Source organism: Lynx rufus, unplaced genomic scaffold (genome assembly GCF_022079265.1).
Source record: "Lynx rufus isolate CCGP_SWC_20201006 ecotype Redwood Valley unplaced genomic scaffold, mLynRuf1.p SCAF_1, whole genome shotgun sequence".
NCBI classification, from domain to species: Eukaryota; Metazoa; Chordata; class Mammalia; order Carnivora; family Felidae; genus Lynx; species Lynx rufus.
In genome coordinates, this window is record NW_025814823.1 from 94489464 (window position 1) to 94633642 (window position 144179).

Consider the following 144179-nt stretch of genomic DNA (forward strand, 5'->3'; position numbering starts at 1 on the left):
CAACTCTTTCTCAATACCTTCAACTGATACCACACTTGTCCAAGATACCATTGTATGTTGCCTTGAGACGGTCTCTTAACTGGAGTGATCCTTTTGAAATACAACCTGACTATATCCCTCCCCTGCTCACAACTTTTCAATGGCTTCCCAGCACAAGGAGAAGAGACTTGGAAATCCTTACCTTGCACTGGGTGCCCAGGCTCTGGCAGTGCTCTGCTCCATCCGCCTCCTTGCTGTTTCTTAAATTTAGTAAGCACACTCTCACCCCAGGGTCCTCACTCTTCCTTCTGCCTGTAATGCTTTCCCTCCAGATCTGTGCCTGTTCATAGATCCCTCCCTCACTTGTCTCAAAAGTCACTTGTCCACTTCTCTAGCCATTCTGGATAAAATTGTGGCTACCCCACTTCTGCCATTCTCTTCCTTTATTGGCTTCATATTCGTTTAAAACCTTTATTTCTACACAATATTATGGATTTGTTTGCTTGCTGGTTGTCTGTCTTCCTTGACTAGAATGTCATCTTCTTGAGGGCTGAGACTTGGGCTGTTTCATTCACTGCTGCATCCCCAACAGCTACAACAGTGGCTGGCATTCAGTAGGAGCTCAATACATGTTTGTCAAATGACTTATGAAGGTATCGGACTGTTTGCATCTAACTTAACTTGTCCCAAAATGTTTGCGAGCAGAACGTTTGATGGCATTACTTCTCAATGTCCCAGTTTCCCTCCTACCTTTTTATAATCTGCTGCTCCTCATGAACTATGGTTATAACCGTAAGAATCCCAGGGTTCCCAGGGAAAACAAGATAGATAAACTTGTTATGACAGTGAGATTAATTTTATGCACGATGCTGCATTAATAGGCCCTATCTGTGGCAATAAAGAATGGGAGCCAGAAGCATGGGTGTCTCATTATTATGATTCATCCACCAACCAGCTGTGTGATGAGGGTGAGTCACCTGGTTTCCCATCCCCTGATCTGTCCTGAGGTCCTGAAGATAACTTCATGTGGCTGCTGGAGAGCAGATTACGTAAATTTGTGACACTTATTTCTATCACCACTGAGATTTTTTTTTTTCTTGCTTTTGGATTTTGGGCTGAGTGAGAGATATACTTGGTTGAAGTCATATAGTAGTTGATTGGAATTTGGGGATCTTATATTCCTTCATTAACTATATAAAAGGCTTATTGGGCATATACTATGCCAAGCTGTGAAATAAGAACTGTAAATAAAGTGGTGAATAAGCCAGTCTTTAACTTTGCCTACATGGAGTAAACAGTCCAGTGGATAAGATAGCCCTCAAACAAGCGATCACGGGCCAGGAGACCACTTAAGAGCCTGAATCAGTGCTCCAGGTCAACAATAACATTACCGTGGCCCAGGAGTGTATACAGCTACTGAGGAGAGAGAAAATTGGAGAGATGTTTTGGAGGCAAAACTGATAAGCCTTGGCAATCGACTGAATGTGAGGAGTGCAGAAGGGAAAACGTGAGTAACTCCCCAAGTCTGGTGGTTGACTGGCTGTGAGAAATGAGGACAAGGGAGGAAACATGGCTGACTCCTAACCTTCTGGCTTGAACAACTGGGGTGGAGAGGCAGGGTGCCAATTCCCAAGACTGAACACCCTGGAAGTGGAGCAGATGTGGGCGTGACAGGTCAGGAGAGAAAACGAGGAGCCCGTGAGACAGAGAAGATGTAAAGGAGCAGGTGGGTTCATGGGAAAAGACTGCAGACACAAATGTAGGATTTGTCAGCATATGTGACATATGGGCCTACAGGACAGGGTCCCCAACACTCGGGGCAAGGGCACACAATCAGAAGAGGACAGGGCCCACGGACAAGCCTTGAGGAATTCTTATATTTAATATTTGAGCAGAAAGGAAGATTGAGCCAAGGGATCTAAAAAGATGGGCCAGAGAGGAAGACACCAAGGAGAGCTGGGTCCCAGAGGTCCAGCAGAAGAGAGCGGTCAACTGTGATAAACACGGCAGAGAGGCCATGTAAGGCCAGAACTTCGGATTCCACCCTGTCTGCACAACAGTGCAGTTCAAGGAGATGATAGGTTGCAGTGCTTTGAAGAGCGAGTGACAAGAAAGAGTGCATGAAGGCGAGAAAACAGGGTAAAAGCACATAACTTTTTAGAGGAGTTCTGTAAGGCAGAGGAGACAGAATCATAAACAGAAGGGCACAGGAAGTCATGGGAATATCTTTTTTTTTTTTTTAAGTGCAGGCTTAAGCACGTTTAAATGGGAAGAGAAATGATCAGCGGAAGGGGAGAGGAAAGAGAGTGGGAGCAAGTGTAAGAAAGAACAAGATAAGAATAGCACAAGATTTCCAAGAAAGAATAATAGAATAACATTCGGAACGTAAGTGGAGGAACCGAGTCTAAATCAGAAGCAAATGTTATTTGTTGCATCCAAGGGAAAGGGGAAAAGATGGGTGTGGCTGTAGATAAGTCTGGCTGGTATGGAAACTTGAAGTGGCTCCCAGCTGATGACTTCTATTTTCTCTGTAGAGCAGGAGGCAAAAGGGAGGAGAAGGATCATGAGTGAGGACAGTGGAGAATGTGTGGAGATAGTCGTGGTAGAGAGTGAAAAAGCAAGACAGCGAAGTTGGTAGGACTAAGGACCCAGCAGAGGCCGGTCACCATGACTGGGGAGTGTTACCAGCCTGCTGGGTCATGTGACCTCCTGGCATCCTGAGCCAGGCGTGGAGACAGCCAGTAGCTGGATTCAGGATGCTTTGTGAACTTGCCAAGTGGTACAAGGTATTCACATGGGAGCTCAGGGGTGTACAGAGCATGGTGGGCAGTTTGAAGAAATACCCCAAAATATTATGGCTGATTTGCATTTCCTTTTTCACACTTTTCTCTATTTTACTTTTACAACAAACAAGGTTGTAACAGACCTTCGCTGTTGGCATACCCAGCATCCATCCCCCTTCCTCCAGAAATAGCCCCAGCGTTTTACTTAATGATTTTCCCCGATCAACTCTCAGCCCAGACGGTCTGGGTGGGGCCACAGGATGGGCACAAGGGCCCTGTGGTCTGTCCTGGCCTGTCAAATGTCTGTGTCTCCCTGGCCACTGTAACATACTCTGGTGTAACAGCCTATGTCCCCAGCTGGCCTGGTCAGAGTAAATATCAGGCTATAAATATCAGGGAAAACGTAAGGCCAAAACTACTGTCACCATCTGGCAACCATGAGGAAGAGCCAACTAAGAACCGACGAAAGAGCAAACATGGCTGAGGAGAGAGAGAGAGAAATCTGCTCCCTAATGACACGGAACCCTGGACCTAGCAATACTGGCAGTGACACCATGGCCTTTCTAGTTCTGCGAGCCAGTGACTTTCCCTTTTTCACTTGAGCCGGTTTGGAATGGGTTTTCAAAAGGTGTTTTACCTGGTGCAGAATTTTCATTTTCATTTTTTTAATTATTTATTTATTTTTTAATGTTTATTTTGAGAGACAGGGAGAGGGACAGAACAGGAGACAGGGAGAGGGAGGGGAAGACAGAGAAGGAGACACAGAAGCCAAAGCAGGCTCCAGGCTCTGAGCTGTCAGCACAGAACCCGACGTGGGTTTCGAACTCACGGACCATGAGATCATGACCTGAGCCGAAGTCGGACGCTTAACTGACTGAGCTGTTGGTGGTTGTCCTCAAATGGCCACTGATCCTTAGCTATCAGTTCGTGTGTAAGCATGAGGCTCTACATTGCCAGTTGGAGTTTTATGTGTGGTGGGTGGAAAAGTCCTGGAGAGGCTGCTCTCGGGGTCCTTCATTGAGGGATCACAGGACATTGGCTGCTCTTTTTTTTTTATTTTTTTTATTTTTTTTTCAACGTTTATTTATTTTTTTGGGGACAGAGAGAGACAGAGCATGAACGGGGGAGGGGCAGAGAGAGAGGGAGACACAGAATCGGAAACAGGCTCCAGGCTCCGAGCCATCAGCCCAGAGTCCGACGCGGGGCTCGAACTCCCGGACCGCGAGATCGTGACCCGGCTGAAGTCGGACGCTTAACCGACTGCGCCACCCAGGCGCCCCTTGGCTGCTCTTTCTGTCCAGGGTCTCATGCCAGAAGACTTTTCTGTGGAGCTGTTTGGTTTCTCAACAGAAAACTCACCTCTGGTCTGGGATCTCTGCCATCCTGCTAGAATTCTGAGAGGAAGGCAGCGTGAGGGGCAGTCCTTCCATTTAGTGTGTGGAATTTAACTAAGCCATCCATTAGTTCATTTAGCAAACACTTGTTGAATACCTATTATGTGACAGGCACTATTTAGGGGAACTTGGGAATTCATCAGTAAACAACACAGGGAAGGATCCTCGCCCTCATGGGACATAGAGTCCAGTAGCCTGAAGACAGCCATAGCCTGAAGATAGAAATAAACAAATTATATAGCATCTTGGTAGGTGATAAGTGCTGTAGAAAAGGGAAAATAATAGAGCAGGTTGAGGGGGATTAAGAATATTACCTGGTTGCAGTTTTATTTTTCTTATTATTTATTTATTTATTTATTTATTTATTTATTTATTTTGAGAGAGAGCAAGAGCACACATGAGCAGGGAAGGGGCAGAGAGAGAGAGAGAGAGAGAGAGAGAGAGAATTCCAAGTAGGCTCCACACTGTCCGTGCAGAGCCAGACATGGGCTCGATCTCACACACCATGAGATCATGACCTGAGCCCAAATCAAGAATCAGACGCTTAACCATCTGAGCCACCCAGGTGCTCCCACATGGTTGTAATTTTTAAAAAGATGGTCAGGGTAGGCCTTTTTAAGAAATTTGGCTATTTGTTTACTTTAATTTTTTTCAACTTTATTTATTTCTTTTGAGAGAGACAGAGACAGCGCGAGTCAGGGAGGGGCAGAGAGAGAGGGAGCGAGCGAATCCCAAGCACGCTCCGGGCTGCCAGCACAGAGCCTAATGCAGAGGGCCAAGAGTCAGACACTTAACTGACTGAGCCACCCAAGCACCCCAAGAAATTGGTTTTTAAACAAAAAAGAAACCTGGTGGAAATGGGGTTAGGCATATGGATATCTGGTCTATTCTTATCTACAATACTTCTGACACCAAATGTGTCCTCACACCGATCAGTTCTCCAATCCTCTGGACACCAACTGGGTGCCCTACAATTCTGTTCAGTCCTGACACTAACTGCCCAGAGTAGGCACAGACCTCAAAGGTTAAGGACTCAGCCTCAGTAAGACAGCCCTGCTTCAGGAACCACTCACCAGTCCTGGGCCTTCTGTACCTCTGATGACCAGCTATACATCAGAGTTTCCCATAATCCCCACTCAGGTTTGATCACTTGCTAGAATGGCTGACAGAACTCAGGGAAAACAGTTTATTTGCTATTACCAGATTATTACAAAAGGATACACATGAAGAGCCAGGTACCTATGGAAAGGTTCTGAGCACAGGAGCTTCTGTCCTCGTGGAGTTGGGGTGCACCACCCTCCTGGCATGTGGATGAGTCTACCAACCAGGAAATTCCTCGAACCCCATCATTTAGGGGGTTTTATGGAGATCCCATTATATAGGCACAATTGGTTAAGTCATTGGCCATTGGTGATTAACTCAACCTCTAACCCTTTTCTCTTCTCCAGAGGTTGAGGGATGGGACTGAAAGTCCAACCTTCTAATGCATGGTTGGTTCCTCTGGCAACCAGCCTCCATCTAGAAGCTATGGGAGGGAACCCAGGCCTACAAAAGATATTCTTATCTGTGCAGAGATTCCAAGGGTTTTAGGAGCTGTGTGCCAGGAATCAGGGAGGAAGACCAAATATATATTTATCACAGGATATCTGGGGCAAGGTTGGAGCAGTCTAGTTGAAAGGAACAGTGAGTCATTTATCGAAGGGATACAGGTGTGCTGTTTCGAAGGGACACATGCACCCCCACGTTTATAGCAGCACTATCCACAATAGCCAAAGTATGGAGAGAGCCCAAATATCCATCGATGGATGAATGGATAAAGAAGATGTAATATATATACAATGGAGTATTACTCGGCAATCAAAAAGAAGGAAATCTTGCCATTTGCAACTATGTGGATGGAACTGGAGGGTATTATGCTAAGGGAAATTAGTCAGTCAGAGAAAGACAAAAATCATATATTTCACTCATATAAGGACTTTAAGAGACAAAACAGATGAACATAAGGGAAGGGAAACAAAAATAATATAAAAACAGGGAGGGGGACAAAACAAAAGAGACTCATAAATATGGAGGATCTGAGGGTTACGGGAGGGGTTGTGGGAAGGGGAGGGTGGGCTAAATGGGTAAGGGGCACTAGGGAATCTACTCCTGAAATCATTGTTGCACTATATGCTAACTAATTTGGATGTAAATTAAAAAAAATAAAAATAAAATAAAATAAAATAAAATAAAATAAAATAAAATAAAATAAACAAATACTCCAATTAAAGTTAGGAACAAGGCAATGGTGCCTTTATTGTTCTGTATGGCTAGCCAACCCAATAAAGCCAGAAAAAAAGTTTTTTTAAATATATAATCTAAGAACACTTAAAACATAGTTTTAACATTCATAACATGAATGATTAACAGATTAAAAAAAAAAAAAAGAAAGGAACAGCCAGTGCAAAGGCCCTGAGGTAGAAGCAAATCTGTCATGTTAGAGGACTAGAGGAATAGCAAGGTTAATACAGCAGTAAGAGAGTGATTGAGGAGGACACAGAAGGAGAAGGGGTCACAGAGGTGCAAGGAGGGCTTTCTGGGTAATGGGCAGCTTTTACTGAGAATAGAGGGGCACCATTACAAAGTGTGAACCAAAGAGTGACAGGATCTGGCTCGGGGTTTCAAAGAATGGCTCGTGCACTTGAGAGAATAGATCACAGGGAGCAGCATCCAAAGTGAGAAGACCAGTTGGGAGGCTATTCCAAGTCATCTAGGAGAGAGAGGCATAGAGAGAGATGGTAACTTGTACCAGTGTGGCAACAACAAAGGTGGTGAAAAGTAGTTGGATTCTGGATTTATTTCCAAAGTAGAGTCAACAGGAGTTTCAGATAGAATCGGTGTCAAATGTAGGAGAGACAGAGGTGTCAAGGAGGACTCCCAGGTCTGGGGATCGTTCAACGGATCGCCGTGCGCTAAAATGAGAGGAGTGTCTGGAGTTCAGCTGGGATGTGTTCCAGCTTCCTCCTTTCCTTCCCGTGGCTTACCTCGCCCTCTGCTGGGTGCAGTTCAGTTCTTCCAAAGAACGAACCTGCTGTTCGTTACCCATATGTGTAGAGATGGGGTGGGAGCTGTAACAAGTGAGCAAAAGGGTGTGTGAGAGCTTGAACTGTTCCCTATGTGTTCAGCCAAGTCCCCTGATTTTATTCCCACATCTTGTTGCTGCCTTCCATGAAAACAGATACCTTCACGTTCTCAGCCTCTCTGGGGTTCTGTGGAGGTTGATTCCCTTGCCGTTCACCTCCGCAGACACCTGGGCTTTAACTTCCTCAGGTTTTCAAAGTGTTCCAAAAATGTGTTGGAATTTCTTATGCATTCTTGCCTGTTCCCATCCTTGAGTAAGCATGCACGTGACTGTGTTTGGAGAACAAGAGCGTATAACGCTTGTGATCAATTTGTGATGTTGAGCTAGAAATATGCAGTAGGAAAAAACCCCACCTTTTTAAAAAGTCTACATGATTTCATATCATCTCATTTTCCCCTCTAACCTCACCTTGATATGTTAATGATCAGCAGTGACACATTACCTGCAAAAGACCTTACAACGCACTGAGACCCTGCAGTTCAAAACTCTGGCTTTCCGCATGATGACGGAATCGAGAAACCATGATTTCTGGGACCTTTGTCATTCTCAGGAAGCCCTTCCATTATGAGGCCCAGCTCTGGCTTGGAATTTGAAAATAAAGCGCGGCATAGTTAAGAAGGGAGTAATGAGATTAAGTTCTGAGAATGCATTATTCAGAACAGATAAACAACATCTTCTAAAATATTCCATTCCAGCAAAAGGAAACTGAGTCATACTCCTGTGGTTTGGAACATAAATAATGAATTATTAAAAACTGAAAATGTCTTGGGGCGCCTGGGTGGCTCAGTCGGTTGAGCGTCCGACTTCGGCTCAGGTCATGATCTTGCGGTTTGTGGGTTCAAACAAACCCGCTGTGCTGACAGCTCAGAGCCTGGAGCCTGCTTCGGATTCTGTGTCTCCCTCTGTCTCTGCCCCTCCCCCACTCATGCTCTGTCTCTGTCTCTGTCAAAAATAAATAAAGGTTAAAAAAAATTAAATAAAAAACTGGAAATGTCTTCCTATTCTCGGTTCCCTCAACCCTTATTCTTCATGGATTTAAATATTATGAAAGGCCATCTGTACAGATGCTCCTGGCTTTTGTGTTTTTCCCCTTAGAATCCAGTACTTGACATTTCTGATCAATTGGTACAAACTTCCCACTCACTTCCAGCCACAAAACATTTATTCTGAGCACCTTTGAAGATTGCTTGTTTCACCCCAGTTTGCCAAAGGGAAAAAAATCCCTAGGTCTGCTAGAACTATTTAATCTACCGAAGGGAACAGTTATAACTTCATCAGACAGTGAACTTAAATTTTTCAGGAAAAAGTAAAAAGTGTATTTTATTATTTTCTCGGTGGAAGAGACACATGACCTTATATTCAAGTATCAAGTAAAAGCATTGAGTTGATCCACATATATGAGTGAGCAATTGTATTGTAGGTTGTTTAAATTCAATTTACATTTTCAGATCATTTGATAGTGACACCTACTTGCTTCCTGGGCATATGTTTGTACATTTGGTTTCGATACCAGTGAGAAGAAAATTTGCTCTCTCGTCCATACTAAGGTTTGTCCTCAAATGTCCAGTGGTCCTTGGCCAGCTTGTCTGATTGTTTTCGCTGTCAGACGACATGGGGGCTGAGCTGTCCTTGTTTTTAAAAAAAAATGTTTATTCATTTTCGAGAGACAGAGAGTATGAGTACAGAGGGGCAGAGAGAGCGAGCGACAGAGAATCTGAAGCAGGTTATGCTCTGACAGCAGAGAGCCTGATAAGGGGCTCAAACTCGTGAACCATGAGATCGTGACCTGAGCTGAAGTCAGACGTTCAACTGGTTGAGCCCCCCAGGTGCCTCCTAAGCTGCCCTTTGTAAGGATGGGGTCTCCCAGGGTCTGTTTCTGGAGACTTGTTTTCTGTAGACATTCAGTTTCTCTAGAGAAAAATCCTTCAGTCTCCTTCCTTTTGGAGATACATGTGCCCAAGTGACAGAGTAGCCTGAAAGGAAAAAGAACTTCAGTTGACTATCTACTCTTTTTGGTAAATTTGCAGCCTAAGATTGGGATAGTGGGTGGGGAGCAGGTAAGGCAAGGCAGGACAGAGGAGTCATGCATCTCTCTTTGTGAGTGCCTTTAGAATGCCCTATCAGCCAATTTCACCAGGTTGAACCTTCAACTTTTCTCCGACTGTCTACTTCTAGAAAGAACCAATGTACTTAGCATTCACACTCTTTAAATGCCTGTAAGAGTTCTTTAAATGAACTCTTTAAATGAAGAATATAGCTAACATCTGCTATTGGCTAGAAATGAAGAAATGAATTCTTTAAATGAAGAATATAGCTAACATCTGTTATTGGCTAGGCATCATTTTAAGGCTTTTGTATCCTGGAGGAAAGGCCATGTGAGCCCACAGCGAGAGATGCCTGTCTGTATGCCAGCAAGAGAACACTCAGCAGATACCAAGTCTGCCAGCACCTTGATCTTGGCCTTCCAGCTCCCAGAACCGTGAGAAATACATTTCTGTGGTTTAAGCCACCTGGTCTGTGGTATTTTGTTCTGGCAGCTGGAGATGAGTTAGACACTAGCCCAATGACCATTTAACTGGCAAGCCACAGTCTGAGGAATGAAACCTGGTCCACTCTAATGTCAGCACCTGCTCTCTTTACTACTGCACAAGATGGCCTCTCTGAGGTATAAATAAAACGTTAGAACACCAATAAATGAATGTGGGGGGCACCTGGGTGTCTCACTCGCTTGAGCGTTGGACATGGGTTGGTTTGTGAGGACCGCCACCTCAGCAAACAACCCCAATGGTAGATTACTTCCTGACTTTGGAATCTGTGACATGATGATAGGTTGTCTAATGACATTGAGATGTGTATAGGCAGGGCACGGCCTCACAGCACTAGTTACAGGAGCTCCTGGTTCCAAAGAGCAGTGACTCCTTTTGACATGACCATGGCCTTCAACATCAGCTCCACGGAAAAATAGCTTTCTGGGGGCTCCTGGGTGGCTCAGTCAGTTAAGCGTCCAACTTTGGCTCAGGTCATGATCTCTCAGTTTGGGGGTTCGAGCCCCACGTTGGGCTCTGTGCTGACAGCTCAGAGCCTGGACCCTGCTTCAGATTCTGTGTCTCCTCTCTCTGCTCCTCCCCTGTTCATTCTCTGTCTCTCTCTCTCTTTCTCAAAAATAAACATTAAAAAAAAATTAAAAAAAAAAAAAAGAAAAATAGCTTTCTGTTACTGGTTCTTCCATCCTGGGCAGGAGGGACTTAGGGAGAAGTAGTAAAGTAGAGATTCCAGAAGAGGCTAGATTCCTGGCCCACAACAGCTGGTTTTCATTAATTTTGTTTTAGATTTTCTTTTTCCATGCTGCTTTATTTTCTTCTTGTATTAAGGACTTACCTGTTGTATGTCTCACTATCTTCAAACTCATAATACTAGAGGAATGGATATTTTATCAAAGCACCTGCGTGTGGATTCAATTTGTGATTTAGTTCTCTCTTCCCCAGAGAGAAAAGTGCCAGAACATCAATCCAGTCACGAGGGTAGCTTATGTGTGGCATTTGGGGATCAAGCAGGGTGGCATCCTATAGACTTGAGGTGTAGCTCCTTGGAGTAACTGCCTGTGCTGGAGAGTGGAGAGTCCTTTGGTGAACGTCAGGGCATTCTTTCAGAACCCCCTGGAAGGAAAGTCCTCGATCTTAGGGCTGAATTAACCCTTGAGGAGAAGCTGTTTTGGATCTGGCCTGCCAAAGCCTAAAAACGAGCATCAGCAGCACCAAGCTGCGAGTTAACTGTCTGCCAGAACAAAGTCACAGCTCTCTGCAAGTCTGGATCTTCCCTGAGGCCGACACCGAATGCCAAGATGAGATTAAACGTGCAAGGATTTTACGAGGGGAAATGCCTGTGGGGAAGGAAATAGGCAGAAAGCCAGGCAAGAACGGAGTGTCATCAGACCTCAGTGTAAATCTAACCCCAAGTAAAGAGAGAGGGGGAGACGTTGGATGGAAGCGCTCTGACCTGCCCTGAAGTTTATGGCAAGGTTGACAAAGCTGCTGGGGAGCCCTTGAGCCCAGAGATTTCCACCAGAGAGTTCTGTGTCTCCCTGCCTCGCTCAGCGGGGATCAACCCATAGGAGGCATGGCCACCTTTCGGTGATGGCTTTGTAAGCACAGCAGCTGGGGCCCTCCTTCAATTGTATGCCCCGAAGTTCAGCGAGGTGCCTTCTCATGGCTTCCAAAGACCCCCTGTGCAGATCTACTGTTCCACATTGTTTTGGGGAGCAGCCCCTGTCGTGGGCACCCGGGGCATTTTCCTCACCCCCTCCACAGGCTCTGAGCCATGTATCAGCTAGTCTTCCTGTGGTGTCTGCACCTGTTCCCTCTGAGAGCTTCTGAGACCGTTGCTTCGCAATGCCAGTGGGCGCTTTCATTAGTATGTTTAGGAGCTGGAAGTCTGGGTCACACGTACCCATCCCAATATTTCTATAATCAGGGGCTTTTGGATTCCTTCTACCGCAGCAATGGTTCTCAACACGAGGACCCACCTGAGGACTTTTAAAAACACAAATGCTTGGGTCCCACCTCAGACTAATTACAAAAATATTTGTGGGCATGCAGGCCTCAGAGTCATTTTTAGTTTGAAAACGTTGAGGTGATTCTTTTTTTACAAAGTTTTTAATGTTTATTTATTTTTGAGAGAGGCAGAGACAGCACGAACAGGGAAAGGGCAGAGAGAGAGGGGGACACAGGATCCGAAGCAGGCTCCAGGCTCTGAGCTGTCAGCACAGAGCCTGACGCGGGGCTCACACTCATGAACTGTGAGATCATGACCTGAGCTGAAGTCGGACGCTTAACCAGCTGAGCCACCCAGGCGCCCAACTTTGAGGTGATTCTAATGCACACCCAGGGTTGGAACCACTGCTCTAATTCTGGAACATCAGGCTCACTGACTGTAGGTTAGTCAGTGAGTTAAACTGCTGAGTTTAGGATCCAATTAATTCCAGTCCAGATCTCCAAGCTAACATATTAAATATGGAGTCTTCAATAAGTTCACCAATATCAAGAAATTTGACCTGATTCAATCTTATGCAGTAAAACCTTGGTTTGTGCTTATAATTTGTTCTGGAAACACGCTTGTAATCCAAAGCACTTGTATATCAAAGGGAATTTCCTCATAAGAAATAATGGGAACTCAGATAAGTGGTTCCACAACCCCAAAATATTCATATAAAAAGGATTACAATACTGTAATATAATACAAAATAATAAATATAAAGTATTGTAGGCTGTAATAAAATACAAGATATAAAGAAAAATAAACAGATTAACCTGCACTTACCTTTGAAAACCTTCGTGGCTGGTGTGAGAAAGACAAAAGAGACAAGGGTTATTATGTGGGATGACTTTCACTATCACTAACGGATGTCGACTACAGTACAGTATTAATAAACTCTTGTCATCTACTGTATTTAATGTAACTGGCAGTTAGACAGAAAAGGAAAGGGTCTATATCTGCAGGCAGCCTGACTTATACTGAAGCAAAGCATTCCTAAACTTACTCTTATAGGGACAAGCAAAGAACTGTCCATAGGTGCTTTGAAGTGACAAAAAATACATTAGTTTCAGTTGTGGGCACCTTGCAACGTTCTGAAAAATCGCTGATTTCTGCCAAACACTGTGGCCTGCGACCAAGCATCCAAACATGAGAGACCATCACCCACAATCCCACAGAAAGAGAGAGAGAGAGAGAGAGAGAAGAACCATTGGGTCAGATGTGATCATGTAATGTTAGGCATCACGTACTACTCGTATTGCAAGACATCACTCGTTTATCAAGTTAAAATGTATTAGAAATGTTTGTTCATCTTGCAGAACACTTGCAGAACAAGTTACTTGCAATCCAAGGTTTTACTGTGTTTGGTGTAACACCCTTAGAATCTATTCCCATATATGCTCCCCAAGCTTCTGGGGGAATTGGAAGAACCCAGATGTGCAGGCTCTCTTCCTGGAGAAGGAATAGAGCACTTCTTCTTCTGGGCTATTTTACGGTCTCATTTTAAGCCTTAGGGCAATGAGAAGTGAGTGAGTGAAGCCTGAGAATAAGTATCTCTTTATAAGGCACCTGCTCCAGATGAGGCACAAAGGTGTTTCTGCAAGAAGACACTGTTTCCTCAGACAGAGTGGAGGGTTGCTTCCCCCGGTAGAGAAGGGTCTGAGGGAACTGATGGCTTGAAATTCTCAGCTTTGTTTTTGTCCAAATATCCTCATGCCCCTTCTCAGCCTCCTACTCTTTTCCAAACGGTGCCCTTACCTTAGCATTTATAGACCTGGTGGGGTTGCCCATTTAACGGATGTAGCAACCAGGGCCCTAATCCAAACTATGCTGCTCTCCCATATGACCATAAGATGGTCACAGGATATGAGATGAGATAAGGGACTTCTTTAAAGTAACTGTAGAAGTTTTCTGAATGTTCACTTATACCTTGGAATGGGAATTTAAAGCCTTATACTTATCTTTCGCTTTTTGGCTCTCCCTGGGGCATTCGGAAGAAGCCATAATAATCCATAACCCTCATAATCACCAGCTCAGTCAACAACTCAGTCCTACAGCCTCTCCATCTCTCAATGCCTTGCTTTCTCCCTATAACCCATCCTGTGCTGCCATTGGTGAAGATCTGGGTAAGCACCATCCCATAAAGGAGGATATTCATGTGCTCTTGAAATATGTGAGCTGCCCAATCCCATAGTCACATTTCGAGAGTCTGTTTCCTGGGACGTATATTCCTGATTAGATGATTGTATCAGGTCCCAACAGAAAACACATTGCACAATCCAAGGGTTTAACTGGAGGGAATTTAGCAAAGCGGCTGTTTCTGGAGTTGTGGACATGATAAAGGGAAGCAAAAAGGAATCATCACACACCCAGGGATTAGCAACCACGAGAAGTCGTTACCACACTTGGACCCCAAGTGGCAAGAGGAAATGGTTGTACCAGTCCCTGGAGATAGCTGGATTGTGCAAGAGAACCCCTCCACAGGAGCTAAGACTACAGACAGGCTCAGCGCCTGCCAGAATCATAGAGCTGAGTGAGGTCCAGAAGGAGTCGGGGGAAGAAGTGCCTCAGCCTCTCTCTGCCTTTTGATCTCTTGATGATGCCTCCCACTGGTCAAACTCATCTGGACTCAGAGGTCAAGAGAGGCTGGCTGATGCAGTTAGCAAAGATCAGCCTCCTACAGCAGAGCACAAGGCAAAAATTGAATTAGGTGATGGGAAACTGAGAATAATTTGCCCGAGATACCAATCTGTGTCCAAAAAGCTGCTGCAGGAGCGAAACAGATCATTTTGAAATCTCTGCTGATCGTAGCCTTTGCTACCTATGAATTTATCTTTGGCCACCAATGAGATGCTTCCAGGATATGGGAATTAAAATAAATATTTTATCATTCTTGATCTTATTTTGATACTGTCCCTCCACAGAGAAGCTTCTTAGTGAGGTCGTAATAGAACCAGGAAGGAAAATGAGATGATCTAACTCTTAGCCTACTGTTCGGTTCTCTATCTTAACTCCAGAACATTCCCTGTCTTCCTTTTGTATGGTGAACCTGACTGACACAAATGCTGAAGCTTCACTTGATGCTGGCTAAGAGCCTTCTGGCCTCTGAGCAGGCTGAGTGAGATGCCGATTATAGGGCAGGGCTCAGTAAAACTCTCGCCTTCTCAGGGCATAGGAAATGGGGTGGAGTGGTGGTAATTTCAGACAGAACCCTGGAGAAGTGAAGCTGTAGTTGGCAGCTCTGAGCCTCATTTTGGGGGTGAACTTCGTTGCTTTCCTATGGCTCATAAACTGTGTGACAAACGATAACCACACTGTGAGTGATTTCTGTGCATTCTTAGATAAAAATAACGTTTGGCATTACACAGCATTTTTTCTGAAGTTTAGCTTCGTGGCAGCTTCCTCTTTGTAAGCATTTTATGTAAATCCTGAGGCAAGAATGACTGCACTGTTTTTTTTTTTCCCAAGCATGGCAAAATGGCTAATTGTCTTCAATATCTGTTTGTTCCTCCTTGTAATAATAGAAATCTTTCCATAGGATTATAGAGACAAATCTCGTTTTCCTTAGAGCTAGATAGATACAGCCATATGATTTCCTAATCGTTGGAATATGAACAAAAAAGACATGTGCAACCCATCTGTGTCCTAAAAGAAAACACTAGCCCTCTACTTTCTCTCTCTTCCCTCCATGGGGCCGGGTTGCTGCTGTATCGGTGGGCCGGTGCTGAGCGCGTGCACAAGGACGACCCGCTTGGGGGACAGGTGATGTCATGGCCAAGAGCCACCTGCCCATCTTGGATCCTCCACGTAGCTCTGGACGATCCTGTGAAAAAGTAAACTTCTGTTTTGCTGGAGCCACTGCTCTTTTGTGATCCCTTTGTTACAGCAGCTTAGCCGAACCCTTAACTAATGCTTCAGGCTCGTCTGGAAATAACAGATGACAACTAGCCATTTTGTGCAAACGTGTCTGAGAAGTTCTCCTGTGATCCTTGACTTCCCATCTCAGTAAACAGGTGTCCAAACACAGTATTTTATTGAAAAGCACCTTTATTGGATCTTATGTAATTAAATGGCTAGCTGGAAGAAAGGAAAAGAATTGAGCAGAAATTTAAAAAAAAATTTTTTTTTAATGTTTATTTACTTTTGAGGAAGAGAGAGAGACCGAGTGTGAGTGGGGGAGGAGCAGAGACAGGGTGAGACACAGAATCTGAAGCAGGCTCCAGGCTCCAGACTGTCAGCACAGAACCTGAAGGGGGGCTCGAACTCATGAACCATGAGATAATGACCTGAGCCAAAGTCAGGTGCCCCTACTGAGCCACCCAGGTGCCCCTGAGCACAAGTTTGAATGTACATTTTTTAATAGATTGGGTTTCTCCTTCATGTGTTTTTCTTCCTCTCCTTTTTTTTTTTCTAGTGACAGTTTTCCCTACTTCTAGTTCCCACACCAGACTGTGTTCAAGATACTCCACAGAAAAAAACATTCATGACTTCATCTTTCTCTTCTTTACAGTTCGTTCTCAATTATTATATATGAACTGCCAAAGTCAGGCAGCATGTTTTCCCATTTAGGAGAGAGGGTTGATTTACACAGTCGATCTTTATTTTAAATACATTAACTTAGCGAAAGTACCAAAGATATATACCATATGACACAGTAAGAGAACTTAACTCTTTGGGGAACTAACTGCTTGGGTCCCACCGTTCATTCCACAAACATTTATTGAACATATTAGGCTGTGAGGGTGCTGTGCTCAGTGTTTCATTAACACTCAGTTCGTGCCTTCTGTGCCAAACGCCTTTCGCGGATGGTAGTGTATCCGCCTTTCGCGGATGGTTCGTGTGTCTAGTGTAAGACTGCTAAGTGATGGGGGGAGAGGCCCTCTGTAAAACAGCCTTTCAAGAGAGCACCTGGTACACCCTTCCCGGCTTGCCACTACAATACCCAATCAGCTAGAACTCCACTATCCACTCCTTAGATCAGACACAGTGGTGCCCGTGATAGTGGGGCAGAGAGTGGAGACTATTTCGAGCTCGCGGAACACAGCCCTGACTGAGAGCCACCGTCACCATCCGTAAGTGTGTGAGACTCTTGATTACACCCTCTACTTGGTCAGACATCTTTCTCAATACAAAGCCTGGATCCTGTCCTTACCAGAGTCTCGATACTGAGTAGATTTTGTGTTTTTGTGCAGCTGTGCTGTGGGAAGAAAACACTTGATGAAGTCTCCAAGAAATACAGAGAAAAATGACTTAAGAAAAAAATAAGGAGGGGGGCTCCTGGGTGGCTCAGTCGGTTAAGGGTGTGACTTTTGATTTCTGCTCAGGTCATGATATCATGATGAGATCCAGCCAGCCATGGGCCCTGTGCTGACAGCAGGGAGCGTGCTTGGGATTCTCCCTCTGCCTCCTTTCTCTGCCCCTCCCCCACTCGTGCCTACGCGCGCAGGCACGCTCTCTCTCAAAATAAAGACGCATTTTTGGGGTTACCTGGGTCGCTCAGCTGGTTGGGCCTCCGACTTCAGCTCAGGTCTCACAGTTGGTGATCTCACAGTTGGTGAGTTCCAGCCCCACGTCAGGCTCTGTGCTGACAGCTGGGAGCCTGGGGCCTGCTTTGGATGCTCTGTCTCCCTCTCTCTGCCCTTCCCCAGCTCGCACTCTCTCTCTTTGTCTTTCAAAAGGCAATAAACGTTTAAAAAATTTAAAAACAAATAAACATTTTGAAAAAAATCAATGAAAGAGTCTTGCTCTTAAACACAATGGCAATAATTTTTGAATTATGAAGATAAAAAAATTCTGTGTATATACTGACAAACGTGTGGCAGAATTTTATGTATTTATTTAATTTACTTATTTTTAAAAATGGAAGGCTTCACGAATTTGCTCACCATCCTTGCTGCAGGGGCCATGCTAATTTTAGTATATGTGGTTGCCGAAGCGAGCACGTGCCACAGAATTTTAAACAGGACTTGTTCTATCATGTGCTAGTGTGGGTGGTCCAAGAAGCTCCAAGATGGGATTAGATGTGGAAAGGATTTGCTGGGGGAACTAAGTGCGAGGGAAAGGTCATGGAGCCAGGGGAGGTGGGTCAGCCTTCGGGCTGTGATGCTGTTGTGACTTTCTCCGTTGGAGGGAGGGAAGAGGGGGGCTGGATAAGAAGCGTCTCAGACTACAGCGCTGGGTTAAGAAAGTTTCTGGCAGACCAATGGGAAGTTTTTCAGCTAAACTTGTCCATCAGCCGAGAGTCCTTCCTAGGGCCTTCATTAACATCCCTGCTAGGCTCAGTCATTCATTGGCCCGGAGGAGCCCAAGGAGGCGTGGCCTCAGCATAGACAGGAAATGGCAGAGGGGGGCGGGGTTCACAGCAGCAGCTGGAGCTGTCAGTCAATTGGATTTTCTCTCCAGCCCGAAGGATACACTTTCATGGTCACCGCATGCAATCAGCCAAAATCCTAATCCTGAGAACCATAGATGGTAAATATTGACTCCTTTACAGTTTAGACACACGTAAGCAGGACTTGGTAACTGACAGCAGAAGTAGTCTAGAGACTGGTACCCCAACCAAGCTCTATAAGGAAAGGCTACAATTTGGAATTTCCAAAGAAAATAGTTGAAAGGAAATTTCTCTCTTCCTGGAAGGCTACTGTTCTCTCTTCAGTTATCTCTATCCTGCTTTAATATCAGGTATGTGACATAAACATCCAGCAAAGGACTCATATCAAAAAAATATGTAGTCAATAAGAAAAAGACCACCAATGGAAGAACATGCAACACCCTTGAATAAGCCCTCCACAAATGAGGAACTCCAAAGACCTAATGATTATGTGAAAAAGTCCTTAGCTTCACTGTAAATCAAAGAGGTGAAAACTGAAACCACACACCAAAGCAGCTAAAAATCACAAGACGGGTAATATTACATATTAGCAAAGTTATGGAAGACTGGGAACTCTCCCACACAGCCGTTCAGAGTGTGCCTTAGTACCACTAGTAGCTTTGCAACCTCTACTTAAGTTGAAGGTACACACATATTGTATAATTTAATAATTTCATGCCTAGATATATACTCAACAAAAATATATACCAGCATACATATATACAAGAGTACTTATAGCATCATTTTTCATAATAGGTCCTTATTAAAAATAACTCAAATATCTATCAACAGTAGAATGGACAAATCATGGAATATACATGCAATGGAATACTGTAAACTCCATTAAAAATTAAGAATAAATCAAAAGTTGGGGCACCTGGGTGGCTCAGTCAGTTAAGCACCAGATTTCAGCTCAGGTCATGATCTCACGGTCTGTGGGTTGGAGTCCCACATCAGGCTCTGTGCTGACAGCTCAGAGCCTGGAGTCTGCTTCAGATTCTGTGTCTCCCTCTCTCTCTGTCCCTCCCTTTCTCGCACTCTGTCTCTCTCTCCCAAAAATGAATAAACACTAAAAAAAAAAAAAAAAAAAAAAGAGTAACTCAAAAGTTAAATGCATTATCATGCATAAATCTGACAAACATAATGTTGAACCAAAAAAGCCAGACATCAAAGAGTAATATTAATGTTCTTTTCTATATAAAGTCTAAAAGTAGTAAAAACTAATATATAAGGATCAGAGATGCACATATAGATGGTAAGATAACACAGAAAACAAAGTGAATATTGTAAAACTAAGAAGACAGGAGTTCTAGGGGGAAGGGGGATTTACCATCAGGAGGGAATTGTAACAAGGTTTCTAGGGGATGCTGGTAATGTTTTCTTTCTTTTTTCTTTTTCTTAAAAAAAATTTTAGGGGCGCCTGGGTGGCGCAGTCGGTTAAGCGTCCGACTTCAGCCAGGTCACGATCTCGCGGTCCGTGAGTTCGAGCCCCGCGTCAGGCTCTGGGCTGATGGCTCGGAGCCTGGAGCCTGTTTCCGATTCTGTGTCTCCTTCTCTCTCTGCCCCTCCCCCGTTCATGCTCTGTCTCTCTCTGTCCCAAAAATAAATAAACGTTGAAAAAAAAAGTAAAAAAAAAAAATTTTAATGTTTATTTATTTTTGAGAGAGAGAGAGAGTGCGAGTGGGGAAAGAGCAGGGAGACACAGAATCTGAAGCAGGCTCTAGTCTCTCAGCTGTTAGCACAGAACCCGATGTGGGGCTCAAACTCACAGACCGCGAGATCATGATCTGAGCTGAAGTCGGACGCTTAACCAACCGAGCCACCCAGGTACCCCACTTTCTTTTTTCTTATTTCTTCTGGTCTTTTTTTTTTTTTTTAATGTTTATTTATTTTGAGAGAGAGAGAGAGAGGGAACGCAACTGGAGGAGGGGCAGAGAGAGAGGGAGACAGAGAATCCCAAGCAGGCTCTGCATTGTCAGCGGCCATGTGGGGTTTGATCTCACAAACCATGAGATCATGACCCAAGCCACAATCATTTGGGGAGCCTGGGTGGCTCAGTCGGTTAAGCATCCGACTTCAGCTCAGGTCATGATCTCACAATTCGGTTCATGCTTGGGTTCAAGCCCCGCATTGGTCTTTGTACTGACAGCTCAGAGCCTGGAGCCTGCTTTGGATTCTATATCTTCTCCTCCCTCTGCCCCTGCCCTGCTTGCTCTCTCTCTCTCTCTCTCTCATTCTCTCTCAAAAATAAATAAGCATTAAAAGAAAACCTTAAAAAAAAAAAGAGTTGGATGGCTAACCGACTGAGCTACCCAGGTGCCCCTGGTCCTTTTTTTTTTTTTTTAATTTTTTTTTTTGAGAGAGAGAGAGAGAGAGAGAGGCACTGAGTGGGGGAGGGGGCAGAGGGAAAGAGAGAGAATCTTAAGCAGGCTACACGCTCAACTCAGAGCCTGACTCGGGGCTTGATCCTATGACCCTAGGATCATGACCTGAGCCAATATCAAGAATTGGACCCTCAACCGACTGAGCCACTCAGGCACCCCTCTTCTAATCTTTTATTCCAACATAGTATTTATTTTTCCCAAAAAGATTCTTATTTTTTCCCCTAGAAGCTCAACTGTTACATTTCCAAAGCAACACATACAATTGTAAACAAGCATTCATGGACTAAAACACCCAGACAGTGACAACAACTCTTAACCTAATGCTGTCTGCATATTCCTGAATTTTATTGAGTAATAGATCTTGATCACTATTAATAATAAAATCTTATTATTATGCTTAGATTTACAGTCTGTTTTTAATGGTGTATATATATATATATATATATATAAAATGTATATATATCATATATATGTGTGTACATGATATGTATATCATATATATCTATCTATATATATATCATAAGCTTTATCATTTTAACCATTTCTCTGTGTATAATTCAATGGCATTAAATACATTCACACTGTTGTGTAAACATTACCACTATCTATACCTGAAGCTTTTTCATCAATCCCAACAAAAACTTTTTACCCATTAAACAATAATTTTCCCTTTCCCCTCCCCCCAGGCCCTGGTAACCTCTAACCTGCCTTCTGTCTCTGTGTGTTTGCCTCTTCCAGGTAACATCATATAACCTCACACGATCACACAATATTTACTTTTCTGTGTCAGCTTACTTTCCTAAGCATGCTTTCAAATCCCATCCATGTAGCATAAATCAACATTTCAATCCTTTTCATGGCAGAATAATATTCCATTGTATGTATATACCACATTGTGTTTATACACTCATCTGTTGCTGGACATTTGGGTTTCTACCTTTTGGGTGTTGTGAGAAATGTTGCTATGAACGTTGGTATACAAATGTCTTTTTGATTCCCTGTTTTCAATTATTATGGATATATATTCATAGGAGTAGGATATGCTTGGTCATATGGAAGTTCTGTGTTTAATCTTTTGAGAAACCACCAAACCGTTTTCCACAGAGGCTGCATCATTTTCTGTTCCCACCAGCAATGCATGATAGTTTTTCCACATCCTTGCCAACACTTAGTTTACTTTTTTTTTTTAATTGTAGCAATCCTAATGGGTATGAAATTGTATCTCATTGTGGTTTTAATTTGCATTCCCTAATAAGTAATGATGTGAGGCATCTTTTTATGTGCTTATTTGACTGCTTGCCTGTCTTCTTTGGAGAATTGTCGATTCAAGTCATTTTCCCATTTTTGAATTGGGTTGTTTGTTTTTTGTTGTTGAATTGTAGGAGTTGTTTCTATATTAATAAAATAACATATTAGTATTATTGTAGTATATCAATATTATATTAATTAATAATTACATTATAATATAACTATTAATATATAACATAATTATATTAACGTTAATTACTATGCTCATATTCATAAATATAATTATTAATATATACTATATTATATTACATATAAGGTATGTTAATACCTTATCAGATATATAATATACAAATATTCTCATTCTTTAGGTTCTTTTGTTTTCTTGATAGTATCTTTTGAAGCACAAAAGTACTTACTTTTGATAATGTCCAACTTAAGTTTCTTTTACTCTCTGTGTCTTTGATGTCACATTCATGAAGTCATCACCAAATCCCATGTCATAAATACATTCTCCAATGTTTTCTTCTACAAGTTTTAGGTTTTTAGCTTTTATGTTTAGGTCTTTGATCCACTTTGAGTTTATTATTTTTAGATGGTGTGAAGTAAGGTTCCAGTTTCATTCTTTTGTGTATGGATATCCAGTTTTCCTAGCCCCATCTGTTGAAAAGACTGTCCTTCCCCCATTGAACAGTCTCAGCATACTTGTGGAAAGTCAACTGACCAGGAGCACGTGGGTAGCTCAGTTGGTTAAGCATCTGACTCTTGATTTCGGCTCAGGTCATGATCTCACGGTTGTCAGATGGAGCCCCACGTCAGGTTCTGCTCTGGGTGTGGAGCCTGCTTAAGAATCTCTCTCTTCCTCTCCTTCTGCCCCTCCCCAACGTTCTCTATCTCTCTCTAAAGAAATACAATTATAATCAACTGACCATATACAAAACTTTATTTCTGGGCTCTCTATTTTATTCTGTTGATCTATATATTTATCCCCATGCCAGTGCCACACTGTTTTAACTACTTTAGCTTTATATTGAATTTCAAAGTCAAGAAGTGTTTGTCCATCAACTTTCTAAAGATTACATTGGCTATTTGGGGCCATTGTAAATCATATGAATTTGAGTACCGGCTTTTCTATTTCTGTGAAATAGGCTGTTGGGATTTTGATAGGGATTGTGTTGAATCTGTATGTCATTTTGTGTGACATTAACATCTTAACAATGTTAAGTTTTCTTATTGATGAATATGGGATATCTTTCCATTTATTTAGATTTTCTTTAAATCATTTCAGCAATGTTTTATCATTTTCGTCATATAAGTCTTTCACTTTCTTGTTTCGATTTATTCCTAAATATTTGATTCTTTTAGATGCTATTTTAAACAGAATTGCTTTCCCAATTTCCCTTTCAGACTGTTCATTGCTGGCATATAGAAACAGAACTGATTTTTGTGTGTTGATCTTATATCCTGCAACTTTGCTGAGTTCATTTTTTAGCTACAATACCTTTCATGTGAATTCTTTGGGATTTTCTGTACATAGGATCATGTCTTCTGCAAACAGAGATAACTTTATCTCTTTCTTTCCAATTTGGGTTACTTTTATTTATTTATTTTTTTCTTGCCTAATAGCTCTGGCTAGAACTTGCAGTACAATGTTGAATAGCAGCAATAAAGGCAAACACGCTTGTCTTGTTCCTGATCTTGGGCGGGGGGCGGGGGAGAGGGAGTATTCAGTTTTTCACTGTTGAATATGTTATCAGTTGTGGGCTTTTCATAAATATTCTTTATCATGTTGAGTAACTTTCCTCCTATTCCTAGTGTCTGAGAAGTTTTATCAATATAAGTTTTTATAAATAAAAGGTTGTATTCTGTGAAATGCTTTTTTTCTGTATCAATTGAGATGATCATGCTCTATTAATGTGTTGATGCATTTTCTTGTGTTGAACCACCTCTCCATTTGGGGTACAAATTCCACTTGGTCATGATGAATAATCCTTTTAACTCTCCTGGATTTTATTTGCTAATATTTTCTGGAGAATTTTGCAACTATATTCATAAAGATTTTTCTTTAATGTTTATGTATTTATTTTGAAAGAGAGGACAGAGTATGAGCAGGAGAGGGGCAGAGAGAGAGGGAGACACAGAATCTGAAGCAGGCTCCAGGCTCTGAGCTGTCAGCATAGATGCAGGGCTTGAACTCACGGACCATGAGATCATGTCCTGAACCAAAGTCGGAAGCTTAACTGACTGAGCCACCCAGGAGCCCCTCAATTTCTTTACTTGTTGTAGTCTGTTGAGATTTTCTATCTCTTTTTGAGTCAGCTTAAGTAATTTGTGTATTTCAGAAAATTTGTCCATTTCTTTGAGTTAACTAATTTGCTGGCATATAATTACTTATATTTTCTGTTATATTTCTCTTGATCTCTGTAAAGCTGATAGTAATGTCTCCACTTTAATTTCTGATTTCATTTTTTTTTATGTCTTCTCTCTTTTTTTTCTGTCAGTCTAACCAATGGTTTGTCAATTTTGTTGATCTTCTCCGGGAACCATATTTATTTCCATTGATTTTCTCTATTATTTTTCTATTCTCTATTTTCTTTGTCTCCACTCTAATCTTTATTATTTCCTATTTTCTTTTTTTTTTTAATTTTTTTTTCAACGTTTTTAATTTATTCTTGGGACAGAGAGAGACAGAGCATGAACGGGGGAGGGGCAGAGAGAGAGGGAGACACAGAATCGGAAACAGGCTCCAGGCTCTGAGCCATCAGCCCAGAGCCCGACGCGGGGCTCGAACTCACGGACCGCGAGATCGTGACCTGGCTGAAGTCGGACGCTTAACCGACTGCGCCACCCAGGCGCCCCTATTATTTCCTATTTTCAACTTTAGTTTGCTAAATTTAGTTTACTGATTTGAGATCTTTATTCTTTTTTAATGTAGACATTTATACATTTATAGCTATCAACTTCCCTCTGAGCATTGACCCATTAGTTGTTTGAGATTTGTGTTGTTTAATTTCCACATATTTGTGAATTTTTCAATTTTCTTTCTGTTATTTATTTCTGACTTGCTATGTTCAGAAAAGATGCTTTGAATAATGTCTTTCTTTTAAATTAATTGAGAATTGTTTTCTGGCCTAACATATGGCCTATCCATGGAGAAATCTCAGGTGTGCTTGAAAAGAATGGGTATTCTGCTGTTGTTTGGGTGGAATGTTGTGTATAGACTGTTAGGCCTAGCTGGTTTCTTGTATTGTTCAAGTCTTCTAATTCCTTACTTATTACCCAGCTGATTGATCTATCCATTATTGAAAGTGGGATGCTGAAGTCTCCAACTATTATTGTAGAATATTATTGTGGATCTGTCTAGTTCTCCCTTAGACTTTGTTCATTTTTGCTTTATGTATTTTGCGGATATGTTATAGATGTGTATAGATGTTTATAATTCTTACGTCTTACTGTATTGAACCTCTTACTGGTATGTAATATCCTTTTTCTTTTGTAACATTTTTTGATTAAAAGTCTATTTTGTCTGATATTAGTATAGCCGGCTCAGTTCTCTTTTGGTTACTATAAGCATGGAATATTGTTTTCCCTTCTTTCACTTTGAACACATGTCTTTGGATCTAAAATGAGTCTCTTGTAGACAACAGATAACTAAGTCATGTTTAAAAAAAAATCATTCTGCCAATCTCTGTCTTTTGGTTGCAGAGTTTAATTCATTTACCTTTAAAGAAAATTACTATGAGGAGGGATTTAGTTCTGCCATTTTGCTATACGTTTTCTATATGTCTTGTAATTTTTTTCCATTTCCCCCATTAGTGCCTTCTTTTGTGTTTAGTTGATATTTGATTGAAATATTTTGATTCCTTTCTCATTTCATTATGTGTATAATCTAAAGATCTTCTTTGTAATTTCCAGGGGGATTATATTTAACATTCTAAAGTCATACCAACCTAATTTGAATTTATACAAACTAACTTCAGTAACATACAAAAACTCTCTCCCATACAGTTCAATCCCCCCTTCCTGTTAATGATGACACAGATTACATCTTTATACATTGTGTGTTCAATAACATAAATTAATATTTGTCTTTATGCCTTTGTCTTTTTTTTTAAATGCTTATTTATTTTTGAGAGAGATGGAGTACTAGCGGAGGAGAGGCAGTGAGAGGTGGCCAGAGGATCTAAAGCAGGCTCTGTGCTGACAGCAGCGAGCCCACTGTGGGGCTTGAATTAAAGAACTCTGAGATCATGACCTGAACCGGAGTCAAATGCTCAACTGATTGAGCCACCCAGGCACCTCTATGCCTTGTCTTTTAAATCACATAGAGAATTAAAAAATGGACTTACAAACCAAAAATTACAATACTACTAGCTTTTATAATTGCCCATCTGTTTACCTTTCTCAGAGATCTTTATTTCTTCTTTGAGTTACTGCCCAGTGCCCTTTCATTTTAACCTGGACTCCTCTTAGTATTTCTTGAAGGGTAGGTCTAGTGGTTCCAAACACCTTCAGCTTTTGTTTATCTGGGAATGTCTTATGTCTCCCTCATTTTTGAAGAACAGTTTTGCTGGATATAGAATTATCAGTTGATAGGGATTTTTTTTCTGGCACTTTGAACAGATCAACCTACTCATCTCCAAGATTTCTGATGAACAGTCAGCTGGTAGTCTTAATGGGAGTCTCTTGTATGTGAAAAATCACATCTGCCTTGCTGCTTGCAGGATTCTCTCTTTGTCCTTGGCTGTCGACAGTTTGAGTATAATGTGTCTTGGTATGCATTTCTTTGAATTTATCCTACTTGCAATTTGTTGAGCTTTGTTAGATTTGTAGATTTGATTCTTGCAAAAAATTGGGGGAATTTTTGGACATTATTTCTTCAAGTCATGTCTCTGCCCCCTTCTCTTGCTATTTTCCTTCTGGAACTTCTACAATCTGTACACTAGTCAGCTTGATGGTATCCCACAGTTCTGTTAAGCCCTCTTCATTTTTCTTTGTTCTTTTTTCCTTTATGTTACTCAGACTGAATAATCTCATTTAGCCTATCTTCAATCTCATTGATTATTTCTCCTTTTTGATAAAAAACAAAAAAAATGAAAAAAACTGCTGTTAAGACCCTTTAGTGATTTTTAAATTTTCAGTTACTGCACTTTCAGCTCTAGAATTTCTATTTGATTCATTTTTTTTAGGTCTTAATCTTTTTATTGATATTTTGCATTTGATGAGATATTATTCCCCTACTTCCCTTTAGCTCTTTAGACATGGTTTCTTTTGGTTCATTCAACCTTATTTAAAATAGCTAATTCAAAGTCTTTGTCTAATAAACCCAATGTTTGAAAGTCCTTAGGGACACTTTCTATTGATGACTTTTCTCTGTGTATGGGCATACATTTGTGTTTCCTTGTATGTCTCATAATTTTTTGTTGCTGTGGGAAACACAATATGTTAAATAATATGACAAGTCTAAAATCTCTTGCCCTTTCAGGACTTGTTGTTGCTGATTATGGTTGTAGTTATTTGTATGCTTAGAGGCTTTTCTGAACGAATTCAGTAAAGTCTGTATTCTTTGTTTTGGTGGCTACTTATGTCTTTGCTCATTAGCTTAGAGGTCAGCTAATGGTGAGACAGAGAGTCCCCTGAATACCTGGAACCAGTAAATCTCCCATTTTTTAAGATTTTTAAAAATGTTTTTATTTATTTTTGAGAGAGAGAGAGAGAGAGCAGGAGGGGCACAGAGAGAGTGGGGGACAGAGGATCTGAAGCAGGCTCTGCACTGACAACAGACAGCCCAATGTGGGGCTTGAACCCACGAACCGTGAAATCATGACCTGAGCTGAAGTCAGACACTCAACCCGCTGAGCCACCCAGGCCCCCTAAATCTCCCGGGTTTTGCCAAGAGGCTCTGTGTAGGTGTTGAGGTATCCCTTCAACATTCAACCAGGCAGTTGACAACTCTGTCTTAGGCTTGACATCCAGTTTGAGCAATGCCTCAAGATAAGCTGGATGTGCTTAGGGCTTTCTTGGGTCTTTTCCAAGCATGTGGGTAGCCTTAGTTGTGTGCACGGCCCATAGCAGGCATATGGCCTTTTAGTTTTTCAGGAATCTGTTGGAGCTTTCCAAAGCCCCCTCTAGATATATAATTCCTGAACGTTTCCTTTTAAACTTTCTGACAAGCTTAATGTTTGCTTCAATTGTTTGCCCGCCTCAGGCAGTTGCAAAATTAAACAATTGCCTATGGTTATTTTCAACCAGTGCCCCTTAGGAAAGGCTGTTCACACAGACTGAACTGTGAATCAGGTCAAATAAAGATAACCTTGAGAGCAGTCTTCCAGGGAACCCCCCGGTAGTTCAAATATGACAATTCTCTGAGAATGAGGTTTAAAGGGTCTTTAAAGGGACTATATGCTCCTTCCAGTGGTGGCCAGGCTACTGATTTGCACCATGATAGCAGGCTGTTGATTTTTAAGGCTACTGCAGAGCTGACAAGAAGGAAATGAGAATAAAGCAAGTTAGAATGTTATAATGCTCAGGTTTGTTTCTTTTTAACTGAGATTGGGCTGTTTGTTTATTTTTGAACACACACTCTCCAGATTGCTCCAAGATTTTGGCTATTTCCCAGAGTTCTGAAATAGTTAATTCAGACCATTTTTTCCGAGCATTCACCTTGCTTTCACGGAGGAGAGGATTTTCAATGCTCCTTCCTCTGCCTTAATTCTGGTTATTTGGTTTCTGACTCTTGATCAATTTATTATGTGTTGACTCAGGTCTGAAATTCTCCCTGGAGACCCCTAGCGTTAGTTTTGTTACTGGTAGTTTGCAGTTGGATTTATGGGTCTGATATACCTGGCTTGATTATTTAAAAGGGGTTCTCTAAGAGTTTCTCCTTTGAGCTTTCTGTAAACAAGGTTCCTCTCACAGACCTTGGTGGACTGAGCTGGTGACACAGCAGGGACCGTTTATGCAAATAAGGGCCCTTGGGGAGCTGGCACTGGTGATGTCTCTCTGACCTCCTATACTTGTCTGTAATCTCTGTTGCTGCACTGTATCCTTTGCCTTTGTTTTCCAGAGAGAGAGAGAGAGAGAGGAGCGTGAGTGGGGAGGGGCAGAGAGAGAGACACAGAACCGGAAGCAGGCTCCAGGCTCTGAGCTGTCAGCACAGAGTATGACGCGTTGCTCGAACCCACAGACGGTGAGATCATGACCTAAGCTGAAGTCGGACGCTTGAACGACTGAACCACCCAGGCGCCCCTCCTGTGCCTTTAAATACAAGCCTATGTGAAGATACTCTGTGGAGTCTGGTGAATCCGTCCAAATAACCAAACTAGGAAAATTTCTGCAATAGTATAGCCATACAATGCAGCTGTAGAAATGAATGTGAAAGATATCTGTGGAGTGATATGGAAAGATCCCCAGAATATAATGTTAAATGAAAATGCAAGGTGCAGAGTGCACTTTACTACACTATTTCTTACGTAAGAAAGGGGAGAGATACAAGAGTATGCAATTGTGTAAGGAAACACAGAGAAGATACACATAAAAACTATGGAAGCAGTGGAAGCAAGATGTCTCAACATAACTGTCCATACTGTTTTGATTGTTGAGCCTTATGACTATATTACCCATTCAAAAAAATCAGATTTTCAAAGTAAATGAAGAAAAATGAAAAGAAAAATTGAGTCATATGGCCCAAGGGAAATAATAAAGTATCACAGAAGTTCATAATAAGTACCAAGATATAAAGATGGAAGAATAGGGGCACCCGGGTGGCTCAGTCGGTTAAGCACTGGACTCTTGGTTTCAGCTCAGGTCAGGATCTCGCTGTTCATGAGTTTGAGCCCTGCGATGGGCTGATAATGTAGAGCCTGCCTGGGATTCTCTCTCTCTCCCTCTCTCTGTCCCTCCCCCGTGTGTGCTCTCTCAATAAATAAAGCTTTTAAAATTTTTTTTAAAAGATGCAAGTGGGGCGCCTGGGTGGCGCAGTCAGTTAAGCGTCCGACTTCAGCCAGGTCACGATCTCGCGGTCCGTGAGTTCGAGCCCCGCATCGGGCTCTGGGCTGATGGCTCAGAGCCTGGAGCCTGTTTCCGATTCTGTGTCTCCCTCTCTCTCTGCCCCTCCCCCGTTCATGCTCTGTCTCTCTCTGTCCCAAAAATAAATAAACGTTGAAAAAAAAATTAAAAAAAAAGATGCAAGAATAATAGACATGTCAAAGCATAAGCATAAACAAAAGTAAATAGGTACGAAGATGCAAAGGTGAAGTCCCATTTGGACAGTATATAAAAGCCTGGACCTCTACCCACTAGATGCCAATAGAACTCGCTCCCCCAATCCCCCACCCCCTCAACCCTTCAAAGTTGTGACAATCGAAAGTCTCCAAAAATTGTCAAATGTCCAGGAGAGAGTCAGCAAAAGCACCTCCAGTTGAAAATCACTGCTTTTAGCTGGTCTGAATAGTGAGTGGATTTTCTGAGCATCTCCTTAAGTTTTTTGTTTGTTTTTAGGGGCACGTGGGTGGTTCAGTCTGTTAAGCATGGGTCTCTTGATCTCAGCTCAGGTCCTGATCTCAGGGTCATGAATTCAAGCCCCGCCTTGGGGCTTGGGGCTGGTCGTGAAGCCTACTTGAAAAAAAAAATTTTTTTTTTTTGTTAAAATTTTTAGTGAATGTATTCCTGGAAAATGGTCTATTTCCCAGAACTATTCTTTCCCTGAAGTGTCAGAAATTTCATGTAATAATATTCTCCAGTTTTTAAGTAATTGACATAAGCATGACTCAGCTAGTGTGTTATTTAGCAACTTTTGAGTGACATGAAAGATTTCTCAGAATCATTTGGTGCCATTTTATTACTTTGAGTCTTTGTGTGGTGGCCAATTTCTATTTGTTTAATGACAAACTGAGGGGAGGAACACCTCTAAAACGAATTTCAAGTAACTCAGTTACTGACTCCTTTTATCTCTTTAACATTTCCTTGGGAGTCTGGAATCCTTCAAGAAATTGTCCTGTGGGTGGTAAGGACAATTATTAGCTCTACATCTGGGACACCCCACTAGCTCAGTAGCACACAGTTCCAACAGAAGGAGCTGTTTCTCCCTCAGCTCTACCCAGGACCTTCTGGAAGTGATGCAGGTGGCCACCATTATTTTCAAATATGATCGTTTCATTGCTGAAGAAAGCAGGTCAAACCTGTAATCAGGACACGGGTCTGTCTACAGATTACAGCACAACTATCTGTGTGAGCTTGGGTCTAAGTTTTCTTCTTCCGCCCTGTCCCATTCCGGAAGTTTATTTTTAACGTGATTAATTTCATTGGGAAGGTCAATTTGCCAGGGGAATCACCTTGGTTTACCCCACCTCTGAACTCAGGTGGAAGGGTTTCCTCCTTGGATGGGACCTAGCAGGAGCGTGAAGACTGTTTTCTGGCAGAGATGGAAAATTTCTCTGAGTTCTGAAAGTCTGAAGATGGGATGCGCTCAAGTAAATCTTCAGCCAGCAAGAAAATTTTTAACCACCCTCTCGCCTCCTCCAGTGTCTCCGGAGTACGCGCAACCCCATTCGCAATGCACGCGAGCGCGTGCTTGCAGACTCGGAGCTCCGCTCCCAGGCCGGGGAACTCTCCCTGCAGCACGGGCTAAATAGCAAACAGATGCCCGGCAAGCCAAAGATCTCACCGACTGGGGCACTGCCTGGGACACGGGTCCCGCCCCGGCAGTTTCCGAGTGGAAAGGCTGGCCGCACTACTATGGCTTGAAACGGACCGGTTTGGAAATCAGAACGTCCCCTTTCCCAGGGACGACCCCTCTCCACCCCGCAGCCCCGGAGGAACTCCCCTTGCCTTTCGGTCGGCCCCTCCTCCAGCCCCACCTCGCCAGCTCGGAAAGGCTCGGGGACTCCTGGCCTTGTCTCCATCTTCGCACTCTCTTCCTGGGCTGCGTGAGTCCTGAGCTTATTCAGGAGGCGAATGTAGGCCCAACGGTTTGGCTCCGGGAGTTAGTTCTGATGGCGTGGATGTCCTTCTGAGGGTCATTTCAGAGTGCGTCTCCGAAAGTCCCGATCCTTAAGCCCCTCACCCAACCCCTAGCCCTGGCTTCCCCAGCTGATGGCCAACAGGTGTGCTGTCCGCAGACCGTCCGGCAGTCAAGGAGCAGCGTGGGCCCTGCACTTGTCTCTTTTCCGACAACACCTGAGACCGCACTGGGGCGCATCGAACAAATCCCATGAATCCAAACATCCTCGTCGGAAGTGTCTAAGTTCGAGTGTGGTCCGACCGTCCCCTTAGCGCGTCGTCTCTGGAAGCCTCTTGTTCGAGGTCTTTTCCTTTGGACCCAAAGGGGCGCGCGCTGCGGTGCGCGGGATCCGCCTCTTCCCCAGGCTCCGGCGGGGCGGGGGTGGGTGGGCAGGGACCTGGATCTGATTAGCTGGGAGGGGGAAGCCGTGGTCCCAACCGTTCGCTCCTGTCTCCCCAGCTCCTCGCGGAGGAGGAGGCGGGACGGTACAGAGAAGAGCGAAGGGGGTCCCATCACTGAGCACCCGGGCCACGATTTGAGCCGCCGAGGTCTCCCGGCTGTCGCCCGGCCCTCGCCCCGGCCCCAGCCATGGGGCCCCCTTCCAGCTCTGGCTTCTACGTGAGCCGCGCGGTAGCCCTGCTGCTGGCCGCGCTGGCCGCCGCGCTCCTGCTGGCGCTGGCGGTGCTCGCCGCCCTGTACGGCCGCTGCGCGCGCGTCCAGCCGTCCGACCTCCATCACAGCCGGGTCCCGGACGCCGCGTCCTCGCCGCGCGGCACGCAGGAGGAGCAGCTGCCCACCTGGCCGCCCCGCCCCACTCGTGAACCGGCGGGTACGGCCACCCCGGGCCACTGGCGACCCCCGGGCTCCTGGGACCAGCTGCGCCTGCCGCCCTGGCTCGTGCCTCTGCACTATGAGCTGGAGCTGTGGCCCCGGCTGCGTCCGAACGAGTTCCAGTCTCCGACGTTGAGCTTCACCGGCCGCGTGAACATCACCGTGCGCTGCACCGCGGCCACCGCGCGGCTGCTGCTGCACAGCCTCTTCCTGGACTGCGAGAGCGCCGAGGTGCGGGGTCCTCTGTCCTCTGGCCCCCGAGACGGCGCGGTGGGTCGCGTGCCCGTGGACGACGTGTGGTTCGCTTTCGACATGCAGTATATGGTGCTGGAGCTCGGCGCGACCCTGCAGCCCGGGAGCCGGTATGAGCTGCAGCTCAGTTTCTCGGGCCTGGTGTACCGGGACCTCAGGGAGGGGCTCTTCTTCAGCATCTACACGGACCAGGGCGAGCGCAGGTAAGGACAGGCCGGCCCCGGTCCCCGGCTCTAGCTGGGAGTCCCGCTGCTACCTGCGTCCCAGTGCGCGTCTCCTGAGCTTCCCCGCAAAGCCCCCACCCCTCGCGACGCTTGCTTGCAGAGCCAAAAGGCGAGCGCCTCCACCCCTCGCTGCCCTGCAGAGACCCTGCTTGTCATAAAGCCTCTCGGACCGTGGTCCTGCCTCTGGCCAGTTTTCAGCCCCATCCCTGCCCATCCAGTTTGTTTCTGTCCTTGCTTTTCTAAGGTCGCTACTACCCTAGAGGTTGATCGAAGGCTTCAGAAAGCCCCGCTTCTGCTCTAACCCCGGAGGGCTTGCTTCACCACAGGGGGCAAATAAATCCCTTGCTATTCAGTTTGGTCCGCGGGCCGGCGGTCGCTGTAATATCTGGGAGCTCGTCCGAAATGCAGATCTCCCCCCGCCCCACCTCGATCAAAGGGATCAGACTCTGCGTTTTAAGGAGACCACCGGGGGATTTCTGGCGGTTAGAGGTGGAGAAGCCTGGGGCTGCCGCACCCACGCGCTCGCCGAAGTTCCCTCCCCCAGCGCCCCTCCGCGCTCAGCTCCCTGCTCTGCCTTTCCCCTGGGCGCTTCGTAGATGCTACTCTTGGAACAGGCAGACTCACGTCCGTGCTCTTCTCATTTTTTATTTCTTTTGCTGAGGGTTCTCCCAAATTTAAGAATCCCCTTTAATTCACCCCCTCCCACCCCCTGCCTGGGGAAGGCGTCTTGTTTTGGGGATGAGCAGCAGCACCCCCACCCCTCCCAAGCTTTTTGAACGGCTCTCGGGACGCTGCTTCCGCTGGGGGTGGGGGTGGGGGTGGGGGGAGTACTAACAGCGGTGACAAGAGACCTCCCCTCTGAGTTTGCAAGCTCACGCAGCTTACATGTGTTCTCTTTACACTCATTTGGGATAATGTCTTCCACACGGAATGTTTCCAGCGCAAGAATTGCCTCTTTCCACGCCCTGAGATCACGCTACTGAACTCAGGAGAGCGCTGGGGAAATCGTTTCTGCGGAAGACACCAGAAAGGTCTTTCTCCAGGCTGGCGAGCTTCTTCACTCACGCACTGGTGGGGCATTTGCAGTTTACACAACTGCATGTACTTTGCCTTTTATTATTAGAGAAAATGTTCTCAGATGTTCTCTGGGGGAGAGGAACCTAGTAAATTACCCCCTAAATCATCTCCTGCCCTGTTTTCAAAACGCCAGGGGTTTTAAAATAAGTTTAATAAGCTGCCTTAGCGGATGTGTAATCTGTAACTTTTGTTTTTAAGGACTGTATGCTTGGTTTGTTTGCTTGTTTGTTTTCTTTCAAAAATGCACCAGTGCTTGAAAAAGAGTTTTGGAAACTTTCTCATTGGGATGATGTGTCACGGGACTTACGGACACCAGAAACCTTTCAAAGTGTATGTGTATTTCAGAATGCAAGATTTTTAGAGGACACACACACACACACGACCACTGCACATACACCTGACAGTATTTTCTGCTGTCAGCCAGTAAATCTTCATCTGCTAACCCATCTCTTCCTTTTTCCTAATAAGGCCACGGCCTGGATGAACTGCCCTAGAAATATGGGAAACGAAAGGCCCCTTTCCATTTTTCCATCGTGTGGCCAACTCGAGTGGTAACTAGAAACCATATTTTGAGAACATGAAAATTCAAACAAGCAGAAATCCTAATCAAGTCCCACAGATGTTCATAGACCGATGTAGAGTTCCAAAACTGTGGCATCTTGAAGGGGCTGTTGCTCAGGAGTTGTTCTCCTGGGTCTCTGCTTTGCAAACCGCAAGGAAAGCAAACGGCCAGTGGAGCTGGAAGCCAAGGTCGCAAAGAACTTGGACAAAATGATGACTTATGGTGAAGCAGATTTTGGAAGCCCAGCAGGCCCGAGTCTGAGCTGTGTGCCTTGAGTCGGTCTCTTCATGTCTCTGAGCTCATTGCCTCATTCACGGAATGGAGCTGAGTGTCAGCTTTTAGGGCGTTGTGAGAATTAATGAGAGAGAGGTCGGTGCCTGGCACACAGTCCATGCAGTGGCAGCTACTGTCGTTAGCTCACAGTGTAACTGTTAGGGGCAGCTTCTTGTCACCTAAGCGAGAAACCTGCCACGTTCTGGGTAGATCTGAGTCGAAGAAGAAGAGGGCCCCCACCTGGGGCACAAACTGCCTAATCCCAGCTGCCAGTGGTTGAACATGTTTGCCTCTCGTTTGGTGACCCCTTATCACAGTCTGGACAGGCTGAAGCCTTTAAATAATTTTACTACTCAACACTAAGGGAAGAGAAAAAGAAAACCCTTCCAGAAAGTGCAAAGAGCATCGCTGTCTCACACTTCTAAGGCTTGGGTGAAGATTTTCTGGCTTAAGAGGTTGCTGGGGAAGCTTCTCTGCCTTTCTGCACGTGGCAGGTGCCATCCCATGTCTGCATGTAGGAGCCATCCACTGAGTGCCTTAGATGTGTGCTTCTGTGTGTGAGTGTGTGATGCTCTCCTCATTCCATGTGCCAAAAGTTGAGAGCAAACTCCAAATGTTAATGTTCCTTGAAGCGGTGTTTCCCAGACTTGATTCTCTGGCATATTGCTACCCAAGGTTTTGCCCTATTCACACACCTCTGGCCATATTTTTTTGCTTAAAAAAATTGCTCAATTTAAACAAAAATAATAAGTAGATTCATTAAAAGGCAATGCTACGTTATTATCATAAGTCAGAAACCATTTGGAATTTATAGTCATGCAACCGACCAATGCAATGAAAAACAATGTCACTGAGTTCTCCCTGCTTTTATTGTCTGCTGAAGAATCCGATGCGTCTGAATCCACGGGCTGCTCTCTCTTTCTTAAAAAGGGAAATTGGAACTAGGTGTTCAAGAGAAATAACACCAAACCAAGGTTTTTCTTTTGATCTTACCAGAATGATTCATAAAATTTGAAAAAGACTGACATTCTCGTGTGTGAGTCAGATCTCTATAATAGTGTATGAGGGCTACCCCAAATCCTTGCCCATCTACATGTGAGGAAATCCTGAATTAGAGTTGTGGTTCACAAACTTTTAAAGTATATTAGAGGGGTGCCCAGGTGGCTCAGTTGGTTGAGCGTCGGACTTTGGCTCAGGTCATGATCTCGAAGTTCGTGAGTTCAAGCCCCGCGTTGGGCTCTGTGCTGACAGCTCAGAGCCTGGAGCCTGCTTCAGATTCTGTGTTTCCCTGTCTCTCTGCCCCATCCCCCTCTTGTACTCTGTCTCTCTCTCAAAATAAATAAACATTAAAAAAATTATAAGAATAAAGCATATTTAAAAAATAAATAAATAAAGTATATTAGAGTCACCAGAGGAGTTTATGAAAGAGAGTCCTGGGGCACACCTTCAGAAATTCCAGATCCGTACACATGTTCAGAGCAACATTAGTCAAAACGGCCACCAGGTGGAAGCAATGCATGCCCATCAATGGATGGATGGATGAACAAAAGGTGGCATATACATAAAAGGGAATATTATTCCACCTTAAAAAGGAAGGAGATTCTGACCTATGCTACAGCATAGATGAACCTTGAGGGCATTGTATAAGTGCCTAGAGTAGTTAAATTCAGAGACGGAAAGTAGAATGTATGTTGCTAGGAGCTGGCAGGGGCAGGGAGAAGTTACATGGGGACATTTTGGTTGTTTCCAGGTTTGCCTATTACAAACAAAGCTTCCATGAGCAGTTTTGTATACGTTTTTGGACAAACACAAGTTTTCATCTTTCTGGAATCAACACCCAGATTCCACGATTGGTGGGTCATACGGTTGTTTCACATGTAGTTTTCAAGAAACTGCTAACTTGCTTCCCAAAGTGTACCATTTACACTCCCACCAACAATGTATGAATGATAGTTTCTCTGCCGCTTAGCCACCATTTGCTTTTACCACTGTTTTTATTTTTTATTTTAGCTGTCATGATGAGTATGTAGTGATACCTCATTGTGGTTTTAATTTGCATTTTTCCAACGGCTCATGATATTCAGCTTTTTCTCATGCTTACTTGGCATCTGTATATCACCTTTGATGAAATGTCTCCTCATGTCTTTTGCCCATTTTCTAATTGAATTGTTTGTTTACTTTTGAGTTCTGAGAGTTCTTTATACATTCTAGATCTGAGTCTGTTGTGAGATACGTGGTTTACAAATGGGTTCTCCTGGTCTGTAGCTTGTTTTTTCATCTTAATAAGGTCTTCCAGGAACACCTGGCTGACTCAGTTAGAAAAGGATGCAACTCTTTGTTTGTTTATTCTTGAGAGAGAGAGCACTCGAGCAGAGGAGGAGCAGACAGAGGGGAACACAGGATCGGAAGTAGGCTCTTTGCTGACAGCAGAGAACTCATGAACTGTGAGATCATGACCTGGGCCCAAGTCAAACACTTAGTCAACTGAGCCACCTACGTTCCCCTAAAAAAGGATGCAACTCTTAATCTCAGGGCCGTGAGCCCCATGTTGGATGTAGAGATTACTTAAATAAATAAGACTTTAATAGTAATGATAATAATCATCTCCAGGGAGCAAAAGTTTTTCATTAAATGAAGTCCGATTTATCAATTATTTCTTTATTTCTTTATTATTTTTTTTTCCGATTTATCAATTTTTTAAATAGACCAGGCTTTTGTATCATGGCTAAGGATGCTTTCTTAAAAAGGCTTTTGTTTTAGAGCAATTTTAGGTTTACAACAAAATTGGAGGTACGGAGATTTCCCATATAGCCCCTGCACCTACACCTACATGGCCTCCCCCATTATCAATACCACCCGCCAGAATGATATATTTTTTTTAACCAAAGGTGAAGCTATATTGGCATACCATAATCACCCAGAGTCCATAGTTTACCGTAGGGTTCAGTCCTGCTGTTATGCATTCTATCTGTTTGGACAAGTGTGCAATGACATATATCATTATAATATCATACAGAGTACTTTAACTGACCTAAAAATTCTCTGTTATCTGCCTGTTCATCCCTTGCCCACATCACTGATCTTCTTGTCTTCATCGTATTGCCTTTTCTAGAATGTCTTATATTTGGAATCATATTATGCAATATGCATTTGAGATTCCTTCATGTCTCTTCATGTCTTGATAGTTCATTTCTTTTCAGCACTGAATAATATTCTATTGTCTGGGTATACCATTGTTTATTTATGCATTCACCTACTGAAAACTATCTTTGTTGCTTCAGGTTTTGGTGATTCTGAAAAAGTTGCTCTCAACTCTTTGTGCAGATTCTTGTGTAGACAAAAACTTTTGGGTAATTTTCTTTAGTTAAATACCAATGAGCATAATTGCTGAGTCATATGATAAGACTGTGCTTAGTTGTACAAGAATCCACGAAACTGTCTTTCAAAGTGGCTGTGCCATTTTATATTCCCACCAACAATGGATGAGAGTGCTTGTTACTCCATATCCTCACCAGCATTTGGTGGTGTCAGCGTTCTGGATTTTGGCCATTCTAATAAGTCGATAGTGGTATCTCGTTGTTTTAATTTGCATTTCCCTGATGACACATGATGTGGAGCACCTTTTAATGTGCTTATTTGTCATGTGTATAATTTCTTCGGTGAGTTGTTTGTTGGGGTTTTGGCCCATTTTTAAATTGAGTTGTTTTCTTACTGTGTGTTTTAAGAGTTCTTTGCATATTTTAGGTAACCATGCTTTATCAGATATGTCTTTTGCAAATATATTCTCCTAGTCTGTGGCTTGTCTTCTCGTTCTCTTTATATGTCTTTTGCAGAGCAGAAGTTTTTAATTAAAAATTTTTATTATGTTTATTTATTTATTTTGAGAGAGAGAGAGAGAGAGAAACCAAGTGGGGGAGGGCCGAGAGAAGGAAAGATAGAATCCCAGGCAGACAAGGCACCACCAGTGCAGAGCCCGATGCAGGGCTCAAACCCATAAACCGTGAGATCATGACCTGAGCAGAGATCAAGAGCTTACCTGACTGTGTTACCTGGGCACCCCAGAAGTCTTTAATTTTAAAGAAATCCCCCTTATCAATTATTTCTGTCATGGATCATGTCTTTGGTGTGGTATCTAAAAAGACATCAGTATACTCAAGGTCATATAGGTTTTCTCCTGTGTTACCTTGTAGGAGTTTTGTGTTTTTGCATCTACATTTTAATAAACATTTTTTTTAATTTTTTTTCAACGTTTTTTATTTTATTTTTGGGACAGAGAGAGACAGAACATGAACGGGGGAGGGGCAGAGAGAGAGGGAGACACAGACTCGGAAACAGGCTGCAAGCCATCAGCCCAGAGCCCGACGCGGGGCTCGAACTCACGGACCTCGAGATCGTGACCTGGCTGAAGTCGGACGCTTAACTGACTGCGCCACCCAGGCGCCCCTGCATCTACATTTTAAAGTGGCCCATTGTGAGTTAATTTGACCCTTTATGAGCTTAATTTTTGTGAAGGGTGTAAGGTTTTGTGTCTACATTCAATTTTTTTGCATGTGAATGTCTAGTATTCCAGAAACATTTGTTGAAGAGACTGTCACTGCTCCATTGCATTGCCTTTGCTCCTTTGTCAAAGATCAGTTGGCTGTATTTGGGTTTATTTCTGGGCTATTCTGTTCATTGATCCATTTGTCTGTTCTTTCAGCAATATCACACTCTTGATTACCGTAGCTTTCTGGTAAGTCTTAAAGTCAGATAGTGTCAATCTTCCAACATTGTTCTTCTCCTTCAATATTGTGTTGGCTATTCCGGGTCTTTTACCTCTCCATATAAATTTTAGAATTGGCTTATTGATATCCACAAGTTTAGCTTGCTAGGATTTTCGTTGTGATTGCATTGAATCTATAGACTAATTTGGTAAGAACTGACATCTTGATAATATGAGTCATCCTATCTATGAACATGGAATCTTTCCCCATTTATTTAGTTCTTTTTAAAATTTCATTCTTCAAAGCTTTCTATTTTTCCTTGTATAGATCTTGCATATATTTTGTTAGATACCTAAGTATTTCATTTTTTGGGGGGAGTACTAATATAAATGGCATTCTGTTTTTAATTTCAAATTTCACTTAATTGTTGGCAGGTAGGAAAGCAATTGGCTTTTGTGTATTAGTCTTGTAAACTGCAACCTTACTGTAATTGCTTATGAGTTTCAGGAGTTTCTTTGTCAATTCTTTTGGATTTTCTACATAGACAGTCATGTCATCTATGACTAAAGACTGTTTTGTTTCTTCCCTCCCAATCTATCTACCATTTATTTCCTTTTCCTGACTTACTGCATTAGTAAGGACTTCCAGCACAATGTTGAAGAATGGTGAGAGGGCACATCCTTGCCTTGTACTTGACCTGAATGGGAAAGCCTTCAGTTCTCACCAGTAAGTGTGAAGTTAGCTGTAGATTTTTTGCAATCTTTAATTCAGGATGAGTAAGTTCCCTTCTATTCCTATTTTACTGAGAGTGTTTTTTTTTTTTTTTTTAAAACCATGAATGGATGTTGGATTTTGGCAAATGCTTGTCCTGCATCTATTAATCAGATCATGTGATTTTTTTCTTATTTACTCTCTTGATATGATTGATTACATTAATTATTTTTCAAATGTTGAACCAGTCTTGTATACCTGAGATAAATCCCACTTGGTTGTGGTATACAATTCTTTCTATACATTGTTGGATTCAATTTGCTAATATTTTGTTGAGAATTTTTGCATCTGTGTTCATGAGAGATGTTGGTCAATAATTTTCGTTTTTTGTAATGTGTTTGTTTTGATATTGGGGTAATGCTGTCCTCACAGGATGTGTTAGGAAGTATTTGCTTCTATCCTCTGAAAGAAATTGTAGAGAATTGTTATCATTTCTTCCTTAAATATTTGGTAGAATTCACCAGTGAACCCATCTGGGCCTGGTGCTTTCTTTTTTGGAAGGTTATTAATTATTGATTCAATTTTTAAAATAGATATAGGCTTATTCAGATTGTGTCTTCCTATGTGTTTTGGAAGATTATGTCTTTTAGGGAATTGGTCCATTTCATCTAGGTTACCAAATCTATGAACATAGAGCTGTTCATAGTATTTATTATCCTTTTAATGTTCATGGGATCTGTACTGATGTCTCCCTTTTCATTTCTGATCTTGGTTTTTTTTTTAATGTTTACTTATTTTTGAGAGAGAGAGAGAGACAGAGTGTGAGCAGGGGAGGAGCAGAGAGAGTGGGGGAGACACAAAATCCAAAGCAAACTCCAGGATCTGAGGTGTCAGCACAACACAGGGCTCAAACCACGAACCATGAGATCATGGCCTGAGCCAAAGTTGGATGTTTAATGGACTGAGCCACCCAGGCACCACTCTGATTTTGGTATTAATATAGTTGAATTAATATTTATCACATGCATTATTGTTTTTTTAATTGCCATTGCTCTTTGCTCCTATGTTTGTCTTCTACTCCTATTCTCCCTTTCTTTACTATGTTCAATCTGCCAATCCATGAACATAGTATGTATGTACATTGTTTAGATCTTTGATTTATTTCATAAGCATTTTATTGTTTTCACCATACAAGTCCTATACTCTACCCATGGGTAGAGTGCTTTGGGTTTCCTAATCCAAGGTCAAATTGGGCAATTGAAACTGTATCTAACCCCTAAGCACTTAATTTTATTTGAACAATTGTAAATGGTATTGTATTTTTAATTTGAGTCTTCATATGATTGTTGCTACTCTCTAGAAATACTGAATTTTGTATATTTGTTTTGATATCCTATGACTTGCTCATCTCACTTACTAGGTCTAGGGATTTTTTTTGTAGATTCCTTGGGCTATTATACACAAAGATTTGAGAAGTATTCATGTATCAGTCTGTGTATGAATTCTTTGTGTGAATTCCTTTTTTTTTTTCAGTAAATAACTAGTGGAGTGGATGACTGGAAAATACAGTAGGTAGGCGTTTAATTTCTTAAAAAATTATAAAATTATTTTCCAAATATTTTTACTATTTTACATTTTCATCAATACTATAGGAGAATTCTAGTTGTTTATCTTCATCAACACTTGGTATTGCCAGCAGGCTTTCTCATTTTAGCCATTCTAATAGGTGACTCTCACTGCAGTTTTAATTTGTATTTCCCTAATGACTAATAATGTGCATCATTTCCTGTACTTATTTGTCATCCATGTATCTTAGCAAAATGTCTGTTAAAATCTTTTGTCCATTTTTGTTGTTTTGTTGTTGAATTTTTAAAGGGTCTTTTCTCAAACACATAATTTGCAAATATTTTCTCAGTCTGTGGTTTGTGTTTTTATTTCCTTAATAGCATCTTTGAAAGCAAAAGTTTTCCATCTTGATGAAGTCCAATTTATCATTTTTTTCTTTTATGTATCAGCCTTTTAGCACTGTATCTAAAAAAGCATTGTCTACACAAAGTTCACAAAAAATTTCTCCTATGGCTTTTATTACAAGTTGCATAGTTTTAGGTTTTGTAGTTACACCTATGATCCATTTTGAGGTAATTTTTAAAAAATGTTTATTTTTGAGAGAGAGAGAGAGAGAGAGAGAGCACAAGTGGAGGCCAGGAAGAGAGAAGGGAACAGAGGGTCTGAAGTGGACTCTGTGCTGACAGCAAGAGGGCCAATGCAGGGCTTGAACCCACGAGCCATGAGATCATGACCTGAGCCAGAGTTGGACACTTAACTGACTGAGCACTCAGGCACCCCTGAGTTAATTTTGGTATATGATATGAGATATGGATTGAAGGTCATTTTTAAAATTTTTGCATACAGATATTGAATGGTTTTGATACGATTTGCCAAAGAGTCTACTGTTTCTTCTTTGAATTGTCTTTATACCTTGTAAAACATCAATTGTCCATATATAGGAGGGTATATTTTTGAATTTCCTCTTCTACTTCATTGGTTTATTTATTTATTTATTTTTTTCAACGTTTATTTTTATTTTTGGGACAGAGAGAGACAGAGCATGAACGGGGGGGGGGGCAGAGAGAGAGGGAGACACAGAATCGGAAACAGGCTCCAGGCTCTGAGCCATCAGCCCAGAGCCTGACGCGGGGCTCGAACTCACGGACCGCGAGATCGTGACCTGGCTGAAGTCGGACGCTTAACCGACTGCGCCACCCAGGCGCCCCTCATTGGTTTATTTTTATATCTTTATGCCAATTCCACAGTGTCTTGATTGCTAAAGCTTTATAATAAATCTCGAAACCTGATAATATTTATCACCAACTTTGTTTTCTTTTTAAAAGTTGTTTAGGCTATTCTAGATCCTTTGTGTTTTCATATGAATTTTAGAATTAGCTTGTCATTTTCTACCAACAAAAACATCTGCTGAAATCTTGGTTAAGATTGTGCTGAATCTATAAAGCAATGGGGGAGAATTCAAGTTTTAAAATATTGAGTCTTCTAACCCATGAATATGATATATCTCCCTATTTATTTGTGGTCCTCTTTAATGTCCCTTGGCAAGGTTTTATAGCTTTAACTGTACATATCTCGCACATGCCTTATCAAATTTTCCCTATTTTATATTTTAAACGTATTATAAATGGTATTTAAAAAAATTCCAATTTCCAATTGTTTGTTGTTAGTTAATTTTTGTGTATTGATTTTCTATGCTGTCACCTTACTAAACTCACTTCTTAGCTTTAGCAGCTTTTTTGTTAATTCCTGTTTTGACTTTGTTAAATTAACATGTTACATAGCCTTGGGGTGTCAGATAGTGAGCCAAGGTTCAACAAAAGACCGCAAAGGAATTGAAATGGAGAAGTTTATTCCTAGGCGCTGGAGGAAGTACATGGCACACCTTGAGGGGTCACATGGGGAGATCAAGGCAAGGTATAGGTAGAACAACAGGAGCTGGGGCGCCTGCCTTTATTAGGGTTCATGGCCAGAGTGCTTTGGGGTTCTTAGTCCATGGCCAGATTGTGTAATTCAACTGAAAAAGAGTGAGGTTTTGTTAAGCTTTGCAGGGATGGCCCTGCAGGTGGGGAAGGCTTTATCACAAGGTGTATCAGGAGTCACATCAGGAGCTTGTATTTACCTGTGACTCTGCAGGCTGTTGTCTAGAGCATGTACTTGTATGAGGCTAATGTCAGGTTAAGGCCCCTAAAGGCTGCTTGGCCAAACAATATGGATGCCAAAGCAGCAATACCATGGAGTAGCTTAAACTGAGTAGCTAAACTGAGAATTCCATTAAATTTTCTGTATCAGTGATTATATAGTCTTGAATAAAGAGAGTTTTACTTTTTGGTTACTTTAAGTGCCTTTTATGTCTTTCTCTTGCTTTACTTCCATGGTTAGAGCCTCAATACAATGTTGGATAAAAGTAGTTAAGTACAGATATCCTTGTTTTTTTTCCTTATCATAAGCTGAAAGCATTCAGTCTTGCACTGCTAAGTATGATTTTTTCCTGTAGTTTTTCTTATTTCTCTTCTTCTTCCACCTCCTCTTCCCCTTCTCCTTCTCCTCCTCCTCTTCCTCTTCCTTCTTCATCGTCTTCTCTTTATAGATTCCCTGTATCAGATTGAGGAAGTTCCTTTCTGTTTCTAGTTTTCTGAGAGTTTTTATCAGATTGGATGCCAGATTTTGTCAAATGCTTTATCTGCATCTATTGAGATGATCATATGGTTCTTCTTTTTTTAGCCTGTTAATATGGCAAATTACACTACTTGATTTTCTAATGATAAATTAACATTGCATTTGCAAGATATATACTACTTGGTTTTGATGTATTATCCTTTTTATATTTTGTTGCATTTGATTTACTAAAATTTTGGTTTTAATTTTTGCATCCCTGTTCATGGGGTTTCTTTTTCTTTGTCTTGTTTTGGTATCAGAGTAACGCTGCCTTCAAAGAATACATTTAGAAGTTTCTTTGATTTTGGGGGAAGAATTTATATGGAATTGGCATTGATTATTGCTTAAATTTTTGGTTGAATTTCACTAATGAAGCCACCTGGGCCTCGAGGGTTTTTTTGTTTGTTTTTGTGGGATGTCTTTAAACTACAAATTAAATTTTTTTAATGAATAGAGGGCTATTCAGGTTATCTATTTCCTCATGAGCAAGCTTTGGTTGTTTGGGTCTTTCAAGGAATTTGCCCATTTAGTCAAAGTTGTCAAATTTAAGTATAATTAATGTTCAAAATATTCCTTTATTATTTTAATATCTGTAGAATCTGTAGTGATGTCACTTCTCTCACCCCTGACATTGGTCATTTGTGTCTTCTCTCTTTTGGGAGCTGAAGCCCTGGTTGTGAAATCACCTCTGCCACTTACTAGTTGTCTAACCAGTGGCATACACTCCGGGGTGTTCAGCTTTTTGTAAGGTAGAAGGATGGGGTTCTCCTATGTCTTCCACTTCTGACAGACAATAAGTTTGATCAGTGTGCCTTGGGATTTATCTACTTTGTTAATCTGTTTCAATGATTTTCTCTACTGTTTTTTTGTTTTTCACTGCAATGCTTTATGTATTATTCTTTATTATTTCCTTTCTTCTTCTTACTTTGGGCTTCCTTTTCTTTTTCTATTTTCTTAAGGTGGGTGCAAGGTAAGTGATTTAAGGTATTTTTTTCTTCTCTAACATAAATATTTAGTGCTATAAAATTTCCAGTAACTACTGCATTAGTGGCATGCCACCAATATTGTCATGTTGCTTTTAAAATTTTCATCCAGTTCCACATACTTTGTAATTTCCCTTTTGATTTCTTCTTTGAATCATGGGTTATGTAGAACTGTGCTATTTAGTTTCCAAATATTTGGGCATTTTCTCATTTTTTATTGCGTGCCTGACATTTCAAAGTTTATGTTGCTCAATGCCACATTTTGTTACATTGCTTTAATGAATGCTGGTCTTTTTTGGATAGGTGTACAAGTTATTTGGTGACCTTGATCCTTGTTTGATCCTCCATGTCTTTTGTTTAAGTTCTTTGAGAATGGATCTAAAGTCATCTAAAGTCACTAAAGGGGCACATAGGTGGATCAGTTGGTTAAGCATCTGACACTTGATTTTGGCTCAGGTCATGATCTCATGGCTTGTGGGTTCAAGCCCCGTGTTGGGGTCCATGCTGGCAGTTGGAGCCTGCTTGGGATTCTCTCTCTCCCTCTCTCTCTGCTCCTCCCTGACTTTCACTCCTCCCCCCCCCCAAGATAAATAAATAAATTAAAAAAAAATTAAAGTTGCTGTTACTCCAAGGCTACTTTAGTTCACTGCTCAGACATTACCTTCCTGGTCTCTGTTGAAAATCCATTTATTCTAGCAATTTCTGTACTCTGGCTTGTGGGAATTGGAACAATTCCTAGCATTGTGTGAGCTCCAGGAATTGTTCACCTTTCCTCTCCATGGTAGCTGTTCTTTCTTTGCTTGACCTCTTAAAGTACAGGTTAATATTTGACCAAAGGCTCGGGGTGAAGAGGGGTTATGTGGACTCTGTGCAGATTTCTGGATTTCTGCCCTGAAGATTCTAGCTATCTAGGTCTCCCTGAGCATCAGTCATAGTCTCCCCAATTCAACGAGACCACTGCACTCTGTTTCGTTCCCTTTCCTTGTGCTGCAGTTGAGAAATTACATCCAGGTAGGCAAGGTGATTATAGAGTTCACATCTTTTGTTTCTCTTCTGTTGGAAATCACAGCCCAGTGCTTCCTGTTACCTAATGTCTGAAAACAGTTGTTTCATATATTTCATCAGAGTTTTTAGTTGTTTTCAGCAGAAGGCTAATTCTAGCCTGTGGTACTACAGAAGTCTCATCATCTCTAGATTTGGTAATGTTATTAAGTGTAAAGTTAATCCTCAGTTCTTCCTCATGATATCTTGGTCTGCTCATAGTTTCTATTACATGATGTTCTACAAAGCACCTAAAAGGATCCCAGGAGAGGGAGCTAGCTGGAAAGGACCCCAGGTTGGGAAGCTGGAGCCTTCATTCCGGTACTACCCCCGACCCCTGCGACTTACTAGTTGTCTAACCAGTTATATAAACTCCCGGGGTGCCAGCTTCCACATCTATAAATTGAGATGGGACTCTCCAAGGTCTCTTCCACTTTGGAAATTCAGTGAAAGAAAGAATTTGTAATCCCATTGTTGTTCAAAGTGTCCTTCAAGAATACTTGTTGCATTTCCAATCATGCCATGTCCTGTATAAAATATAAGGTAGAACAGGGAGGTATTCAGGGGAATGAGAGTAGGAAAATTAAGAGATGAGGGTGGCTCACTAGTGTGAAATGGCTGGAGAAAATTAGGATTTTTATCTGGGACCCGTTAAGGGGAGAACCGCGTGATTAAAATCCATCAGCATGTGCAGGTGTAGAAAGCATGAACAGAACTGGAAAAGACGTCCTTCCAGTTGCTGTTTATGCTAGGAAATCTGGCACCAGCCTCAGAGAATGACACACAAGAGAGAAATTTGAGCAATATTAGGAAAGAATTTAGAAGTATCCAAACAAGGTCAGTGAACTCAAATACCGAGCACATGATCTCACTGGTGTCACAGATAAAAGAGGTCATTTCATTATCCTATAGAGGTGTTGAGCCCACATGTCTCACGGAGCCCAGCTGTCTTCTCTGGGAGATGGTTTTGCTCATCAAAGATTCAGATCCTGTATCTTTTGCAAACAAGTGTAACCAGCCTATCGAAAAGGCACACCTCCCAGTTCAGTAAAAATGCGACTGTGTTTCTCCCACTGTGCTTTTACAATTTAGTCTCAGAGATCATCTTTCCTGCTCCTGCTTAAATACTCTAACAGCCCCATAATTTACTGCTCATTCTTAGGTGACGAGCTACATTCCCTAAGTCACAAACACTGTCCAGATGCAAAAGTTTGAGCATCCAGTCCTGTGTCAAAGCTTTTAAAAGCTTTGAACTGAGTTAGCTGTTAAATCTCCCTTTCTCTCCCTCCACCCTCACTCCCCCAAGCTTGGGTGGGCTTTCAGGTTAGAAGCCTGCAGTCGGTCAGGGGTAGTGGTGCTTCCTTCCCTTTCTCCACCTCAGGGTTCTAGCCAACCCCCCCCCCCCCCGCCCTTTATCTTGAGAGCTGCTTCTACACCCCGACCAGGTCCGGTGGGTCTGGGGGAGACATGGAGAGGTGACACGTAGGGCAGTTCTCACCTGAGCCAGCACTCTTGCTGTTTGGCCTGACTGGCCTAGCACATACCTTTTTTCCCTTGAGATGTCATTTTCTCACTGTTTCCCTTTCTACTACAATGTTCTTGACCCTGCAGAATGCTGCCTCTAGTTCTCCATTCTGGTGGTCATTAGTGACTCCTTCCTCAGCCCCTAGACATGGAGGAGTGCATCTCTAAGCTCTTCTAGTTTCATGCAGGTGGGCCCTGTTGGACAGAACCCAAGTCAGTCCCCGTCCTGGCTCAGTCCGCGTCTCAGGGCCCACAGCTGTTCCAAGGAACACTCCTAATCCCTGGCCTGGGGCTCACGTGGGTCCCAAGGCAAGAGTATTCTCTGGTTCCGCCTCCAACGCCTTTCCTTTTGCCTTTTACATTCCCACTGGTGGGAGTTCAACTCCGACCGGGGTCAATTTCGGCTTTCCCAGCAGTAAGCTGGGTACCAGGCTCTGAGTCTCTCTGCTTCTGCTCTCTGAGGGATCTTCTCCCCCATGGCTCACCCCAGTTCGGGGGTTTCCCTCCTCCCAGCACCCTGAGATCAAGAAGCTTGGCTAACCCGCACCACCTCCTCCCCCCCACCTAGAAATCTCTCCTCTCCTCTCTGGCCTCCGTTGCCTGACCTTCCTTCCATGTGTTTTTGGTGGAGCCCAGAGGCCCCAGAAGGGCCCCAGGTTCTCAAGGCCATCTACTCCGAAAACTTTCATAAGGTGGTTTGGCACCTCTCTCTGGGATTTCACGTCTATTGTGTTTTGTTGCCTGGTGGAAACTTCAGCTTTAAGATCCTATGATATAAGTAATAAACAAACATGATTCATGGGCCAATCCTTGAACCACAGTCCAGTGGTGTAATATCTGTCTTTACTAAAACATTTTGATTTCTGAGGGTGTTGTTGTGTAAAAACAACTTGGGGAGACAGGCTTTCCGGTCTTATTTAACCCTTGACCAGTTATGTCATGTAGCACTTGTCAGCTAGAGCTGTAGGCAGAGTTCATACAATGATTTGGAATGAATGAGTGGATATTTTTTATATGGCAGTAGATGGATCCCAAAGGATATCATGTGGTCTTGACCCCTAAGCCCTCTTCTAGCACAAGAAAGTGGTGAGCCCATGATTCCCTGGCCACACAAGAGGGCAGGAGAGTGGCTTTGCAACACTGAGCCGCTACGGGACAAATTGTCCCAAATTAACTCCCTCACCAACTGACCGCGCTAAACCCAGACTTGTCAGGCACCATAATAGCATGTTTCGGCGAGGTTTGAAGGGAACAGAGGGTGGATGGTTCTATTTTCTGAGGTCAAGATATCTTTACAGGGTTGCTTGAATCCAAAGCAGAGAGAGAGAGAGAGAGAGAGAGAGAGAGAAAGAAGGGAAATAAATACCAGTGTTGAGTTCCCAGATGTGGCATAACCAGATCGTGTGTGTTTCTGGCTGGCCCTGACCTTTGTAGTTAGGACTGTGAGCCAGAAGGGCTGTGTGTTGTAGGGACTTTTTTCCCTTTTTGTTTGTTTGTATAAAACCAGGGAGGGAAATAGTTGAGTAAAATCCAAGAGTTTCTTCTATTTCACCTCTCAAGAGGCCTGAATCATGGAATAGGAAGGCACTTGCTTGCTATTTGCTTCAAGTGGTGACTCTGCGCTGATGTCGCTTAGCCTCTTTGAACCTGTAGCCCCCTTTGAGAAGGTTAAAACTTTCCCACTTCCTTGAAGAGTCTGATTTTCTCTCCTGACCTTGTAGATTCCTTGAGAGGCCTATGCTTTGTGAGGTCATGGTAGTGGAGATGTTACCAAGCTTTATGTTTTATAGTTTCTATTACAAAAACAATAGGCATGTGGTGGCTTTCCAGATGGATAAGCACGTTTTATAAAATTGGCTGTGCTTTTTCACTCTACATTATACTTTTTCAGGCTAATTTATTACCATTAGTACAAAATGACCTACAATTCCAAGGGGGCTCACAGGCCTCATGGAGGCCAGGCCTGAACTTCCAAGGGGGCTGTTTCTCCCAACCCTAGATGACTCAGTCATGGTCACCTCAGGGGCTCCTTTTTCAATTCTGTTGGATGTCTTTATCCCTGTTAGAATCCATTTTGGGGGGCACCTCGGTAGCTTAGTTTGTTAGGTGTCCCAGCTCTTGGTTTCTGCTCAGGTCATGATCTCATGGTTCGTGAGATCAAGCACCGTATCAGGCTCTGCACTGACAGCGTGGATTCTCTCTCTCTGACCCTACACCACTCATGCTCACTCTCTCTCTCTCTCAAAATAAATTAATTAATATTAAAATTTTTTTAATGTTTATTTTTGAGAGCGAGCTCAAGTGAGAGAAGGGCAGAGAGAGAGGGAAACACAGAATCTGAAGCAGGCTCCAGGCTCTGAGCTGTCAGCACAGAGCCCCATGGGGAGCCCGAATTCATGAACCACAAGATCATAACCTGAGCTGAAGTCAGACGCTTAACCGACTGAGCCACCCAGGCGCCCCGTCTCCTTGAATTCTATAGTTCATCTACGTGGAGAGCAGTTTGTGAGGTTGCAAGGAATATAGCAGAATTCAGAGGTGGTTTGTTGATACATTCAGCTACTAATAATGTGAAAGCTCAAACAGCAATAAAAGGTTGGTAGTGCCATTGCTTTCTGGATGGGGAAACCGAGGCTTGGCAGGAATGTGGGACCGGTCCAGGATTACTCAGCTAGCAGGAGATGGAACAGAGTCCTGCAGACAAAGTGGCTGGTATGAGAATTCACAGGCCACCTTCCAGTCTATGCAAGCAAGAGCAATGTACAGTGGGAAGCTGCAAGTAGGGAAGGCTTGTTGAAAATTACACTTTTGTCACGGTGAGGTGATGAACACATCCAGTTAGCTGACTGTGGCTGGCTTTTGAACGTGCTGATCGTTGCCTGTGAATTTTCATGTGAGTAGAGGCCTTATCGTGGTAGAGGAGGGATCCCAGAGGTGGGTGGTGGTGACGGAGGGACCATACTCTCTTGTGGCACCCGTTGAATTCCCCTGTTACTTACCTAAGAGCTGGGCCTGAAGTAAGAGCAAATGCATCAGGGACACTAAGTCTCAGGGTCTTAGGAGAAAAAAAAGAATTAGCATCCACAGTTGTCCTCCCAAAACAGGTTCCCAAGTCTCTAAGTCTGTCTGTCTGTCTTTCAGAAAGAGAGAGAGAGAGTGAGCTAGGAGGGGAGGGGCAGGGAGAGAGGGGGACAGAGGATCTGAAGAGGGCTCCATGCTGACAGCAGAGAGCCCAATGTGGGTCTCGAACTAGTGCACTGTGAGATCATGACCTAAGCCAAAGGCAGATGCTTAACTGAATAAGCTGCCCAAGAACCCCCCCACCCCCACCCCAAATCCCACCCCTACCCCAGGTGACTGAGTCTTAGTGATTCCACAGGTTTATTCTGAGGAGAGTTGTTAGCTAGGCCCCATGTCCTGTCAGACTTAGGCCCCATTGACACAGAATGAACCTGACCATCTCCTCATTTGCTCAGGACACTCTTGACCCTAAACTATTCCCCATAAATCACCAGTGCACTGTGAGATAATGCCACTTTTTAAAAAATTTTCCATGGAGATGGGGGGAAGGAGCAGAAGGGATTTGATAAATCTGCCCACCTGGAAACAAAAATTGTCTTTTGCACTTGACACGCACCTGTATTGTTTACTCCCAAGAGGGTGCAAAATAAAACATTTTCTAAGTTTTCAACCCGGAAGAACAGGTGAGAAAAAGATAAAAATGTGGACATTCTTGGGGTGCCTGGGTGGCTCAGTCACTTAAGCATCTGACTTCAGCTCAGGTCATGATCTCACGGTTCGTGAATTTGAGCCCCACATCAGGCTCTGCACTCACAGCGTGGAGCCTGCCTGGGATTCTCTTTCCTTCTCTCTCTCTCTCTCTCTCTCTCTCTCTCTCTCTCTCTCTGCCCTTCCCCAATTCGAGCTTTCTCTCTCTTAAAATAAATAAATACACTTTAAGAAAATGTTTAAAAAAATGCATTCTTCAACAGACACTGCTTACACGTTGGTGGAAGATGAAAGGAATAGTCCGTTTCCCAAAAAGAAATCCTAGTTTAAAAAAATACTTGGTTCTCAAAAGCCTGCCATTGCATATTTGCTATATTTGTTCCTATTTTGTTTGCAGAATGTTTTAAAGGCATATGATGTAATGAAGTAAATAGTATTTTGTGGTTGAAAATTAAATAGGTCTTTTGTATTTTAGGTCTTACAAGAATTGCAAGGTGCGGTGAGCCTTGGGTCCGTGTGTGTTTTAACTGGAAGGCAGTGCGGAAGATGAGGGGAAATGTTCTAGCTCCTTCCTGAATATAATTACAAGCCATCATCCCTCAATATTTTTGTGTGTGTGTCCACTAACCTGAAATAAAAATAAATAGGGTTTTTTCCCCCCCAAATGTGTTACAGGGCCCTGTTAGCATCTCAGATGGAGCCAACATTTGCCAGGAGCGTTTTTCCTTGTTTTGATGAGCCAGCTCTAAAGGCAACCTTTAATATTACAATTATTCATCATCCAAGCTATGGGGCCCTTTCCAATATGCCAAAGCTAGGTAAGTAAGATTTCCTGTCATGATATGTGTGAATATGTTAATTACAATAGTGTGCATATATATGGACCTACAGATATATGTGTATACTCGCACATACATATGTATTTAACTCTTTAATAGCTTTTATAGCAATGGCTTTTCTAGGCCGTGTGTTGGTAGCGTATTATAATTAGGGAGAGCAGTCACATGGGGTACGTATCAGCACCCACATTTTAGAGATGGCAAGTCCTGATTCTTTTTGCACAGGAATCTGGGGACGCCATTTTGTTCTACTTTGGTAGCCTGTCTGCCCACTAGTTTGGGCTTCAACATTGATCGTTAGTGATAAGCTCGCGGACTTAGGCTGAATCTGGTACACAGATGTGTTTCATTTGGCTCGCGTGATTTTTTTTTCCTTCTGATTGAACTTTTAAAAATCCAGAGATTTCTCATAAACATCAAGATTTTTACTCCCTTGTAAACTTAGAAGATCTAACAACGCAGGGCCTGCAGCTCCTTTGTGACAGCAATAGTTACAGCTCACGAGAGACTGTCCCCTGCAGACGCCTCCCCCCCAGACTTGCCATGGTCCCCACCACTGCCCTGTTAATGTTTGCCAGCCTGATTCACATCAAATACCTGCCCTCGGCTTTGAAGGCCCAGCTTGCCTCTACTGAAGATCTCGCTGAAACCTAGCAATGGCAAAATTATCCTTCCATGACCTGTCATAGGCTCTAGATTAAGCATCATGAGAGGTGGCCTGGTCAATGAAACAGTAGAAGTAGATGGAAAAGATGAGAGATGGGTGGTGGGCGTCACTTGAGGTGCCCATGGATTAGGTCCTCAGTCAAGACCGTGTTATTCAAAATACTGATTCAGAGCAAAGATGCTGTCCTTAGACCTTCCTAACACGGTTTGTTTTTAAATGTCTATTTATTTATTTTGAGAGAGAGAGAGAGACAGAGAGCACAAGTGGGGCAAGGGCAGAGAGAGAGAGAAGAGAATCCCAAGCTGGCTCCACCCGATCAGCGCAGAGCCAGATGTAGTGCTCGATCTCACTAACCATGAGATCGTGACTTGAGATGAAATCAAGAGTCAGATGCTTAACCTACTGAGCCACCCAGGTGCCCATTGTTTGTTTGTTTTTAATTGAAGTACAGTTGACATACAAGATTACATTGGTTGCAGGTGTATACCATAGTGATTCAACAATTATGTAATATTATGCAATGCTCACCATACAAAGTTAGGACTTTTATTTTTTTAATCTTTATTTATTTTTGAGAGAGAGAGAGAGAGAAACACACATTCAGGGGAGGGGTGGGGGGGGAGACACAGAATCTAAAGCAGGCTCCAGGCTCTGAGCTGTCAGCACAGAGCCCGACGCGGGGCTTGAACTCACAGACCGCGAGATCATGACCTGAGCCCAAGTCGGACGCTCAACCGACTGAGCCACCCAGGCGCCCCTAAAGTTAGGACTGTTAATGACAGACTTCTCTATGCTGTACATTCTTTCCCCATGGAATTGGTTTTATAACCTAGAAGTTTGTAGCTCTTAATCTCCTTTACCCATTTTGCTCATCTCCCTAGCCCCCTCCCCATTGGCAACCACCATTTTATTCTCTGTATTCCTGAGTCTGTGCTTTTTTGTTGTTGTTGTTCATGTGTTTTGCCTTTTAAATTTCACATGTCAGTGAAATTGTATGGTGTTTGTCTTTCCCTGACTTATTTCACTTAATATGGTTTTGACAGGCTTAGGGGTGCAGAAATCCACACTGCTAGACTATGGGTGACGGTCGACTCCACACATTGTTTCAAAGGTAGCTATTACTGCTTAGGTTTAACAGTGATTTGGACTAAAACCAATTTCCGTAGGTCAGTCTGAAAAAAGAGACGTGAATGGAAGCGTGTGGACCGTTACCACCTTTTCCACCACTCCCCACATGCCAACTTATTTAGTCGCGTTGGCCATATGTGACTATGACCACGTCAGCAGAACTGAAAGGGGCCAAGAGGTGAGTGAGGAAGATTCTGCAGGTAAGGGTGCCTTCATACTGGCCACAGGTGGTTCATCCATTCTCTCTGCATCCAGGGGTTGTGCCTACATTTCCCATCGTCACCTCCTGGTGGCCCCTCTGACTTTTTCCAAGCCCCGTTGAAACCCTTAGGGTGGCTTTGCAGATGGGACGCCACCATTCTCCCTTTTGGCTCTGTGGAAAGGCTGCACTCAAGGTAGGTTCTGGGCCCCCTCTTCCCGGGCTGTTGGCACCTTTCAGAAGACAGGGGAGCTGCCAAACTAGCACCTCGAAGCTCAGGTTTACCTGTTGTGTAGCCGATGCCATTCATGAAGCGGGGGTGATAATCCAAGTGTCCGGCAGTCTGGGCACCAACCGACCAGAAGGGACACCAGCTGGGAACAACTGTAATGGCAGACGGAGTGCCTGCAGGACGGATGCCTGTAGGTAGGTATCGCCCCATCGAGAAGGAGCCCCGCTGGATTCCTCAACTCTGAGACACCTGGCCCCTCCCCACAGTTGTACAAAGTGGGCGCTCTGTCCTGAAATACCCAGTTTTCACCCAGTTACAGCCTCATCACATAATAATCCTCTCGGAATGGGGCGCCTGGGTGGCTCAGTCGGGTGCACGTCTGACTCTTGATCTCAGCCCAGGTCGCGATCTCACAGTTCGCGTGTTCGAGCCCCACGCTGGGCTCCGTGCTGGCAGCGTGGAGCCTGCTTGGGATCCTCTCTCTCTCTCTCTCTCTCTCTCTCTCTCTCTCTCTGTCTCTGTCTCTCCCCCCCCACCCACCGCCTCTCTCTGCCCCCCCCTTTCAACATAAATAAATAAATAAGCTTCAAAAAATAATAATTCTTTAGGAAAATGTCAGGGCTGCTGTGACAAGTGCTTTACATGCTGGTTCACTGCCTCTTCTGCAGTGTGGAGGGAAGGCCGATTCCGTAGGCCGGGATCTTGCTTGCCAGATGGACTCCACAGAGCTGAGGAAAATCAGGCCCCCACAGTCCCATCTGAGACTCTCTCCTGGGCCCGCCCCAGATCTTCCAGGCTTGTCCCACTGACTTGTGGAGATAACAAAGCTGTGCATGAGCCAAGTCTGTCGCCAGGGGGAGAGTCACCCAGAGCTGCTCCTCTGGAGGATGCATTAATAACACCGTGTTAGACGGAGACCACAGCTTCTCTTCCTCAACTGTTGGCTCCAGCCTGAAGAATCACTGGTAGATTCTTGATATCCACAGATGGAACACAGGCCACGTCAAGCACAGCCAGAAATTTTGGGCACGATTTAGTGTGTTAATCTTTCTTAATGTTTATTTATTTTTGAGAGAGAGAGAGAGGGAGGGACAGACAGTGTGAGCAGGGGAGGAGTAGAGAGAGGGGGAGACACAGAATCCGAAACAGGCTCCAGGCTCTGAGCTGTCAGCACAGAGCCCGACACGGGGCTCGAACTCACAAACTGTGAGATCATGACCTGAGCCAAAGTCGGACGCCTAGCCAACGGAGCCACCCAGGAGCCCCCTTGGGCACTATTTAGAAGCGCGTGCTTTGTGCCTGGCATGAAGGAGCCGAGCCCCGGAGCTCACGAGCGACCCGAGGTGGTGTGTCAGTATCCACATCTCAAGTGGCTTGCCCATCTCAATGCTGCCATACTGCAACCACGTCTCACAAAAGGGACAGGTCTGTTTCTTGGTGAAGGACAGCCCTGAAAAGAAAACCAGCTGCTGTTGGAAGCAGAGAGGAAATGGAACATGCCTGAGAAGGTCATGTGCTTAGCCAGAAAATTGAAATTTGGGATGAATTTATCAGCGGAATGCTGCATTTGGCGATGGCTCAGCTCTGCAAAGGGAAGGAGTCCACCACAGTCTACAGGGGAGCCAGAATGTACTCTTGGAATAGTGTCCAGAGTATATGAAGAGTTGCTTATTAAGAGATAAAAATTTAGTAAAATTGAAAATGCGGTTAATCCTTGTTGACATCAAGATAAACGTGGAAACGTAACTAAGGATGGAAATCATATATATATGTATATTGTAAATATTAAGTTTATTTATTTTTGAGAGAGACAGAGAGAGAGAGAGAGAGAGAGAGAGAGAGGAGGATGAGTGGGGGAGGGACAGAGAGAGAGGGAAACAGAATCTGAAGCAGGCTCCAGGCTCTGAGCTGTCAGCACACAGCCCCACGCAGGGCTTGAACCCATGAACCGTGAGATCATGACCTGAGCTGAAGTCAGACACCCAACAGACTGAGCCACCTGAAAATCACATACTTTGAACAGAGCTTAGCACGCACAGGCATGTGTAAAGGTACTCCTCTCTCAGGCGGTAAGGTCCACTGTGTTCATGGAGAACCACAGGAATACACTGGTGGACTAGCCGTGGTGTTGAAAGAACTTTGTGGCCGCATCTCCAAAGTGTTCCTCACTATTTTGTGTTCCTGGTGGCCCTGCTGGGGGCTCCCTGCCCCTTCCCACACGCTTGAAATCTCCATCCTTTGCCTCCCCTTTGGCTTATAAAATGGTAGTTTATGAGAGGGGCTTTGGAAACGTTGAGTTAAATATACAAAGGCTTGATTATTTTCCCATAGGTTACAGTGGAAATGCACACATCTTGAATGTGGGGAGTGGGGACTATTCTTTCCACTCGGTAGCTTAGGCTTTGGTTCAGCAATCTTCCCCTTGCCTCTGGAGTTAGAAATGAGGGGGGCGGGGGGAAGGTGGGTAGGTGTAGCACAGGGGCAGGGCTGAATCCTGGGGCCTCCTTCCGAGATAAGGAGGCCTCTGCAGCATGGGGGAGGCCGAGGAGAACGAGGTAGGAGGCCTCAAAAACAGGTGGTTGCATTTTGTGAAAGGGGAACATTCCTGAAGACCTCACGTAATGCAATGTTCACATAATTCAAGACAAGTTTTCCAGCAGAAATAAAAGTGAAGTTAAGGTGGATGTGTTCTTGGGCTGCAGCCATCTGCAAATATCGTCGCTCTGCTTCTCATTTTCCTAGCATTCTCTCTAATGTTTTGCAGAGAAGCCTTTCTCAAAGCGACTGTGTTCACGTCAGGACAATTGCCCTCACGCCCTCATTGCTAACTTTTGTAACAAGGTTACTGAATTTCACACACGTTCTGCAGCATGAATGTTAGCGACTCCATTAAAAAGTGCTCCGATGGTGGTGCTGTGGGATAGAAAGTGATTTCATATTAAAATAATAATGAACGGTATAACAAGAGCAAATTAGCCACCGAGTCACGCAAATAAATTCCCGAGTCCCCAAACAACAACACAGTTACATTAAACCTAACAAAACGTGGCAAGGCTTTCTCTTTACCTGCTACAGAGGAAGGGGTCATAAACAGAATAGAATTCCCTTGTTCAACAACTGTAAAATCATAAGACTTGTGATGCACTTCTTTAAATTAGGGGAATTAACCTTATTGAAAAACTTTGAAAACAAGATCACACTGTTAATGATCTTAGCATTGAAAACATTAACAAACCGTTTTAAATTTGCACAACTCAGGTGTGTTTCATAATGTACCATATGTGTGAGCCCTGCTAACTGCACAGTTCTGTTTTGGAACATTGGAAACATGTCCTAAAAAGGGAAGCAAGGGTCTGAGATACCCTCTTACTCTAAGATAGAGTCTACATTTTCTGTAGGGGTAGATACCATCCCAGAGATTATTTCTGAATTCCAAAAGTTACACATGTTATTGTGAAAAACAAAACAAAACAAAACAAAACACGACTAAATAACACCCTTTCCAGAGAATCACAGCTCACATCTTAGTGACTAGCCTTCTGGACTTTCTCCAGAGCATGTACACATTTACAGCTGACCTCGAAGAACACAAATTTGAACTGAGTGGGTCCATGTACACACAGATTTAAAAAAAAAAATTTTTTTTTTAGCACTTATTTATTTTTGACAGCGCAAGCGGGGGAGGGGCAGAGAGAAAGACACACACAGAATCCGAATCAGGCTCCGGGCTCCGAGTTGTCAGCACAGAGCCCAACATGGGCCTTGAACTCATGAACTGTGAGATCATGACCTTAGCCGAAGCTGGATGCTTAACCAACTGAGCCACCCAGGCACCCCAACTTCCTTATGATTTTTTTAAAATAACATTTGCTTTTTCTTTTTACTACCTTACTTTATTGTAAGTTTACAATATATGATACATATATAAAATATGCATTAATCTACTGTTTACATTATCGGTAAAGGCTTCCCGTCAACAGTAGGCTGTTAGCAGTTAGGTTTTTGGGGAGTCACAAGTTACAGTTATATGCAGATTTTTGACTGCATGGGGTCAGCACCCTTAACCTCCATGCTGTTCAGGATTCGTCAACTGTCAACATTTTGTCGTGTAGCTTCTTCTGGAAAGGTAAGTCTTTGACTCGAGAGCATCAGAAAGTTGGCCCATGCAGGCTGCCTCTTTCCAAAGTTCATTACCGCTTTCCCTAATCACTGCTTAATTGTTTTTGATTTAGATACGCATCTGGGCCCGGAAAGATGCCATCGCAAATGGAAACGCAGCCTTTGCTTTGAACATCACAGGTCCTATCTTCTCTTTTCTGGAAGATTTGTTTAATATTAGTTACCCTCTTCCTAAAACAGGTGAGCCATCTTCTGTTCCAATGCCATTGGTTTCCTATTGTTGGGGCCCTGGGTTAAGGTCAAGGGCACACAGAAGAGCCTCCCCGGACCTATTGTTACCACTTAGCCGCTGTCAGAGGCAGCCCTGTGGGCGTCCCATCCGTAAGTTTGACACCTTCCCAAACACAGAGAGGCCTATCGGCTATTTCTCCATACTCTGCCCAGTGCCTGCAGGTGTTCTCAGCATTTAGATTCCTCCTGGGTGTTCGATGCCAGCCTCTCCCCCTACAGAGGCTGCTTTCCCTCCTGCATTCTGTCCTTTCCTCTCCTAGTGCATGTGTGTGACAACATAGTTCTGGATCCTTTTAGCAGGCCTACGTGAGTTACTCCATGTCCCATGAATAAGGTTGGTGGTGGTTTATGGCAGGTAGTGTTTGTATGTCTGTTTGTTTTTTAATATCCTTTAGCTGTGAGTCATTGGATTAGGACGTGGGGATCCTTTCTGTCGTACAAACTTGGAATCACGTGTGAACCCTATACAGTCCTTGAGGAAATATAGAGACATTTTGTTGCTCCTAGATCTCTACAGTATGCCCTTAAAATTGTGTTGAGCCCCTCTGCTCAGAAAGCTGTCCAGCATTTTCTCAGTCTCTGGTATCGTATCAATGTATCTTGTTCCTCTGACCTGTTCTGCGAAGTCTTGGAAAAAGTGTGCTCTGCCTTTTTCACCATCAGCTTGGCTGATGGTGGAAGAGGGTAGGAAGTAATTGTCCGGGAGCTCAAGCCTCCTGAGCACCGGCGAGCCAGGGGTCTAGGCAGCTTGAGCCTTCTGGCTGGGGAGGAACGGGGAGCAAACCAGGCTTGGCCCATTCAGGGATCCCGGAAGTGATACCTCTCTTTCTGGGAGTTGGAGGCATCAGAAGCCTGGGCTTGGAGACATCTGTGACTGGAGGATCTCACGGTGACACTTGTCTAGGCAAGAAAAGTTCCATTTGTCTTTATTTACATAAACAACGGTGCAGAGTCACCCTCCGTTCCCTGTTCCGTAAAGCACCTGCTCCCTCCAATTAGTCTCCTCGTTATTGTCCCCACCCCTTCCCTGCTGGCCCCCTCGAGCCCGTCTTCCAACACTGAGGCATGGGGGAACTTTCCACAGCAAAACCTGACAACCGTGTTACTGTAATATTACATATTGCTGTCCTCTTTAAAACCTCTCTGTGGCTTCCTGTTGCCCTGAGGATAAAGTCCAAACCCTGTGCCCTGTCTTTACAACAGTGCGTCTCTGGCCAAACTCTCAGGGCTTTTGGCAACTCCTCCGAGTTGGAAGGATGCCCAGCATCCGCTCTGTCCCCTCTCTACCTTCCTCTTCTCCTCTCCCTCAGGCTCTTGCACATGGACTTTGTACATCCTGCAATGCAGTCTCTCCAGCTTGTTAATTTGTGTGTTTCTCAACCCAGTGCCTCCTCCTCCAGGAAGCTTTCCCTGATTCCCTTTTCCTCACGCTTCCACAGCATCCTATGCACCCCTCCATTTGAGCTCTTGACTTAACTACAACTTAATTGTTTCTCTTATTAGATCAAGAGTAACTTGGGTTCAGGATCCGGCTTGTCTTTTTCTTTGTGCACACAGAGCCTATTGAGACTTCTTCTTCTAGAATGGTAGACAGTAACTTTTTTTTTCTTTTTTAATGTTTATTTTGGGAGAGAGAGAGAGAGAGAAAGAGAGAGAGAATCCAAAGCAGGCTCCAGGCTCTGAGCTGTCAGCACGGAGCCCAACGCGGGGCTCAAATCCACAAACCATGAGATCATGACCTGAGCCCAAGTTGGATGCTTAAGCGACTGAGCCACCTAGGCACCTCTACGTTGTTAGAAGATTTGAAAGAAGAAGTGGCATGATGCTTTTAAGAATAAATGTGGACATTTAAAGATTTATAGACTTTTAGAATGGCAACTTCTCTTCTAAGTTTTAATTGTACTTTTAACTTAAAAAAATTTTTTTTAACATTTATTCATTTTTGAGACAGAGACAGAGCTCGCATGGGGGAAGGTCAGAGAGAGAGGGAGACACAAAATCTGAAACAGGCTCCAGGCTCCGAGCTGTCAGCAAAGAGCCCGACACGGGGCTCGAACTCACGGACCGCGAGATCATGACCTGAGCCGAAGTCGGACGCCCAACCGACTGAGACACCCAGGCGCCCCTGTGCTTTTAACTTTAAATAACAGAGTCCAAACTATATATACTACACATCCACACGATTTGTATTTTTGGTAGCAATGAAACTCAGGTACAATATAAATCATAAAACAGAGTGAAATAATGACCATAATCAGTGAGAATCTACGGAGCAAATACTGGTTACCTATTACTTTTCTAGGTGCTTTTTTTTTTAAAGATTTTTTTGGAATGTTTTTATTTATTTTTAAGGAGAGAGAGAGAGACAGAGCATGAGTGGGAGAGGAACAGAGAGAGAGAGGGAGACACAGAATTCGAAGCAGGCTCCAGGCTCTAGCTGTCAGCACAGAGCCCGATGTGGGGCTCGAACCCACAAAGTGTGAGATCATGACCTGAGCCGAAGTCGGACGCTTAACTGACTGAGCCACCCAGGCGCCCCTCTAGGTGCTTTTTGAATGCAAAAGAAGTAAGTGGCTGGGGCTCTCTGTTTAAGTAGCTGAATTGGGGTGATACTTTCAATATGTAGAAACAAAAGCAACAGATCACCAAGTAAGGGATAATGTACTGGCTAAGTAAAAGTCTTAAAGAGGGTTAAGAAGTGGTAATGGGAGTAGCCTACATATATAAAGAACACCTACAAATAAATAAGAAAATACAGTAGAAAAAAATAAAAGATACCTGGATAGATGTTATAAAGAAAAAGGAACACATGTAGCTAATACACTTATGAAGAGATACTGAACCTCATTAGTAACTGAGAAATGAATGTCCAAGGCCATGGTGAGGCCCCATTTTATACCTACTCACTTATCAAAAAGGAGGCATGTGACAAATGCCAAATGTTAGAAAATGGAAGGGAGTATCAATTGCTACAACACCTTTGAAACATATTTATCATCTTGCAATGTTGATCATTAGAATACCTTAAGACCCAGGGGCGCCTGGGTGGCTCAGTCGGTTAAGTGTCTGACTTCAGCTCAGGTGATGATCTTGTGGTTTTTGAGTTTGAGCTCTGCATCAGGCTCTGTGCTGACAGCTCAGTATCTGGAGCCTGCTTTGGATTCTTTGTCTCCCTCTCTCTGCGCCTCCCCTGCTCACACTCTTTCTCTCTCTGTCTCAAAAATAGATAAATGTTAAAAAATATTTTTTAATTAAAAAAAGAATATCTTAAAACCCAATAATTCCATTTCTAAATAGATCTCCAAGAGGAATTTGATCACTTATGTACCAGAAGACAAGTGCAAGAATGTTCATAGCTACAGTTCTTATAATAGCCCCAGACTGAAGGCAACCAAAATGGTCATCGACAGGCAAATGGATAGATAAATTACAGTTCATTCACACAATGAAAAACTCTATAGCATTGAAAGTGAAACACTTTTTCTAAAGTTAAAAAAAAAATGAACTTGCCGATAGTAATTTAACTTCTGGAAGAATACACTGAAGGGTGAGTTGAGAGGCAGCCCAGAGAAAGACGTAAGTCAGCGGTTCTCAAACTTTAGCATGCATTGGAACCACCTGAAAGGCTTGTTAAAACACAGATTGTTGCTGCTGTCCCAAGAATTTCTGATTCAGTAGGTCTGCAGTTGGTCCCAGAATTTCCATTTCTAGTAAGTTCCCAGGTGGTGCTGATGATGTTGGTCTGGGGTGGGGGGGTGGATCACAGTATGAGTTATTACTAATATTCTCCATTAGGGGTTGGCAAACTATCAAATATGGCCCACTGCCTTTTTCTCTACGGCCCACGAATTAAGAGTGGTCTTTACATTTTTAAGTGAGTTTAAAAAATCAAAAGAAGACTATTTTGTTGACACATGACAGTTATATGAAATTCCAATTCCAAGGTCTGTAAATAAAGAGCCAAAGTTGGGTGCGTAACCAACTGAACCACCAAGGTGCCCCTGCTTGTTTATTTTTAATGGAAATGGAACCATAGTTTGAGACTGTTCTTTGACTTTTTTTTTTTTTTTGGTTTGTTTTAAAAGGTTGTTACTGTATGTAGCAACATGGTCCAGGTAACTAACTATTCTTTTGTATTGTCATTTTTATTTTATTTTTAGAGAGAGAGAGAGAGAGAGAGTGTGTGTGTGCACGCGCACGTGTGCGCACATGCACCCGAGTAGGGGAGAGGGACCAAGGGAGAGGGAGAGAGAGAATCTTAAGCAGGCTCCATGCTCAGCACAGAGCCCAAGGTAGGGCTCGAACTCAGGAACTCTGAGATCCTGACCTGAGCCTAGGAGTCAGACACTTAACCTACTGAGCCACCCAGGTGCCCCTCTATTGTCATTTTAAACACAGAGAATGCTTACACATTGATTTGACAAAATAACTTATTTAATCCTCTGTGGTTGAACATTTGGACTAATTCTACACCTCCCCTCCCCCACCCATTTTGGGCCACTTTAGAAACACTAAAGAGGGGCGCCTGGGTGGCTCAGTTGGTTGAGCATCTGACTTCGGCTCAGGTCATTATCTCACGGTCTGTGAGTTCGAGCCCTGGATCGGGCTCTGTGCTGACAGCTCAGAGCCTGGAGCCTGCTTCGGATTCTGTGTCTTCCTGTCTCTCTGCCCCTCCCCCACTCATGCTCTGTCTCTGTCTCAGAAATAGACATTAAAAAAAAAATGAAAAAAAAAACCACTAAAGAAAACATAAGGAGTGTGTACACATATCCATGCTGTTTGCCCTAGTGTGAATTCCAAAAGTTAAATGACTTAGCCAAAGCGTAGGAACATTTTTAAAAATTATAAAGCATTTTGCTGGATTGTCCTGGAAAGATTGTAGCAGTTCACACCCTTATCAACAGGCATTATGCCAGTTCTCCTTTACCTAATTATTAATACTAATACAGTACTAGTTATTAATCTTCTCACACCTTTGAAAGATTAAGTTATATCATTGTTTTAATTTTTGTTTCTGATAATTAATGAAGTTGAATGTTTCAAGTAAGATTTTTGACTATTTTAATTGTTTCTTTAGTGAACTGTTCACATTTTTTTTAAATTTTAATTTGTTAGGGTTTTTTTTTTAATACTGAAAAAAACCATTGTCTAGTTGTTTGTGCTATATGCTGCAAATATTTTTCCCAGTTTGTGGCTTGCCTTTCATATTTGTTTATGGTGTCTTTTGGTGAACTAAAATATTTCATTGTAGCTAGACTATTTTTTAGAGCAGTTGCAGGTTTATCGGAAAATTACACACAAAGCGTAGGGTTTTCCCATTTACCTCCTCTCCTCCCCCCGCCCCCAGTTTATCCTACTGTAAATATCTTCCATTAGGGTGGCACATTTGTTACAATTGATGAAGCAATATTGATACGATATCATTAATTAAAGCCCGTAGTTTACATTAGGTTTCACTCTTGGTGCTGGACATTCTATGAGTTTTGACAAATGTATATTGACACGTGTCCAAAATTACAGTATCCTACAGAATAGTTTCACTGTCATAAAAATCCCCTGTGCTCTACATATGCATCCCCGCCCTCTTCCCAGAGTCCTGATAACCACACATCTTTTTCCTGTCTCTCTGGTTTTACCTTTTCTGTAAGTAAAACCTTGGATTGCGAGTAACTTGTTCCAGAGTTCCAGAGGATGAGCAAACATTTCTAATAAATTTTAACTTGATCAACGAGCAGTGTTCTGTAATATGAGTAGTACGTGATGCTGAACGTCACATGGTCGCTACTGAGCCAATGGTTCCTGAAATTCACTTGGATACACGAGTGCTTTGGATTACCAATGTGTTTCTGGAATGAATTATGCTCGCAAACCAAGGTTTTGCCGTAGTTGGAATGGTACCATTGTATAGCTTTTCCCAGCTAGCGTCTTTTGCTTGGCAATCTGCGTGCAAATTTCCTCTGTGATCTCTCATAGTTGGATAGCTCATTTCTTTTTATTGCTGAATGATGCTCTATGGTATGCACGGATATACTGAAGTTTGTTTATACGTTCGCCTTTTGAAATCCATCTTGGTTGCTTCTGATTTTTCCCAGTTACCAATAAATCTGCTGTAAACATTCATTTGCTATTTTTTGTGGACTTAAGTCTTCAACTCACGTGGGTGAAGAACTTTGGAGCTCAATTGCTAGACTATATGGTCAGCGTTTATTTAGTTTTATAAGAAACCACCGAACTGTCTTCCAAAGCGTCTATGCCATTTTGCCTTCCCACCAGCAATGAGGGAGAGTTCCTGCTGTCCGTATCTTCTCCAGCATTTGTTGGCGTGTTTTGGATTTAAACCATCCTAATAGTTGTGTCGTAGTATCCCGTTGTTTTAATTTGCAATTTTCTGATGACCTATGATGTTGGGCATCTTTTAATATGCCTATTTCCTTTTTGCCTATCTTATGTCATAAAGTGTCTCTTCAGATGGGTTGTTTGCCAAGTTTGAAAAGTTTATTTTTTATAGTTATGTTTTAAGAGTTCTCTGTGCAGATTCTTTATCAAAAGTATGTGATTTTCAGATAATCAAAGCGATTTGTTTTCTGGATTCTGTCTTCGGTATTAGTCTTGTCTCCCCTCAGATTAAAAATACTCACTTGCATTTTCTTTGAGTAATTTTATGATTTCATTTTGACATACTTATATCTGGAAATCTCAAACTTTTTGGAAGAGATGATTTCATTTTTTCCTCCATTTAAATCCACTTAGATATAATTGCCTTGCCTACTTTTGACAACAGTGCAATGGAAAACTGGGGACTATTGATATTCGATGAGTCATTATTGTTGATGCAACCAAATGATCAAGTAACAGACAAAAAGGCTGTGATCTCCTTCATTCTCTCCCACGAGATTGGACATCAGGCATGTGGTAAAATGTTCTTTCTTATTTCACATGAAGATATTCTCCATCTGCTCTACCAAGGATAGCAAAAACCAAACCAAAACAAAACAAAAAACTGAATGGTACACCAGATTACTTTAATTCATTCATTCATTCATTTAATGTTTATTTATTTTGAGAGGGAGGGAGAGAGAGAAAGCAGGGGAGGGGCAGAGAGAGAGGGAGACAGAGAATCCCAAGCAGGCTCCATGCTGTCAGCTCAGAGCCAGATGCAGGGCTGGAACCAACGAACCCTCAGATCATGACCTGAGCTGAAATCAAGAGTTGGATGCTTAACGTACTGAGCCACCCAGGTGCCCCTATGGTACACCAGATTTTAAAAAATCATTCAAAAAGTGGGACAGTGAAGGAAGGATCTGTGTAATCAGATCTTGTGTGGATTTGAACTATTGGTGATGGATCATAGAGATGAGACCTTACAGGCCATTCAGAGGTCAAGTATTCATATCCAAAGGTAGACTTTGCTCCACAGAGCCCTGTTCAAGGAAAGTAAGTCAACCAGAGGGATGATAATTTGTTTTCATTCCATCTTAAAATAAGGGATATTCAAAAAGGTCACTGAAAGATATCCACATTTCTTTCATCAGTACATCATTATAGACTTTGTTTTGTTTTGTTTTTTGAAGAGAGGTTAAAGGGGTGTCAGCAATGTTAATGTCAGTGGGATGAGTAGTTAACAATCCTCAAGCTGCATACACAAAATCAGTGTAAACAAGGAGTTATTTCTTTAGATCTGTGCCTTCACACCGTGATTTTAGAAGCTTTGCTGTGTGTTTAATGGAGGTTCCCACACCTGCTTTTTGACCTTGACTCCATTCATACCAGTTTGTCAAGAAAGAAATGCTCTAAGCTATGAAATTGTTATCTTCTTGCCATGTGGATCTATAAGAAGTTTTGGGAAAGAGTGATTTACTAGGATAGAATAACCCCTTGTTGCGTAGTCAAAACAAACCTTGACAAGTTTTGATCAGTCCCCCCAAAACGTCATTTTTTTATGATTCTCAAGCGACACATTGTTTTGGAAGACAGGCTGATGACTATTAGTATATCACAGCTGTTATAAGAACTTGACTAAATACTAGGGTATGGATTAGTTGGTTTTAGAAATTATTCTGTTTTTCTTTCCTGATTCTATGCATCGTCCATTTGGCACTTTCTTTCTGCTAAGGTCAAATAGACAATAATTACAGCTGGACCACTTTGTAGAACATATGAGTGATTTGTCTATGGCACAGCTCAAAACATGTTCTTGAAACATAATAACTGCTTCCAGAAAAATTCTGATGTAGTCTATTTGTAGGATGCTATAATTAGTAGGTGTTAAGTGAACATTCCAAACTTCTGCTTTATTTAACTTAATGTAACTTTTGGGGAAGTGGACAGTTTAAGAAATGATACTCTAGCTTACCTCATCTTTGAACATGACAGTTTTTTTTTTTTTTTTAGTGTTTATTTACTTTTGAGAGAGAGTGAGTGTGAGCGAGGGAGGGGCTGAGAGAGAGGAAGACACAGAATCTGAGGCAGGTTCCAGGCTCTGAGCTGTCATCACAGAGCCTGACATGGGGCTCGAACTCGGGAACCGTGAGATCACGACCTGAGCCGCAGTCGAACACTTAACCGACTGAGCCATCTAGGCGCCCCTGAACTTGACAGTTTTAAAACAAATTGCTTTCAGTCATTTGGATGTGAAATAATTATTTCAGAGAAATGCACGACTGCTATCTCTTCATGTTAAAGCAACAACCTGCTTTTTGGAGTCCTATTTTCAAGTTTGATTATTGAAGGCAAATAAAGTTTAATTGTGTCTTTGACCTTACATTTATTTAACATGCAATTACAGTAAATATTACTTAAGTTAAATTTAAGAAAGCTCTTTTTTCTCCCATCTCCAAAAGTGGTTTGGAAATCTGGTTACCATGAATTGGTGGAATGATATCTGGCTCAAAGAAGGTTTTGCATCTTATTTTGAATTTGGAGTCATTAACTACTTCAATCCTAAATTCCGAAGAGTAAGTGTGTCTGTTAAATTTACTTATATTTTTTTCTCCTAATTATAAAAGTAATGCATTTCATTGTTTCGAGTGTGTGAAATACAGAAAAATATAGGGAATGTTAAATTATCTGTAATACCAGAGATGATCAGTGTTCTCTTTTTCGTGATTTCTTTTTCCAGGATTTTACTCATTATAAATATTCGTAAAAGTGGGAATTACATTTTTTACACAGAAACATGTAATGCCTTCTGTACTACCTATTGTATCAAGAGAGTTTCCACAAATCATTATATCATTTTTGAAAACAGGAATTTTTTTTAATATGAAATTTATTGTCAAATTGGTTTCCATACAGCACCCAGTGCTCATCCCAACAGGTGCCCTCCTCAATGCCCATCACTCACTTTCCCCTCCCTCCCACCCCCATCAACCTTCAGTGAAAACAGGATGCTTAAGGGTTGCCTAATATTTTATTATGTCACCTTATGAGATATATACATATTTTATTCCCCTACTCTCAGATTTTAGGTCATTTTCACTTATTCCTACCTAGACTAAATTCTAAAGCCACTGTAATTAGTAGTCTCTGACTTTAATGGTAAGTAATATCATTAAATAAAATAGAATAATATGGATAATATAATACTTTATAGTATTTATAAAATATATATGTAATATATAATATGTAATGTTACAATATTTATAATATTATATTATTGTGAAATTATATATCAGCTATGTTGCTGATAGCATATGGAATAGTATGGATAACATATTTTATGGTATTTATAAAATATAATATATATAATATATAATATGTAATGTTATATTTATAATATGTTATTATATTATTAAATTATATATCAGCTATGTTGCTGATAGCATATATGTTATAGTTGATAGTATTTTGCCATTTTCAATGAATAGTAGTATGAAAATATAACTTCATGAATATGCAAATCTGGTGATTTCAACTATAAGTTGTACTTCTGGTCGTTTAGGTAGATTAATTAGGTACTGCTTTTAGAATGTCATGATAAAGCTGAATTGATTTTACTTGGCTTTGATCTTTAAATGTTTAGATGTAATATCATCCTTTGCCATGTCCCTCATTTTTTTATAGCAGCCTGGGGTCCTTGCTTCCCCTCTGTCCCTGCCTCCCTTTACCTTTGTTTCTTTCTTTTCATTTTTTAAAATGTTTATTTACTTTTGAGAGAGAGTGCGTGAGTGGGGGGGGGGAGGGGAGGAGCAAAGAGAGAGGGGGACAGAGGATCCCAACGGGGCTCTATGGGGACAGCAGCAAACGTGACGTGGGGCTCAAACTCATGAACCCATAAGATCATGACCTGAGCCAAAGTCCGCTGCTCAACCAACCGAGCCACCCAGGCACCCCTGCCTTTACCTTTCAGATGCTCAGGGTTGCTTATCCCGCTGCTCTTTGCTGGCCTGTCCCTCATCCCTTCCCCCCAGTGTTTCCAAGCTTGGTTCTTGGCCTCTTTCCTTCTTTCCCCATCCTCACTCAGTATACTGATATTTGAAAGGCTGATTAATCTCCACTGGCCAGGTCATTATTACAGGCTAAATGTACTCACTTAGAAGGAGATTCTAAGCTTATGTTTTTCCTATTACATTGGCAATAAAATTTCTCTTTTTTTAATGAGAGGATGGAGACGGTAGGTAGATGATATTCTGGGTTTTTTGCTGATAATTTGGCAGAATAAAACATTGGCAAACCTAACTTGGCCCCATGGAAACTTTATTTAACCCCCCCCCTTTTTTTTAACCTATTCATGAATTCAGTTTGTGGGAAGCACTGATGTAGCAGTCTCTTTTTTTTTTTTTAAGTTTATTTATTTATTTTGAGAGGGAGAGAGTGAGCATGGGGAGGGGCAGGCGGAGATGGAGAGAGAGAATCCCAAGCAGGCTCCACGCCATCAGCACAGAGCCCAACGCGGGGTTCCATCCCACGAACCGTGAGATAATGACCCGAGACAAAATCAAGAGTCGGATGCCCAACTGACTGAGCCGCCCAGGCACCCCGCAATACCCTGGTTCCATGCAACCCACCGTATGCTTTGTGGACTTCCTATAAATTGCCCACCACCCCGCAGTCCAGCTGCCCTGAGGTACCCCTGCCCTCCTTCCCCTGGGTTGGACATCATTACGTAGATAAGGAAACTAAGTACTGGATGGTCAAGTGACTTGCCCAAGTCATTTGCATGATTGAGACAGAAGTGTGATTATAACTCAGTTGTCTGGGTCCAGTCTGATGACGAAGGTGATGACAATAATAATGGAAATAATACTGCCTTTCCTATACACCAAGTGCTTAGGACTTACGTCCCAGGTAGTGTGAGTTTCATACATGCCTCATCTTACTAAGTTCTCAAAACGATCATAGGAGTCTAGTTGTCATTTTGTCCATTTTCCAGTAGAGGAAAGTGGCTTAGGAGCATTAAGTAAGTTGTTCAAGGTCTCATGGCTACTAGGTGTCAGAGATGAGGTTCGGTCCCAGGTTTCTCTAACTCCGAGCCCATGCCTTCACCCCACTGTGCTCTGCAGAGAAAATTCACAGGAGTGTTCTTGTCCTCTAAGAGCTAATGGGATGTGTGTGTGTGTGTGAGAGTTCATTATATGACTCTTTCCATTTAGATAAACTTTATATATGTAAACATCAGTTGTCTTCAAAAGTCCTTTCAATATACTCTATACCTACAAAATTGTTTATATCTCTCTTTGAGAAGCTAGAATATGCATGGTTTATGTCATCCATAACTGTTTATGAAAGCATTTGGTTGTATCCCAAATTAACCCTGCTTGGATTCAATAAGAAAAGAAGTTCCATTCCTGCGAAACAATTAGATTCATCCTTTATTTTCTTAGCTGAATGGAATATATCATTGCCATCGATCAATTACCCCGTAATGCAATTGAAATGGCTAATGTATTATCATATCTGGGAAAATTTGATGAAAATATATTACTGGTGTTTTTGAAGCAAATATAAGATTAGCCTCTTTTTGTAGCATTTAGTTACTTGTTTTAATTGTTGCTTAAAAAATTTGTTTTATACTTAAAAAAATTTTTTTAATGTTTATTTTTGAGAGAGACAGAGACAGAGTGTGAGTGGGGGAGGGACAGAGAGAAAGGGAGACAGAATCCGGAGCAGGCTCCAGGCTCTGAGCAAGCTGTCAGCACAGAGCCCGACACGGGGCCTGAACCAACAAACTGCGAGATCATGACCTGAGCCAAAGTCAGGCACTAAACCAACTGAGCCACCCAGGTGCCTCAGAAAAATTTTTGAATGTTTACTTATTTTTGAAGGAGAGAGTGAGCATGAGTGGGGGAGGGACAGAGAGAGAGGGAAACATGGACTCTGAAGCAGGCTCTAGGCTCCGAGCTGTCAGCACAGAGCCTGATCGCAGGGCTCGAACTCAAGAGCTGTGAGACCATGACCTGAGCTGAAGTCAGATACTCAACCAACTGAGCCACCCAGGCGCCCCATAAGCTTTGCTTTCTTAATACCTCTTTTCTGAATCTACATTTCTCAGTGTTTGTGAAGCTGACTGAATATAACTCTGGGCAAAAGAGCGTGAGATCCTGGCGCTTGAGGAATCTCCTGTGAGCTTTGTGTTTTAAAAGCTTAAAGCCTTATTTCAGTGATCTTTGAGAGATCAAGAACTTTGGCTTCCTTTTAATCTGGTCATTACATTGACATTGGGGAAGAGAATCACAGAACCATATGCCGAATCAGATTCCCGTTTTTTTCTTTCTTGGTCTCATTTCAGCTGAAAGTCATTAAAACATGTTATGAATGGGTCATGGTCCCAGATTCAGAAAACATCAGGCACCAGTTGGTTTCTTGGTCCCTGAAGCCCCAGCTCAGATGCTGCCACCCACTGACTTTTCTGTCTCTCTTTCTCTGGCTTAAGGAAGCAACAGACTTGGCGGAGGGAAAGGAACATAGGAGCCTTGCAGACAGTCACGTCTTAACTCTGTTTTTACAATCATTGTAAGCTGCCCACTTCTAAGCTTTAGTTCCTCATTGGTAAAGTAAGTTTCATGCAGTCACACAACAAATTATTGAGGATCTACGAGGCAGCATCGTGACAACTACCGTTTATAGAGCGTCGTATCCATTATCTGACTCAGTCCTCAGCGAACTCTACAGAAATCATAATAGTGACAATTTTGATAAGTAATTGTGAGTGAGTAACCCTCACTGAGCATGTTCTGTTTGCCAGGCACTGTGCTACGAACTTTATGTAAATTGATTTAGTCCTGATAATAATCCCATGAGGACAGTTTTCTTCCCTCCATTTCTAGATGGAGAAACCAGAGTTTCAGAGAGATAAAGTTGGTTGCCTTTTATGAGTAACACAGTTCCAAAGAGGGTAAGGTAGGATTCACACTCAGGCAGCTCAATTCCAAATTCTGTTTTTCTTTTTTTCTTTTTTTCAGTTTATTTATGTATTTTGAGAGACAGAGAGAATGAATGGGAAGGGGCAAAGAGAGAGGGGCGGGGAGAGAGAATCCCAAGAAACTCTGTGCTGCCAGCACAGAGCCCGACTCAGGGCTCGAACCCACCAACCATGAGATCATGACCTGAGCTGAAATCAAGAGTTGGATGCTTAACCGACTGAGCTATCCAGGTGCCCCCAAAACCTGTGCTTTTAACCACAGTGATAGTCCATGCAAATTGATTGTAATAAATACTGTTGTGTTTCTTAGGATAAAAATAGATCTAATAGGAGTAGATCTTTTTCTCTATAATCTCACAGCTACCGGAAGAAAGTAATGGTGAGTATACAGACTCCCTGTCTCCAGTCACTGTGTGTAGTGGCTAGATAACGAATTTCTAAAAGTCTAACATCACTTTTTGTGAAGCGTTTTCCTCCAGCAGACTGGAACAGGCTGGAACAAGCATTAATTTATGGGAGGCCCAGAGGAGAATCGACCTCAAGGATATTGAGGAAGAGGTGTTTGCCCCATTCATCACAGTTAACTTGTATGATTATAATGACACCTAGAAGATGATATAAGATCTTACACCAGGCAGGCAGAAGAGATAATCCATTCAGGGGGCAAGGGTGGGGTTCACAAAATCTGGAAAAGTCTATGTATAAAGGTGTTGTTAAAACATTGTTCATAACAACAGAAAGCTGGAAGCAACTTCAATGCCTAACTAACAGGAAAATGATGAAGTCAGTTATGGTTCATTCATTGACTTAACAATGGGCCATTCTGCAACTCTGCATTTATTTATTTGTTTTTATTTTATTTTTTAATGTTTAGTTTTGAGAGAGAGAGAGAGAGAGAGAGACAGACAGACAGACAGACAGAGCATGAGCAGGGGAGGGGCAGAGAGAAAGGGAGACACAGAATCCAAAGCAGGCTCTAGGCTCTGAGCTGTCAGCACAGAGCTCGATGTGGGGCTGAAACCCACAAACCCTGAAATCATGACCTGAGCCAAAGTTGGACGCTTAACCGACTGAGCCACCCAGATGCCCCTGAATTCACACGTTTGATTGTGATCAGATCCACAAGGCATCCTTATTCACATTAAAGTTTGAGATGCACTGGTCTAAATGACAGGCTTTCTCATTTCTAGAAGAGCAGAGTTTGATAACCACAGAATCAATGGTGTTAGTAAATGAAAAAGGAGAGAGTTGGTTAGAACATTGGCTAATGGAAGCAGGCAGAAATTGAAGGAGTCAGCTTGGGACCCCAGAGATAGCCGCTGGGGAGTTGAGGCTTCTTGTGGATTATTAGGGGGCTTGCCCAGCTCTGTGGGGTCTGAGCCAGCTGTCTCTGTCTCTTCTTAACCACTATCCTTTCTTCAGCTTTGCCGTCCCATGCGCCTCTCTGGCTGTACCTTGGTTTTCCTTTTATCTTTCCTTCCAAAAAGAAATGCCCTTTGTCGTGTGTCTGAGAGAAGTCTATTTTTTTTAATAAAATTATTTAAGTTTATTTATTTTAAGAGAAAGAGAGTGTAGAGGAAGGGCAGAGAGAGGGCAGAGAGAGAGTCCCAGGCAGGCTCCATGTTATTAGCATGGAGCGTGATGCGGGGCTCGAACAAACGAACTGCAAGATCATGACCTGAGCTGAAACCAAGAGTCGGACGCTTAACTGACTGAACCACTCAGGCACCCCTATTTTTTTTTTTTTTGCAGAGTTCTGTTATTCTCATTAAAATATAATAAGTTGTCTCATAATGCATGATCTGTAAGCTGTACTCTCCAGTCTGTGGATTTATTTCCAATTACAAATTCTGACCTCATCATTGGATTTGTAAATCTGGCCTGGTTTTGGTTTGCAAATGTTCATATAAGAGAGGTTGATCCATTTTAAGGGGTTACTAATAAAATAACCAATAAAATTCTAGAGGATTAAAACCACCTAAAGATGCTATTCTCTGGTAGGTCCTGTCTGTATGGCCAGGGATCTGCTTTGGGGGAATGTAGATAAGCTCTCTTGGAAAACACATCAACTTTGTAATGGGTTTGGTGTTTGTTTGTTTGTTTGTTTGTTTTCATTGAAATAAAAAGGGCTATTAAAGGGGAAGGAAAGTAGCTTAGAATTTTGTTATTCAAGGATTCCTAACTTATTTGGCATACGACAGCTCATAGAGCACATCGGAATGATTTTTGTCCCCTCTTCTGTGTCAGTTTTTGAAAGTATTTTTTGTAAGCATTTTGAAAGCATTTAGATTTTGTGTTTCTGTGAAACCTGAGAAGTTAATGCTGCTCACTCTTTTCCTTTTAGAATGAGGTCTTTTTTTCTAACATTTTACATCATGTCCTCAGTGAAGATCACGCCCTGGTGTCTAGAGCTGTGTCCTTGAAGGTGGAAAATTTCACAGAAACCAGTGAAATAAATGAACTCTTTGACTTATTTACTTACAACAAGGTAAAATTAGTTATATATTTTCTTTTGTTTTGCACTCCTGCATGAAGGTGCATAAAGTGGATTCTAAGAATAATAGATTAATAGGATACTAGAAAACTTTTGATATAGATAACTGTGATTTTATTCAGTGGGTGCATTTCAGAAGAGGTGTATAAATCAATTCTCATCTAGCAAACATTAATCAAGCCTATTTTAGGTGCTCAGTACCATCCATCATTATAAAAACACTGAGACAACTTGCTGCTTTTAAGGAGAACCCTTCTGTTTGGTGGAAATTTATTCTTACCATGTAAATATCTCAGCTTAAAACATGTTGTGTATCCTGAATTCTTTTTTTAAAATTTTTTTAATGTTTATTTATTTTTGAGAGAGAGAGAGAGAGAGAGAGAATGAGCAGGGGAGGGGCAGAGAGAGAGGGAGACACAGAATCCGAAGCAGGCTCCAGGCTCCAAGCTGTCAGCACAGAGCCCGCCATGGGGCTCGAACTCACAAACCCTAGATCATGACCTGAACCGATGTCGGGTGCTTAACCAACTGAGCCACCCAGATGCCCCCTGAATTCCTTATATGTAGGACATTTGTTCACTTTTTACCTAGTAATTAGTGACAGTCTACTATTTTATCAGCAATTTGGGCATAACCCAAACATTCAACTCAAGTCCACAAAGCAATGAGGAGAAAAGCCCAGAATATTGCTCATCAGAATGGAATGTGTTGGTATTTGTATGTTGAATTTGTTCAAATGATGGACTGTTTCTTATGTCTTAGGGAGCATCTTTGGCCCGAATGCTTTCTAGCTTTCTGAATGAGAATGTATTTATCAGTGCACTCAAGGTGAGTTTGCAAAATTGTTGTTACTTGGCAGGAAGTAGACTTACATGGTTTAGGCATGTTATTTATTTTAACCTTGGCTTTTCCATTCTTCTATTTTTTACAGTCATATTTGAAGACATTTTCTTACTCAAATGCTGAGCAAGATGATTTATGGAGGCATTTTCAAATGGTAATTGTCCTACTTCCTGACTTGTGTTGAATGAATGAATGAATGAATGAATGAATACGCTAAGGATTCATTCACATATAGAGTTCAATAGAGTTCTGAATTTGGCCCCGAAGATCACCCACTGGGAATCACTGCATAGATGAGGAACAGAATAGCCAGGTAGTTTCTTTTAGGCAGAAGATTTTGATGGTAAATATCTGCTCTTGTGATGATTTTCTAAAACAGGTCATAGACGACCAGAGTAAAATTCTCTTGCCAGCGCCAGTAAAAAGCATAATGGACCGTTGGACACACCAGAGTGGTTTTCCAGTCATCACCTTAAATGTATCTACTGGTGCCATGAAACAGGAACCATTTTATCTTGGAAAGGTTCAAAATCAGACTCTCCTAACCCACAAGTAGGTACATTTGCTTCTCTGTACTCACCTTCCTTGGGGGTAGAGCTCTCTGATCAAATGGAAAGCAGCCTGCGGGTGAGGAAGCATATAATTCCAGCTGGGTACACACTCTTCTGCAGAGAGGCTCTGGGATGGCAACTTCATGGTCCATGCAGGGTGTTGTTCCTTGGGTGCTGGGTTGAGGCAGAGCCCCTGATGTCCTGAGCAAGGCCAGAGACCTGCACTGAAGGGTTCAAGGCAGTGCCCCTCCCCTGGCATTTAGGATGACACCAGCAGCCAGTGCTTTGGGGGTTATGCATTTTATTTGTCCTTCAGACAGAAGGAATGCATTTACTCAGGATTCTGGGTGAGAGACAAGAAAGTAGAACCATGCATGGCCTCATGTTAGTTGAGAGAAAAGGGGATCCTGCAGCACAGCTGTCTCCTTTTCCCTAGAAACAGAATCGAATGGTCACTGCATCCTTGAGAAATCATTCTGTGCATGTCCGCACGTACACGTACGTGTGTATTTATCGCCATGCCTATAATATTAGAATGAGGGCCTTTAGATTCCCTGACACCTGGGTTTAAATATCAACTTCCCCGAAATTCAAACCTTAGGTAAGTCTAATTTTAAAAATCTCTTGAGTTTCGGTTGCCTTAGCTCTAAAGTAAATGTGACAGTGTATATCCCAGGGGACTGTTGTTAAAATGAAATGAAAAAATGAGTATAAGGCAGCCTAGAGCCCATCTCTTCCCCTATTTCCCTTCCCTTCCCTCTCTTAACTTGTTAGAGAATGTTCCAGGGTGTTTGATAAAGTTCTGATATTCACTTCTCACTGTGGTGAGTTAGGGGTACACACGAGGGAGTAATTTTCAAACAGCATCACTGTGGTTGGTATGCAGGCCATCGTCTTCTTCCTCTAAAACCCCAGGAGAAAGAAAGAGGAGAACTGAAGTTCCCTCACCACGCTGCTATTCTGTGACTTGCTTTTTTTTTTAAGCTTTTATTTTAATTCCACTTCGTTAACGTCCCGTGTTGTATTAGTTGCGAACCTACAATACAGTGATTTCAACACTCCCATCCATCACCCTGTGCTCATCAAGGCTCCGTGACTTTTGAGAAGATGTGTGCCTTAGCGATTAGATCAACACACCCTCGTTCAAAGTCTTTTGAGAAACCAGGCTTGTGAGCGTTTGAGCCAGATGGCAAGTCTTGCCCAAACTCCGAGGAGTGTGACTCTTCAGATGACTAATGTCCTCCTCGTGGTCATCAGCTTCCTCCAGGTCACGTCTACCAACGTGGGAAGAATGTCGGCATTCAGTAAATATGAATAATCTGGCTGATCCGTGCTGAACACTTTTCAGATGGGGAGAAAGCTTGAGGCAGAAAAGCATTTTGAAATGTTTGTCAAGCTTTTTCTTCTGAAATTACTCTTGGCCTCTCTTGGCACGGATGGATTTGGGTCTGTCTACAGCATTTGGACAACCCCCCCCAGTGAGGCCAAGTAGCTGTAATTTAATATAAACAGGCCTTGAGAGTTTCAGATACAAAAAAAAAAAGAAAGTTTCGGATACAATATAATCTTAGTAGCTGCTTTAAGTTGTAAGAAAAAGTAAAGAAATAAAAGAGTAAACAGATGGTCAAAGCAAAACTGGCTTATAAAAACAACATTGAATGGGGTCGCCTGGGTAGCCTCGTCGTTTAAGCGTCCAGCTTCGGCTCAGGTCATGATCTCACAGTTCAGGGGTTCCAACCCCGAGTCGGGCTCTGTGCTGACAGCTGGGAGCCTGGAGCCTGCTTGGGATTCTATGTCTCCTCTCTCTGCCCCTCCCCTGCTCGTGTGCTCGCGCTGTCTCTCTCTCTCTCTCTCTCTCTCTCTCTCTCTCTCTCTCTCTCTCTCTCTCTCAGAAATAAATGAGCATTGAAACAAAAAATAAATAAATTAATTAAATTAAATAAAAACCACATTGAATACTCCTAAGAGCAAACCCTTGCAGACCCAGAGAAAATGACCAAAGAATTCGGGTTCTCTCTGTTATTTTATCATCTCATTTAATATTGGCTCAGAGTTTATATCTTATCTGTGAGAATAAACTGAATTTTTTTTTTTTCCAAATAAGCGACACATGGATTGTACCTATTCTCTGGATAAAAAATGGAATCACACAGTCTCTAGTTTGGCTAGATAAAAGCAGCAGTAAGTAACACATTTTTAAAATATTTTCACATACATGCATGAATATATATTACCTACACACACATATATCAAGGAAGGGAATAAAATTTTGAAGCATATAGCTTTTGAAAAGCTGTCTTGCTTTAAAGTAAAATGTTATATCATTCTGGTTGAACACAGAGCCATAAAGAAAAGTTTTAAATCAAAGCCATTACTTCTGAAAAATATATATATGGTAAGATCAGTATATATTTTAGAATTCCTTTCTCTCTTTTTTGTTGGATTTACTGGGTTTACTATTTAGGATTAAGAGGATATAGTATGAACAATTACTGGAATATTTTTTTACATGGACCATTTCATACTTTTCCCATATTCCTTTGTAGAAATATTCCCTGAAATGCAAGTTTCAGATTCTGATCACGACTGGGTGATTCTAAATTTGAATATGACTGGATATTACAGAGTTAACTATGATAAAGTAGGTTGGAAAAAGCTAAAACAACAGCTTGAAAAAGATCCTAAGGTAAGATTATTTTATGCCTGTTATTAAATAACATTAATATTGCACTCTGGAGTCTTTTTTTTTTTTTTTTAAAGTTATCTATTTTGAGAGAGAGAAAGCATGGGAAGGGCAGAGAGACAGGGAGAGAGAGAGAATCTCTCTGCAGTGACAGTACAGAGCCTGACCTGGGACTCAAACTCACAAACCATGAGATTGTGACCTGAGCTGAAATCAAGAGTCAGAGGCTTAACCGACTGAGCCCCTCGGACGCCCCTAGAGTTAAGCATTCATAAACCTGTCTGGTGGGAGGAACTCTACCCTTGCTGCCACCTCTCACACCATGCCATACAGGACTTTTTCTCCCTCATTCTTAGAAAGGGGAGGTTTGGGTTGAACGTAGTATTTTTGAACATTAATATCATTTTTCTACAACAATTTTACGTTTCTAGGTGAAAATCAGAATACGTTTTCCTATTAACTATTAGTTTTGTGATCTTAGACAAGTTACTTAAATGCTCCGTTTCCATATCTTCACTTTAAAATAGGAATAACAGGGGCACCTGGCTGGCTCCATCGGGAGAGCATGTAACTCTTGATCTCAGGGTTGTGAGTTCAAGCCATACACTAGGTGTAGAGACTCCTTAAAAAAAATATTGAAAAAAATAAAATGGGAACAATATATTTCTGTTATTTATCACAAGGATTAGAGACAACGTGGGTAAACATACGTTTAAAAATTTTAAGCCCTTAATGGGTACTCAGTATATGCTAGAAAGTGTTAATTCTTAAAAAATTATATTCCTGGGGTGCCTGGATGGCCCAGCCGGTTAAGCATCTGACTCTTGGTTTCAACTCAGGTCATGATCTCATGGTTCGTGAGATCCATGGGCTCTGCGCTGACAGCACGGAGCCTGCTTGGGATTCTCTCTCTCTTTCTCTCTCTCTCTGCCCCTCCCCTGCTTACTCTCTCTCTCTCTCAAAACAAATAAACTTAAAAAAATGTGTGTGTTTGTGTGTGTGTGTGTGTGTGTGTGTGTGTATATATATTATATATATATATATATATAATATATATATATATTACATATATATATATATTCCTGCTCTCCCTCAGGGAAGTTAATTCACAAAATATCAATGGAATCTAACACCACTTTATCACAAAAAAGAAGTCATTATGGAATATATAAATATTAAAATGTTGGCTAGGTCTAATCAGTCAGATTTTAATTAGTTCCATGAAACCAAATCTCCATTGGTGCAGATGGATGCTGCCGTAGGGGTCTACGGAGTTGGCTCTGCTGTGAAACCATGGGCGGTTCGTTGAGATGGCCTTGTTCAAGCTAGAGTGTTGACTGGAAGATATCTTTGGTGTCTCTGTCTTCGAAAGCTCTCTGAGACACAGAGCAGAAGACAAAGTACAGTATACTGGTGGGGGTTCTGCATCAGGTAGACTGTGTTCATCGCTCACCAGATGTGCAACCTTGGGCTTCTTATCTGGCGAGTCATGCCTCAGTTTTCCCATCTGTATTATGACATTTGAATAGACCAACCTTAAAGGGTTGGGAAGATCAGATAAGGTGATACATGCATTATGTTTAACAGAGGCCAGACACAAGCCAGGCCTTCAGAACAGAGGCCAGACACAAGCCAGGCCTTCAGAACATGTAAGTTTTAAAAATTATTATAGGGCTTTTGAATAAGACTACACAATCCACTCATAAGAAAATTTTACTTTTTTTAAATTTGTTTTAACATTTATTTATTTTTGAGAGAGAGAAAGAATGATTGCGAGCGGGGTGGACGAGCAGAGAGAGAGGGAGACACAGAATCCGAAGCAGGCTCCAGGTTCCGAGCTGTCAGCACAGAGCTGGATGTTGGGCTCGAACTCACAACCACGAGATCATGATCTGAGCCGAAGTTGGAGGCTTAACCGACTGAGCCACCCAGGCGCCCCATAAAATTTTATTTTTAAATCGTTTTCAAGGGTGCCTAGCTAGCTCCATGGGCTATGTGTCTGACTCTTGATTTCAGCTCAGGTCATGATCTCTCAGGCGTGGGATCGAGCCCCATGTCGGGTTCCACGATGGGTGTGGAACCTGCTTAAGATTCTCATTCTCTCTCCCCCTCTCTCTCTCGCTCTCTCCCTCCCTCTGCCCTTCCCCTACTCATTCTCTCTCTCCCTCCCTCCGCCCCTCCCCCACTAACTCTCTCTCCCCCCCACTCCTCCTCCACTCATTCCCCCCGCCCCAAAAAAAATCTTCCAGAGTAGCTACATCCTTATTGATTTCTAAGGCCACTGTAAGCTACAGAGACAAGGTCATCCCAGTCTAGCAATGATTTCTTGAAACCATTGTAGGCTTACTTTTTGAAAAACTGAGGTCAGTTATTTCTACTCTGTAATTGGGGAGCAAATGAAACAGCATGTCTGCCATTAATATTAATTTAGAAGACCTAAGTGTTGTTACTGCCAGAAAAGAAATGAGAGTGCTACCAGGGAAAGATTGAAGTCTGGCTTGCTAAGAAGTTCAAAGAGATGTTGTAAAGATTGATTTTTCTGGGACCAAACTTGTGAAAATGTGCGAGGTGTGGAAGGAATTCTATAGGAGGCTTTGGGCCCCCTCAGGCCACTCAAGCTGTGACAGAGTCCTGTGGCCGGGCAATGCCACGGAGCTCAAACAGAAGCCTAAGCAGTTAGGTTGGCAGTCGACCCCTGCCTTTTCTGTGATTCAAAGGGCTCTGTTGGTGGATTGGGTCAAATTAGGAAAATCTTGAGAAGACAGAATCCTGCTTACCAGATACTGTATTCGATACTGTATTATCAACATGATGCTAAATAATATTTGCATAAGGCTTCCTGTGCCTAAAAGCTTCCTGACAACAACTTGGACATTATAATACAATTTAATGTACACTTTCTGTTTTGGAGAGCCTTTTAAACATGGCCTCCTGTTTAATTTTCTAACATGCCGTTTTTCGGGGAGTATTTTGGCAAAACGCTCGACCAGCTGAAAGCCTGATGATTGATGTCCAGAGGGATCATTTAGCAAAACCAGATGCATAATAAATAAATCATGGGGACTATCCTTAGTAATTAGCATTTCTCGGCACACGAGCCAATTCACGTGAAAGTGCTTTGTAAGCAGCGCTGATTCTGAAATGCTGTTACTATTTTGGAAATTATTTTGGTACTAAAAACATGTTCTCATCTCTTTCTGCACATATTTGGGTCTCATTTGCAGGCCATCCCTGTTATTCATAGACTGCAGATGATCGATGATGCCTTTGCCTTGTCGAAGTGAGTATATTCTCTTCACTCATGGTTTTGTTTTGTTTTGTTTTGTTAACATTTATTGTTGAGAGATGGAGAGAGAGACAGAGCACAAGCAGGGGAGGGGCAGAGAGAGAGGGAGACACAGAACCCGAAGCAGGCTCCAGGCTCTGAGCTGTCAGCACAGAGCCCGACACAGGGCTCGGACTCGTGAACCACGGGATCATGACCTGAGCTGAAGTCGGACGCTTAACCCACTGAGCCACTCAGGCGCCCCTCTTCACTCATGGTTTTAAAAGTGTACCTTGAGAACTTTATAAAAATAAACAAATAACCAGATCAGTATGAAATGAAATTGGTTCTTCACTGTATACAGGGCCCAGCTTATTAGGATTAGGATCAAATTCCATGGATACAGTGGAATTTTATAACATAAAAGTTGCTGGGGTATGCAACAGCATGGATGTACTTTGAGGCCATCGTGCTAAATGAAATAAGCCAGTCACAGAAAGGCAAGCAGCTTGTGATTCCATTTATAGGAGCTACTTAAAGTAGTTAGAAGCACAGAGACAGAAAAGGGGAGGGTAGTTTCCCCGGGGGCCACGGGGAGGAAGAATGAAGAGTTGGTGTTTAATGGGGAAGGAGTTTCATTTCTACAAGATGAAGTGCAATTTGACATTAAAAAAAAATTTTTTTTAGTGTTTATTTGAGAGAGAGAGTGAGAGAGAAAGAAAGAGAGTGAGGGAGGGGCAGAGAGAAAGGAAGACACAGCATCTGAAGCAGGCTCCAGGCTATGAGCTGTTGGCACAGACCTGGACATGGGGCTCGAACTCACAAGCCATGAGATCATGACCTGAGCCGAAGTTGGATGCCTAACTGACTGGACTACCCAGGCGCCTGTAATTCAACATTTTAAAATGAACCCCTTAAAGGAGAAATTTTAGAAGGATGCAGTAGAGAAGATGTAAATTGAAAAGGTCACAGAATTTAAATATTTATCATAAATATTTATAGGATTATCACAAAAAGTGTAAGAATCATTATTTTTTAAATTTCCAGTAAGAATAAAATCTCAGGTAAAAATACAAGTGATTCAGGCTTAGCACTTGTAAAGGCCATTAAATATTAAAATGGATAAATGTAGGAAGAGCGTAGATGCATTGGTATTTTTCTGTGATACTGTAAATTAAGGAAATAGCTAACATACCCCCCCCAAAAAAGAATTGCCTGAAATAAATACACAATCAACTGAGATTTTGAAATGAGTTTTGTTACCCTAGGCTGATGGCCATAGGTATAATTTTAATGAGATATGGCCTATATTTTAGTATCCTACAGAATTACATTTTATCTTTATCGCACTTATTCAATATAAGATGTGCTAAGTATTTCAACAGGTAGATTAATATGTGCTCAGAATTTAAATTTTCAGACAATAAAATTAAGGAGTATACATGATAAGTTATCCAGTGTGTTCTCTCTTTCTTTGGCCTGTCCTATTTCTTAAAGGGATACCTATTTATTTTGTCCTTCACGCCTTTACCACTTTCCCCTCTGACCTATGGCACATGCCCTTGCCCGCTGCCTCGCTGACACCTCTCTCTGGGACATCCGTGACTTTGAGACTTTTGACCACATCCTCTGGGAAACTTCTCTTTTGTCTTCCCGAGACTGGGATATGCAAACCCGGTTCTCCTCCTATATCTCACGTTTCTCCTGCTGCCGTGAGCATCCTTAAGACCAATCACAGTTATGGGACACCTGGGTGGCTCAGTCGGTTAAGCATCCGACTCTTGATTTTTGCTCAGGTCATGATCTCAGGTTTGTGAGTTTGAGCCCCGCATCAGGCTCTGTGCTGACAGCACGAAACCTGCTTGGGATTCTCTCTCCTTCTCTCTCTGCCCCTCCCCTGCTCTCCCTCTCTTCTCTCCCTCTCTCTCTTTCTCTCTCAATCAATAAACTTAAAAAACGAAAAAGACCAATCATGGTTCTTTTCTCTCACCTTTCTCTTCTGGTTTCCATGATCGTTTTTATTCTGTGCACGTCCAGTGCCCAGCAGATACAAGGTGATCAGGAAAGCCTTGTGAAAGGATCACGACTCCGCCTGTCCCCTCCTGTCTTCTGTTTATCCTGTGATCATTTACACTCAGGATTTCGGCCGCTGCACTTTATTTCTCTCTCTGAGTTGCTCCTGTTATCAATTTCTCTCTGTCTGTCGAAGTACCACTCTACTTCCCATGGCCCAAACTTGAAGAATCAGAGATATCCCGGACTCCTCTCTCTCTCTCTCTCTCTCCATCTGCCATCTAGCCACCCTGTCTTATCTGTTTGTTCCTGAGGATGTCTTCTGGATTCTCCCCTGACTTACCAGCTCCTCTGCTTCCATGCTAAGCCAAGTACACGTCTTCCTTCACTTAGCCGGTTACGTGAGCCTTAGCCTTCATTCAGTTCCTGTCAATACCATTCTGTCTCCTTCGGCACCGTAGCAATAAAGTGTGTCGGCAACAACTTCCTGATGTTACCCCAATTGTTGAAACACCTTCTCGCCACACGTAAACTCTTGGTCCTGACATTCGAGGTTCCCCGCAGCTTTCATCCACCTGGTCTACTGGCCCTCCCCCTCTTGACTCCCCACAAAAGAAATTCTGTGCCTCAGTTGTGTGGTCTGCCCATCACACCAATTCCTGCTTTATCTTCTTTTTCATATGCTACCTTCCTCTTTCTCTCCAACCATTTCCATCCTATCCATCCTTCATTGCCCGTCTGAAGTTCCTCCCCCAGGAAGCCTTCCCTGACTTTTCCATCACATGCCTGTGTTTTCCTCCTCTGCTACTTGATTCTGAGACTCATTAACAGCTTCTTCTGCAAAAGTCTCAGCTAGCTCTTGACTGAAATAGTAAGTTCCCCACTGGTAGACAGTTGTGTCCTACATACCAGTTTGTGTTCCCACAAGTAGCTGGCAGAGCATTAGAGAATGACTTCTAATTAATACTTGCTGAATGAAAATTATACTCTCGTAAGAACGCATACTAAATGCACAAGTATTCTTTTGCCCGATGAGCCGTCCAACATTTGGCCTGGATTTTCCCATAGCCTCCTAGAATTTGGGCACTTGAATGTACCGAATTGCAGTGGAGGGCCTGTCGGCATGGGTTGGCTTCCATTTATCAGTGAGATGGACCCTCGACCCTCTAACTTCTTCATTTCACGTACCTTGTTGAAATCAGGCATCGAAGCATGGAACAAATATGGAAAGTGTGCACATCATTTAGCAAGTGGAGGTTTTTTTGAGCGTGTATCTTTTTGAACCAAACAGAAACAATTATGTTGAGATTGAAACAGCCCTTGATTTAACCAAGTACCTTGCCGAAGAAGATGAAATCATAGTATGGTATGCAGTCTTGGTGAACCTGGTTACCAAGGATCTTGTTTTTGATGTGAACAACTATGATATGTACCCATTATTAAAGGTAATCTCCTTCTTTGTTATGGGGTTTGGACAAAAATCCTCTCTTCCTCTTTCTGTATCTAGACAGCATCTGTGAAACACATCTTTCCAGAAGTAATAGTCTATTCGTTCCATATATACATTGGTTTTCTTAGGGACGGCTGGTTATTCTTAGAAGAAAACACTTTAGTCATAGACCTGATCTAGGAGTTGAGTGTGAGAGAACTTTGGAAAGGCCTTTAATTCTTGGTGAAGTAAAAGGTGCCCTAAGAACCCAGGAGTGGATGGATATGGTATGCCTTTTCTCTTATAACAACTATTTTCCCAAAAGATTGTTAGTCAAACAGAAAGGCTTTTTCTTTAATGTTTATTTTTGAGAGAGAGAGAGCACATGCATGTGAGTGGGGAGGGGCAGAGACAGAGGGGGACAGAGGATCCAAAGTAGGCCCCCCACTGACAGCAGAGAGCCCAATGCAGGGCTCAAACTCGCGAACCAAACTCACGAACCATGAGGTCATGGCCTAAGCCAAGGTCAGAAGCTCCACCGACTGAGCCATCCATGTGCCCCTAAACAGAAAGACTTTAAAAACCCCATACTCATAATTGAAATACTCTGATTTACAGGACTAGCACTTAACCAGAGAGGTATGTTCCAGAAAAAAAAAAAAAAGTGCAGGTTTTGAAGCTGCTTTTGATGTTGGCAAGCGAGAGAGGGAAATTGGAATTAATGAGGCAATGACACACCATCATAACTGAAACAATATAAAAGGAGGAAAGTTCCATTATTAGATCTTAAACAGTGATCAGAAGAAAGATGGCCCAGGGAAGACCAAAGCAACAGTTGGGGAGCAACCGTTTGGAGAGGTAGGGACCAGAAACAAACCAGAAAGTTGCCATGTGATAATGCCAAGTGAGCTTCTGGGGGAGGCTGAGGGCAAGATCACAAATACCTCAGGGGCCCAGGCTTTGCTTCTTCTGCTGTCCAAAGTGCTGGTGGAAAGGTCCTTGAACGTGGGCGTGGTGACCAAGGAAAGAAGTCACTTAACTGTTCATGGCATCAAAGTGGCTTGTTGACAATATCTGATGCCTGGTTCTGGGTAAAGAAGTAAAAACTAGTATTTGTTTTTAAAAAAAATTCAGTGAATAACATCTACGTTGTTCTTAGGGATGTCTTATAAATGGGTAACTTTTTTTTAAGGTTTATTTTATTTTTTGAGAGAGAGAGAGAGAAACTGAGCATGAGCAGGGGAGGGGCAGAGAGAGAGGAAGACACAGAATCCGAAGCAGGCTCCAGGCTCTGAGCTGTCAGCACAGAACCCGACACGGGGCTCAAACTCACACGTGAGATAATGACCTGAGCCAAAGTCAGATACTTAACTGACTGAGCCACCCAGGCTCCCCTCAATAGATAACTTTTATAATCTTATTATTCATCAGCTGATAGAGCAGTTGAAGAAACTTTATTTCAGACTCAGGGCTTAAAATGGTCCAAAGCATAAATCCGTTTTTATTTTCTTGGAGGTGTAAATACTAAGCATGGAGATGTTAAGGTAGAAAGTTTAGTAGTTTAATATTTTTTACATTTCTTTCTCTATGTTCCAGGTGATATTAAGTGGTGATAATACCTAATATTTATTGACTTCCTATGTGCCAGGCAATGCATTCACATACGTAATATTGTTTTGTCGTCCCAAAACTGTGCTATTGGTATTCTTGTCAGTTCCATTTTCCCAATCAGGAAACTGATGTAGAGAGGTTACAAAATAAACCAGTTATACGTTTAGTAACAAATAAAGATAACTTCTGAAGACATATCTGTCACTTCTCTACTAATGTCTTTTCGGACAAAGAGAAATATGATGCAAATCCAGTGTTGCAAGCCAAAATTAACGGTAGGTTTTTCCTTATTGTTTATAGAAGTATCTGTTAAAGAGACTTATCTCAATATGGAATATGTATTCAACTGTAATTCGTGAAAACGTGGCAGCATTACAAGATGACTATTTAGCCCTGTAAGTATTTTTGGAGCAGTGATAATTCAGTAACAAGATTTGTATGAATAGATAGGCTCCCGGATTCATATTAAGAAGATCTGGACACCTATGATTTCACTGAGAGATTGTGTATGCAATTTGAGAACAGTAGCTCTGGGACTGGTGAGCTACATGTAGCCTAATAGGAAATAATAGTTTGGGATCTTAATTTATTTGCAAAGCACACGCGTGTAGACACAGAAATTTATAGCTCTAGACTCTCAACTCTGAGGCTGCTGAAATATCCGAGCCATTTACTTGTGAGCATGCATAAGTATTGCAAATGGTTTTCCTATCATTGGTGTGATGAGAGGAGTAAGCAGGTTGTCCTGATGGTCTGAGAAGGAGGAGTGAAAGACAAAATAGGGCTGCGGTACCCCCGGCCTCCCTGTGACCCAAGGTTTGTAGGGGAGTTAGGGGCTTCTAGATTTAGAGAGGGAATTTGTTATCTACAGTGGTACAGGAATTATGTTTACAGCTCTGGTCAACATCAAGCTGAAATCAATGAGGCCAAGCAAGTAATACAAAATACACAAAATGTGATTACTCACTCTCAGGAGTATCCTTCTGAGAGGGGAGACATTTCAGTGCTAGGGCATGTGACATGGGGTTGACCAAACACGTAAAGGGAAGATGGCGAGGACTAGCTGGGATAGTTAAGTGGGCAGGCCAGTTGGGTGAATGAAGAGGAAGGCAAAAGTGTGTTCACACAGGCAGCACAGACCTTAACCAGCCATAACCTTGGCTGTCCTCAACTAGACAGAAGTGACCATCCAGGGCCAGTTGTCTTCAGAGTGACTTTGGGGAGTTGGTGTACTTGTAGGGAATTCTGTCTTTTGGCAGCCAACTTGGGACGGGTAGGGAGATGGTGTGAGTGTGTAAACGAATGCTCAGAACCATCACTCCGAGGTCCTCCAGCCTTGGACATTCTTCTTGTCAGAAAGTCGGGCCAGGCTGGGTTGAAACAGGAGGGTGAAGCAACCAGATTTGGCCCTTGCATTTTCTGGAAATTTATGGCCACTTGGTGTTCTGTTACCTCTGACTCCAAGTCAGAGAGTAGGGAGTATAGAGAGACGTACCTCAAAGGAATCGCTTATCTGGATTTATGATTACCCTTCGCCATATTCTTTTGAACTATTTTTGTTTTGAACCGTAATGTGTGGTCCTGCTCAGCTATCAAAACAAAACAAAACAAAACTCTCTGGTCTTTTTCTGGACACGAGCATAATAGCCAAACAGAGTAGAGGACGAAACAGAAATTCAAGCAAGGGAAAGCATATTGTCCAAAGGGAGAAAGAAACCATTCCCTCTCCTTTCCGTGTAGAGAGAAAAAAACTTTATTTTTAAGGTGTTAGATCAAATACTACAAAACCTTCTTTTTTTTTTCTATCCATAAGGCAAATTATTGTAAAAGGGAGGAAAAAATAAATTGATAACAGATGTGGAGTGTGTACTCCCACGTATGTTTGCGGGAGGTGAGAGATGGCAATAATTTATTCCCAACTTTCAAAAAATACCAATCTTGGGAGTTTATTTGGTGCCTGAAAGCCTCTCAGCAAATATTTCTCTGAGCCCTAAATAAGTTTGCCATCCACAAAAGCTATTTTTTTTTTAACAAACCTGGTATTATTGAAAGGATATTTTAAAATACCCATCCTTTTATGAAACACACATAGTTGGAGGCAGGGAGAAAAAATGAATATAGTAAACGGAGCAAAATAAAATGTTTTTCTTTGTGCTCTCTTTTAAGCGTGGCCCTGGAAAAACTTTTTGAAACTGCGTGTTGGTTGGGACTGGAAGACTGTCTTCAGCTGTCAAGAGAGCTCTTCAAAAACTGGACAAACCATCCAGAGAATGAGTAAGAGTAGTATCAGATTGCCCTTGTTTTTGTCCTGTTTCAACACCAATAATGTCTCTCCCTTTTTGATGTTTTCTTTCTGGGAATGATTGTTTTATTTTTGTTTGGGTAGTCTGTGTCTCCTATTTTCTTCAAGTATCTTTTGTTTTTGTTTTTGTTTTTTTCCCCCCTGTCGATTTGCCTTAGGGTTATGAGTTCGAGCCCCACGTTGGGTGTGGAGATTACTGAAAAAAAAAAAAAAAAAAGATATGAGCCCAAGCTCAATTATCAGCATATGTTGATTGAACTATTATAATTTCCTTCTTTCTTAAACCTCTTTAGTTTCTAAGCTAATCTGATGATTTCTTCTCAGTTAACTTTCTAGATCCCTGCTTTTGATCTCTATATCTGAGATCTCCATGTTTTTTTCTAGGTACATCCTTCTAAATATATAACAGCATAGATTCCACATATGGATGAAATCATATGATATTTGTCTTTCTCTGACTTATTTTGCTTAGCGTAATACCCTCTAGCTCCATCCACATTGTTGCAAAGGGCTAGATTTCATTCTTTCTGATCGCTCAGTAATATTCCATTGTATATATATACCACAACGTCTCTATTCATTCATCAGTCGATGGACACTGGCTTCTCTCCATAATTTGGCTAGTGTTGATAGTGCTGCTATACACACTGGGGTGCATATGCCCCTTCAGATCAGCATTTTTGTGTCCTTTGGATACATTGGCTATTGTTGATAAAGGAACAAAACAGATGAATGTAGGAGAAGGGAAGGAAAAATAAAGTAAGAAAAAACAGGGAGGCAAGCTATAAGAGACTCCTTTTTTTATGTTTGTTTATTTTTGAGAGAGCAAGTGAGTGGGGGAGGGTCAGAGAGAGAGAGAAAGACAGAGGATCTGAAGCGGGCTCTGCGCTGACAGCAGTGAGCCCAATGTGGGGCTCGAACTTACGAACCATGAGATCATGACCTGAACTGAAGTCAGACACTCAACCTACTGAGCCACCCAGGCGCTCCTAAGAGACTCGTAGCAACAGAGAACAAACTGAGGGTTGCTGGAGGAGAGGTGGGTGGAAGATGGGCCAGACGGATGATGGGCATTAAGGAGGACACTTGTTGGGATAAGCACGGGGTGTCGTATGGAAGTGATGAGTCACTGAATTCTACTCCTGAAACCAATACTACACTACATATTAACTAACTTGAATTAAAAATTTTTTTTAATGTTTATTTATTTTTGAAACAGAGAGAGACAGAGCATAAATGGGGGAGGGTCAGAGAGAGAGGGAGACACAGAATCTGAAACAGGCTCCAGGCCCTGAGCTGTCAGCACAGAGCCCAACGTGGGGCTCGAACTCACAGACTATAAGACCATGACCTGAGCCGAAGTTGGACGCTCAACTGACTGAGCCACCCAGGCGCCCTGCTAACTAACTTGAATTTAAAATGAAACATACATATGTGTGTGTGTGTGTGTGTATTTAACAACCTAAATAAACATATAAATTGACTACTATGAGAAATAGCATTGCACCTTCTACCTTACAGAATACCTTATCCGATTAAAAGTGTAGTTTTATGTTATGGCGTTGCCTTCGGAAGTGATGAAGAATGGGACTTTTTGTTAAATATGTACTCTAATAAAACAAAGGAAGAAGAAAGGATTCAACTCACTTATGCGATGAGCTGCAGTAAAGACCCATGGATACTTCACAGGTAATCTGGCTAAAGTTCTCGGCAGAGAGGGCGGGGTGGGTGGCTGGGTGGCCACTGGGTGGCTCAGTCAGTTAAGCATCTCACTTCAGCTCGGGTCATGATCTCGTGGCTCATGAGTTCGAGGCCTGCATCGGGCTTTCTGTTGTCAGCATGGAGCCTGCTTCGGATCCTCTGTCCTCTTCTCTCGGCCCCTCCCCTGTTCTCTCTCTGTCTCAAAAATAAATAAACATTAAAAATATTTAAAAAATAAAAAGGTCCTAGCAGAAGAATGCAATTCATAAACCAAGGGGAGAGAAATAGACCATGTGCTCATATAGGAGTTAAAATAATACCTATTTGTGCGCTGACTCAGAACCCTAAGGGATCTTATGTCCATTTGTTGAAATCCACTCTTTATATTGGATAATGTTTGCATATTTCTTTTCTGCACATGCATTTTTGCAGATATCTGGAGTATGCCGTCACGGCAGCTCCGTTCACTTTTAACGAAACAAATATAATGGAAGTTGTGGCGGAATCTGAAGTAGGCCGGTACATTGTGAAGGACTTTTTAATCAACAATTGGCAAGCTGTGAGTGAAAGGTAAGGAGCTAACAGGCAACCTCTCTTTCATACAGGTCACTGGTTTGGGGCTAGAAGCTCAGCTTTAGCCCGTCGAGGTCGCAAAAGTCCTTTGCCTGGATCAGGAAAGTGACGATTTTGCTTGCATTCAGTCTCATTTGTGGAAGAGAAGGTCGCTTGTCCCCAGTGTTGGCTTTCTTTGTGAAAATGGATTTGCATGGGATACTTACCTACCTCAGTTTCCCCACTGTGCCCACTAAGAAGATTGTCATTAGAGACACAGAGTAGAGCAGGTCATGTGCTTTGGTTTGAGTGCACACCACCCATTCATTTATTTTGTGAAGCAGACCGCTACATTTCAAGAAACACCAACGCTCATCGCTTCCTCGCGTCTTATTTGTTATAATGTTCCCTTTACATATCTGGGTTCCATATTCTTGAATTTTTCATATTTCTCACCTTTTGAGATGAAATCTGCTTGCCTCATAGCCCCCTCTTGGGTGAAGTAAATGCTGACGGGCAAAAATAAGACAGCATGCTGGGGTACCTGGGTGGCTCAGTCGGTTGAGTATCTGACTTTGGCTCAGGTCATGATCTCATGGTTTGTGGGTTTGAGCCCCACATGGGGATCTGTGCTGACAATTTGGAGCCTGCTTCGGATTCTCCCCCTCTCTCTCTCTCTGCCCCTCCCCTGCTCACGCTCTGTCTCTCTCTCTCAAAAATAAATAAGCGTCAAAAAATTAAAAAAAGAAATCAGCATGCCCTTGATGGCTGGTCTTTCTAGAACATTACTTAATCATATCTGATTAATCACATCACTGAAAGCCTAGAATAATGTCTTACAAGTGCTCACATACTCTAGAGTTAGCAAATACAAAGTGGCCAACAGTTCAGGTCCAAACACCTGTAAAGGTGGAAGATGCTTTTTTGCAAATAAATTTATCCTTGTGGGACAGAAAGTATATTTAGAATATAAATGTTTAAAGAATGTGAATATAGCTCTCTTAAGGAACAAAATCATGGAATGTTTTTCTTTTGTAAACACTTATTGAATTCCTTTACAATACCAATGTATTGTGCTTTTAAATCGGAAATTTGCAACACACAGGCACGGCTGGGTGGCTCAGTCAGTTGAGCATTCGACTTTGGGTTCGTGGGTTCAAGCCTCACATTGGGCTCTGTGCTGACAGTGTGGAGCCTACTTCAGATCTTCTGTCTCCCTCTCTCTCTGCACCCCCCAAATAAATAAACATTAAAAAACAGAAATTTACAACATGGAGGTAGAGACTTATTTGCACAGTACCATTTTTCTGGTCATTAGTGGAACGCATTTAGCATAGTCACATACTAAGAAAATTGACCTTACATCCAGTTTTAGATTTTCTAAGTTCATTGCTTTGGAGGGTCTTTGGAATTCCTTAAATTTTCTCAGATTCCTAAGATTTTGGCAGTAAAGGGTATCCTTCCCTTCTTCAGTCATTAAAAATAATACCCCCCTTCCTAGGCCCTACTGGGAATTTAGGAGTTGAGATATAAATCAGAATTATTGACATTGGTCCCCTTGTTCCCTGAGATTTGAGAGATTCCAGCCTCACAGGGGTGTTTGTTCATTTCTGTTCTCTCTCCCTGGAGTTTGTAACAACAGTGCTGTCTCCATTTGGCTTTGCCTGGCCTGGGAGGTCACCTGTCCTCTTGCTGCTGTGGGGCACTTGCTTCGGCTACAGCCCTTGACTGTTTTCTTCCCACGCTTCCTACCAAACAGTCTAGTAGCAGTTTGGGCATGAAAATGCTGAGAGAGCAGCTCCTTTAAGAAATATGTTTTGATTCACCAGAGGTCCCAACTTGTCATCACCACCGGCTATTGATTCCTCCGATCCTTCCCGTGCACTTTTGGGTCCTGAGGAAGACAGAGGTTCACAGTTATGAACCAGGCTTAGTATTTAGCCGTGCCTGGCACCTAGTATGTCCTTGCAAGTGCTGAGGATTGAATTTATTATCATTGTGGCTCATAGTGACATGGTGCCTGGCGTTCAGGCAGGTGATCCCAGCCACAAGGTTGGAAATCGCCTATAGTAGCTAAGAAACCTAAAGACCTCAAGCCCACCCACCCATCCCCCCTTCAAAATCAAAATCTTCCTGACGCCTGAGTGGTTCAGTCGGTTAAGTGTCTGACTTTGGCTCAGGTCATGATGTCATGGTTCATGAGTTCGAGCCCTGTGTCGTGCTCTCTGCTGTCAGCATGGAGCCTAGAGCCCACTTCAGATCCTCTGTCCTCCCCTCTCCCTGCTCCTCGCCCCCTCTCAAAAATAAACATTAAAAAAAATAAAAATGAAAATAAATAAGTAAAATCAGAATCTGCCAAAACAGGGCAGAAATCTGCACCTTTCACTAGCTCCCCGGGCAACTCTGGTATAGTTTAACTGGAACCATTTGGCACCTGAGTAAAATATTATCTGAGGCGGCATTGCTCAATATGATAGCCACTAGCTAACATATAGATATTTGAATTTACATTTGAACTGATAAGTAATGAAATAAAATTTGAAATTCGGTTCCGCAGTTGCACTGGCCCTGTTCTAAGAGTGTGATATGGCCAAGCAGCTGTCACGTTGGACAGCTCCGATGTAGAACATTGTCATCACCACAGAGAGTTCAGCTGGATAGCACTGCTCCTGGGGGTAATGAGCCCCTCAATTCATTTTTTCCTCTCCTTCTTCATGCAGGGCACATGTGCCAACCAAGCCCCCAAAATGCCTTTGACCAACCCATGGGGAAGACTCCTCTCAATTTAAGTGACTTGAAGTGTATTTTAACTTTTATTCCTCAGAAGAACCCTTTTTCTGTGGTTAGAGAATGAGAACATGTTGGTAACACTCTCTGAAAAGTCCACCGTGTAGCAATTTATTTAAGTGATGTGCATAACAATATTAAGTGGAGAGAATGCCTCCCCTTTCTTTTTAACTCTAAATGGGTCTTATTAACCTCAAGGAGCTCCTAGAATTATAAATGTATAAACTTTTTTTTAAGTTTATTTATCTTTTCAGGGAGAGAGAGAGAGAGAGAGAGAGAGAGCGCGCATGAGCGGGGTAATGGCAGAAAGGAGAGAGAATCCCAAGCAGGCTCCACACTGTCAGCACAGAGCCCCATGCGGCACTCGAACTCATGGCCGTTAAGATCATGACCTGAGCTGAGATCAAGAGTCGGACGCTTAACTAACTGAGCCACCCAGGTGCCCGTAAATGTATGAACTTTTAATCCATGGCTTGAATATTTTTATCTCTTATCGACAAAATGTCATGCCCATAAAAAAGATACCTATTTATAGCAAATTCATCTCAGCCCCCTCCTCTCATAGAGTCTGCTACACAATGTCTTTCAGACTCAAATAAGTTTGCTTTCTACATCAAGTACATTTATTTTTATTTATTTTTTATTTATTTCATATTAATTGTAATGTTCATCAGTCTTGCTGGATTTTGCCAATAATTTGGTTTCAATAAACGGTGATAACATTTATGGATTTGTAGAAGGAAGTAAAGTTCCAATTAATAATTAAACTATCATATACACTAAACATGAAACAAGAATGCTTAGTCAATTCTTTGTACATCAGAGCAATTAATCATCATGTACTTCAACAGTTACATTTCAAGGGCGTCTGGGTCGCTCAGTCGGTTAAGCGGCTGACTTCAGCTCGGGTCATGATCGCACGGTTTGTGCGTTCAAGCCCCGCATCGGGCTCTGTGCTGACAGCTCGGAGCCTGGAGCCTGCTTCGGATTCTGTGTCTCCCTCTCTCTCTGCCCTTCCCCTGCTCGCACTCTGTCTCTCTCTCTCTCTCTCAAAAATAAATAAACATTTAAAAAAAATTAAGAGTTATATTTGACAAGAAGACTAGCATGTTACCTGTCTCCATACAATGATAAAGACAGCATGAAAGGATAAATAAAAAAATGCCTCTGACAAATTAAATTTTACCTTAATTATGTGAGAAAGACTTATTCTGAGTTTGCTGAAATGTGACTGATGACGAGCAAGTTAGCTTTGAAATTAGTGTTTCTCCAGTACGTTCCACCGAGCATTGTTCATGGAAGATGTTGCTCAGACTTCTGTGAGCAAGAAAGACCATCAGTTTGGGGCGCCTGGGTGGCGCAGTCGGTTAAGCGTCCGACTTCAGCCAGGTCACGATCTCGCGGTCCGGGAGTTCGAGCCCCACGTCAGGCTCTGGGCTGATGGCTCAGAGCCTGGAGCCTGTTTCTGATTCTGTGTCTCCCTCTCTCTCTGCCCCTCCCCCGTTCATGCTCTGTCTCTCTCTGTCTTAAAAATAAATAAACGTTGGAAAAAAAAAAATTTAAAAGAAAGACCATCAGTTTGGGAACTGTTTGAATCTCTGCTTTTTGCAAATTCACAGTCTATGCTAGCATCATAAAGACCCCAAGAAGCCCCACGGAAGGAAATCTAGAGTTTTCCACACCCTTTTTCCTGCATCTTATAGCCATAACTGTATATGTGATGTTCATAGAGTGTCATTTTGCCAGGAGAGAAGTTCTGGGAGAGAAACAGATAACAACAAACTGAGTTCTCTGACCCTCTCCTCTGGAGCTGTAACTAAAGCAACAACTGTTATTGTTTACTTGTTAACGTTTCAGCCTTGGTTTCCTCTTACATAGAACGAAAGGTATTCTCTTTGATCGATTCCAAGGTTCCTTCTCGTAGTAAAAAAAGTTCTAGTTTCTCCCTGCCAGGGCACAGTTAGTTTAAGCTCTTGTCAGGAATATGAGGTGACGAGGACATGGTATCTGACAAATGCTGGAGAGGAGAGCTGGGGAAGGTTTGGGGGAACCCAAAGAGAAGAATGGCATTTGTGTGGGATTTGAACAAGCAGTTGGGAAAAATTACCTTCTGCACGGAGGAGAGGACACCAGAAAATGCCTCAGGGCAGGACTGAGTGTCTGACTTGGGATCTGTCACAGTAAGTGGGCCAGGAAGCCTCCTCTGAAACTATATTTTGGAATATTTGTTCGAAGGAAAAGAGCTTTGGTTTGGTCCTGCCCCTTCCTCCCATGTTTAGGGCACTGGTCTGGTTGCTACAGGGTATTTGAGTTCATTGTTGGGCCGGAGATGATCTTTTGAGTCCTGATGGCAATGAGGGAGCCTCCACTGACCACAAAGACATCTTGCAGGCTGCAGAAAAATGCTCTCGGGCCATTAGCTACAGATAGATCTTATGGAAGAACGTGTGGATATAGACATGAGGCAGTAGTGTCTGTAGGCATTATTCCTGGAGGCGGTAGAAACCCTGTCTGTGCCCTGGCATCCTGGTCAAGTGCTTCTGGCTTTCTTACAACAATGTAGACCTTGCAGCCTGTGGGAAAACCCTAGCTTTGCGTGAATACAGAACGCAGGGTGTGATCAGGTTCAAATTCAACTGATCCCAAAGGAAATCTTACTCCGTTCTTCACCTAGCACCCGATTTCTTCTTCAAATACTGTTGTTACATGGGCTGAAGTCCTCAGCGTGAAAGCTGGTACACGTTCCTACTCTGTCTCTGTTGTGTTTCGCCATGGGGAGTACAGAGCTGAAGAGAGAAATGGAGAACAAGCAAATGGAGAGAAGTCAGGTGTTATGGAGTGGGGCACCCGAGCTCTGAACAGCCTATTCCCACTGCCAGTCATTGGATCAGGCTGGATGCCCTGGTGCCCCCATGCTTATCCAGTGGCCACGCTTGCCTCAGGAAATCAGACATGGCAGGGGAAGGGAGTGGAGGGAGAATTCGAAAGGAGAGAGACAGGAGGCGATCCAGACGAGAGGGGCCCAAATCCCTGTGCACACCCTACCACAGAATGTTACCAATTTTTTATTTTTCAGTTTATTTATTTTTGAGAGGAGTGGGGGGGGGGCAGACAGAGAGAGAGGAAGGGAGAGAGAATCCCAAGCAGGCTCAGCGCTGTCAGCGCAGAGCCCCTAACATGGGGCTCTAACACACAAACTGAGATGGTGACCTGAGCTGAAATCAAGGGTCAGATGCTCAGCTCAACAGACAGAGCCACCCAGGCTCCCTTGAATGTTACCAGTATTTTAAAACGGTAACTAAACTGACACACATCAGCTCTGGTCGTTCCGTTCATGAGCACGTATCAGACCACTGGCAAGATAAACTATTTGTAATGTATACAGTTTTGCTCAGTAAGGTTTCAGAGATGGCTCTCTCAACAAGAGGGACAGATCATCTGTGGCAGAAAGACCTCCTCTTGGAATTTGCAAGAATAGTAAGGGATAAAGCGTGCCGGGTACTCTGATGGGTGCTTCAATACACAGCATCTCATTTCATCTCTAGAACAATGCTTCGAACTATATGTCAGTCCCCATCTTTTATAAGTTATAAACTGCTCAAGATAATTTCAAACCCAGCCCTGCCTCTCAGGGTAGTCTTCTTCCTCTGGTAGAAAATCACACTGGTAGGGCCCTAGGTAGCTTTCCACATTTTTTTTTTTTTTTAAAGTTTGGAACTCAGGTTTGTTTTGGCTTTTTTTGTTGGTTTTTTTTTTGTTGTTGTTGCAAATATTGCCAAATTTCTTGAGTTGTTTTACAAGCTTTTAATACTTGGCCAATAAAAATGGAGAACTAAGGGGGCACCTGAGTGGCTCAGTCGGTTGAGCATCTGACTTCAGCTCAGGCCATGATCTCATAGTTGGTGAGTTCAAGACCTGCGTCGGGCTCTGTACTGACAGCTCGGATCCCGGAGCCTCCTTCGGATTCTGTGTCTCCCTCTCTCTCTGCCCCTCCCTGACTGGTGCTCTGTCTCTCGTTCTCTCTCAAAAATAAACAAACATTTAAAAAAATTTAAAAAAAATGGAAAACTAAGAAGCATGTCCTCTTTTCCTATAGAAACAAATTTGTTTATATGTAGACTATGTCTCCTTCGCTTTGGTCAGGAAGACACAGCTTAAGTTACAGCTGAAAACTTAAAAAAGAATGAAAGCATTGTTTTCTCTCACCGTTGTTTGGATATTATGCCAACGTGAAGTCTTGCAATTTTTAGTGTCAAGTATACATTTTTGAAGTAAGTCAGTCGTGTGTATTAACCGTCAACTATCAAAAAAAAAACAGTATCACTGCAACCCTTTTTTGTTCGGTCCAAAGCATTAACCCTATTTTAATTTTCTTTCTTCTTTAATGCATCCAAAAGTCTTTATTTACCTTTTTAACTTCAGCAAGGCTTTGGGCAGGTATGTATCTGCTCTATTTCCATAACAATGTTTCCTGGGGTTTTATTGCAGAAGATCCCTGTTGGCTACTCAAGGACACTAAACTAGAGGGGAAGTTACAGTCACTATGCCTCTTTGAGGGAACAGAAGTACTTAGCCCTTCTGCCATCACCAGCATCTTGAGAATCTCCAAAGACATGGATCATTTCTCCAAAAACAATATACAAATTCAAAGTTTTAAATAAGCTTTCAGGGTAGTTTAGCCAGAGTTTCCGAAAGTGATCCCATATTAATAACTGTTTGTTAAGGGGCATAATTTTGCATATTTACTTACCCCCTTATAGAGTGTGTTAATTTGAGGTGTGTGACCACTATTCTAACCACTTCATTTAAAAAGATAAAAACAGTTGTTGTTGTTTTTAGGAGCTTTTTATATGTAACTAAAAGTTTTAGAACTACGTGTATAGAAATCGATATTTAACTGTAAATGTTTCCTTAGTGCTGATAAAATTCTCTATATAATAGATTCCCTCTTAAATGATGACCCTAACCTTATTCATACATGATTTTGCTTAGATTCAGGAGATAGGAATCAATAGGGGCTGTACGCTTAGCATTTACCTGCTATATAAATTATAGCTTTATCTTGCAAAACATTTTCCACGTCTGACTAGCATCTTGTTGCTTCGTAGGTATGGAACACAATCGCTGGTTAACCTAATGTACATAATAGGGAGAAGCATAAGCACAGATTTACAGATCACAGAGGTAAGTACTTTAGATATTGTGAATTGTAACAATAATTCAGGAGCCATTTTTAACGTAATTTGGAATTGCTAAAATTAAAAAACAACAGGCTTGGGGCGCCTGAGTGGCTCAGTGGGTTAAGCATCCGACTTCAGCTCAGGTGGTGCTCACGGTTTGTGAGTTTAAGACCTGCGTCAGGTTCTGTGCTGACAGCTCAGAGCCCGGGGCCTGCGTTGGATTCTGTATCCCCTTCTCTCTCTGCCCCTCCCCTGCTCACACTCTGTCTGTCTCTTTCAAAAGAATAAATAAACATTAAAAATAGATTAAAAACAACAGGCTTATTTGAATGATTATATTCCCTGCTCCTACTGGTGTTATTTTCACTGTATGCAGGAAATTACTTTTAATTCTCTCTCGCTGCTGAAATAGAGACCATTCTTGTTCGCAGAGGACTGGACTCCGTCCTTCCTCACCTAACTTACTGCAGGGGACTCTGGCCAGGGCCCTGTACCCCAGGCTGGTCTTCCGTGCCTCCCAGCCCTCACGCTGCTGCCACACCTTGCCCAGTTGTCAAAGCTTCGGTAGCTCATTGCAGCTTTAGAAGAGATTTTTTTTTTCATCTTTTAATTAACATCTTTTATAACCTGGCCCCCATCTGCCTCTCTGGCTTCATTTTTGCCCACCTCACCACCGAGCATTGGGGAGCAAGAGAGACAGACACTCCCAAATATTTTCCCTGTAGTTGGACTGTACCACATACAGGTTTTCTTAAATTTGCATGTTGTCCCACATTTTCCGGATTTTGGAAACACTCTGGCTTCTGATCTGGGTGACTTCCCCATGCCTGGCCTTGGCTGGATAAATCTCGTTACCCTTTAAGACCCTGCTCCAAACACCTGTTCCAGGAATTTTTCCATGAACTGATTTATACCTTCTCCTCAATCATCCTATGAATATCTGTACCCTGGCCGTGACTACATTATACTGTAATTGGGGTGTAAATATGTCTACTCCCTGAGGCTATAATGAGCTCCCTGAGGACAGAGACACATTTTAGTCCTATCTGTATTCTAGAAACTAACAATGGGGCTTGTCATTTCCAGGCTCTGCTTTCTCCTGGGCTAATTTTCTTCTTAGACAGGCTTTCTCTACGTGGAGGCAAACATAGCTCCAGGCTTATGTCAGCCTTAACACTGTCACTTGCAGGAAAAGAGGTCCTTTCTCACCTAATGTCAAGTTCCAGTCCCATAGAATGACCCTGGTTGGTCCTACGTGGGTCACATGCACCAATCACTGTGTCCAGTGGGGTGGGGGGGGGCAGTGAAATACTCCAATGGCCTCACCTGGGTCATGTGCCCACCTTTGGAGCCAGCCCCACTCAAACCACAGGCCCTGGGATAGGAGAGGAATAGTTCTAGAAAGAAAATGGGATCCTTTAACCAGAAAGTAAACTAAGGGGCCAAAGCAAATAACACACACACACACACACACACACACACACACACACACACACTGTAAAACAAGGGTAATATATAAATACAACCTCCACACACCCAGTAGCATGGATAAAATTAGAAAGATTTATAATACCACACACTGACAGAGAAGTGAAGCAACCAGAACTCTCTTTTTCTGCTGGTGAGAATGGAACATGGTACAACTATTTTGGAAAATAGGCAGTATTTTATTTTATTAAAAAAATTTTTAATGTTTACTCATTTTTGAGAGAGAGAGAGAGAGAGAGAGTGTGTGTGTGTGTGTGTGTGTGTGTGTGTGTGTGTGTGAGTAGGGGAGGGGCAGAGAGAGAGGGAGACACAGAAATAGAAGCAGGCTCCAGGCTCCGAGCTGTCAGCACAGAGCCCGACGCTGGGCTTGAACCCACAGCCGTAGGATCATGACCTGAGCTGAAGTTGGACGCTTCACCCAGGCGCCCCAAGGCAGTATTTTAAAATGTCACTAGACACATAGTGACCTATTAATTCCACTTTTAGGTTTTTTTACTCAAGAGACATTAAAGCCTACATCCACACAGTCTTCTACATGAATATTCACAGCAGCTTCATTCTCGTTAGCCGAAAAATGGAAACCATCCAAACATCCATCGATAGGTGAATTGATGAAGAAAATGTAATATATCCACACCAGGGAATACTACCCTGCAATTAAAAAAAAAAAAGAATAGGTTTGTGTCATGGCCTGGATAGATCTCAAGATGATGGTGCTGAGTTTAAAACACACATGCACATTCTAAAAAATGCAAATATAATCTCTAGTGATAAAAGGCAGATCAATGGCTGCCTGGGACAGAGGGAGGGTTGCAAAGTGCCTGAAGGAATTTGTGGGTAGTGGAAATGTACTGTGTTTTGAACGTGTCTATGTGTTTCACGGGTGTATATAGTCATCACAACTCATTTGTATGCTTTAGCGAGTATAATTTATTGTCCATTGATTTCATTTCAATAGACTTAATTTTTTTTTTTTTTTAATGCCTGAGTACAAATTAAACACCGTGGCCTGGGACCATATTCCTAAGAACAGAAGGGGCCTGTGTAAATAAGAAAGGAAACTCAATCGCCTCTTGGCCTTTTGGCTCAGATCAAGCGTCGTGTCTGTTCTTACCAGTTTTATAACTGATACATCCTCTCTCCGAGGGCAATATATTAAATGGATTTGGGGAGCAGGGAGATGGCCTAGGAGCTTGCTCCGTCCCCTCCATGCATCGAGCTGGTTAAAAAAACGAGAAGAAAGAAAAAATCAACCTCTCTGCCCCAGCAAATACACCAATACACATGTAAGTCATAAAGGCCTGATGTTTGATCGTGAGCCAAAAAAAGAGAGAGAGAGAAGAGAGAGAGAGAAGCAGTGAGCTGTGTAGTTGTTGTTAAGAGAGAGGAAGAACCACTAATTCCTGAAGGAATGATCTCTGTTTGCATTTGGGCCTGCCTGAGACTGAGCTGTCAGGACGTGATTTACCAGGGACTCCCTGGACAAGAGAGTGAAGGGCACACCCAGAAATGCTGGAAGGAGTGCTCCCACAGGGATGGCGAGTTTGTGCGAGTATCTTCCTTTTTTTTTTTTTTAATGTTTATTTATTTTTGAGAGAGAGAGTGCAAACGCAAGCAGGGGAGGGGCAGACAGAGAGGGAGACCCAGAATCCGAAGCAGGCTCCAGGCTGTGAGCTGTCAGCACAGAGCCCGACTCGGGGCTGGACCCTGTCCATGAGACATAGTTAGACACTCAACCGGCTGAGCCACCCAGGAGCCCCAGTGTGCTGGTATCGTCTAAAGAGCATCAGTTCATCTTTGTGTCTACAGAACCCAGCAAAGATTTTTTGTTGTTTAATGAATGAAGTGTGTATAAATTTAGCTGTCCTCAAAGTTCCGAAACTGTACTCACTGATAGTTGATTTTTATTAATGCAAAAGTATGTTTCGCAGGGGTTCAATTCTTGCAGTTTTGAAAGCAAGTTAAATTAGCTACTACGAATAGCCTTGCCAAAAAGTAGTCATCTCCAAGGGTCCTGCCGTAATCTATGTGTTCACAGGATCATGTGGAGAATAATGACAAGAATAAAAATGAAAAGCCGCACGAGTCTCTTCTCCCTCTAGCGTAGCACAGGTTCTATACGCTCTCCACTATTTCTTGCTCAGGGCTTCATACTGCACCCGCCAGAGCCTGGCCTCACGCTCTCCAGCACACATGAAGCCCACCTGCAGTCCCACAGACCCCTCTACCCTCCCCTCCCCCCACGCACTACAGGTGCATCGGGGCTGTGGACTGTCGCTCCCACAGCAGGCAGGTGTGGGAGAGGCCGGGAGGTCTGTTCCCGGTTCCTTCACCTGCTCTTTCCTCCAAACTGACTTTTCTTTGACATTGTAATTAGGCTTGGTGGCCTATTTCTGCTCAATTTCAAGTACATTGGTGTTTAAGTGACATTTTGTGAGCGGGGGATGGGTACACAGTCATCTGGGATGTTCTAAATTCTAATCCAGTGACACAGAAATAGACTTTTGGAATATAACTTATTAGTTCATTGGGGTGTGGCTGATGCAGAATATTGAGGTAGATGTTCCCATAAATAAATGCCCCAGCTGACCCAGTGAAGGAATCTAGCCAGTGGACAAAGCTTCTATCTCAATATATTTTTTTCAATGTTTGTTTATTTTTGAGAGACAGTGCAAGCGGGGGAAGGATAGAGATAGGGGGACAGAGGATTTGAAGCAGGCTCTGTGCTGACAGCAATGAGGCTGATGTGGCACTCGAACTCACAAACTGTGGGATCATGACCTGAGCCAAAGTTGGACGCTCAACCAACTGAACCACCCAGGTGGCCCATTTCAATATTCTTTTTTAAAATAACTTAAAAAGTTTTTTTTAAGTATTTGTTTATTTTTGAGAAACAGACAGAGGGTGAGTAGGGAGGGGCAGAGAGAGAGAGAGAGAGAGAGAGAGAGAGAGAGAGAGACAGAATCCAAAGCAGGCTCCAGGCTCTAAGCTGTCTGCCTAGAGCCTGATGTGGGACTCAAATTCAGGAACCATGAAATCATGACCTGAGCTGAAGTTGGACGCCTAGCCTACTGAGCCACCCAGGCCCCCCCACCCCTGCCACCATCTCAGTATTCTTAAATAAAGGATACACTTGTAAAGGCACAGATGTTAGGTGCCAGCTTTGAGCTTGAGGAGTTGCAAAGTTTCTTTTGAGATAAGAGAAGATCTCACTGTATCTCTGCCCACACATCTTGTATAATCCCCGATATGCATTCAGTAGGTCATTATCAAGCACCTACTGTGTGCCCTCAGGGGAATAGAGCAGTGAACAAAATAGACGAAGTTCCCCTTCCACAGATGGAATCCGCACCTGATTCTTCAGGGTAGGTGTGCGGTCTCCCCAGGAGCACACCATCTAGAGGCCGGCCTTCCCACCCGCCCCTGCCCACACGGGCCATTTGCAAGCCTGTTGTTACTGAGCGTGAACTTGGCCTTCTTCTAGCTAAACGAGACCTGAGTTTGCACTGACCGGCCTTCCCTTTGTCCTTCAAGCTGCAGCAGTTTTTCGGCAACATGTTGGAAGAGCACCAGAAGCTCACAGTTCGTGCCAAATTACAGACAATAAAGAACAAAAATCTGGAAAACAAAAAGCGCAATGCCAGGATGACAGCGTGGCTACGGAAAAACACGTAACTGAGCGGCGGCCACTTCCGGCACCCCTCAGGCCCGTCATAATGTACTTTGTGCAGAGTTTTGCCCTCCAATACTTTGTGAGTCTGGAAAACCTCATGTTCTGTCATTCGTGTGTCCATCACATTTGCTCCTGGGAGTCCTTCCCGTCCTTCCCATATTGTCACGTTCGGCCCTCAGGCTCAGTGATGGCTGAGGGTTTTGCCAGTGCTGCTCCGTTCCGGGGGGAGATTTCATGTTGGGCTACAAAACCACAGAATTTACTTTAACTGCCTTGTGAAAACAAATTCACCTTAGAAGAGTCTTGGTTGTTCTGTTGTGAAAGTCAGTGGGATGTTAAATCCTTGGCCAAAAGCGCACATTCTTTTCTGAGGGAAATACGGATTTGCAATACTCTGGGGTTTATTTAGTGCAGTATTTAAAAGTGTAATGAGCAAATAACACAGCAGTGTAAAGGAACAGAAACCAGAAAAACTGATAGTCCCTAGCACACAGAAAAGCCAAGGAAAGCAAATTTTAAAAAGAAGAAATAGGTCATTTTATGAGCCATGTTAAGTGCCCTAAAGGCAAGCGATGTGTCTGCCCGCTTCTCTCTCCCCACAGTGCCCGTTGCCTGTGTCACAGCTGACAGGCTACCGAGCCTTTATTGTGTCACGAAAAGAGCCAGGATCGAAGGATCCACAAAGTGCCCTTGGGATTGCTGTTGTGGAGGCCGGAATGAGAGGAAGGCTTTGCTCTGAAGCTGGAGACTGTGTACCCACCTGTGGGCCAGACGCTCATTTGGCCAAAGTCTCTGTGCAAAAATAATGCTGTCAACAGACAGTAGCAATTAGGGGCAGATCTTCAGCCCCAGGGAAGTGGCCAAATACAGAGAAATAGAGCTAAAAGGCCAACATGCTAACCAGAGCATAATCTTTATAGCCAAGCCCTCAGGGGACCAAGTTTGAAACACGGTTTCATCTGGCCAAATCGAACCTGCTTGTAGTTTGGAGAACTTTAAAGGCGTTCATCAGTTACGACGTATGGAATTAGCTTAGTTTCGTTACACAGGATTAAATCGGGACCGCTAAAGCAAGGCATCCTGCTCTAGACTTTGTGTGATTTAATTCTGTGTTTTCACGCTGATTTTGTTTTTGTTGAATGGGGGTAAAACCACAGATCTCTGATCTACCTCAGAGTGATGTAAACATTACGAAATATGCCAGTTAAATGCCTTAAAGATGTTGTATAAACTCAAGGCAACGTGATCTCACGTTTTTCCCTCTTGCTGGAGTAAGTCGATGTAGTCGCAAGTGAAGAAGCAGAACCAAAGTTTGGTTTTGTATTTGTCTCACACAAAGAGGCTCCTGAGTGAGTGGATGTGGCCATGAAAAGCAACCAAAGCACCACCCACCCCCAGACTTGACCATGGGTCATAGGTCAGAGTCTTCTTCTCCAAATTTACACATTTAAAACGGGGGCGCCTGGGTGGCTCAGTTGGTTAAGTGTCCGACTTTGCCTCGGGTCGTGATCTCACGGTTCCTGATTTCGAGCCGTGTGTTGGGCTCTGTGCTGACAGCTCAGAGCCTGGAGCCTGCTTCAGATCCGGTGTCTCCCCCTCTCTCTGCCCCTTCTCCACTCATGCTCTGTCTCTCTCTCTCAAAAATAAACATGAAAAAAAATTAAAAAGAAATTTTAAATGTAAGCAATAGAATATCACCGTGCATCCAAGTCATTATGTGTGAGATTTCTCCCGGTATTTTCTAGACCATCCGTTCTCTATTTCCTATAATTCTTCTGATGACAGTCCCCATTTCCAATAACGATGTCACCTGTGTCTTTTCTTCCACGTTCCTCTTCCTCCTCTTCCTCTCCCTCCTCATCCCTCTTGGGCTCCCTTCTCCCTTTCCAGCAACCTCTGCCTGCCTTCTGCCTGGCTGTCTGCCCCTCCTGCGACCTTGGTCTTGCTACCCCGCTGTGCTCTCCATCCAAGTGTGCTGGGAGGCTCTGACACTGGTCACCAGGTGCGGGTGACACTGCCGAGGACTGCCTGATCCCACCAGAGGAGTGCCCAAGTGCCACTCTCCAGCTATCTGTTGAAAATCAAAATCCAGTTACATCTTAGCTTCTGTAGTAAATAAAAAGCACTTATAGAGCTTATGGGGCACCTGGGTGGCTCAGTTGGTTAAGTGTCCGACTTCGGCTCAGGTCATGATCTCACTCACGGTTTGTGGGTTTGAGCCCCGCATCAGGGTCTGTGCTGACAGCTCAGAGCTTGGAGCCTACTTCAGATTCTGTGTCTCCCTCTGTCTCTGCCCCTCCCCTGCTCACACTCTGTTTCTCTCAAAAATAAATAAACACTAAAATTTTTTTTTTTAAAGAGCGTATCAAATGCCCACCTGATTGGTTAATAGTCCTTCCTCTGAATATGAAAAAGAATTCTGAGTAATATACATTTGTCTTACCTGGATGAAGACAGTTATTCCAGATAGGCATTGCATTTTATTATATTGTACTTACCCTCGGTATAAAGTGAAGTAATTATTGAGCCACTACTGAGATAGCAAGAAGTCAGGGAGGGATACTGATGTAGATTTGTGTAAAGGGCATAAATACTCCATTCACCAATAACCCAGCTTACCTATTAGTGCCCCACCTATAAAACCACTTCTCCAAGCCATCCAGTTTACCCAGTTTGTACTGTTCACCTTATAAAAAAAAAAAAAAAGTTTATAAGGTGTACAATGTGGTCGTGACTGTTTTCCATTTGGTAACTAGAAATGAAAAGTTTTCCTTACAATCTTCTGCTTCTTTCTGATCAACCCACTCAGTGACTTCCCATCACTGACTTTAAAGGAAAGAACAGATGCCTTGGTCTTGAGGACTGGAGATCGTCTGTAATTTAGAGCTCTGGGATCAAGCTGCACTGCAGTTTATTCTGAGGAATGAATGAAGGAGAGAAACGAGCTTCATTTTGTTTTTAATTTTTTTAGTGTTTGTTTATTTTTGAGAGAGAGAGACAGAGCGTGAGCAGGGGAGGAGCAGAGAGAGGCAGACACAGAATCTGAAGCAGGCTCCTGGCTCTGAGCTGTCAGCACAGAGCCGGATGCGTGGCTCGAATTCACAAACTGCAAGATCATGACCTGAGCCAAAGTCAGAGGCTTAACCAACTGAGCCACCCAGGCTCCCTGAGATGAGCTTTAAAAGGGAAGCCTGCTCGATTGCTCTTTCTGTTTGCTTCAACAAATGCTATCTTTTTTCCATCCAAACTCTAGCAGGATTAACATGGCCAGAGCAAAGCCTTAATGGGGTTCACAGTAAATAGAACTGCCTCCCTCACGCGGAGGAGCAGGAATCAGCATTCGAGACCATGTAAATATTGCTTTTGGCTCGCTCTTCTCTGGAATCCAACAACATTCAGCAAAGATATTCCTTACAACACACATATCTAAGAGTCATGTGGACTTTTCCTCTTCTCCTCCTTTATAAACAGGTTGGTCCTTAAGGTGAGGCAGAGCAAGGCAGGCCTCTTATGAGGGGAGTCAGGGGTGGGGCCGGGGAGACCCATGACCCGGAGTGGGTGGGGGAGTTTGGGTGGGCGATGGGGGAGTCTGTACAGTGGGGAACAGCTTGGTACAGGATGGCAGAGCCCAGGAAGGTGAGTGGGACATGCACACGGGCAGGGAGGGGGCTTACAACATGGAGAGTCAGAGCCAAACAGGGTAAGGTGGACATCTAGCAGGGGTCCACCTAGCATGGGCAGTTGGAGCCCAAACAGGGTGAGAATGGGGAGTCCAAGCCCTAGTGGGGTAAAGGGGACTTTCAGAGCCAGGGCAGTGACCCAGCATGAGGTAAGGGAGCCTGAGGATGGTGAGGAGGGCATCACGTGGGGTGGGGGGAGGACAGTGATGGGAGCTTGGTGACCACAGATGAGTGAATCATATCCAAAGATACATAAATGATAATAGGACCCAGGTTTCTCACTGTTGGAGAAGAGCATAGCAAACATTCAAAAAGGGAAACCTAGAAGGGACCTTTTGTCGTTGGATTGGAGTCGGAGGTATGGATGTGAACAGTCCTCACAGTTTTCAGTATATGAATAGAGTCCTGCATAGACATGTAAATGTATGTAGACGCATCTTGTCCCTTCTGTAGACGGACAGATGTGTAGGTGCAGATACGTATACAGATACGGATACAGATATACATGTCAACATCAATCCTACCTTCTCAGCAGAGAGGGCCTGGGAGCAGCCACACCCTACCAACAATGAACACAGCTAGTGCCCAGATCTTGGCTTCTAAACACCATGGTCTACTATGCAAACCAGGGCTCCTCAGAGAAATGGCTGATTTCAGGGCTTTCATGGGAAAGGGACAATTCGAGACGGAATGTCTTTTTGTACCGAAAGACAAGGAAGTGTTCAAAGAATGATGGGAACATTGATACTTAAGCCAGCTTGAAGCACCCCCCTTTTAGTCCAATCTGGGAAAATTTGAGCATCATAATAAAGACAGCAAGTAATCAAATAGGGACTCATGAATCTATAGTTTTCTGTCTAATGAACAATTGAAATGTTGATGAGGAAAAGGATATATACACAATTTCAAGGCGACTTACCATAAAACACGAATAAATTACAAAGGGAAAGTGAGTAATTTACAATTGTCACCTGGCAGACATCCCCTCACTCCACCCGTGAATGTGAACATCATCCCAGTGGAATTAATTTAAAAAAAAAATTGCTCCGTTTAAAAAGGCGAGATGACACTTTTGTTATATCCTTGACAAACCTCCATGACATGAATCTAACCATGAGGAAACATCGGACAAACCCAAATTAAGGTACATGCCAGAAAGCAGTCTTCAAAAGCCTCAAGGTCACAGAAGTAAAGGAAAGATAGAGGATAGAGGACCATCTTAGACTGAAGGGAATTAAAGATACATGGCAACAAAGTGTAATGTGATTCTGAACTGGATCCTTTTGCTATGAAGAACATTACTGGGACAACTGGAAATATTCGAATGGAGTCTGAGGATTAGATACTAGAAATGTATCGACATTAATTTTCTGACTCTGACAGGTGTGTTGTATTAGGTAGAAAATATCCCTGGTTGTAGGAAGTACACATCAAGGGGTGAATGGGGCATCTGGTGACAACTCACTCTTAATGATTCAGGAAAAAATATTTTTGTATTGTAATTCCAATTTTTCTATAAATGTGTGATTAAATAAATTTAAAAATAAATGTTATTTTTTAGTAAAACTGTAATATATTTTTCTTTCAAACCATTTTTTTCTTTCAGGCGTGGTAACAGCCACTCACAGTCCTCAAGTTTATCTGTTAAACATTTCAGTTAACACAAAGTAAAAACTTAAGTTGTCCCAAGAAACCTAATGTCTTGTTTCAGCCAATATTTTCCTAGAGGAAATTTTAGTCCTAGAGGGACTAAAAGCTTAAAAAATTATTGGGCACCAGTGTGACTCAGTTGGTTGGGTGTCTGACTCTTAGTTTCAGGTCAGTATGATTCCAGGGTCTTGGGATCAAGCCCTGTGTCGGGCTCGGTGATGAGCATGGAGCCTGCTTGGATTCATTTCTCTCTCTCTCTCTCTCTCTCTCTCTCTCCTTCTCTCTGTCTCTCTCCCCCTCCCTCTTTCTGAAAAAGTGTTATTCAAGGGGTGCCTGGGTCATTCAGTTGGTTAAGCATCTGACTTTGGCTCAGGTCATGATCTCACGGTTCATTGAGCCCCGCATCGGGCTAGGTGCTGTCAGCATGGAACCTGCTTCAGATCCTCTGTCCCCTCCTCTCTTTGTCCTCCCCCCCCCTCAAAAATAAACATTACAAAAAAAAAAAAAAAAGAATGGCCCCTCAACACTAGCATCTCTTACATGGGATCAACACAGTCTGATAATTTCACCAATTCATGCGAACCAGGCCTTAGTGAGGCCGTCGGTCTGAGGCCTCATTTAGGAGATTGTCCTAAGAATGCCCCGTGACAGAGGATAGGTATGGTTTCTTTCAGAAGGCGTTTCTTGGACTTCAACAGTGAGCAGAAGGCCTTCCGAATCACCAGTGCCAGATGGTGGCTTCAGTCTTAGGAGCTTCTGTGAAAGCTAGGCGGGGGGAGGGGACAGATTTCTTCCATAAGGTTGGTGTTCTCCCTGCCCCCGCACCAACACACCCCCTGATTTTACAGAAAATACACTCTTTTTATAAATAGGTACAGAGTGGGGCGCCTGGGTGGCTCAGGCGGTTAAGCATCCGACTTCGGTTCAGGTCATGATCTCACGGTCTGTGAGTTTGAGCCCCGAGTCGGGCTCCGTGCTGACAGCTCAGAGCCTGTAGCCTGCTTCAGATTCTGTGTCTCCCTCTCTCTGCCCCTTCCCCATTCATGCTCTGGTTTTCTCTCTCTCTCAAAAATGAGTGAACGTTAAAAAATTAAAAAATAAAAACACTTAAAAATTTTTTTAATTAAAAAAAAAAAAAGAGCTTATTCTAGAACTCCCTTTGAAGATCTCTGGTTCAATGACTAGGACTTGAGCTGGTCATTTGCTTCCTGTAAGTGCCCAGCACACTCACAAATGGCCATGTTGTCCCACCTCCTCCCGGTGACAGTGGCTAAACAGCAGCCGCTGAGGCCTTGAAGGTGCTTGTTCGCTAAGTACCCCCTTGTAATTAACCTGATCGATGGGCGGTGTGAGTGCTGTGTCCAAGGCCAGGGGCGTGATCAGAATCCCACCTTGAGAGTCTATTTTCTGGGAGTCTGCTGCCCTCCCTCAGGCCTCAGTCAGGAAAACAGAAACCAGATCTGCTTTTTTTGGACTGAGAGAACTTACCATAACAAAAAAAAAAAAATGGTATAGAGGAGCCTGCGGGGCTCAGTTGGTGAGTGTCTCACTTTTGATTTTGGCTCAGGTCATGGCCCCAGAGTCATGGGATCTGTTCTCTGAAGAGAATTTCTCTCTTTCTCTTTTTCTTCATTTTTTTTTAACGTTTATTCATTTTTGAAAGACAGAGGGGTGAGTGGGGGAGGGGCAGAGAGAGGGAGACACAGAATCCCAAGCAGGCTCCAGGCTCTGAGCTGTCAGCACCGAGCCCATCGTGGGATTTGAACCCATGAACCGAGAGATCATGACCTGAGCAGAAGTGGGACCCTTAACCGACTCAGCCACCCAGCTGCCCCTCCGAAGAGAATTTCTTAAGAGATTGTTAAGATTCTCTCTCTCTCTCCCCATGCCCCTCTCCCCTTCTCATGCTGTCCCTCTCCCTAAAATAAAAAATAAACTGGTGCATCTGGGTGGCCCAGTCGGTCGGGCGTTTGACTTCAACTCAGGTCATGATCTCAAGGTTCGTGAGTTCGAGCCCCACGTGGGGCTGTCTGTTGACAGCGCAGAGCCGGCTTCAGATCCTGTCCCCTCCCCCACTGGTGCATGCATGTTCACTCTCTCTCAAAAATAAATCTTTAAAAATAAAATAGTAAATCAATAAATAGTATATAAGGAACTGAAGGGTTAAAAGAGTAACAATGAGATAACCTCAAGGGGGGGTGAAAAAAACCTGCTAGCACCTCCCGGGCAGGAGTAACAAGGGGAAGAGATGAGCTTATGCAGAACCTAGAGGCAGGTGCTGCTGCCTCAGAAGCTCAGAGAAAGGGCGGGCAGGGCGGGGACCCAGACCTTGAGGACGGGGCCCCTGGCACTCTGAGGCGACACACCAGGCTCGGTCTCGGAGACCACGGGGAATATCCCAGGAACTGGAATCCAACAACCACCCTCAGGAGGAAGGGTCATTGCTGGGGTGATGATGGCAGAGCGGGAAGCAAAGAGGAAGGAGCAAGCCCCTTCGCCCACCCCAGCTTTTCCGTGAGCCTCAGCGCCCCCTGCTGGCAGAGCTGGCACAGCCCAGATTTCAGTTTGCAGAGCCGGGTCCTGCCCTCGCTACAGCAGAGAACAAGGTGGATTTGGGACTGAGAGACGGTGGCCTCCTAACCAACTCAGGTCAGTGTAATTGTTCCGATTTCAACACACGGGGCAACAGACGCAGAAGCCAGAATTTAACACACACGCTGTGTACTGCCAAACCTCATTTACTGTGGCATTTTCTTTTACCTATCAGTTCAGGACACGGTGAAGATGCTCTTATAGGAAAGCTGTTAATCCACACACACTTACTATGGGCCAGAACTAGAGAATGGGCAAGCTTTTTTTTTTTTTTAAGTTTATTTATTTATTTTGAGAGAGACACAGACAGCACAGTGGGGGAGGGGCAGAGAGAGAGAGAGAGAGAGGGAGACAGAGAATCCCAAGCAGGCTCCAGGCTCTGAGCTGTCAGCGCAGAGCCGACGCGGGGCTCGAACTTACCAACAGCAAGATCATGCATGACCCGAGCTGAAACCAGGAGTCAGATGCTTAACCGAGGCATCCAGCTGCCCCTCAAGTAAGCAGCTCTTGGAAAAACAGGCAATGCTTCATGCAGGCACAGCCTTCAGAACAAAAGAAAACTTTCTAAGAATGATTTGTATAAGAACTTTAGATTTGGACCTGTATTGAAAAGAAACTTTAGGTAAATGCATTTAAAGAGGTTATTGGATCTACTTTGCAAACACTATTTACATAGATTTTTAGGGAATGGCCAAAGTTCTAAAATAACTAGCTTCACGTTGTCAAATCATTAATTTCTATGGTTCACAATTACATTTAAAACCTATGGATTATACAGAAAGTATAGCCTAAGGATACTTTATTGATAGAAATAAACTTTATTCATGTAAATGTGACTCACAGATATGCTTATGTTACTCCTGAAAGCTAGCTTTAGTGGTAACACTCCATTCCTACAGGTTTCATAAACCACATATGACCATAAAAAGGATTTAAGTGAGCGGCGCCTGGGTGGCTCAGTCGGTTAAGCGTCTGACTTCGGCTCAGGTCATGATGCTCAGGTCATGATCTCACGGCTTGTGGGTTCGAGCCCCGCGTCGGGCTCTGTGCTGACAGCTCGGAGCCTGGAGCCTGCTTCAGATTCTGTGTCTGCCTCTCCCCTGCTTGCACTCTCTCTCTCAAAAATAAATAAATGTTAAAAAGAATTTTTTAAAGGCTCTAAGTGACTCCAAAGTTAAAAATCCCAGAAATTTAATTTCATATGAATTCCAAATGCAGATGTCAAATTTGTGAAAAAGTGTTGAATTTATTGGTGCATTTTGACTGTCTTTAGTGATTTTTTCCTTTGAAAGCAATTAATGATTTTCATCTTTTTATGTATTTTTTTCCATTTGAAATTGGAAACTCTCTTCCTCTGAGCAATCCTTTTCCTTGGTAACTTGAAAGTAATGCAAAGTGCATTAGTGATTTTCTCTAGCGTTTCTTGGAAGTATGCTATGGATTCTATAGATGTTGATTAAGCACCGCCAATTCCTTGATTATGTCGGCCACCAATGGGGGGCAGGGGAGGACTCAGGCAAAGGGAAGCCCAAAAGGGTTCTTGTTCCCAAACTCCATTTCACTTGAGATGGCTCTGGTTTTGTGGGTTTCACGCGTTGGGGTTGATTTAGAGGAAAATCTAAAAAATGACGTTTGAAAACTGATGGACTCCGTGATCTCCAAAGCCCTTTCCAGGCACGACATCACAAAGACATCTAGCTTGTTTGCTCCTCAAGAACCTTCTAGACAAATCATGTTATTCTGCAGCCTCTGTAGGTCCCACACATGCCCTCCTCAGACGCCCGTCGCTTACCTCTGACATGACTCACCTATGGCTGTAGAAGAGGTCAAACAAATGATATTTGGTGGGCATGAAAATTCTGGAGCAGCGTCCATTTACTGATGCTTGGCCGGTAAGAAACGTGCCCTCCACAGGGCGTTCTTGAAGATTTTCTCTCTGGATTGAGGTTTTGCGCCATCTGCTGGGCATATTTATTTTGCACATACTCTGAGAAACTGCGTTTATTCTCAGACCTAGGTTTCAAAATATTTATTACTAATTTTAAAAAGTGTAAAATAGATGGTTAGTCTAGGAAACATGTAAGTGTAGGGGATAACGAAGGGTAAAACAAAAATACAAAGATACCTACTATTCTTAATGACAGTTCCTTGTACATGCACACAGGAATATGTTGTCTTTTGGTTTGGGCTTGTGTTTTTTTAATTTTAATTTTATTTTAATTTTTTTCAACGTTTTTTATTTATTTTTGGGACACAGAGAGACAGAGCATGAACGGGGGAGGGGCAGAGAGAGAGGGAGACACAGAATCAGAAACAGGCTCCAGGCTCCGAGCCATCAGCCCAGAGCCCGACGCGGGGCTCGAACTCCCGGACCGCGAGATCGTGACCTGGCTGAGGTCGGACGCTTAACCGACTGCGCCACCCAGGCGCCCCAATTTTAATTTTATTTTAGAGAGGGAGAGAGAAAGAAAGAGAGAGAGAGACCAGGGTGAAGGGGCAGAGGAGGAGAGTGAGAGAATCCCAAGGAGGAATTCCACAGCCCTGGGATCATGACCTGAGTCGAAATCCAGAGTGGGACCCTCAACTGACTGAGCCACCCAGGCGCCCCTTGTGGTTTTTTTTAAACACAAATTTGAGATCAACACTGTATTAGTTTAGGTTGTGTCAGTAGTAAAAGGAGAAGACACATTGCAGATCTAAGATTCATGGGGAGGGACAGTTGTGTGATTTACTTTTGCTACGCAAGGCAGGAATCTTATGTTCCAATTTAACAGGCAGGCAGGATAGAGGTAGGGTTAGGGGACTGGGTGAGACCCTAGAAGAGTGCCCTACAGTACTCAGAATCACAGGAAACAGATCCCCAAGTTACTATTTCCAGTGGTAAATGTGGCATCCCACTTTTCTCTTAGTGGATATGTCGTGAGCCCCAATGTGCTAGTCACTGAGACACGTGTTCTAGAACCAGGAGGCCTTACAGATGCTGCTTTGAAGTGAGAGAAGGCCAGGAGGGGACGTAAGTGTGTACAGAAGCAACTATAAATACAGACTTGGAAACACGGAAGCAGGGAGCTTATCCTAATTGGGCAAAGGGACTGTGTGGAACACATAAGTGGGTCCTGAAGGTGGGAACGTTCCTTGCATTTAGGAATGGCTAATGGAAGTCAGGTTGAGGGAAGGCTGCGGTGACAGTGAGCTGGGAAAGTAGATGTAGGTCATGTCACGGATGGCCTGAAATACGGGCCAAGGATCACACAGCATCACCAAGGTGTTGGAAGGGGAAAACGACACAATGGAATCCATTTTAGGAGGATGTCACTGTGGTCGTGATGTGTGAGGACGTGAAGGACTGAAGGCAGAGACACCAGGTTCGAGTCGGAAGGTGGCTTTGTAGGTATGGGAGGTATTAAGCAGACATGAAAAATCACTATTCAGCGGACCTAGGAACGCGGTCAGAAAACCACAGTCCACGAATAATGACTGCTAAATAAAGCAAAATTTGGACCCAGTTGTGAAAGAAATCGGACAGCAAACATGGCCCTGTGGATCTTTAACGATATGCAGCCTTCCAATTTACATCATGCACGCTGACGGAAACCGGACATCCTTGAAACTGCAAGCCTCAGGCTTCCAGAGCAACCCGGGGCCTGAGAGACATCCTGGAAAGACAGAAAATGGAACAGAATGGGGACATGCACAGACAAGCCACCTTGCTACTGGAGTGGTAGGGGATGGGGGTGGGGCAGCCAGCCCTGCACGTCCTGGCCTCCATCAGTGAAAGGACCAGAGGGCCTTCCAGGCTTGATTGTAAGCCAAGAGCACATGTGGAGGCTTACACCCAGAGCAGGGGGTTGGTGGGAAACTTTCCAAGTCAACATCTCTCTGCTCTCCCCGGTTCACCTCCCCGGTCCCTTTTCCCATTATCTGTCATCAGATAGCTGTCCCAGAAAGCCTGGCCTCCATGCATGGTCTCCAGACAATCAGAGAAAATCAGCCTGGAACCTTTCCAAAGGCACTGGGGTAAACACCACAAATAACTGATAAAGAATACATAAGACAACAAATATTCCAGAAAGCAGAGGAAAATACAAAGAAACTTCTCCATGGAATAAAATATTAGGAAAATATTTCTTCTTTGAAACAAGAGTTCAAATTGTAGATAGGACTCAAATATGGTAAAAGGAGACAAGTAAATCGAGCAGACAGAAGCAGACCTAATGAGATTTATATCCACAAATGCTCATATTAGAAGAAAAAAAGGAATAGGGGTGTCTGGGTGGCTTAGTCATCTAAGTGTCCAACTTCAGCTCAGGTCATGATCCCACAGTTCATGGGTTCAAGCCCCACGTTGGGCTCTGTGCTGACGGGTCAGAGCCTTGAGCCTGTTTGAGATTTTGTGTCTTCATTTCTCTCTGCCCACCCCCTCAAAAATAAATAAACATTAAAAAATGTTTGTTTTTTTTTAATTTTTTTTTCAACGTTTTATTTATTTTTGGGACAGAGACAGAGCATGAATGGGGGAGGGGCAGAGAGAGAGGGAGACACAGAGTCGGAAACAGGCTCCAGGCTCCGAGCCATCAGCCCAGAGCCTGAGGCGGGGCTCGAAGTCCCGGACCGCGAGATCGTGACCTGGCTGAAGTCGGACGCTTAACCGACTGCGCCACCCAAGCGCCCCTAAAAAATGTTTTTTAAAAGGAAAAAAAAGGAATAAAAACTAATGAGCTGAGCATTCATCTTAAGACAAAAGAAAAATAACACGAAAAGAGACCCAAAGATATGAAATAGAAAAAAAATATATATAAAAATGAATGAATGAATGGAAGGAAGAGAAAGAAAGAAAGAGAAAGAAAGAAAGGAAGAAAGAAGGAATGAAAGAAAGAAAGAAAGAAAGAGAGAAAGAAAAAGAGCTTTTTTTGATAGGATGAGAAATGTCTAAGAGAGAAGGCACAGATAGCATTAGGAATAAAAAGGGAAACATAACTACAGATACTTCTGACAGAAAACATAATGATGTTTTGAACAAATTTATGTCAATAACATTGAAAACTTGGAAAAAATGGTTAAGCTCCTAGAAAAATGTGATTTACCAAAATACCTCTGGGGAAAAAAATACACCCTATAGATTCTCATCTGAAATGTTCTTTCTTTCTCTTTCTTTCTTTCTTTCTTTCTTTCTTTCTGTCTTTCTGTCTTTCTGTCTTTCTCTTTCTGTCTTTCTTTTTAATGTTTATTTATTTATTTTGAAAGAGAGAGAGAGAGACAGTGTGTGTGCACGGGAGTGGGGAAGGGCAGAGGAAGAGAAATAGAATCTTAAGCAGGCTTCATGTGCGGTGTGGAGCCGGACGGGGGGCTCCATCCCATGACTGTCGGATTATGTGAGATCGTGAACTGATCCGAAATCAAGAGTCAGCCGCTAACCCCCTAAGTCACCCAGGCGCCCCTGGAATGTGCTTTCTTAACATTCAAGTATGTATATCTTTCTTCCTGTTAACAAATACATTTCCACAGCATCATTGTAAGGGCTACATTGTATTACATAATTTTGTTTAATAAAGAAGTCGTTAAATTTTTGCTCTCCCAACCTAGCAACTCTATAATCTAGCAATTAAAACAAGATGCTAAATTTTTGCAAAGAGCTTTATCTTTCCTTAGAAGAAGTCCCTCAGAGTTAATTGCTGGGTCAAAGATGCCTCTCTTAAAGATTTTTTACACACCACCGGTCTATAGTTTTTTTAAGGCATGATGGGAAGTCACTTCTAGAAGACAGAACAACAGAAACAAATTGAGGTACAGCAAATACAAAATGTGTCCTGAGATTGGGAAGTAGTTCATGAAGAAACAAATGTTACTATGACATTAGTAAATGAAAATAGCACAGCAGTATTTACTTAATAGTTATGCTAATAGCAATAGTAAATATACAGTAATAGTAGTCATTGTCATAGTAATAATAGTAAAACAATTCAATCTTTTTTAAATAAATTTTTAACGTTTATTTATTTTTGAGAGACAGCAACAGAGCACGAGTGGAGGAGGGGCAGAGAGAGAGAGACACGCACACACAGAATCCGAAGCAGGCTCCAGGCTCTGAGCTGTCAGCACAGAGCTCGACACGGGGCTCGAACCCACAAACCAGGAGATCGTGGGCTGAGTAGAAGTCAGATGCTGAACTAAGCCACCCAGGCGCCCCAAACAATTCAGTCTTTTTCAAAAGAAAGCAGTTTGCCTGCACACCATAGAAACTTCTACTGATCTTTGTTCAGGTTAGAAATTGTGTGAAATCAGTTTGACTAGTTTTCCAGAACAGAGATGCTGGAGCTCTCAAAACTACATACCTCTGCTGACGCTCTTCTCCCTTGCCTCATTCATGTCATCTGCCAGCAGCTACTCTATTGTTGTCTGGGAAAGGCATTTAGTAGAGTCTATAAATACACAGATGCTATCTCCATGCACTTGTGGCTCAGCCTTACCATAGCCTGGACAACGCCTCCACCTGCCAGCAGACCCTTCTGAAAGATGGAGACTCCCCCTACCTATAGCTCTTGCTTAAAGCAGCTCCATCCGCCTGGAATGCCCTTCCCACTGTCTCTCTACCTAATTTCTCCGTTCTTTTTTCAAAATGAACTCAATTGGCACCTCTTCTCGGGAGCCCTCCTTGATATCCCTTTCCAGGGAAAGCCACTAGTCTCTCTACCCCATCCCCTGGCCCTGGCAGCGTCCTGAGCAATTATGATGCATATGTTGTATCTGTTTGATTTACATATCTCCTTCTAGACTTAGGAGCTCTTTAGAGAGAGAACCATGTGTTACTTGTCTTGTTATCTTTCACACAGTTCCTGGAAGGTAACAGGTATGTAATCAATGCCTGCTGAGTGAATGGTTGGAAAAGCAGATGCCCCTGGACGCCTCTGGAGCTGGAGCCACGGCTCCTGGCTCGGGTTATCAGCTCCATGCACCATCGGACTTCCATGGAGATTCCCCGCTAGGAAGTCTGCCTTTTCAAAAGTACAACTCATTACAGTTTCATAGTGTAAAAGCACCTTAATCAAACACTAGCACAGTGAACCCACAGCAATAGTGCCCAGACAATGAAGATTATTCTCAGTTGTATTCTTTCATTAGACTGTTAATAAGCCCAGCGCGAGCTTGTCCAGTAGCCGACGAGGACACTAACACATTTAGGAAGATAAAACTAGAAACTTACCTACCGCAGATTTCCTCCCTAGATGCTTACCGCTCTCCGAGCCAGTGACTTTTTGATTATTTCATAAGCAACACCTTACACCATACTGAATTTATTGAAATTGTTTGGCTACAAGTAACAGATTGTCTCAGATCTCTTTCTTCCTTTTTTTTTTATTGTTTATTTATTTATTTTGAGAGAGAGAAAGAGGGCGGGGGGGGGGGGGCGGTGGGCAGAGAAAAAAAGGAAAAGAGTATCCCAAGCAGGTACAGTGCTGTCAGCACAGAACCCAACACAGGGCTTGAACTCATGAAACCGTGAGATCATGACCTGAGCTGAAATCGAGAGCCAGTCACCCAGGCACCCACAGATCCCTTTCTTTCCTACATGAAGGGTAGTATACTTCCTTACCCGGAGAGTAGATATTCTATCACACTCTGTTATTTTCATTAAATAATACAGTCTATAGATCACTCTATATCGCATCATAGGGATCTTTCCTACTCTCTTCTCATGTTTATGGTACACATGGATATACCATACTTTATTCAACCACTTGCCCGTATATGGGCATTCCAATATTTTGCAATAATAAGTGTTATCACGATAAATAAGCTTATAGAGCCATGTTCCCTGTATAGTACAGTGTATGTTACACATTAATATTCAACTAGCTACAAACTGATAAAATAAGTTAACACAGCTCTCCAACGCAAAGATTTTTACTCTCCAGGAATTAGTAAGTGAACCGAAGAGTGTTTTAGTACGTGAATCCTTCATTTGAAAAAGCAACCAATTTTAAATATTGTCCAGAAAACCTGAAGACATCTGAAGATGAAAGAAATCATAGTTTCTTAGCAAAAGCTATGTAGAAAATGCAATACATTCAGGAATAGCAAATTTAGTGAGGTATTATTAATTTTTATTCCATCTTTTAAGATTAAATTTTAATCTTTGTGAAAACATGATGTAAAACTCTCCTGAAGGTTTGCCAGTTAAACCATGAGTTTGAACAGCTAATAGATTTTGCTTGAGAAAATTGGAAATAGTACAGGATAATTATTTTGTATGATTTATTTTCTTTTTTCAATTGAAGCAATAAGAGGAAGTAATAATTTTCAATCCCCTGGCGCACTGTTCTTTCTTAGCACTTTAATTTTTTTTTTTTTTTTAAGTTTTCAGTTGGAACTTTTGGTTGGTGAAAATCCTCATTCTTTAGACGGCTTTCCTCCGTCTGGTTTTAAGAGGATTCCTGTCCTTGCATTTGGCCCTTGATGTGATCATACCTTCTGTGTTCATCTTGTGTGGTAAAATCAGGGACGAGTACCTTTTCCTGTGGAATGTGTAAGAACAGAGCCAAATGCTGGCCAAAGAATGTATATTTGTAAGATGTGATTGTGGGAAATCCTGGTGGGATTTCTAGCTGCTTTGAGGTTTTTGGATCTTTCATCAGCGAGATGGGATTGGCAATCCTTAAATGGCAAGATGGCAACATTTTTATATGCAAAATTTCTTGTGTGATCGCAAAAATATAGCAGTTGCTTAGCGGATATAAAGTTTAGATCAAATATACTTAATTCTGGCACCACCGTAAAGTATTGTATCATTGCCAGATGGATTGCAAGCTCTCATAACTGAAGATTTTGTTTCTTTTCCCTTGTTCTTTGTAGCAAAAGTAATTAGGAGGAAAATGGTGGTTTTTTTACCCTCTAATTCACAAATGAACGCGGCGGGTATGAACCTGCCAGTGAAGCGGTTTTAATGACTCACAGCACAATATCAGAGTCCTGGTGGCAGAGGACAATCGTTAGAGGGCTGTAATTTAGAGATTAATATATACCTTAGGCACGACTTGTAAACATGACCTGGCTTTCTCTTGGGACCACACAATTTTTTCCCTAAATGGTTTTTAGCTTAAATGTATATACGTTTAAATTTTGATATGCAAGGTTTACTGTATAATCTGAAAGATACAGCAGTTTGCTTAAAGGATGTAAAGTTTAAATCAAATATACTTAATCCTGGCACAACCTTAAGGTTTTGTAGCATTGCCAGATGGGTTATAAGCTTTTCTAAGTGAAGATTTTGTTTCCTCTCCTTGTTCTTTTTAATAACACTATATATATACTTTATATATATATATACTGTACTATGTATACTGTAATATATACTATATAAATAACAATGTATAGATAATATATAATATATACAAATTATACATAATATGAATAATATATAAAATATGATTATCATATTATATTACAAGATATTATAATACATGAATATATGAATCATAATATATCACATAATGTAAATGATGCAAATAATAAAAATAAGAATCTATAAATAATATATAATTTTACAGTGGTAATATAATACTATAATATTAATGTAGTTATACATTACATAATATAATTATAAATTGTATGATAAAATAATTACAAATTATATAATAATATAGTTATAAATTACATAATACAATATAAACTATACTTTATAGATACTATATATGTGTGTGTGTGTATATAAAGTATCTCTACTTTAGAGATACTATGTGGGGGTGTGTATGCTGTTTACACTGAAATATAAATACAGCCTGGGAGCAACTGGGGTTAACATTTGTTGAACATTTGCAGTCAACATAGGAGACTCAATAGTAAAGTCAAAACTTAAGCTTGAGACTCACTGCTTCGGGGCAATGGGAGATGGTGAGCAGATTTACCTTCATTCCCTGATGTCATATGATTTTAGAACAGGGTCTCGGTGGAAGAGAAAGTCAAGGATCGCTCTCCACCCCTGACACCCACCCCCCTTCCCATTTGCCACCTCTGCTCCTCTCCACCATTATTAAAAAAGCGTTCAACTGTAGAAGGACCTTAGAGGCCTTGTGTCTTTTTCCCTGGAGGGCTCTACGGTTTCTCAGCAAAACAAAGGAAACAAGGAAGAACATTTTCTCTTGTTTCCACTATTCCTTCCTTCTTTTTCATCCAACTGAAAGGTATGTGCTCTTTCTCTTTACCCCCCATCGCTGGGCTTGATGAGTCGACTCTCCTTAGGAAGGAGAGAGCGAGGGAGAGTGGGAGGTCAGTCATTTCAAGGATGCTCCTTTTCTGAGGATGCACGTAAACTTGATTCCCTCTGAGGCTGGTAGAGAGAGACAAGGCTAAAGCAGGCCACCAGATATTGACTCTGAATAAATATTGCGATACTACTGTGTTGTCGTTCAGAGTGGAAGAAAATTGGGGTCCTCTTGTTACAGTGTGGACTGAAATAAAAACGGCAGCAAAGAAATGCATAGAAAAGAAACTTACGGGGGTCTGGAGCGAAGAACCTCCATCCCTAAAAGGTGGGATGAGTAGTTGGAAGTATATCTATCAGGACAATGCTGTGGCAGGGAGGAAGAATTTCCTCTGCCCTTCAAGATTTTTCTCGCTGGACTTAGAATCAAATCGACAGGAGACAGATTAACAGGAGAAAATCAGATTGAATAGTGTACGTGCGGGGAATCTACACGGACATGGGCATTTCAAAGACAGTAAGGCAACAGGACACTTACACGAACTAAGAAGGGGCTGGGGGTCTGAAGAGAGGAACAGGAGGAAAACTCAGCAGGAAGGTGAAAGGGGATGTTTGAAAAACAGAGGTGCCCTCTTATGTAGATACGTTTCTTAGGTAAAGGGGAGTCTCTGTTACTGGCTCTCATCCTGGTGCAAACAGGCAGTTGAGGGGGGAGTGTATGTAAAGAGCTTTTCCTGAGTCTGCTGGGTTTTGATTGCGTTTCACTTGCAATAATGTTCATGCCAAAGGTCCCCCTACAGCGGAAAATGGCCTAATCTTCTGGCCTCATTAAAGAGTTGTCTTCCTTCTTTCCTTTCCATTGATGGGGCAGGCTAAACACACAGCTTTCTGTATTTTGTAGTCTTTGAAATTGCAAGGAAGAATGAAAATGTGTAATTCAGGAGATCCAGTTATAACTAAGGTGTGACTGGAGAGGCCCTTGTGGCTGCGGATCTTTAAGTGACCCAGATATGCTTGTCAGGAGGTTTAGTTACAGAGTGATGCCCGGTTACCACATTCTGGCAATGGCATTAACACCCCTGTGGTCACATTGTCAATTTCCGGTGACCGTCCCTTCAAATTACTTTAAAAGCATGATGTTTGTTTTCACGTTATTTTATATTGAGCCACAGAAGGGTGTGTGTATGTGTGTGTGATGTATATTTTATATTATTTATATATCTTTATAAAATATATATATAATGTATATATAGTTGTATACTATATATTTATAAAAATATATATATTTACAGCAATATATATATATATATATAAGATATATATAACTAGGATATATATATATATATAAGATATATATAACTAGGATACATACTTATATTTTGTAAATAAAGTTGTTTCTAAAGTGTCCACATTGTTTATCTAAAAAACACCCCCAAAGGCTTGGATCCAAGTTACTATGAATACTTTTGGACAAATGGCAGTCGAGGTTTTGTTAGAGGTTATTGTGCAGTTTTGTGGATTTGAAACCAGCTGACTCAGCTGGGAGGGAGCAGCAGGGGAACGGCTTAATTGATCACCAGCACAGTGTTTCTCTTTACCAGGGTGTCCCTGGTGGGATCTGCGTCACCTGTCAATTACCTCAGTGACTTACCATTTTTAGCAGGTATGGGAAACTAAGGCTGGAGACAGAATGAGGTCAAAATAGCTCGAATCTCTACTGTGAGTCGCAGCTTTTAATGAAAACCTTTCGATCCATTCACTACCACACTATGCATTTGAATGTTCTCTATGGATGTCTATGTGTGTGTCTTTTCTAAATATTTTCTGAGGAGTGTCTTCCAGATAGTTCTCAGATTACACAGCTTTATCAGCTCCTGAATAAAAGCAGAGGTCAACTTTTGGGCTAGAGTATAAACTGAACATTTTTCTTGCTTTGATAATTTGCTAGTGTCATTCGGGATAAAAAGTAGAAAAAATAGGGGTGCCTGAGTGGCTCAGTTGGTTGAGCATCTGACTTCAGCTCAGGTCATGATGTCGCAGTTTGTGAGTTCAAGCCCCACATGGGATTCTCTGCGGTCAGCGTAGAGTGTGTTTCAGATCCTCTGTTCCCCTCTCTCTGCCCCTTCCCCCACACTCAAAAATAAATAAACATTGAAAAGAAAAAAGAAAAAAATGTACTTATTCCACCTTATGCAAGATATAATCAGCCCTTGGGGCACCTGAGTGGCTCAGTCAGTAACGACCTGACTCTTGATCTCAGCTCAGGTCTTGATCTTAGGGTCGTGAGTTCAAGCCCAGTGTTAGCCTCCTCGCTAGGCATGAAGGCAATTTAAAAAACAAAACACAAAAGGATATAATAAGCCCTCAAAAATTCAACTCTATGGTGCTGGGGGCATCCTAAAAATAAGTGTGAACGATTCAAGTGTGAGCCATTTTCCTGCATTCCCCTCCATGACCAGTGCCCCAGAGTGACCAGGAAGATGATCTGGACCTGGGCTGCTTCTAGGGTGACATAGTTCCCAAGGCCTCCATAGAGCCAGCAACTTGCCAGGCGATGTGATTCTGAGGTTTCAAGGTAAACAATTTATCCATGGTGGCTCCTACCCTAAGCCAACTACTTCATTTGATGTTCAATCGAAGAAACAATGATTTATCCTGATGCTGGTGAAATGTCTGGCTGTATAGAGATATTCTCTACGCAGCATTTTCTGAAGGCGTTTTCAAGGTAACTTTGCCTACACGTGACTTTCTTCTTTTTTCTAAGTAATCTGTGCCCCCAACATGGGGCTTGAACCCATGACCCTGAGACCAAGAGTTATAGGCTCTACTATCTAAGCCAGCCTGGCACCCCACTGGCTTTCTTCTTTTATGCTGACTTTTGAATCCCATCCTGAAATCAGATGTGGCTCATGTGCCTCAGGTGGAAGTCTTTTCCCAGCACACCCTTTGAGATGTGAGGGCAAACTTGAGGTTATCTAAAGTGCATCCTCCCTCAGTCCTTCTCCATACCTTCTTTTGAAAAGGACAACAACATCCCCTCCCTCTGCAATGTCCTGTGTAGAAATGGTGGTCATCATTAAAACAAATACATATTTTTAAGTTTATTTATTTATTTTGAGAGAGAGAGAAAGTGTGCGTGAGTAGAGGAGGGGCAGAGAAAGAGCATCCCAAGCAGGTTCCACGCTGTCAGCATGGAACCCAACAAGAAGCTTGATCCTGAGGTTCTTGAGATCATGCCCTGAGCCGAAATCAAGAGTCAGAGGCTTGACCAACGGAGCCACCCAGGCGCCCATAAAACAAATCTTAAAGCTGTGTAATACCCTGACAAAAGCTTAGTTTTGGGGGCCAAAGAGATCTGGGTTTCAGACTCATGTAGCCTACTTGTACCTGTGGGGCCAAAAGGATCTTTCTGGGCCTCAGTTTGGTCATCTGAAAGATAGACGTAACATCTAGTTCACAGTCGTGGAATTGAATGAAGTAGTCTAAGTGCCTGGCGCTTAGTAGGTCTCTAATAATTGGCATCCACTAGCCTAATATTCAGGGGGTATGTATCGAGCAGTAGGCACTAGGTATAGAAAGGTGTAAGACCACTTCCAGAGCTGAAGACCCAGTAGAACTCCAGTTTTCTCAAGGTCCTCGACCACAGTGGATTAGAGCTTATGCCAGCATATCTATCAGTGAGCTGCCTTCTCCAGGAAGACCGTCTTGCTATGAAGAAAAATGTCTGCTAAACTACCCAGTGTTCTGGGGGCGCGCCTGGGTGGCTCGGTCGGTTCAGCATCCAACTCTTGATTTTAGCTCAGGTCATGATCTCACAGTTTGTGAGTTCGATCCCTGCATCGGACTCTGCACTCGTGGACCGTGCAGAGCCTGCTTGGGATTCTCTGTCTCCCTCTCTCTCTCATTTAAAAATAAATTGAGTCAGTTGATTTTCATTCGGGCTCAAAGCCCCATCCTTGGCCACACTCAGATCATGCCCTGAGCCGAAATCAAGAGTCAGAGGCTTGACCAACAGAGCCACCCAGGCGCCCATAAAACAAATCCCTGCTCTGGGAGTCTCTGCTCCCTTGGGAGCCTCTTCTTTTTGGGCTAGGTCATATTTGGGGTCTTTCATATGCAATTTGATGTAATGTGAGGACTGAACACAGAGTTTGTTAAATCGATGTTCTCTTTGCGTTCCATTCAGTGCGATAGCCTAGGACATACCACATTGCTTCCAGCCCTATGAGCCTCTTCTACAGCCTGGAGCTGTTGTTTTTCAACTCCAGGATCAGCAGAGGTGGTGGCAGTGGGTCTTCCCGCCTCTGTGCAAGGGTTTTAAATCTGATTTTTGTGTCCTGGACCCCTTTCGGCCAACGGGGTTAGATCTATGGACAATTTCCAGAATGTTCGTTTGTTTAGGATGAATTTTTATGTTTTTTTAAAATTATATTTAAAAATTTTGTTGTTGTTGTTATTTACGTAATCTCAACATCCAGCGTGGTGCTCGAACTCACAACCCCAAGATCAAGAGTACCATGTTCCTCTGAGCCAGCCAGGTGCCCCTAGAATGATGTTTTTAATCATATGAAATAAGATCTGTGAGGTTACAAAGGAAAGCAATTACACTGAAAGACACTTATCCAAATGTTAAAAACAATTTGTGATAGCAGTATATGTGTTTCATTATTCACCTATCAAATACATTCTAGCAGTGGGCCAAGAACTACCATCATTTTAAAGAAGGGGTAAGTGTAAATAACATTTTGACGGGTCGACAGCAATTTTAACGGGTGATGAAAACATCTGTGTTTTCAGTGGCAAGAAAGTCACAGTACTGCTAACACTATTATTATTTGTTGGTTGCGCTGTAATAGAAGGAAATGCCAGAATTTCAGTTAGAGGTTAGTGGGAATAAATATGTACTGTATTCTTTACTCATGCAAGGTCAAGAGCCCCTGCCTTGGGAAAACCAAGCAGGGGGGAAAAAAAGGGGGGAATTCTGAACACTTTTATTACTTTTCCTGGGACAGATATTTTGGGCTTATAATAGAATCCAATTAAACTTCAGTCCCCAGGGATATTGTATCATAATTTCCTTTTGCTTTATTTGTAATATGAAGAAGCAAGTCCCCCTATCCCCACCCCCAATCTATTTGTGGAAAAGTGTATTTCACAAAGCACTTAAATAAAAGGCTCTCAGGCAGAGGATTTACATAAGATACTCATTTCTCTCATTGCAGTTACACGGATGCCTTTTCAGGAAAAATTCTAGCTTGCAAGGATAATCATGAGCTCGTATTTATTCCCACGAGGAGGAAAACTTGTTACATGAAGAGGGTAGAGGGTTTAGGGTCCCTTGGTGGGGGGTGGGGGGTTTGGGGAGGAGAGATTTTCTTCAGGAAGCACCAAAGAGATCCCAAGCCTGCAGGGACTAGAGAGGTCAGGGGAGGTTTCTGGAGCCTTCTTGGAGCAGAGACCAGAGTTCAAAGGTCAAGTGCCGTGTTAGGTGGGAGGTGAGAGGTGTGTTTGTTACTGGGAATGGTGAGATCAGGCAGGCTCAGCCCTGAATGGGGGTGTGCGGGGAGTTGAGTGTAGACATGGGTGAGTTGGGGGTAGTTGGGACCGACCTTCTCTGCTATGGTGGGCTTGTGGGGTGCTATTGTGGGAACTCATCAAAGTCTTATAATAGGAATGAGATAAAGAAATATCGGATTTAGGAAAATATTATCACAACCACAATGGTTTGGATGAATTGAGGGTGGGTAGAAAATAGACAGTAGTTTTAGGATCAGATGGCAAGACTGGTTGGAGAAAACTAACACCTACTTGTTGTTGTTGTTTAAGGGGAGTTTAAGGGGATGATTCACCTGCAGGGCTCATTAATTATACAGATTACCAGGATTCTGCTTTGCAAATTGCAAGCCCAGTAGGTCTGGAATTTGAAAGTGTAACTGGGGGCCAGGGGTGCAAGAGCCAAACAGATGAGGTTCTGCTGTTCACGGTTCACAAAATCCAAAGGCAGAGAGAGGAGGGATGGTGAACCAGGAATTTATTTCAGCAAGGCCAACACCGGAAAGATCTCAAAGATTGTCTCCGAAGTGCTAGAAATACTTGTAGGTTTATATAAGGGAAATGTGGGACAGAGGTGGGTGGGTCTCCACAGGTGGGCAGTGTAGGTCAGGTGTATCTTTGTCTTGGGATCAGTCACTTGGGGTCTTGCTGGCTCAGGCCAGACCTAATTGCTTGAGCCGGTAGTTGGGTTCCCGTAGGAGCTGCTTTGCTCTCAGGGTCTTTTGCCAGAGTTAAGAAGTAAGCTGGAGATTTCACTCACATGTGGAATTTAAGAAATAAAACAGATGAACATAAGGGAGGGAAAAAAGAAGAGAGAGAGAGAGAGAGAGAAGCAAACCGTAAGAGAGTCTTAACTATACAGAACAAACTGGGGGTTGATGGAGGAATGGGGGGGGGGATGGGCTAAATGGGTGACGGCCACTAAGGATGATACTTGTTGGGATGAGCACTGGGTGTTATATGTAAATGATGAATCACTAAATTCTACTCCTGAAACCAATACTACACTATATGTTAACGAACTGGAGTTTAAACAAAAATTTGAGAGGTGCCTGGTGGCTTCGTTGGCTAAGGGTCCAACTTCAGCTCAGGTCATGATCTCACAGTTCGTGAGTTCAAGCCTGGTGTCAGGCTCTGTGCTAACAGCTCGGAGCCTGGAGCCTGCTTCAGATGCTGTGACTCCCTGTCTCCTCTGTCTCTCCCTTGTTTGTGCACTCTCTCTCTCTCTCTCAAAAGTAAATACACATTAAAACAAATTTTTTAAATAAACAAAACTTTGCGAAAAAAGATAAGCTGGAAAGATCTTAATTAGGAAGTAGACATGGAGGTCAGAATGGAAGTGGTTCTAAGTCCTCCTTCTTCAGGAAATTTACAATTTTTAAAATAGCTCCGTGTGATTTGAACTTCAGATGAATTGGAAAATACTCCGCATGAGTGTTTGGCTGATCACAAGTGACACTGCATGTGAGACTGTCAAAGGAAAAATTGCACGGGACACAGGTAAACAGGCAAGACTTGGTTCAAGACCCTGATGACAGGGGAGAGAAGCCAGAACTCAGTGTGAACTCAGCGTGACCCAAAACGCAGAAGGAAACAACTGGGGGGCTTGACAGAGGCTGATCCAGGAGATGTGTCGAGCACCTTGAGTTTGCAAATGGTTTTCTCCGTGATTAAGCCACCTGTGTTTGCTAATTGGCACCCACCAATTAGCAAGTTAGGCTCTACCTTCCCACAGAGACTGGCAAACGCAAACACAGGTGCCATCTTCCTGGCTGATTGCATTTCAAAGGGATGCCTCCTAATCTTTGAGCAAGACATTCCTGGGTTGTAAAACTGGCTGGAGGCTCCAAGAAGATTTACATGTCAATGGGACAGAGAAAGAATTTATAACGATGAGTTTTCTGAAGTAAAAACTCTGGGAAAAAGGAGGTCAGTTTCAAGAGTCAGGAAGAAGCCTGGGCTGGGGTTTCGTCAAGCTGACGCAAACGTTAAAGCTGTCCCGGTCAAAGGTAAGTACCATTAATACTAAGGCCACTATCTGTAGGGTGGATTCCACCTGACAGAGAATGAAAAGGAAAATCAGGGGCGCCTGGGTGGCTCAGTCGGTTAAGTGTCCGACTTCAGGTCAGGTCAGGATCTCGCGGTCCGCGAGTTCGAGCCCCGCGTCGGGCTCTGGGCTGATGGCTCAGAGCCTGGAGCCTGCTTCCGATTCTGTGCCTCCCTCTCTCTCTGCCCCTCCCCCATTCATGCTCTGTCTCTCTCTGTCTCAAAAATAAATAAACGTTAAAAAAAAAAAAGAAAAGGAAAATCAATTGTTAGGGAAAGAAAACTCAACTTCCTGACCTACTATGGGGAACTGGAGAGTGCGGGATACAGAAGAGTGGACGGTCTATGACTTAGACCTGGGAGAATGCAGATACGCTGATAGATCCAGCTGGCAAGCAGCAAGCCTGTGGTGCCAAACGCCCCCAGGGACCTTGGTAAAGCATAAGTCAGGCTTCTTCGGTAGAAACAGAACCCCTGTAGACAGTCCCAGCAGTGGATGAGAGGTAAGACAACCCGCAGGGCTGCGGGAGCCCTGGTCCTTTCTGAGAGAGAACACTGCAGAGCAGCCTGGGATGTGCGATTTGCGATTAGCATCCCGTGTTGACCTCACCTGAGTCACACATCCATAAATGGCACCCTGTGTATACAACCAAGTATTTCAGAGCAAATTGCAGGCATGTTAGCAGCTGGGTTTTATGGACACCGGATGCCTTCCCTTTTGCCCATGTTGTACTAGAAATGTGTCAGAAAACTTGGGTGAGGAAACCAGGGCTTTTAGAGCACCCTGAGGAACTATCTGTGCAAAGAGGTGACACTGAACCCACAAGAGCGGATGGGATTTTCACAATGTTACTGATGGGATTTTCACAATGTTACTGGGGACATATGACATTCACGTGTCTTACTTTTTGTCAAGGGATTACGTGTAATGGGGGAACAATGGGGGCCTAAGAATGCAGACTCTTAAAGAGAAGTGGGGTGCCTGGGTGGCTCACTGGGTTTAGCGTACGACTCTTGGTTTTGGCTCAGATCATGATCTCACGGTTCCTGAGTTCGAGCCCCGCATCAGGCTCTGTGCTGACAACAAGGAGCCTGCTTGAGATTCTCTCTCTCTCTCTCTCTCTCTCTGCCCCTCCTCTGCTCACGCTCTCTTGCTCACTCTCAAAAATAAAATAAACATTTAAAAAGAGAGTGAGAGAGAGAAGTGGATGGTCCCAGGGTGGTCTGCTCCAGCGAAGTCTGTGATGCTAAGAATGGTTAGAAGTTAGGTGTGATTTGTTCATGGAACTCCCGGCAGAGAAAAGCATTGGTCAGGTGGTCTGGGGGGAGGCAGATATGGGATTTTGGAGTGAGGGGTAAAAAAAGAAGCCAGGAGAGTGGATGGCTTTTGCAGGAAACCTGGCTTTGAAAGAAAGAAGGATGTAGAGAGAGAGCCAGAAAGTCCCAGGATTAGGTTACCGGAGATGTATCATACTAATGTGTTCTCTTTCGGTCCCAGTTCCTTCGTTTAGTGATTGGAAATGAATGAACAATCAGAGAAGAGTGTCACGCAAGAGGAACACACAGGTCAAAGCTCTCCTGAGAAAGACTGTCAGATCGGACAAAAGCAGCTGGTATGGCAAGTGGATATTAGGGTTTCATGGTATTTGGAGAGGTCTCAGCTCGGGGATCTCGGAGGTGAGCCTGGTCTTGGGTGGAAGGTGGGTCCCGTCAGGATTTCACAGGAAGGTTCTCTGCTCCTCCATATGGGTGGGGCTTTTCCCCCATTTCTTTCTGCTCTCTGAGGGGCTGGTCTCACTTCACGGACCTCCTCTCTGCCACTCACCTCCCTTGATTTACAACCCAGTGTTCTGTGCAATAAAATCCTGCCCCTTGGAGAAAAATATTTGCGGAGACTATAGTCCAGTGTTTTTATTTAACAAGCCCTAAGGGTTTTTTTGCCCCCTATTACCTGCTGGTCGTGATTCTAAAACTTGGTAGATATTAATTCATCAAACTTGTATCACAGGATACTACCGTGACCCCGTTTTGCAAAGGGAATCAGTGAGGCTTAGAGAGGTGGGAGCTTGTTCAGTGCACACCCCTGACAAGTGGCCAAGGTTTGAACTTGGTCTCGTGTCTGTGTTCTTACACTTTTGTCATGGAACTGACAATGACAGTAGACGATATGAAGTTGTCTTTATTTCACAGCCATACCTAAATACAGAATTGTTTCATACGGTCTAGTTTGTAAAACAAACCCATACACACACACCAAAATGAAAATTTAAAGAAACATGGGGCACCTGGGTGGCTCAGTGGGTTAAGCATCCAACTTTGGCTCAGGTCATGACCTCGTGGTTTGTGTACTCAAGCCCTGTGGCAGGCTGTGCACTTACCGTGTTGTGTCTGCTTGGGATTCTCTCTCTCTCTCTCTCTCTCTCTCTCTCTCTCTCCCTCTCCCTCTCCCTCTCCCTCTCCCTCTCCCTCTCCCTCTCTCTCTCTGTTCTTCCCCTGCTTGTGCTCTCTCCTTTCTCTCAAACTAGTAAATAAATAAACTTAAAAAATAACCCAGAAAATTTAAAGAACATATTTATATTATTTTAGACAAACTGGACTATTATTATAAGCTAAATCAACTGCAGACAAGGCTGAAGTTGTTACTTACTTGTTACGTTGAAATTCACACTTTGAAAGTTTCCCTTTTGTTTCCAGGTGTGGTATTTCATCTCTGTATGACAGTCTGTGTGTTTTGGGGCCAATGAGATTATATTCTTCTGAAATCCTTCAGAAGAGCATTCCCTTCCCTGGTGACCTATGTGCCACATTTTTGAAATAAGGTGTCAGGATTTATTGAAGAAGCATCTTTGTTCCTTGTCTTTCTCAATTGGGCTCCATTTCTTTTCCATCTGCAAATGTCCCCAGATGGAGTCTTTTGAAAATTTCCACTAACACTCTAGAAAGCCATGCGAGGAAGATTTTCTTCCTCAAATCTGGCTCTTACTGAGAGTGGATCCTTCAGGTGGGTGCACACTGCCTCGAAGTGATCTAACAACATGATTGTTGTAAAACATTCCAGAACACAGAGGGCGGGGGTGGGGGGGGGTGGGGGATGGGGCTGTGTGCACTCTGGGGTCCCATTGTGGTTTGAGACCCTTCACCTTGAGTTTCTGCAGCCAAGAGTTGCAGAAGGGCTCTCTTCCCTTTTTCTTTCCCTCCATAAAATGTTAATTCTGACTTTCATCCCCATCAGATTTGAGAAGCCAACTGGTATTTTCCAGGTGCAAGAGGAATTCTGTTCCTGCTGGGTTGTTTTCTGTGGTTTTCCTTTTTTAATTATATGAGTTTTTTACTGTGGATTTCTTCATTCAGAAAGAATGACCTAACGTGAGGAAATTTACACGTGAGGACATTTACATCATCTTTAGAGACTTAAATAAAACTGTTTCTTTCTCTGGGTGAAACATCTGTGCTTTCATGATATTATGGCAGAAGTTTATTTTGATACAACATAAAACAACTCTCAAATTCTTACTACTAATACATTTTATTTGTTTTGTAGCAACAGATAGAGCGACAGTTAAAATGCTTGGCGTTTCAAAACCCGGGACCACAGGTAGCGGACTTTAATCCTGAAACAAGGCAGCAGAAAAAGAAAGCTCGGATGTCAAAGATGAATGAGTATTTTTCTGTGAAATACAAGTAAGATCATGATTTATTGTATTTGATTTACGGGATTGTAACAGGAATTGAATTCTCCTGGACAAAGCAAAGATTGCCTCTTCTTTATGTTTTAAAAATATCTTTTCTCAAGTGCAGTATTGCCCCATGTATTTGGAAGTTAGCAACTTCAAGAAATAGACGATAATCCCAGACTAGAAATCAGTTTTTTAAAGGTACCAGAAACCCTTGGATTAGAGTAATAGCTTTAGTAAGAAAGATGATTAAAAGTAAGAAAGATGTAGGGTCCAGCTTTGGCTCAGGTCATGGTCTCATGGTTGGGGGGTTCAAGCCCCACGTCAGGCCTTGTGCTGATGGCTCGGAGCCTGGAGCCTGCTTCGGATTCTGTGTCTCCTCTCTCTCTCTCAAAAATAAACATTAAAAATTTTTTGAAAACTTAAAAATTTATGCCCATTAAAATACGCCTTAAAAATAGTGAAAGACAAACCACAGGATAGGAGAAGTTATTTATAATTTGGAAGGTCAGTATCCAGAGTTTAGATAAGTCAATAAGAAAAAGATAAACATCTAAAGAGAGAAATGAACCAAACAATGAAGAAAAGGCTAATGAACATTCAGGATACAGAAGCTCATCAGTACAGCAGAGAGGTTCCAGAGAGAGACAGCATTTAGTCTGACAATACCAATGTTGATGAATTTTGTTTTTTTATGTTAAATCTTTTTTAACATTTATTTATGTTTGAGAAATAGAGCACGAGTGCGGGAGGGGCAGAGAGAGAAGGAAACATGGAATCCTAAGGAGGCTCTAGGCTCTGAGTGCCGGGCTCGAACCCACAAACCGTGAAATCATGACCTGAGCTGAAGTTGGACGCTTAATCAACTGAGCCACCCAGGGCCCCTTAATTTTTTTTAATGTTTATTTATTTTTGAGGGAGAGAAAGAGAGTGATCGGGGAAGGGGCAGAAAGAGAGAGAGAGAGAGAGAGGGAATCGGAAGCAGGCTCCAGACTCTGAGCTGTCAGCACGGAGCCCAACATGGCAGTCAAACTCACGAGCCATGAGATCAGGACCTGAGCCGGAGTCGGACACCGAAGCGACTGAGCCACCCAGGCGCCCCAGATGCCCAATGTGGGGCTTGAAGTCACGACCCCAAGATCAAGAATTGCATACCGTACTGACTGAGCCAACTCAAGACCCAAGGGATTGTTATTACTTAAAGCTGTGGTTCCTCTTGGAGGGCGGGGTTGAGGGATGCTGTGGGCGGGCCATGGAGAAGACCTCAGTGCCATAATACCCTTTAATCAAGCTGGGCAGTGGGAGAGTGGAGATTTGGTTTATTCTTCTTCTTTACCTTTGCATTTATGTTTTGCACACTTTATTTTTTAAGTTCATTTATTTATTTATTTATTTTTTTTTTTCAACGTTTATTTATTTTTGGGACAGAGAGAGACAGAGCATGAACGGGGGAGGGGCAGAGAGAGAGGGAGACACAGAATCGGAAACAGGCTTCAGGCTCCGAGCCATCAGCCCAGAGCCTGACGCGGGGCTCGAACTCACGGACCGCGAGATCGCGACCTGGCTGAAGTCGGACGCTTAACCGACTGCGCCACCCAGGCGCCCCTTGTTCATTTATTTATTTAAAAGTAATCCCATTGGGCGCCTGGGTGGCTCAGTCAGTTAAGCATCCGAGTCTTGATTTCAGCTCAGGTCATGATCTCACGGTTCGTGGAATCAAGCCCCATGTCAGACTCTGTGCTGAGTGTGGAGACTTCTTGAGATTCTCTTTCTCCTTGTCTCTCTCTGTCCTGCCCTGCCTCACGCAGGTGCTCGCATGCTCTCTCTCAAAAAATAAATATATAAACATTTAAAATAATCTTTGCCACCCAACATGGGGCTCAAACTCATGACCCCAAGATCAAGAGCTCTTCTAACTGAGCCAGCCTGGCACCCCTGTTTTGCACACTTTTGTATGTCTGATAGTTGAGAGTTTTATAAAAGAAAGCATCAGTTGGACAGGAAACTATAAAATCTGTGTGTTGGTATCAGAGTGAAGGCTAAGGAATATTTTTGGATTAAGGCAAGGTGACAAGGACAAGATCTGGTATGTGCTCTCTGGTGGCTTCATGACCACGGTTTCCATATTGGATTTTTTTTTATTAATTTATTTTTTAATTAATTTAATTAAACATTAATTTTTAATGTTTACTTTTGAAAGAGAGAGAGAGAGACCATGAGTAGGGGAGGGGCAAAGAGAGAAGGGAGACACAGAATCTGAAGCAGGCTCCAGGCTCTGAGCTATTAGCACAGAGCTCAATATGGGACTCGAACCCACAGACCGTGAGATTATGACCTGAGCCAAAGTCAGACTCTTAACTGACTGAGCCACCCAGGCGCCCCCATATTAGATTTTAAATCTCCTGGTCTGCTGGCACCTGGATTTCCTGGTGGACATGGGAGGGGGTGGTCTGTGCATCCCACAGACAAAGCACTTCAGATGTAAATCCTCTTTGGAAGGTATTCCCAATAAAGTGAGAAAATCAGGCAGCAAGTTTCCATAGTGATCCCCAGCCTCCCCTGCTTTGTTAGGAGAGGGAGGAAGAAGGAACAGCGTTACTCAGCTGAACCGGAAGAGAGGAGATTCTGTGCCTGTTTCAGGATAAAGGGAGCAGAAAAGTGGACAGTCTCACCGCACCAGCTTAGGGCCAGCCCTTGTTAATTTTTTACTTCCAATTGTTAATAGGGGATACAAGCTATATAGAGGCACTTTTGTCACACTGAGGCTTTCATGCGGCTCACTTTTGAAGGGTTTATTTCAGAAGGGCTCTGTTTGGAGAGGGTGGCAGAATTCTTGTGGAAGCTTTTGCCTCCTGGACGTGTTGCGGGGGCTGACAGAGAAAGTGTGGGCACTTAGAGCGGGGTGTGGGCTCCGCTGCTCGCCTCGGGTGCAGGACTAATTGCCTTCACTTAGCTCACGACGGATCCTACCACCTTGATCACCTGCTTTCTCTCCTTCCACACTGGGTAAGAAACAAAATCAGAAAGGAAGGGAAGCAAGGGTACCTGGAGACTGTTAGGTAGCAAAGGACTGTTAGTGTGCGTGTGTGTCTTTCTTCTAAATGATGATGGCGTAGTAATGCCCAGTTCTAATATTTATCTCAAGTTATTAAAAATATAACTGTATTCACTGTAGTGGTTTAAAAAAAATTTATATATTTTGACAGAGAGTGCGTGTGCATGCGCAAGTGGGAGAGGGGCAGGCAGAGAGAGGGGGAGAGAGAGAGAGAGAGAGAGAGAGAGAGAGAGAGAGAATCCCAAGCAGGCTCTACGCTGTAAACCCAGAGCCCGAAGTGGGGCTCGAACTCACCAACTGTGAGATCATGGCCTGAGCAGAAACCAAGAGTCAGATGCTCAACCGACTGAGCCACCCAGGTGCCCCTCCCTCTAGTGTTTTGTTTTTTTGTTTTTTTTGTTTTTTTATAGAAAGAAAAAAAGAGTGCAATTTTTCAGGGAAAACTTCATCAAGGATGATTACAGTTTTGAAGAAAAATTGGGGGCATTCATAGGAAGAAGATTTTATTCAGCTGTTCTTTCTCATTTGCTTCAGTGGAATATTCTGTTCCCCAGCATGCTGGGAAAATGAAGTGACTAGCCTGGCCGTGTTGGGAATCCACGGCATGTTGGCTGAATTTCCCCAAACACTGCTGCCATATCACATTCTGGAGCGTGGCTGGGTAATCTTGAGGATGACATTTGCTCAGAATACACGGGCTGTATTTATGAAGTGAGTTGCATAGTCCTTCATTCTCCATGCTGAGGAAACCGGGACTGTCGTCTGCTTTCTCGGCAGGGTCAGGAAGAAGTACGACAAAAGTGGCCGGCTGATCTGTAACGACGCCGATCTGTGCGATTGCCTGGAGAAGAATTGTCTGGGCTGCTTCTACCCTTGTCCCAAGTGCAACTCCAACAAGTGTGGGCCCGAGTGCCGGTGCAACCGTCGGTGGGTCTATGATGCCATTGTCACCGAATCTGGGGAGGTGGTCAGCACACTGCCATACCCCGTTCCTGACTAGGAGCTGTTCCCTGGGAACAGCTTTGTTTCTTCTTTCTGTTTCTTCTTGACAGTGAAGCCAACCTCTTTCTCGTGGGTGGATTTTAGGGCTTGGGGGAAATGCTGGGAGAAGATGCTGAAGGTTCATGTTCTCTGAAACTGTAGAACAATGTAGAATGGGCAGTCGCTCCAATGCCTTCACTTGTGACCAAAGGGTGACAGTGCATGGTCTCAGCATCGCCTCGCCCGAACACCTCCGTTTCTGCCCTCAAGTCAAAAATGTCTTTCGTCTTTACTGGTACCTGAGAAGATGTAGTTTTAAGATGTTCAGAACTCTGTAGCTGAGAGCTCTCCCTACAGAGAACATACAATCATAAGTTTGTAAGAGCTAGCTACCCTTCCAACCTTACACACAAGTTCCAAGTCCGACTCGCTTCTTGAATTAAAAATACACCCCCACACCCTGTGACTTTGCACTGTATTGTCTTGGTTTTTATTGTTAATATGTTGATAACATTAAAATTAAATTTGGTAGGGGCGCCTGGGTGGCGCAGTCGGTTAAGCGTCCGACTTCAGCCAGGTCACGATCTCGCGGTCCACGAGTTCGAGCCCCGCGTTGGGCTCTTTGCTGATGGCTCAGAGCCTGGAGCCTGTTTCCGATTCTGTGTCTCCCTCTCTCTCTGCCCCTCCCCCGTTCATGCTCTGTCTCTCTCTGTCCCAAAAATAAATAAATGTTGAAAAAAAAAATTAAAAAAAAAAAATTAAATTTGGTAATACCTGGCAGTATTTTTATGAAAAATTTGTATTTTATTTGCAAAATTGAGAAATTGGGATGACAGTATCCTACATGCCAGTGGTTGACTTTTTCTTTGCAATTCAGGATCAGTATTTCAAGATTCTTTTCAAAAGGAGGAAACAAGTTATGTAAAAGTGTGTTGTTGTAGGTTAGTTGACTAGGTAGACGATGTGATTTTTTTCAATTTTCATACATTGTAGAAGGTTATACAGACCTTTGAGCTGAGCCTTCTTTGGATTTGCTTTTATTTTTTTAATTAATTCCTTTTTATTTGGGAGAAAGAGCATGGAGGGGGGCAGAGGGGGAGGGGCAGAGGGAAAAAGAGAGAAAGAGGAAGAGAGAGAATCTCAAGCAGTTTCCAAGCTCAGCATGGAGCCCAAGGCGGGGCTCCATCCCGTGAACCATGAGATCATGACCTGAACTGAAATCAAGAGTCAGATGCTTAACTGACCGAGCCACCCAGGTGCCCCTGGGTCTGCTTTTGTAACAGAATCCTTTGCTTTTGTAACAGAATCCTGTTTACCCTAAGTCAGGGGTCTCATACTTCAGAGTGCAACAGAACCACCTGGAAGACATTTACATCATTGATTTTGCTGTCCCCCACCAAGAGTTTTGGATGCCTTAGGTCTGGGGCAGGGCTCAATAATTCGCATTTCCAAGGTGATGATGCTGGTGTGTGCATTTCACCTGCAGAAGCATTAATTCAAGTTATATGAACTATATAATATATGGAAGCCTTTAAATACAGTAATGTATAATTTTTTTAAAAAAGATTTAGTATCGGGGCACCTGGGTGGCTCAGTCGGTTGTGTCCAACTTCAGCTCAGGTCATGATCTCGCGGTCTATGAGTTTCAGCCCCGCCTCGGGCTCTGTGCTGACAGCTCGGAGCCTGGAGCCTGCTTCAGATTCTGTGTCTCCCTCTCTCTCTGCCCCTCTCCCACTCACACTCTGTCTCTATCTCTCAAAAATAAATAAATGTAAAAAAAAATTAGTATTTGATTTTAGAATAAACTTGAAATGTTATAAACAGGAGTTTTCAGGGTTTATTTTTCCTTCTTTATCAGTGTCCCAAGCACATGTGCCAGGGAAGTTTCCGAATGATTCTCGACTTGTTACTTGACAGTATGTTTTGGGACTAAATTAACAAAAATCCTAAAAGTTATGCTATGACTATGGTATTCCTGTGTACGTGGCCTGAGAACTTACTCTGTTTTCCACATAATTTCCTGGGTTTTCCAGATTCAACTCCCTTTTACTGGGCCTCTACTTAACATTTGTGAGCCACACGTGATGCTAAGTGCATCCACTTCATCACCTTGAACCGTCACCATCCTGTGAAGAAGGCGTGAAACCCAGTGACCCAGGTCTGATCCTTTGAAATGCTCACCAGCCACCTGCCAGTCAAAGGAGTGGGGGGAGCTGTTTTGTCTGTTTGTTTATATTTTGTTTTGTTTTGAGAATATTGTTTTGCAAATGGCTGACCAAATGGATTATTTTATTATTTTTTTTTTAATTTTTTTTTTCAACGTTTATTTTTGGGACAGAGAGAGACAGAGCATGAATGGGGGAGGGGCAGAGAGAGAGGGAGACACAGAATCGGAAACAGGCTCCAGGCTCTGAGCCATCAGCCCAGAGCCCGACGCGGGGCTCGAACTCACGGACCGCGAGATCGTGACCTGGCTGAAGTCGGACGCTTAACCGACTGCGCCACCCAGGCGCCCCATGGATTATTTTATTATTGATTTTAGAATCATATGGTTTTAAATTTGAAAAGGAATCTTCTATGTTGTCGAGCTAGTGAATTGGTCAACAAATAATAACCAAGAGGTCGTCCTGTGCTGGGGAACTGGGCTAGGCAGAGATCCAGCTGTGAGCATAGTCCAGTGGGTTCCTGTCTTCAAGGGGATTTTGGACTAAAACCTGTCTTGCTGTTGTTTGATTTTTACAAGCGAGGAAATTTAGCCCCAATGAGATCAAATGACTCAGTTAAGGACACACAGAAGACCTGGCCACTCTTGGTATTTTTGAACCCCAGTAGTAGGTCAGTCTTCTTTCCATGAAACCAAGCATTTCCCTGGTTTGCCTGGTCATGAAATTCCTTCAAATGCTTTTAATAATACTCATTCTGAGCCCTACACTAAACCTCAGGAATCAGAGCCTCCAAGGAGGGGGCCTGGAAATCCATACTTTTTTTTTCCTCCAGCACCCCAGGTAAGTCTTATGATCACATAAGTTTGAGAAACACTGCAGTATTGCTAGCTGTCCTATTTTCATGTTAATAAATAAATAAATAAATAAGGCAGGGAAGCTGGGTAGCTCAGTTGGTTAAGCATCTTACTTTGGCTCATGTCATGATCTCACGGTTTGTGGGTTCGAGCCCTGCTTTGGGCTCTCTGCTGTCAGCACAGAGCCTGCTTCAGATCCTCTGTCCCTCTCTCTCCCTATGCCCGCCTCGCTGTCTCTCTCTTTCTCCCCCAAAAATAAACATTAAAAATAAAATAAGGCAAATTAACCTTTACCTTTGGTCTCTTCTTATCATTGAGTCTTAAACATTAGATGAGATAATCTGATTTAACTGGTTTGGGGGTGCCTGGGTGGCTCAGTCAGTTGAGCATCCGATTTCTGCTCAGGTTATGATCTGATGGCTCCTGAGTTCGAGCCCCGCATCGGGCTCTGTGCTGACAACTCAGAGCCTGGAGCCTGCTTCAGATTCTGTGTCTCCCTCTGTCTCTCTCTGCCATTCCCTGCCTTGTGCTCTGTCTCTCTCTCTCTCTCTCTCTCAAAAATAAATAAACATTAAACAAAATTTTTTTAATTAAAATAAAATGTATTGATTTAAAAAGTGTGTTGGTAAATCATGTTGGTAAGTTCTCCAAGTAAAGCAAAAAATAAAATAAAGTAAAAAAATTGAATGGTTACTAAGCAGACACCTCCTACTGCTTTTATGGAAACCTAGCAAAACATTTGATGAAGTGCTTTTTTAGGAACCACATTATTTCATCTTGATCTAATGCCATTTCTATGCATTTTTTAAAAGGCTCCTGCACTAAATGATTATGGCAAAAATAAATCTAGGGGAATTGTCAGAAATTTATTTTGCAAGTGTCTAATTTTTATCACAAAATGAACAAAGCTCTTTAGTGATCTGAACTAAATTCAGATTAGCCAAGGAATGTAGCTGTCCTGTCTGATGACACGAACCAAGGAAATTGTCTTGTCATTGTAACAGGATTTTCCTCTTTCTTGCTTGGCTATCTTTCAATCCTGGCATATGTCTTCATGAATATGTATAGAAGTTGTAGATATCACAGATTGTTCTTCCATAATGCCTTGGAAACTGGAACGTATGAGTGGGTCTGCGGTGCTTGGCCATAGAGGTTATTTGCCGCATGTGCCCAGGGGATTCCTTTCCCATAGTCTACACTACCAACCACACCTCCTATAGTTAGTTGTTCAGCAAAGTGGTCCTGTAGGCAGGTGCCATTGGATATGTGGATTTCTCTATCTCTCTTTTTTAAGTTTATTTATTTTGAGAGAGAGAGAGAGAGAGAGCGCCTGCAGGGGAAGGGCAGAGAGAGGGGGACAGAGGATCTGAAGCAGGCTCTGTACTGTCAGCACAGAGCCCTATGTGGGGCTCAAACTCACAAACTTATGAGATTATGACCTGAGCAGAAGTTGGACACTTAACTGGTTGAGCCATCCAGGCACCCCTGATGTGTGGATTTCTTGATTGCTTGCATTTATTGACACTTTTAATATGTGCCAGGCATTGAGTGCTTTAGCTTACCCTGTAGATAAAATCCTTTTATCTTATTTCTTTTCCTTCCTTCTTCCTGGTGTCTACACCAGCAGAAGTCAGTTTTCAGGAGCATTCAGGAGAGTGGCCCATATTTATGATCCAGGCTAAGCAGTTTTACTCTGTGTTTCTTTTTCAGAATCTCTATATTTTAATCCTGTATTTGGAATATTCTTTTTCCAATTGACAGATTTCCTAAAATTCTGCCTATTTCTATGGTACTTTTCCTTCATCCTATAGAAGGCAATGGGCTTATCATCACTAGTCATGCCTAACAAACAGTTGATTTTGTTTACAGTTTGTAGTTTTAGCTGTTTTACACTTTATATGATTGTGTTCTTGTTTTTTTTTTAATGTTTATTTATTTTTAAGAGAGAGACAGAGCATGAGCAGGGAAGGGAAGAGAGAGGGGGACACAGGATCTGAAGCAGGCTCCAGGCTCTGAGCTGTCAGCACAGAGCCCAATGCAGGGGTCAAACCCATGAACCGTGAGATTATGACCTGAGCTGAAGTAGAACGCCCAATTGACCTAACCACCCAGGCACCCCTGTCTGTGTTCTTTTTAAATTCGCCAATGTTTAGGTCATATGTAATAAATTCAAAGAGATCAAGGACTGGGTTTAAATGATTTTCTTCAATAGTGCTTTCAACAGCCCTTCATGCTTAATAGATCCATTCATTCATTCATTTATTTATTTGTTCATTAACCAAGCACCTCTTACTTGCCAGACACTTTATTAGGTACTAGGGATACAAGGTGTAAGAAAGAAAGAAAAAACCCTAGGCTATATGAAGTAAAAAGGAACCCCCCACCCA

At 42.9% G+C, this 144179-nt stretch overlaps 2 protein-coding genes and 1 non-coding gene across 3 annotated transcripts; all 3 read left to right on the plus strand.

Moving 5' to 3' along the window:
- The first annotated feature begins 32394 nt into the window (after positions 1–32394).
- LVRN (laeverin) lies at positions 32395–105581 on the plus strand. Its single transcript, XM_047092833.1, has 20 exons — positions 32395–33092; positions 52613–52755; positions 54610–54749; positions 59235–59361; positions 66163–66317; positions 68253–68366; positions 75117–75260; positions 76029–76094; positions 76198–76263; positions 76489–76661; positions 78765–78841; positions 79207–79346; positions 82568–82623; positions 85913–86066; positions 87962–88056; positions 89828–89935; positions 91485–91652; positions 92097–92234; positions 100112–100187; positions 105206–105581. The coding sequence occupies exons 1-20, from the start codon at positions 32395–32397 to the stop codon at positions 105344–105346; spliced, it is 2979 nt and encodes a 992-aa protein (XP_046948789.1). The 3' UTR covers positions 105347–105581.
- Positions 102737–102929, plus strand: LOC124523726 (U2 spliceosomal RNA). Its single transcript, XR_006965088.1, has one exon. It is a non-coding gene; the product is annotated as a U2 spliceosomal RNA (small nuclear RNA).
- A 27002-nt stretch (positions 105582–132583) lies between the features above and the next one.
- On the plus strand, positions 132584–138792 carry ARL14EPL (ADP ribosylation factor like GTPase 14 effector protein like). The gene is made up of 3 exons (XM_047071741.1): positions 132584–132676; positions 134605–134744; positions 138570–138792. Exons 1-3 carry the CDS (start codon positions 132584–132586, stop codon positions 138790–138792), a joined length of 456 nt encoding a protein of 151 aa, XP_046927697.1.
- The last annotated feature ends 5387 nt before the right edge of the window (positions 138793–144179 follow it).

What these genes read in the sequence shown, in the direction of transcription:
- LVRN (XM_047092833.1), top strand. Translation starts at nt 32,395, where the DNA reads ATGGGGCCCCCTTCCAGCTCTGGCTTCTACGTGAGCCGCGCGGTAGCC. An exon ending in ATATGTACCCATTATTAAAG is followed by an intron (nt 86,067 to 87,961) that starts GTAATCTCCTTC and finishes TATTGTTTATAG; the next exon opens with AAGTATCTGTTAAAGAGACT. An exon ending in CAAGATGACTATTTAGCCCT is followed by an intron (nt 88,057 to 89,827) that starts GTAAGTATTTTT and finishes CTCTCTTTTAAG; the next exon opens with CGTGGCCCTGGAAAAACTTT.
- ARL14EPL (XM_047071741.1), top strand. Translation starts at nt 132,584, where the DNA reads ATGAATGAACAATCAGAGAAGAGTGTCACGCAAGAGGAACACACAGGT. An exon ending in AGATCGGACAAAAGCAGCTG is followed by an intron (nt 132,677 to 134,604) that starts GTATGGCAAGTG and finishes TTTGTTTTGTAG; the next exon opens with CAACAGATAGAGCGACAGTT. An exon ending in TATTTTTCTGTGAAATACAA is followed by an intron (nt 134,745 to 138,569) that starts GTAAGATCATGA and finishes CTTTCTCGGCAG; the next exon opens with GGTCAGGAAGAAGTACGACA.